This window comes from Carassius carassius, chromosome 24 (assembly GCF_963082965.1).
Source record: "Carassius carassius chromosome 24, fCarCar2.1, whole genome shotgun sequence".
In the NCBI taxonomy this organism is placed as follows: domain Eukaryota; kingdom Metazoa; phylum Chordata; class Actinopteri; order Cypriniformes; family Cyprinidae; genus Carassius; species Carassius carassius.
Window position 1 is genome coordinate 4765585 of NC_081778.1, and position 144179 is coordinate 4909763.

The following is a 144179-nucleotide window of genomic DNA, read 5'->3' on the forward strand; positions in this document are numbered from 1 at the left end:
AGTTTTTCTCTGAGAAACTCCTTTCAGATATTGCTCCACTATTTTTCGCTACAGCATTGGGGGAATTGGTGATTCTCTGCCCATCTTGACTTCTGAGAGATACTGCCACTCTGAAAGGCTCTTTTTATACCAAATCATGTTGCCAACTGACCTAATAAGATGCAAATTGGTCCTCCAGCTGTTCCTTATATGTACATTTAACTTTTCCGGCCTCTTATTGCTACCTGTCCCAACTTTTTTGGAATGTGTAGATCTCATGATATCCAAAATGAGCCCATATTTGGCATGATATTTCAAAATGTCTCATTTTCAACATTTGATATGTTATCTATATTTTATTGTGAATAAAATATAAGTTCATGAGATTTGTAAATTATTCCATTCCCCTTTTTTATTCACAATTTGTACAGTGTCCCAACCTTTTTGGAATTTGTTTGTATTACACCATGGCGGCAAAAACACCAAAATATGGCAGCCATGTTTTTCAAGATGTGACACTTTGGACACAGACACTGCATGTGAATTTTCAAATCAATCAGACTAATGGATGCATAGTTATAGGCATTTTTATGTTTTTGTCTTAACTCATATGACTTCAGATAGAGTAGAGTAATGACATATGTGTATTGAGTATGTGTATGTATTTTACTCTATTGAAAAGTTATAGCCATTTAAGACATTTTTTGCATCCCTTTGCAATTGAAAACTTTTTGATAATTATTGATGTTCACTTTCCAGGGAAATTTTCTGCACTGATGTGGTTCTGGACGGATGAAAAACCTAGGACTAGTTCACAAAAATATGTTTATCAAAATATCCGAAATCTGCAAAAAATGATCAGGGTGGTGATAGAATCTGTGGTGCCTTTTGTTCAAGGATTCCTATATGATATAAGACACCTGAGTCTGCGACATGCACTTCAGTAATTATGAGGCATTATACTTTATTTCACTGTAGGATCCCCATGAGGCCAATCAGGTCAAGCCTTGGTGATGTTGTAGACAGGGAGGATACTACTATCCCTCAAATATTTAGGTCTCTATACCTTGCGGATGGTCGCCCGATCACTTTTAAGTCAGAATGGTGATCTTTGAAATTCTTAATGGGGTCATATGATGTTGCTAAAAAGAACATTATTTTGTGTATTTGATTGAATGCAATGTGTTTATTTTCCACATAATATATATTATTGTTTCTCCTCTATGCCCTGCCTTTCTAAAACGTTTACATTTTTACAAAGCTCATCATTCTGAAAAGCGAAGTGTACTCTGATTAGCCAGCTATCCAGTGCATTGTGATTGGCCGAATACCTCAAGCATGTGATGGAAATGTCACAGTTTCATTCACTGATCCTTAATTTTTGGAAACATAGCATACATCTTGGATAAGTTTCCTAAAAGTTTCACACAGCACACTTTACAAACATTAATGCATCAATGCAGATATGATCTTCATGTATAAGAATAAATCAGCCTAATAAACTAATTGATTTAGCTTAACAACTTGAAATATAATCTGCATGCACAATAAATCACAAAATCTAGAATCTTCACCCATCAGAATCCTTGGTAATCCTCCGTAAACTTCAACAGTTGGTTGAACTGGTATTCAGTTCAATTATTGCATCATCAACTCAGAACTAAAGATTGATTCAGTTTGATTTTGTGTTACTTCCTGAAAACTGACTCAAAAGAATGATTAATTCAAGAATCTCACATTAATCGAGCGCAGCGTTAGTTCAGTCAGCTAGGCCACGGAGGCATAGGCTGTGACCAGCTGATGCGGTCTCCTGTCAAATCGCTCCAGTCACTAGCACTCTCCTATTAGAAATGGGACATATATACGTGGCACCACTGCTCGGTAAGCATGCTCAAACAGCTCACAGCCCTCCCTCCCCATTATAAGCATGAGCATATTACTATGCACCTTCTGGTTGTCATCTTCTTTGTTTCAGATCACTAAGGCTTTCAAGTCTTAGCAGGCATGGACCTCACTGCTGAGAGACACTCATTCTCATAACCAGGCTACAGGATAGACGTCCCACTGCCACATCTACATAATTACCAATGTTTGCTTTTAAAGACATTATTAAGATTCTATTTCATCTATTTCCAAGCTGATGGTTCCACGGGAGGGGGGTTAATGTTTAAAGCTCTTGTATGTTCAATTATTTTGGGAGCAAGAACCCCCATAAGGAACCATACCTCCAAAGATAAATTCTGTTCAATAAACTCAAGTAAACTTGCCAAAGTGGTCCTGTCTGAACTACAAAGAAACAGAAAAGGTCTGATGTCAGATGTCAGAAAGATCAACCAAGACAGACCAAAAAAAAAAAAACACACACATTAATACAGCATACACATGTTGGAGAGATTCGATGAGTGAGAAAATCCTGAGAATCCAAGTTACTTTTTTTTTTTCTTGGACAGGAAAGTTAAAAGTGATTTATATCAAGCTCGGAGTCATACTGGACGTTTATGGATGGCAGACATTTTTTAAAAGAAGCATTTTTTTTTCTTAGTTTGAAGTACATTTACTTAATTAAAATAAAATTTTCCCACTATAATCAACCTTTTGTGAAATGGAAAATTCAGTGGATGTTAAGGGTTCTTTATGGAATCACCAATGCCAATAAAGGTGTAATACATGGCAAGAAGAACAGTAAGCATGTGAAGTGTGAGTGAAGTGACGTGTGGCCGAGTATGGTGACCAATATTCAGAATTTGTTCTCTGCATTTAACCCACCCAAGTGCACACACACTGTGAACACACACCCGGAGCAGTTGGCAGCCATGTGCTGCAGCGTCCAGGGAGCAGTTGGAAGTTCGGTGACTTGTTCAAGGGTTTCACTTCAGTCGTGGTATTAAAGGAGGAAGAAAGCGCTGGTTATTCACTCCCACCATCGACTGCCGGTCTTAAGACTCTTACAAAGCAGTTTTATGTAGCTTCCTCACTGCCCGATGAGAATGAAATAATATTAATAACCACAGGACATGGGAATGTCACAGCTGCTGCTTCATCAGCGTCTGTTTAATGTCTATATAAACAGCTGAAACAGTTCAAACATTTTCTATACATTTTAGGTAATCACAGTCAGTGAAACTTGCGTGTCAGATAAAACTAATTCAGTCAGTCAAATTTTGACCACAAGACTACAGTACACAGACAAACTATTTTCTTGTAAAGCTGCTTTGACACAACCAGCATTGTATAAAGCACTTTACAAATACAGGTAAATAAATAAAAAAATAAAAAAAATTGCACCAACAATTACTTTTTCTTAAATCCATATAACTCATAGCACATTTGTGTAGGGATGCACCAAAATTTCGTCTGCCGAAAATAATTTGCCAAAAATGGCATATTGCACCAATTTGCAGTGTTAAACGCGTAATTTCATTCTCCCTCTAGCCATCATCACTGCTCTGTGTGATGCCCTGCTCAATATGTCTGATCTCATCCATAGGCAATGGCTCACATATACGCTCAGATGCCATGGTTTTGTCAAGAGAAACCGTTGCAGTCCAGGAGGGGTTGGAATGCATTGCCCCTACTGATTGGATGTCGCTTTGACTCATTAAGATGAAAATTCCTCTGTGCATTATTTTATTATTGTCTCAATGTTCAAGGGCATTCAGGATAGGCTGTCTGCCTTTTTACAATATGTAATATTAATCTTATGTCTCTCCTGAATGTGTCTGTGAAGTTTCAGCTCAAAATACCATACAGATCATTTATAACTTGTTGAAAAGTGTCATTTTTGGGGCGGGATCATTCTATTAAATGTTAAAAGCTATACTAAAATATTATTTCAATCTAGACTTAAAAGCATCCACAGATAGGGAAGATTTAATATGCTTTGCAGATTCCACGAGTTCACGCTTACATATAATTAGCTGGGTATGGTATGCATATTTGGCGTGCTGTCCGGGGAAGGGCTCCGAGCTCGGGAATGGCCCGAACCTAGAGTACCCCCCCTTCCCCATCTATTTATAAAGTGAACTCAAAGTGAGGAGATGGGGTGAAGGAGGGATGCTGATAAACCGTCAATGAATAGAGGTAAGTCAGCGATATTTATACTATGGGATTCATTACTTGATTATGGTCCACCTGTGTTGATTAGGCTAAGTATCTGACGCGCTCCTCCCGAATCTTGTTAATAAGACATCATTTAATAATTGTGAGGTAGCCACTGAAAAAGCCCTGTGACCCTTTGATTTTTAATTAGTTTTAGGGACATGAAGAATCATCTGGCTTGAGGATCTCATATTTCTTGTATTTTGAATCAAAAGGTCAACAATACAGGTGCTGGTCACATAATTAGAATATCCTCAAAAAGTTGATTTATTTCACTAATTCCATTCAAAAAGTGAAACTTGTATATTATATTCATTCATTACACACAGACTGATATATTGCAAATGTTTATTTTTTTTTTAATTTTGATGATTATAACTGACAACTAATGAAAATCCCAAATTCAGTATCTCAGAAAATTTGAATATTACTTAAGACCAATACAAAGAAAGGATTTTTAGAAATCTTGGCCAACTGAAAAGTATGAAAGTGAAAAGTATGAGCATGTACAGCACTCAATACTTACTTGGGGCTCCTTTTGCCTGAATTACTGCAGCAATGCGGCGTGGCATGGAGTTGATCAGTCTGTGGCACTGCTCAGGTGTTATGAGAGCCCAGGTTGCTCTCAGTGTTGTTAGTGGCCTTCAGCTCTTCTGCATTCTTGGGTCTGGCATATCACATCTTCCTCTTCACAATACCCCATAGATTTTCTATGGGGTTAAGGTCAGGCGAGTTTGCTGGCCAATTAAGAACAGGAATACCATGGTCCTTAAACCAGGTACTGGTAGCTTTGGCACTGTGTGCAGGTGCCAAGTCCTGTTGGAAAATGAAATCTGCATCTTCATAAAGTTGGTCAGCAGCAGAAAGCATGAAGTGCTCTAAAACTTCCTGGTATACAGCTGCGTTGACCTTGGACCTCAGAAAACCAACACCAGCAGATGACATGGCAGCCCAAACCATCACTGACTGTGGAAACTTTACACTGGACCTCAAGCAACGTGTATTGTGTGCCTCTCCTCTCTTCCTACAGACTCTGGGACCCTGATTTCCAAAGGAAATGCAACATTTTCTTTCTTCAGAGAACATTACTTTGGATCACTCAGCAGCAGTCCAGTCCTTTTTCAAGCGATGTGCTACTGACACTGTCTGTTGTTCAAGAGTGGCTTGACACAAGGAATGCGACAGCTAAAAACTTGTACACTTTTTTTTCTACCACATCTTTTCCTTCCCTTCGCCTCTCTATTAATGTGCTTGGACACAAAGCTCTGTAAACAGCCAGCCTCTTTTGCAATGACCTTTTGTGTCTTGCCCACCTAGTGCAATGTGTCAATGGTCATCTTTTGGACATCTGTAAAGTCAGCAGTCTTCCCCATGATTGTGTAGCCTACAGAACTAGACTGAGAGACCATTTAAAGGCCTTTGCAAGTGTTTTGAGCTAATTAGCTGATTAGAGTGTGGCACCAGGTGTCTTCAATATTGAACCTTTTTACAAAATTCTAATTTTCTGAGATACTGAATTTGGGATTTTCCTTTCCAATTATAATCATCAAAATTAAAAGAAATAAACATTTAACTTATATCAGTCTGTGTGTAATGAATGAATATAATATACAAGTTTCACTTTTTGAATGGAATTAGTTAAATAAATCAACTTTTTGATGATATTCTAATTATATGACCAGCACCTGTATACTTTGGGGCAACATTAAGCAGTGCTTTAAAAACCATCAATAGAACCTTAAACTCAATTCAAAATTTTACAGGAAACCACTGTAAAGAAACCTTACCTGGGGTAATTCTTTCCCTCCTATTTGTGCAAGTTAAGACTATAGCAGCAGGATTTTGTACTAATTGAAGATGAGATAACTGACCCTGTGAAATATCTATATATAAAGAATTACAATAAACAGTGTGTGATGATACAAAAGCATGAATAACAGTCTCCAGGTCAAGCAGTCTCCAGATAAAATGCAGCCTTCATAATACTACAAACTCGTTTATCTAAAACTAAATCTGAATCCATTATAACACCCAGATTATTAACATGATCTGAAACATTTATCCTCATAGAGGACAGCCTCTAAAACATACTCAGTCTTATTAGTATTGAGCTGAAGAAAATTGCTTGCCAACCAGGCTCTAATCTCAGCTAAACACCGAACAATTTCAACAAAGGATTGAGAGCCATTTGGATCTATTTGATATAACTGGGTGTTGTCTGCATATAGATGATACATAATATATTTATGAAAAATTTATCACAAGAGGCCCATATAATGAAAATAAAATATCCCCAAATATAGACCCCTTTGGTACACCACTGTTTAATTTAGCTGATGAAGAACAAAAATCTTAAAGGCCGAGCATGACCTATCTTTTAAATATGATTTAAACCAATATGGGGCAGTACCCCTAAAACCAACATCTTCCAAATGCTGCAATAAAATACTATGATCAACAGTATCAAATGCAGCTGTAATATTGTGTATGGGAAAAATCTAAGAGGAGAAGCAACATGAGCGAGAGTGAGAGGAACATTTTTTAGCTATTTTTATTGGAAACAGATTGACCTATATTTATTGCATTGTAAATAGAATTGTCTTGACTTGATGTCACTGACAAGATATTTTAAAAACGAAACGTGCAAATTACTATTTTTATTCAAGCTGTATCCTTCAAATACAGTGGTATTTTTCATAATGTTGTGGAGATGCCTTCACAAAACATCAACATCTCCATGCAGCTGTGGTAAGCTATCATCACTGGACCCATTCAAACCAGTCAATGGAACATTTGGCAACCGAATCCAGAGTGTCTGCCATAATTTCGAAGCAAGTGCACATCATTGATCATTGTTCTCGCTAAAAATATTTTCTCATAACATTATATCTGCAGTTTAGTTTAAATATGATTTGTTGTGCATCTATAGCACTGCTCGCTGTCATTAAAACATAGCATGCCACATGAAAAGTGATCAAGCGCATCCACTATAAATTAGTCTAAATTAATATAATTTTTGTTTAACTTTGGCTTAATGTTTTTATGTAGTTTCAATGCTTCTCTCCATTAATGAGTGTGGACAATTTAATGTAAATGTGTATATTGAAATTAAAACAGAGTTTAAAATTGTTGTTTACTATATTACTTTTCTCGCTCCAGGAAAAAGAGTGTGTACGCATGGTCTAGAATGTCCATACTGTGCTTACATATTTATGGCAAGTTTACTTTTTATAAATCCCGATATGTGCATGGAAAATTCTGTATGCAATTTCTATGCCCATTTTATGTGTACGTAAAGTTTATCAGTTTAGTTGTAAAGTGCAAAGACACAGGTATGGATAGGCTAAGTCATTAAACCAGTATCTAATAAAGTTGCAAATGCTCTTCAGTCTGTTTTATAATTTAAGTTCAGTTTTAATGACAAATGTTTGTGTACTGAAAAAAGATCAGGCTCAGGCCCTAGAGCAGGCTAATAAAAAAAAGTCACATACTTCAGAAATTCACCTTTTGACTGGAATATCTTAGCTGTTTTTTTTCAGACACCTGCTTTCAGTGTTCTTGCTTTTGTGAACATGCACTGCTGTGTGCAAATGTTGTCTTTTAATTATCTGGCAATGTGGTACTCCATGAATAAGGTTTGAAAAATGAGCTTTGTACATAGTGTTTTAACAGAGCAGTGTGAGAAAGAAAAGCAGTGGGATTACATAATTACATGCCTTAAGCACTCCCACTGCTTTGCTTGCTCACACTGCTCTGTTGCTCTTATGTTCAGCTTTACAGTATGCAGAGTTTTAATTAGTGCTACCTGATAGGTAAGTGATATATTTTGGATATGACATTTCATGTGAAACTTCTAATGCTAATTTGATATTTGTGATCTAGAACATTAGCCTGTTAAATAAGCATCTAAAAAATTTCTGAAGGTGTCTGTTTGGAGACATTACTTTCTTGTAATGCATACCATAAATAGATGACTTGCTCGGCCTGGCTGTTCATCCTCAGTTTCCCATCACCTTCAATTTTAAATCCATTATTTGGTGTGCCATTTTTTTTTTTAAATAACGGAAGGCCAAGTTAATTTAGTAAAGTATGGGAAAAGGATAAAAGTTGAGCATCCAATTACAAAATTAAATCAAGTTGCTGTTTTGTTTGCCAGCGCTGAAAGTAATTATTCTGGTGAATTATTAAATGGTTCCACTGCTTCCCAAAATGGAACTGGAAGGTGTCTCTTTATGTTGAGCACACTGGTTCTCTACCCTGGTCAAATACAACCATTGTACTTTATTTTTTTTCATAGATAGAAAAACTTGATTTCCCTAAAACAGAGTATGACAAATAGGGATGTGGCCAAGTCAAATAACTTATTAGGAAGGGCACGGATAATGACTTCCAAACGAATAACAAATAATTATGCAGATTGTTGTGTTTGTTGGATAACAGGTGTTCCAGGGGAAAGCAAAATGTTAACCTCTAAAATCACTACTCAATAATGAGTGAGTGAAGTGAATGAGTCTAAACACAAAATGAGAGCATATCAAGTAACAATGTTGCTGTTGCCTATTCTGTGTGTATCTCAGACATCAAAGCTTGGCAAGAAATCAAATAAATACTAGCCTACAATATACAAATTCTACGATTTGATTTGTATATTTAAATTATTAAAATATTGTAAGATTTGATACATGAATGAAAGAAATAAGCACAGCAAGATTACAAAGAAAGCAATCAATTGTTAAAATAATAATAATAATGATAATAATAATAAATTGAAGATCACAATCTGATGGTTATGACTTACAGCTTAGGAAAATAAAAAATGCAGTATCTCAAAAAAAAGAGAATATTTCATTTTGAGCATGTTTAGTTAGATTAATTTGAGTATAAATACTGGGTACCTCTTGGGCTAGTTTATAACATGTAACCACAATTATGGGAAAGACTTATGATTTGGGAATAGTCCAGAAGACAATCATCACTGCCACAGAAGGTCATTGCTGAAAGAGCTGGCTGTTCACAGAGTGCTGTATCAAAATATATTCATAGAAAGTTGACTGGAAGGACAAAGTGTGGTAGGAAACGGTGCACAAGCAACAGAGATGACTACAGCCTTGGGAAGATTGTCAGGAAAAGCTGTGGTCGATATATTGCTCTTCGTGATGGCCACAATCGCTGTGTCACGTGTCTGGGCTTTCAGCACGCTGAGACTGCATTTGTGGATGACTCATGTTCTCATTGCGTGAACATAACCATCTCTGCATTAAGATCGAGACCCGATTATCTTAAAGGTCCCGTTCTTTGTGATCCCATGTTTTAAACTTTAGTTAGTGTGTAATGTTGTTGTTAGTGTATAAATAATATCTGTAAAATTCTAAAGCTTAAAGTTCAATGCCAAGCAAGATATTTTATTTAACAGAATTCACCTACAAAAAACGACCCATTTGGACTACATCCCTCTAGTTCCTGCAGTAATGACGTCACTAAAACAGTTTTTTTGACTAACCTCTGCCCACATGAATACACAAAAAAGGGGGCGTGGCCTTGTTGTGCTCCGATGGAGAAGAGCTGCATTTGTGTTTGTCGCCATGTCGTCGAAACGCTGTTATTTTCATCTCGGAGTCCAATCACCTTTGTGTGGGCTTCCCAGGGACGCTGTACTTAGAGATCAGTGGTTACAATTTATGTTTAACTCGGTTCCCGAAAAGTAGAATCCACATGTAAAACTATGTGAAGCACTTTTTCCAGAGGACAGTGAGCTTCCTCAATCTCATTCACATCCCGGGCAGGCTCAATTGTGCAGCCGACGAGCTCTCACGGCAGCAGTCTTGTCCCGGGGGAATGGAGACCCCACCCCCAGTCTGTTCAGCTGATTTGGGAAAACTTTGGAGACATTCAGGTAGACCTGTTTGCCTCTCTAGAAAACTCCCACTGCCAGTGGTTTTACTCCCTGACCGAGAGCACCCTTGGCACGGACGCTCTGGCGCACAGCTGGCCGCTGGGCCTGAGCAAATATGCGTTTCCCCCAGTGAGCCTTCTTGCACAGATGCTGTCAGAATGCTAATCAGCTGTCTCCTTCCACCCTTAAGGTCTATGTGGCTGCAATTTCGGCTCACGATGACCCTGTTGAAGGTAAGTCTCTTGGGAAGCATGATCTGATCATCATGTTTCAGTTGACGAAGCGTGCCTGGAATTCGGGCCGACAAACTCTCATGTTATCTTGAGACCCCGGCCTGGGTATGTGCCCAAAGTTCCCACCACTCCCTTTAGAGATCAGGTGGTGAACTTGCAAGCGCTGTCCCTGGAGGAGGCAGACCCAGCCCTGGCACTGCTCTGTCCAGTACGTGCGCTTCGCACTTACGTGGACAGAACTCAGTGCCTTAGGACCTGAGACCAGCTCTTTGTTTGTTATGGAGGCCAGCAGAAGGGAAAGACTGTAACTAACCAGAGGTTATCCCATTGGCTAGTGGATGCTATCCTGGCTTATCAGGCTCAAGACCTGCCATGCCCCCTAGGGGTGAGAGCTCACTCAACTAGGAGTGTAGCTTCCTCCTGGGTGCTGGCGCATGGCACCTCGCTAACAGACATCTGTAGAGCTGCGGGCTGGGCGACACCTTACACATTTGTGAGATTTTATAATCTCTGTGTAGAGCCTGTGTCCTCCCGGGTACTCACCCCTTCGGGCCAGTAAGGACCTGCTCGGTGTCAATTTGCTTGCTGTGCCATTCCACTCCACAGACTAGATGCGTGCGCTATTCCCCTCAGGTGAATTCCTCAGTTCAGAAACCTGGGTTCCTCCAACACTGTTGATGTCCAGCACTTGCGTGAATGCCCTAACGTTCAGCCCTGTGTGGGACTAGGTGCCTCCATGTGTTGTGATTCCCATTTCTGGGCAATCCCAAGTGTGTATTTCCATAGTAAGTCTCTTCGTAGCATGTGTCTTTCCCTTGGCAAGCACCTTGCCAACTCTGTCGGTGAAACTTCCACCCTGTGGGCTGGTAACCTCGAAGTTCATGTGGACCCAGTGTATTCTGTGTCACACGGGTCACTGGAAGACAGCCATGTGGCGTTTTGTAAGGGACCCCATTCGTCAGTCTCTTCTGACGTAACGTAGAATGTGACCGACTGAAAGGGAACGTTACGTCCCCTTGCCACATCGCTGATCTGCTGAACGGCCAGGTCTCTTGGCTCGGCTCCACAGCGAAGACTTGCTCGTGCTGCTCCTTATATACCCACTCTGTGGGGTGGAGCTTAAAATTGACCTGGCCTAAATATATACCAAAATATTGAAGCTGTGTGAAAATAAATAGTTCAATACTAATCACCATGGATTTAAAGAAGAATCATAAAACATTTAAGTGAAACAATTTTACATTTTGTAATTGGTTAATTTAATAAAACACTCAGTGCTCTTGGCTAGAGAACTGTAAAATTTTATAGACACAAATATTGACCTGCAATGCTGTTCAGTTCCAGTTGATTGGTGAATGGCGTGCTTGAAACAACACAAATGTGCAAATAAATAAAAATTCATGCTTATTGAATTCCCACTGAATACTGTTCAGATAAATTCAAGTTTTCTTTTTTTTGTTTTCTTTATATATATATATATATATATATATATATATATATATATATATATATATAAAATATATAAATATATATTTTTGCTAAAATCATGGACATATTCAGTCTGTTCACCCTGAAATAAACTGTCGCCATACTCCGGAACTCCCAGTGATCTATGCTCAGCCCTCTCACCCAATGTCCCTCAGCTCTCTTTCTCGCTCTCTCTCTTTGCTAAAGTGCTTTGCAGATCTGCCATGGTTAATAAAACTCTGTTATTTCCTCACTCTCAGTCCCTGTGTTCTTTGCTGGCTGTCCCTTGCCTCGCGCCCTTCCCCACGTGTAGCCCTGCCATTGCCACTGACCTGTGCTAAGTAGGAGATCAATAGTCAATTCCATTTTCTGGCCTGCCTCTGACAGCTAATAGATAGGAGTGGATTGGATGCTTGTAAGTAGCAATAGCGTAAGTCTGAGCTTATCTGACCCCTCCTCCTTCTCCGCTGTCTCTGTCTGTTCGCATCAAGATGGCTATCAAGCGCACAGAGCTACTTTCCAGTTTATCATACTAACTGTTCACTCACAGATATGGGATGGTCTTGAGATGATCTGAATTACCATGTCCTTTGTGGCTTTAAAATAATATATTTTGATACAAAATAATAATAATAATAATAAAAATACTCTGACATTTAAATGATTTATTTAATTGATTTATTTATAAATCATTTATTTATTGGCCACTAAGGGGAAATGGTGATAGAAAAAAAAACTGTCACTGGGGTGGAACCCTTTAATATGTACCACCTCAGTGACAGCTTTTGTACATGTATATATATATATATATATTTTTTTTTTTTTTGAGAGCGTAGTGCACTACTTTACCTTCAACACAATATCACACACCCATTACTGCATTAGCACATAAGGACCCCATCTCTTTCACCACTTCCTGTTTCAAACCCACGTCTTTCTTCAGCTTCCTTTCTGAAAAATGTTCAGAAAATGCTTAATGTTCAAGGAACTGATACTATCTTAATCAGTCCAAGCAATTGTCGGTAAAGCGTAATTATTTTGCTGTTGAGTCAGATGTGTTAATATTGAAAATGAGGATTGATTCCACACCATTTCTGTTTCATTCACCCTTACAGGTAGAAAATGATCAAGGATCACAATTGTTGCTTATACTACTACATTTATTAAATTTGATAAAATAGCATCACAGTATGTGTTCAAAGCACCAGGCCCTATGAAAGAATCATATGCTTGTTTTAGTCTACTTTTGTTGCTTTTTCATGAAAATCATGTGATCATGATCTGACCAATACTAGATTACCACAAAACGTTTTCACAAGATATCGTGGTCACACGTCTCTTTAGCTGAGTTATTGGAACATGATTACCAAAGAAGTCTTAACCAATCTATTTTTTATTTTATTTTATTTTTTTATGGTAACAAGAGAAAATTATGTTTTGCCACTGTCTCTAAATTATAATATAAATGAATATCACAGTTCTTTAGGTTTGTTTTGAAGGTTTCTTAAATGTTTGATGTTCTCTTTCAAAGAGGACATGAAAGATTGAGGAAATCTGCCCCTTCCTCTTTTGAAATTGTGCAACAACTCAGAAGATTTCACAATAATGGAGGATGAGAGGTGATTCTGGAACTATTTATCATGTTTAACAACTTTCAACAAATAATTAAATATTGAAAGAACACAATTAAAGATAAATAAACAAGGATTACTTAATAAAATGTATGATGTGTACCAGTGAGTGGTTTGAGAAAAGGATGGGGCATATGAGAAGTTAAAAAGATATTATACGTTTTTACAGACACAAACCACCAAGATAGAAATGACACCAACAATTCTCTTAAAAAAAAAAAAAAATCATCATTCAGCAAAAAGGCATCAGCTACTGCATCAAGTAACTGGAAGCAATTTGAGAGGAGGCAAAAAAAAACATAGAAATAAGGAGAAATTGGCAACCTCGTTTGTGTTCACAGGCATATCAAATCGAGCAGCTGAAGCTACATGCCAGACAGCAAATCACTATAAATATAATAACTGCTCTCTAGCAGGCGACTGCAAAGAACCACAGGCAATTAGTCCCTGTGAGAAGCAATCACATAGAAGAGAAGGCCTTTATGTGAGCCGCTGATAAGCAGAGAATGGAGCAGAACTTTAATACTGTGGGTTTGCTTGTGTTTGGTGTGCACTCTGAATTAACTAGCAAATCAAATATAGGCCTGTTACCATATTACTATGATTACATTAACATAGGGCCTAATGCAGTAGGGTGCAGTCACTGTGTTTATTTGAAGTTGAGTTGAGTTTGTCTGGCAGTTATCAAATTCTTCATATTAATTACATGATAAGCTTACTAATTCAAGGAATAGTTCAACTGAAAATTAAACTTTGCTTAAAATGTAATCATCTTCAGGCCACCAGAGATGTATATGTATATGTATATGTATATGTATATGTATATGTATGTGTTTTGTTTCTTCATCACAACAGATTTGGAGAATTATAGCATTACGTTACTTCACCAATGGATCCTCTGCAGTGAATGGGTGCCATTGGAATAAGAATCCAAACAGCTGATAAAAACATTGGATTAATTCACAAGACTTCAGTCCATCAATTAACATATTGTGAAAAATCCATCATTGGGACATTTTTTAAGGTCCTTTATGCATAATATTGCTTTCTCCAATTAAAAAAAAATAAAAATAATAATAATAATAATAATAAATAAATAAATCATTTCATCTGAATCAGGAGAGAAATATGTATAGATCAAGCATCGTTTACAATATAAAACTTTCTATACAATTATGTTGGTTGATTTTGATGTGAGAGGACAACAGGAAGTTTTCACTGAAGGAAGTGCTAATATGGATTATGGACTATTTTGTTTTTTTGGACTCTCTTTCCGATGGCACCCATTCACTGCAGAGGATCAATTGGTGAGCAAATTATGGTATTCTAAATTTCTCACAATCTGTTCAGATGAACAAACCCATCTACATTTTGAATGGACTGAGGTTGAGTATATTTTCTGCAATGTTTTTGTTTTCAGGAAACTATACCTTTAATCAATGTAATATCATATGAATGATTATATGGGATGAGCTCAGAAATATCAAATGAGCCCTCAAATGAAGATTGTGGCCACTGAGTAAAACACTGAGTAGACATTACATAAAGTACCTGTCAGTATATCAGTATATAGTATAGTTGGTTTTATTCAATAACATTGCACATATGTCCATCAGTTGCAACTTGCACAGCAATCCATTTTGCAGTCAGGTTTGTCAGTCTGTCTGAGGTGGATTTATGGTGTCTTCTCATAGAATGTGTTCAGACTATCTGTTATTTTATTTTAAATTAATCTATGTACATATCCATTTATATCTCAAAATCATGAGTGCCATGGTTTTAAGGTGGTTTGTCAAAAAATAAAAAGTGTATTGAGATCACACCCAAAGCAGTTATTGTAAATAAAATGATCACAGATAATAGTTTTGATGTACTCCACTTGATTGAAACCTGGCTAAAACCAAATTATTATACTGGTCTAAATAAGTCTACTCCACCAAACTACTGTTGTGAGCATGAGCCCCGTCAGACTGGTCGTGGCGGCAGTGTTGCATTAACATATAGTGATATTATCAATGTTACTCATAAAAAAGGATACAAGATATAAAAGGTTTTACCCATTTGAAATACTTCTGCTTAATGTTACACTTTTAGATATGCAAAAGAAATCAATCATATCTCTTGCTCTGGCTACTGTGTATAGACCACCAGGGCCGTATACAGAATTCCAAAATGAATTAGCAGATTTCCTCTCAGAACTATTGTCTCAGTTACCATTGATAAAGCACTAATTGACTATCAGCTAGAGTCCTTACCAGGTAAAGAAATTCTGATCATATTACCCCAATTGTACAGTCCCTGCACTGGCTACCAATTACGTTCTGTATAAATTACAAAATATACTTGGCTCCCAAAACTCTGGAATAGCCATCCTGATAATATTCAGGGTTCAGACACACTCACTCTGTTTAATTCTAGATTAAAGTCACATCTCTTTGGCCTAATCTTGGACTGCAGTTAAATCTGATCAAATGCGCATTATTATTCTTTAGCTTGGGTTAAACCAATTAATTTGACTTAGTTGGAACAGGAGCTATGCTAATGATGTCTCTATTTGTTTCTCTTTTTCTGCTGAGATTGACATTCCATGGTAACTAGGATTTACACAACCTTCAGTCTGGATCCAGAACACCTGAGAAGAGATGATGCTGACCCCTCAGAGGACCTCAGATGATGCCAACCCTGTAACAACATACAGAACTACCAAATTTTGCTATAAGTTTGATTGAATCATATAATAATTGCTGTTAATAGTGTTCATTGACGGTTTGATTACATCTTTAATTGGTTTTTCCATACATTTCTGCCATATGTACATAAACTGACAGTCACCACTGATAATCTACTACTAAATATTGTAGAAACTTGAAAAAAATGAAAAATTTTTTTGTCATTAATCACTTACCCCCATGTTGTTCCAAAACACCATGTGCTGTTTTCTTTAAAAATCAAAGCATAAATACATGTTTAAACAGCGCATCCTGGTGACACGGCTAACACAGAAGAGCATACGCAGCATACGGTGATATGGATAGACACAGAGGAGTCATTAGTTTAGTTTTATTCACGTACAAAAACTATTCTTGTTGCTTTATAACATTACGGTTGAAACTAGGGGTGACCCCGAATAGTCGACGAATCGATGCTTTGATTCGAGGAGCCTGATCCGACTACTAATCTAACAGTCGAATATTTGCAGGGTGATATTGATTATGCCATTTTGACTATATGGGGGAGCTCAAATGTCTGATTTCACATAGAATTACAGGTTTTCTCCCAATTAGTTGATATACAGCCTATTATGATAAAGCTGTAAGAATCTGAAAATAAATAAGCTTCAAATTAATATTTTAAAGTGCGTGAATAAATCCAACCACCCCTATAAATGTATGTTTGACTTTCCATAATCCGTGACCGACAGAGGAGCATCTTGGCGACAGGGATTTAAAACTTTACCAAGACTCAAACTGACACAGGCAGAGACTAGATTTTTCTAACAGGTAGGGTACAAGTGATTTCAAATCATTTCAGCCTGTGTATATATATCGTGGATATATTATTTACCTGATATAAGATGCTTTTGGTTTTGAGTCAAGCGCTTCATTGTAGTACTACGGTGATACGTGATATCTCTTCAGCGCACAGTTAACATTAACTGCTAACGTTTTAGACTAACGTTACAATGAGAGCACTATTGTAAAAAAAAAAAAAAAAAAAGTTAATTGTTATGGTTCCGCCGACGTTAAGTGTTAGCTATCTGTTCATCAAAACATAAAACATTATTTACCCCTTTTATATCTGCAAGGTGTTCGTTACACATTTTCCCTGTGTGTTAACATCAGTAAGTATGTTAGTCGAATGTCTGACTTGACTCTTGTTAATGTATTTTGCCCCGCTCCCAAACATATGATTTGACTATCAGTCGAATATCAGCAAGATTCGAAAATTCTGATTTAACTATGAAAATCCTTAGTCAGGACACACCTAGTTGAAAAACTGATGGCAGCTGGAATATTCTGATGATTCTCAAGCCTCCCGGTTTTCATCCAAAATAAAATAAATTGTGTTCCGAAGATGAACGAAGCTTTTACGAGAACAATATGGGAGTAAGTGATTAATGACAAAATTTTCATTTTGGGGTGGAGTATCCCTTTAATTTTCTGTAAAGGTGCTTTGCAACGATTTTTATCATAAAAAGAGCTATAAAAATAAACTAAAATTGAAGTGAATTCTGTGATTAATGAATCCATGCTTATTATTGTTTTATTATGTTTTTAATTTGTATTTTTTTCACAAATAATTGTATTTAATAGACTAAAATTTTTAAAGTTGCCTTGTAAGTAAGTATAAAATGTGGGAGCAGTAACGGACACAAGTGTAGATGGTTTCACAAGAGTTTCCTGCTTCAGTTTGTACTTGTGGTTCAGGATAGTAAGAACGATATGCCACGGAAGGACTGACAACATTGACTCTTTAGTCAGAGTGCTGAGATCTTTCTCGGAACAGCAGCTAGATCATTTCAAAGACTTTATTTTACTCTTTAATTGTTTTCATAGAAAAGTTAAACTGTTTGCCAGACCTCGATGGGCAGTAACTACACAGGAGTTTAAATGTGACCCACAGAAATCCTACACTTATTTCAAGTATGTAGTTCAGGTTTGTTTCTTCCTTAAATTCAATAATTGGTAACACTTTACAATAACTTTTATTAATAAGCAATTTAAAAACATTATATACTGCTTTAAACACTTTATATATATATATATATATATATATATCAAACTAATGTTCTATACAATGTTTATTGTTATTGTTGAAATGTATTATAACATGTTACTGTTTATTTTCTCTCTCTATGTATTTATTAATATATTCATTAAGTTTGATTTTGTTATTATTTATTTATTTATTTTATTATGTTTTATTGTCATTATCGTTTTTTTGTTAAAAAATGGACTTGAAATTAATTTTCTTTTTAGTTTTGTCTTTTTTTCTTTCTTTCTTTTTCAGAGGATTAGATTGTATATTCGTTCTTCAAAATGTTTTGTCATTTAAAGACTTGCAATTTCTCTGAAATGGTAACAAGATCTCACTTTTATTTTCAGTCCTCATGACAATGACATCAATCTGGCTCGTGTTTGTGCTGTGGATATATGTTAATGACAAAATGATAACAGGTGAAAAAGCATGATCACTAATCTCATTACATGATTATTTATCTATCTATCTATCTATCTATCTATCTATCTATCTATCTATATGCAGCCCCCTTTTTTTTCTTTTTTTTCTGATGTCAGGCTACCCACATATTTTGAAATGAGTTTGTTGTAGAATGTTGTCAGGAATTGTCACGCAATGCTAAGACTTGTGTAATAGATCGGTGTGTTGCTAGCTAGTTTATTATTAAAGCCACATTTCTATCCATAAATCACCTGTGAGTATGATTTAAAACACTGATTCTTGATTTTAATATCCGCAGTGATCCAAGCATCATCATGTGCTAAAATTCACACTCCTGCCACTATGGTGCTCGCTGGCTCACCCGTATCAGTGTCCTGCTCCATCGAGGATGACTGCTTGCTGACTAAAGGCAAAAACTTTCATGTGGCATGGAAGATTAACAACCATTTTGCCCCCAGCAATCTCTCTTACCAGCAGAGTAACAGGACGTATGGTGTAATCATCCCTAGTCTACCAGTTGCAGACGCACACATTGCTTGTGCTGTGTGTGAAGAACTTTTGGACAATTGCCAAATTGTCAATGGAGTTATCATTAAAGTGGGAAGTGAGGATCGTTTTAATGTTTTTGATTCGGTACTAACTATGTGACTAACTACTAAATTACTAGCTACATTCATAGAGCTTAATCAGGGTCCATATTTATTAATAAGTAAATAAAAACAAGTCTTTGGTTCTGATCATTCAACCAGCAAACATATATATTTAACACACCATATTTCCATCATTCATATCCTTGTTTCCATTTACACCAAATTAAATATGGTAGCAGCTCTGAATAAGGTCAATTTCACATTCATGTTTTATCTATAAAATATGACATTCTCAAAAATGTAATAATTAGACTATTGTCATTCCAAGCCAAAGTTAACCTGATTTCTAATTGTCCTTTCTTTGAAGAGCCTCCATCTATTCCTAAAAACCTGAGATGCTCTTTGAATCTAACATCCCCGAGAAGATTCATTTGTCAGTGGGATCCTGGCCAAGAAATGCCTCATCTTCCGACAACTTATACTCTCAACATATTTAGGTACTAATTTCTGCTGAAATTTTCAGAACTGCAGCTTATTTATGAATAAATATCTTAAAAATGTAATGTTTCACTTAAAAATCTAAACAAAGGGGAAAAAATTATTATTTTTGTATAAAGAAAACAAAGTTATTTTACGTATTATTTGTAGTTTTTGCTTTGATGATTTCATGAAATTATGCATTTCTCTTGACAAATATACCTACTGTAACTATAGTGTGTCTAGATATTTTAATTATCTCACTTATTATTATTATCATTATTAAATCAGAATAAAGTCATTTGAAATTTTACAAAATAGTTACAAAATACTATATATATATATATATATATATATATATATATATATATATATATATATATATATATATATATATATATATATATATATATATATATATAGTGATATTTTGCATTACAGTAATAGGAATTTTGGGTTTTGAGGTTAAAAAATACATGGAACTTCGTGAGACTTTTATTCTTACTGTCATTTTGAGTCAATTCAATTTAAATGGTGACATGCTTGATAAATGTACCATTTCTCCAGGGTGATACCAGAAGATGATCAATATGTTCAATATGTGATCCCATCTGTAAACCATTTCCACCCCATTTCATTTGAACATTATAAATTATATTCAGAGATGGAGATTAATGTAACAGCAATGAATGTATTTGGGAACACCACCTCTGAAACCCTGAAGCTGATGCCTGTGGAAACAGGTAAAAAGAGCAATGAGCTTTATTCATCGATCAAGAATTAAGAACTAATGTGAATTTAGTGGCTTAATACCATGGCTGTGCTCCGTTCAAAATTCAAATTAGAAAAACTGTTTATTGAACTGCTTAAAGTGTAAATATTAATTATTATACAGGATGTTGAATTATTTGAACATGAATAAAAAGCAATACAACGGAATGAATTTAAATGGAATGAATTAAATTTGGAAAGAAAGTACTTTGGGTTTTGAATAAATGTGTAAAATGGTATTATTACAAAAACATAAAGCTTGCTATCATAAACATAAATATGGGGCATGTATTTCCAGAAACATTTAATATATTTCTTTTATGTTTTTTAATTTTTTATATTTCACACACACACACACACACACATATACATATATATATATATATATATATATATATATATATATATATTCAATATTTTTATTTACAAATATATATATTAGTAATACTGATATTTTCCTAACATGTTAAATTATAATTAGTCAATAAATTAATTACACCAATGATATCAGAACTTTTTTGAATTGCAGATAAGTAAATTCCTCTTCATGTCATTCCATTTCAAATTCCATTTCATTATCTTGTGGATTGTGTCTAATTCAATTAAATTTTTGGTGTATAATTTTTTCAGAATCTGTGTTGTTGTTTTTTTTTTTTTTTTACTACTGATCTATTGTATTTCAGCAATGTTCAACCCTCCAGAAATTAAGAGGATTGAAGCAGATGTGGTCGGCTGCTTAAATTATAGCTGGGGTATTGAATCTCTAAAATGGTTGAGGGTGCCTTTATGTGTAGAGTTGCAAGTGAAAACAGTGAACAACCAGCTAATCAAAGATCTGGTAAGTGACTGTTTTTCATGATAAATGTTTGTTTAAAAACTGCACTGTATGTGAGTTTTTTTTTTTATGGCTCAAATATTAATTCTGTTACAGGTTTTGCCCTTCTGTAAACAAGAAAACAAAATAAATGTATGTGACCTTTCCCATGGGACGACTTACATCACCACAATGCGAGTGAAGTATAGTTCATTGAGTAAATGGAGTAAATGGAGTGAATGGAGTGATCTGAAAAAAGCCACCACACTTATGAAGGGTAAGGGTACTATCTTACAATAAAATACAATTTTACTAGATTATTGCCTGTTTAGTAGTACTTATACAGCACATATTAATGCCTTATTCTGCATGACCATGTTTTAGAATGAATCCAACCCCATACTAAACTTAAAGGGATAGATAAGCAGGCAGTCTACTAACACTCTAATGACTGCTAGCTGACATGTAGTTTCAACAGCACTTGTAGTAAGTTGAATTTAACAGTAGTTGACTATCAAAATAAAGAGTTAACAAACTTTGATGTTTACTTGACAAACTCTTGTCTAAATTTTTTAAAGAGTTTGCACATGTAGGCCTTTATATTTAAATAATCTAGGTCATGGTTTCCCAAACAGTTTTTGCAAAGGAAATGCAGGGGCTTCATGAGTTCATTGAAAGCTAATAATGTAATGATAAAATGTCTAACAAAAAAATAAATTATTGAAATTGTGGCATGTCAACAGATCTCAAATGGTTGTGATCGAGTCTCGTGCAACTGTGTTCAGTTATACTGTGTTTCGTTGTCTTGATCGCAGTAAATGCTGCAGATTTTCATCATTTTATTAGATTTGTAACAAACAGCATATGAATCTGTTGTCAAGTAAACCTCAGATATCTCCCTGCAAAGTTCCGCCAAAATAAAAGCTTGAGAGTTTAACACTCAAAATTCAAAAATGTAAAACTTTTTAGTGTTGTTACTCTTTTATCTATAAAATATTCATTTTTATGCTTTTCAGCTCCAACTGGCAGCTTGGACACATGGCTTAAAGTGAATGATCAGACCGCACAGCTCTACTGGAAGGTGAGGGTCCTTCTGACAGTCCTCACACAATTTGGAGAAAGTTTAATTTTAAAATTAAGAGGCTAAGCCTAACAGTTACTGTTATTTTAGTATAATTTATGCTATTATAGGTTTTGTAACTATTGAATTCAATTAGATTTTTTTAATTTTTATGTTTTTTCTGTTGTTTTTGTCATGTTTTGTTTTATTAAATATATCTATGTATATCTGTTTTCTTTTTAATTAACTTTTATTTATTAGTTGTTGTTTTTTTCTTGTTTTTTTAAGTTAAACTAAATGAAAATGAGATATATTGCCTTGAAAACTAGCTGAAATAAATATTTAAAAAAAATATATTTTATTATTATATTTTATTTCAGTTAATATTCAGAGGTATGTTATTATCCCTAGATAACAACCGGTAAAAGCTAATAACACAGGCTCATCTGGGTAACAGCAGTTGGCGCTGTACTCTTGCTTGAACAATTTTTTTCTTGGTGGAAGCTTTGCGTTTGTTTAGCTAATAAAATATTAAAACTCAATTCAAAATACATAATTAATTATATCATCCTGGTATTGCGGACTTGCTCTCGTTTCATTCAAAGAGGTTTTAAAACATTTTCATCATAATTATTTTATTGCCTTAATTATTTTTGTGGTGAAATGTTGTGTAATAAGTGGTTTGACTGCACCGTTTACCCTTAAATGTCCGTCTAGTTTGAATTTGCCGCTTGCTAGCAACTACTGTCTTCACGGAAGCTTTGCGTTTAAATATTTCAACTCAGATCAACATTTATTTACTTAATCACATCTAATTATTTACTTATATGGCAAGTAGCTTAACATAGATAGATAGATAGATAGATAGATAGATAGATAGATAGATAGATAGATAGATAGATAGATAGATAGATAGATAGATAGATAGATAGATAGATGGATGGATGGATGGATGGATGGATGGATGGATGGATGGATGGATGGATGGATGCACGGATACCAAGAAGTGTCATGAGGCAAAACTTATATTTAAAAATGTTTGTTAGTTTCTGCAAGTTTCAGGGCAGAGTCAAAAACTTGTTTTTTATGTGAAAAAAATGACAGCATGTCAGATAGTGCTGTCCGAGCCTAACTATTTTTAAACCTGTGAGTTCCCTTTCACCTCTCTGTCGTCTTATTTCAGCCCTCAGAAGATTTCAGTGCCAATGGCTGGGATTTGTCATATACTGTCGAATCAGAGCAACCAAAAAAGAATTTATGTTTTACACGAGAAAACTATTGCTTTTTCAATCTCAACAAAATGGTTCAAGAGGTTTACCTGAGAGCCAATAATTCAATGGGGAGGAGCTCGGATCATACCAAAGTACGAGTGTATCGGGAAAGAGGTATTTGATTGCTGGACATGTGATATTTCAGAGAGATGTTCTATTCACAGTGTATTACCAATGAAATGCTGATGTTTGATGACTTTTATTGTGTTGTTTTAGGGCTGGGCTCTGTCTCTAATTTCAGTGTTCATCCCCAGTCTGAGACGTCAGTGCGCATCGCGTGGGGACGACCAGTGTCCCCCCGTGTCACAGGATACGTGCTTGAGTGGAGACTTCTGTGTGAGACACCGGAAGCTCTCGTGTCCTTTACTCTGATGGACAAAAACAACTCCAGTACCACACTAACAGGTGATTTTATAATAAATAATAATTATTATTATAAACGCTACTGGTTTTTGTATAAAGACGCTTTTGAAAGAAGTGCCTTAAACTCACCGTGCATTTATCAAAAACAAAGCAAATTTATATTAAATGTAAATATATATTAAAATGTAATTTATTGTAATGATCAAAGCTGAATTTTCAGCATTATTATTCTAGTCTTCAGTGTCACATGAACCTTCAGAAATCATTCACATATTCTGATTTGCTGCTCATTTCTTGCTGCTTAATATATTTGCTGCACTTCAGAATTATTTGATGAATAGAAAGCTCATAATAATAGCATTTATTTTAAATAGAAATCTTTTGTAAATGTCATCATAGTTGTTTTAAAACAATATGAATATATTAATCAACCATTTAATATGTCCATGCAGAATAAAAGTATGATTTTTTTCTTCTTCTATTTTTTAAATGTTACTTGGCCCAAACCAGTGTTATTTTAGTATCATTGGGACAGTATTATTTTATTTTTACGGTATACAGTATTTTATTTTTAGTATTATTTTTGTTAATATTTTGAATTAGATTTTATTATTAAGATTAAACACACACACACACACACACACACACACAAATTTATCCATCCCAAAGAAGCACATTTGACCCTCTAACTTTAGCACTCACTATTCTAATTCTATTCTTTAAAAAAAAAATCGAACTACCTTTCTAATCTTTTCGTATTCTATTTTATTTTAATTTATTATGCCCTTGCTACGCGTACTGTGTTTAAGCTAACTGAGACTTGTTATAGCACTTATATATCATTGCTCTTTTTGATTGCTTCCACTGTCCTCATTTGTAAGTCGCTATGGATAAAAGCGTCTGCTAAATGAATAAATGTAAATGTAATGTAAATATATACACATACATACATACATATGTCTGTTTGTGTAACCTTGCCCCAAAATGTTCAATGTGTCATGGGTTGCACAAAAATAATAATAATAATTATAATTAAGCAGCAGTTAACAACATTTGTAATATAAGTAAAACCAAATTAGCATTTAATAATTTCTGAAGGATCATGTGACACTGAATACTGGAGTAATGATGCTGAAAATTCAGCCTTGCTTTACAGGAACAAATTTCATAAAAAAATATAATTCAAATAGAAAATAGTTATTTGAGTTAGCAAAAATATTTCACAGTATTATACTGTTTTTACTCTATGACCAAAAAATGCAGCCTTGGTGAGCAGAAATTACTTCTTCCAAAACCATAATATCTTTTTAGGTTTTAGAAACTGTATCCAAGTGTCAAATTACATCTTTAGCGCCTAATGAGTAAAAAAAAAAAAAACTACTATAATGCAGATCTAATTATGACTGCTTTAAAATTTCAGGGTTGAGGCCTTACAAGCCCTATGAGATCTCTATTTATCCCAAATATGTTGATGGCATAGGACATCCGCAAACCTTAATGGCATACAGCAGTCAGAAAGGTGCGTAGTGCTTGGAAATCACTAATGAATATCTCAGGGCTTCATGTAAATTGGGGGAGTGATGTGCAATAAAGCTGAATAATGATACAATACTGTCATCTAGTGGGCTCAGACCTGAATTTTCATATATTACAGCACCCTCTGTGGCCCCATATTTGAATGTTACGGAAATAAGTCATTCATATATCAAACTTCACTGGGATGAAATTCCCCTTGAGCAGAGAAATGGGATCATTCAAGGATATACCATATTCTTTTGGAATGAGAGGAACAAAATCAAAGGTATTCAAGGATTCAAAGTTGATAACAGATTTTTGGATGGAAGATTTTAAAGTTTTATGATTATTATTATTATCATTAACCATAATGTTTCTATGCTGTTTCAAGTCATAACGACCGAGCAGACCAGCATTGAGGTGAGAGATCTTCAACCACTTACCACATATCATGCCCTTGTGACTGTTCATACGATGGGAGGAAGTTTAAACGGATCATTTGTGACCCTAGCAACAGGAAAAATTGGTGAATATAGTTTTTATGACCATACTGATCGCAAACTGTTTAAATGTGTGTGTGTGTGTGTGTGTGTGTGTGTGTGTGTGTGTGTGTGTGTGTGTGTGTGTATATATATATATATATATATATATAAATATATATATATAAACTCATACATGACTAAATGTACTTTATCAGTTAGTATGAAACTATGAAAACTCAGATGCAGTGATTATGATTTTTGTGTGTGTGTTTATATATATATATATATATATATATATATATAAACTCATACACAGTGTTGGGAAGGTTACTTTGGAAATGTAATAGGTTACAGATTACAAGTTACCCTGTTTAAAATGTAATAGTAGTGTAACTTTTTCAATTACTTTATTAAAGTAATGTAACTAATTACTTTTGAGTACTTTTTGATTACTTTTATAAATTTGTGAAAATTAAAGAATAATAAATAAAAGCATATACATCAACTTAAATACAGTTATCTAATAAGCATGTGTCGTATTCTGTGTAATAAACTCCTGAAATATTGGTGTTTTTTTAAACTGCTGTCTCTTTGTATATGATGATAGTTTTCTCAAAATAAGTAAAATGCACATGAAGTGACATAGAGCAGTTCTAGAAATTATGTTTATGTGCTTGTGTACTCCTATATTGAGGCGGCAGAGGTTGAAAACACTGCAAGCTTCAGTAGGCCTATGTGTAGTAAATGAAACCATGTCTTTGCCATTAATTTACAGGAGGGGCGGACTGAAAAAAAAATTCAGACTGGAAAATTCAAACTCATATAAACAAATTCATGGAAAAAACTATTTTTTGTATGGACCTGACATAAAAAAAGGTTTAAATCTTTTATTTGGGGACATGCAAAATAATTAAAAGTTCTCTCCTGAACTGCACCTTCACTTCTATTTTTCTCTTCAGTCTTTTTATTTTGCCCTGTTATCCATCTCTCTCATGACTTTATTACTCGAGATTGAACAAAACTATACTTTACAATACAATACTCTACAATACTACAATATCTTTATAGAAAAATCCTAATACTGTACACGAGTCATGTTTTTCCCTTACAAAAATTAACCTTGCTTTTATTAGCCTATATAAAAGTAAAATAACCTCTTTTTTTTGCAAATGGATTTGTATTTATTTTTAAATAAATACATTTGTAAAATAATTTTACATTTTTGGTTACCACAGTTAAACAATAGTAACCATTTTCTCTAGATTTATAGTTAAATATTAAAATGTTAATTTTCGTAAGGGTTGTGTTGTCTGTCGTAGCTTCCCCTAAACCTATAAAAAAATCTGATTTTTTTTTCAGCTAAATTACTACTGTAACATTACAACAGATAATAATGATGTCCTTTATATAGTATTTTGAGTGATGACTGATGAGCAATGTGCTGCTGCTTGATTAAATAAATAAAAAAACTAAGACAAAAAAGCGTCTTCCACTCTATATTCTCTCTCTCTCTCTCTCTCTCTCTCTCTCTCTCTCTCTCTCTCTCTTGCATTGATTACTCTGAGTCTGATCCAAACCGTTTGGCGGAGGCGCGGAGGGCGCGCGAGTCATGACTAATAACAATTCATGACATATTAGAGATTTAATTATCAAATGGCGTATTCGCAAATGATCGCTTTAGTACATTCGGCAGGCAATTGTACAATAATGATATTAAATAGTGGGGCAAAATCGGCTGCCAGGCCACCGGGAATTGTCCCGGTTCTCCCGGTGTCCAGTCCACGCCTGATTTCCACAGACACGCAGAATGTGCAAGTCATATATTGCATTTGTGGGGCTTAATATTCACAGACACTAGTCCATGTCATGTTTTGATTCAAGTGTACTGACCTACTTTTGATTTAGTCATCCAAAATGTGGCATATTCCGTCCGCGTTAGGCATTCCGTTTTTATGACTGGATTCTACGAACCAGACTGTATTTCCGCATCCCAGAAATTATTAGGGCGGTATGTCTCAGAATAGTCAGTGCAATTTGGGAAAGAAATCAGTTAAATCTGTATGTGGATGTGTGTAAATATTCAAATGTAATCCCCTTTGTAATCGTTAAAAATTTCATAATTAACTGTAATTTAATTACTCATTTTTTCTTAGTAACTTTAACTAATTACAGTTACAATAATTTTGTAATTAAATTACGTAACGCCGTTACATGTAACTAGTTACTCCCCAACACTGCTCATACATGACTAAATGTACTTTATCAGTTAGTATGAAACTATGAAAACTCAGATGCAGTGATTATGATTTGCATGTTGTCAATGAAATCTTATTTGGCAACAACATATTACTCTCACATACAAATATGTACATATGAAAATAATTGAAAAGCAGTTTTATATGTATATATAGAGAAAAGTTCCCTTTTGATAGTCGTGGCCAAAAGTTTTGAGAATTACATAAATAATGGAAATTGGAAAAGTTGCTGCTTAAGTTTTTATAATAGCAATTTGCATATACTCCAGAATGTTATGAAGAGTGATCAGATGAATTGCATAGTCCTTCTTTGCCATGAAAATTAACTTAATCCCAAAAAAACCTTTCCACTGCATTTCATTGCTGTCATTAAAGGACCTGCTGAGATCATTTCAGTAATCGTCTTGTTAACTCAGGTGAGAATGTTGACGAGCACAAGGCTGGAGATCATTATGTCAGGCTGATTGTTAAAAGGAGGGTGATGCTTGAAATCATTGTTCTTCCATTGTTAACCATGGTGACCTGCAAAGAAACGCGTGCAGCCATCATTGCGTTGCATAAAAATGGCTTCACAGGCAAGGATCTTGTGGCTACTAAGATTGCACCTAAATCAACAATTTATAGGATCATCAAGAACTTCAAGGAAAGAGGTTCAATTCTTGTAAAGAAGGCTTCAGGGCGTCCAAGAAAGTCCAGCAAGCGCCAGGATCGTCTCCTAAAGAGGATTCAGCTGCGGGATCGAAGTGCCACCAGTGCAGAGCTTGCTCAGGAATGGCAGCAGGCAGGTGTGAGCGCATCTGCACGCACAGTGAGGCGAAGACTTTTGGAAGATGGCCTGGTGTCAAGAAGGGCAGCAAAGAAGCCACTTCTCTCCAAAAAAAAAACATCAGGGACAGATTGATCTTCTGCAGAAAGTATAGTGAATGGACTGCTGAGGACTGGGGCAAAGTCATATTCTCAGATGAATCGTATGAAGTGCTTGTAATAATATTTCATTACATCACAGAAACAACTGAAATAAAGATCTAAAAGGAGTTTAGCAGCAAACTTTTTGAAAACTAATATTTATGTAATTCTCAAAACTTTTGGCCACGACTGTACACTCGTACTGCATCTTGCTAGACGCATATGGGAAAAAGCCAGAACTGAAGCCTTTTTTATTCATGCAGTGAAAATGCACGGCCATTGGTTCATGCAGTGTATTAAAAAAAACAAAACAATAGCTAGGCAGCAGAGCTGCACGAGCCTATGGCGATGAAGCCCGCCAAGCGTGCCGAAGCCCACCAAAATGGACGAGACATCTGGATATATAAGCGGGTGTTCACCACAGGATTCTCAGATTTCTTTTCCTTCATCGACGACTACATCTCTACACTGATCCGAAGCAGAGACAGTTTATAAGAGACATGTCACTTCCTCAATCCTCAATACAACTATATAAGGAAAACCCATAACAGCAAAAATGCCGGTTGTGTGCACATGTCCCGCCCCTCCCGCTGGAAAGCCAATCATCTGCTTTTAACAGTCAAACATTTAAGCCTATAGTCTGGTTCCACTGATGTATGCGCACAGTTGAGGAACCCTTGCGCATGCGTAGTAAAGGTATAACCTGTGGGGAAAAAGGCATTTTAAACCTTATTTTGGGGCAAAGTCATCAAAATTTTTCAGCGATTTTTATCATATTTCACTGCTGTTACTATACATGCTGTTATGTCCCGGTGACCAGTGAAAGTGCAGTTCTGACTCTCTGCCCATTCATTTAGATAGGAGCTGGTCTTGTTATTCTGAAATAGCTGCCCGGAGGCGTTGCCAAGATTGCGGCCGAGTGGCACGACTTGCCAGAAACGACTTTGTCTGAAGCCACTCATCGTTGAATTACACCTTCGCACCTGGAATCGAAACCTCTGAGCACAGCTGAGCTGCTTCTCCGCCGCTTCAGCAACGTAGCAGTTCCAGTCTGTTTCCCCTGCCGCTATCTGGTGAATATTAACAGAGCTCACTAAAAGAGCTTGGCATTGTTGCAAATGCCACACTGTTACTGCGGTTTGTGCGGGTCTCCCCTGCACGCCGATGACAGCCACACGAAGTGCGTTTCCTGCTTGTGGAAATCCCATGCAGAAGTTGCACTCACTGAAACTGATTGTTCTCACTGCAAGAACTTCAGTCTCACCTCTCTCCAATTGCAGATCGCTTTCTTCTCAGAGAGCGGCTCCACCCATCACACCCTCCCGTTTTCTTCCTCCCAGGGACGTGTGAGGAAAAAACAGCAGGGCAGTGATCCCATGTGCCTCACCCTCGACACAGAGAGAGTGCTCTCCTGTCCTTTTCTCTCATACTGATCCACTGGTACGAGTGACCTGATGTCATTTGGAGGAAGTGAGGATGAGCTGCTTGATGACAGCATGTCATTAACAGCATCGGATGCAGAGGAGCTGTTGGGCTCTGCCTTTGCTTCATCTGCCCTCACTTCCATTGACTACGCTGAAGAGAATGGGTACAATAAGCTGCCTCCCCTGGATGAGTCAGTGGCCGCGCACCACTGCCTGTCCATAAATATCGGATGGAGAAAAAAAAAGGCTGCTCACCCGTCTAAGCTGTGTAGGACCACTTCAGCTCTCGCTGGAGGTACCTACACCTCAGCTGGATGGGCGGCTTCGGCGCGTCACTCAGTGGCAGTCCTCCAGGTCTTTTAGGCCAAAATCTTTGCTTAATATGATGAAACTGTCCTGGACCCTGCCTACCGCTCAGGCAATCGGGAGATCAATGGTCAGCCTTGTGGTGCTCAAGCACCATTTGTGGCTGACATTATCTGAGATTTCTTGATGCTCCAGTCTCTCCAAAAGGTCTGCTGCTGCCCCTGCTCACCCTAAGTCTGTGCCGACTCAGCAGCCAGCATCTGCTGCCCCCACCGTTCAGCCTGCCAAGACTCAGAAGAAGTGGGAATGCTCTTGCTCGGCCAAATGCTACCCTCTTCCTAAGTACCAGGGACCCCGATCCAAGATTGCATTGGCCCCGTTGCCTCAGGCGCCATCCTGATCTGCAAGACAGGAATAGGATGCGGCCAGATCTCGCTACGGTTGGACTGCCTCTCAAGCAGCATCTCTGAGACCTCTTGACACCCCACTCAACTCCGGGTGCAGAGGGAAATGTGTTTTGTGCAAAATATGGGTCCATCTATGCACCCAAGCATCCAGCCGCTGTTATAGCGGGAAAAATAAAACACAAACATTTTCAAAAAGAGAGCAAACTTCCTCTTCCATTACTTTCAAGTGTTCTGCCCCCATGTGGCCAGTCACTCAAGTTAATTTAACCCCTTATCCCCATAAACCATCCCACAGGAGTGTCAGGATGGGTTTTGGGGATAATAAAACAAGGACATGCACTCCAACTCTGTCGAAAACCCCCGCTTCAGCGGCGTGAACCCACCTCAGTGCAAAGCAAGGATGCTCATGTCCTGCACTCAGAGGTGATGAATCTGCTGGCAAAAGGAGCCGTAGAAAAAGTTACTCCACCCTAGAGCGAGTCAGGCTTTTACAGATGCTACTTCCTTGTCCCCAAAAAAGATGGTGGCCTCCGGCCCATCCTAGATCTCAGACACCTGTTTCATGCCCCTGGTGGAAAGGTCATTCAGGGTGATTACAATGAAATAGATTCTTGTGCAAATTCACTCAGGAGATTGGTTCTTTTCCCTGAACCTCAAGGATGCATACTTTCACATTCAGATAGCCCCCCATCACAGGTAATTCTTGAGATTCGCATTCAGGGTGTGGCTTATCAATACATGTTCCTTCCCTTCAGGCTGTCCCTGTCCCACTTTTATGGAGTGCATGGACACGGCTCTCTCCCCTCTGAGACAGATGGGAATCCAAATTCTCAACTACCTCTTGTTCCGGCCCAGTCAAGGCAGGATTAATATTACACAGGACCCTCCTCCTCATCCACCTGGAGTGCCTGGGACTCAGGGTCAATTTTGCCAGGAGCTCATTGCTCCCCAGCCAACAAATTTTGTTCCTGAGAGCAATTTTCGACTCCTTTTCGAGCCCAAAAGAGAGCTGTAGTCATGCCAGAACGAGCTCTGGCCATACAGAGGCTGGCAACATCCTTCAAGATAGGTGCCACTCGCCCTCTCAAAGCGCTTCAAAGGATGCTGGGCCTCATGGCAGTGGCATCACCAGTGCTGCAGTTTGGTGTGTTTCATATGCGCCCCCTTCAGTGCTGGTTGAAACCACGTCACAGATGCCTGAAGATCAGGGTGAGTCGTGCCTTTGTAACAGCCCTGGCCCCCTGGAAGAACTCTCGTTGGATGGAAAAAGGCATGGAAATGGGGATGGTTTGCAGAAGAACAGTTGTCATGACAGACTGTGCAAGGGCGTACTGACTTTCGGCCACTTGTCAAAAGCAGAAGAAGGCTTCCACTGGAAATGCTTGCAGTATGTCAGGCCTGTCAGTTATTCCTACCAGTCCTAAAGGTACACCGTATGCTAATCTGATTGGATAAAATGTCTGTGGTATCCTACATAAATCGCCAGGGAGGCCTCTACGCAAATCATCTCTTTAAGCTGATAGAGAGCCTTCTGGAATGGGCTCAACCTGCTCAACCGCAAATACCGGGCAAACTGAACCAAGGAGCGGACATGTTATCAAGGAGCAGTGTCCCCTCAGGGGAGTAGACTCTCCATCCGCAGACAGTTCAGAGGATCTGGGAGATCTCAGAGGATCTGGGAGATCTTGGGAGAGGCCGAGGTAGACCTCTTCGTCTCAGAAGACAACTCTCACTGCCCAATTTATTTCTCAAAGACCCTCATACTTCCAATTTGACAGAGGTGCTGACATTTATGCAAGAGCTGCTGAATAAGGGATGCCCGACCTCTCATAACCCTATTGCGGGCCAGTAAGTTGGCAGAAACAACATGGTTATCCGCTTTGTAAGGAGTGCCAGGAGGCTGAACTCGCCTCGTCCCTCTACCGTCCCTTCATGAGATCTTGCTACTGTGCTGAGGGCCCTGCCTTGAGCCTCTTCAGTCTGCCAACATTCAATAGCTATCGTTGAAGACTGTCCTGCTTTTAGGCATGGTTCAGTGGTGCGTCCATTGCGGATATTTGTGAGGCGGCCGGCTGGGCCTCACCGTCCACATTAACAAGGTTTTATAACCTGAAAGTCCTGGCCTTATAGGCCAGGGTCCTTTCCACTTGAAGAGACATGCGCTGCATTAAACAGATCTGGCAGAGAAGCCTTGAGCGTATCCCACTCAAGCTCTCTAGCATCAGTTCATCTGTTAGCTTTCGACCCCTGGGTGTCGATGTAACAGGAGTACTCTGGAATGATTAACCAGGCCGTGCGTGACCTCAGGAACCTCAGCCCATCTTAGCCTTGGATTGATTGTTAACTTCTTATGGGCATTGGATGCTTATGAAAGTTCATACTTTTAGTCGATCTAATACATTAGCATGGCATGATTGTACTGTTCCCATATGCATCTAGTAAGACGCAGTACGTTTGTAGTAACGGAAAGGAACGTACTCAGTTACTAAACGTAACCTCGTTTCCCTGAGATACAGGAACGAGTATGGCATTGCTAGCCATGCTATGTAGCTGCACGTCATCGCTTCAGTCAAAGTAACCTGAGAAAATCCTGTGGCAAATGCCTGCTTATATAGCCAGATGCCCCGTCCATTCTGGCGAGCTTCGGCAAGCTTGTCGGGGTTCGTCGCCATAGGCTCGTGCAGCTCCACTGCCTAGCCAGTGGTTCATTTTTGACACACTGCACAAAACAATGGTGTGAATAAAATAAAGCTTCAGTTCAAGAGAAAAAAGTTTTTTTTTTTCATATGGGTCATAGCAAGACGCAGTACTCATTCCTGTATCTCAGGGAACTGAGGTTCCTTTTCAGGAACTCGAGCTGCGTCGAAACGCTTTTGGGGAACGTCCCTGACGAGACCGACTCTGAATATCGTGTGCAATCAGTCCATCGGAAAGGCGTGACGTCACGGGCGGGGTGACGTAGCGACCAGGAAGCTATAAAAGCACGTGCCGTGCAGCTGGCTTCAGCTTCGAATCTGTCAGCAAGCGCTCTGTGTGTGCATGTCAAAAGTCTGTCCTGTTGGTCCTATTTATTGTTGTCTGTCCCTTAGCTTAAAAAGATCGCTAAAACAGCTCAATATGCCTAAGAATAAGCAAAAGACCAAACATTTGAAGGGCGATTCCAAGCCACGTTACAGATTGTGTGTTCCTCCCTGCCCTCGCTACATTACGAGCGGGGATACACACAGGCTGTGCGTGGCTTGCCTGGGATCGAAGCACGCTGAGTCGGCTCTCGAGGGGGCCGACTGCCCGCATTGCGAACGTTTGCCAATGCGGACGCTTCGATCCCGGAGGGCTCTCTTCGAGGAGGGAGCCTTCACCAGCGTTCCTCGCGGTGCTGGCCCCGCTTCTGTCGAGGCAGAGCGGCTGCTGCACTCGTGGGGTTCGCAGGTGGATCTGTCAGAAGGAATGGAGACGGGCCAGTCCTTATCTCCTTCCTCATCTGCCAGCTCCGGCGCCCAAACCCTGGGTTCGGAAGCACGCTCGTCGGTTTCTTCCCCCCAGGGTGAGGGATCAGCTCTTCACCTCTCGTCCTCCGAGGAGGTCGATGTGGAGACTGTTGCTGGGGATTCGCCACCCCTGTCGCCCCAGTATGAGGAGCTTTTGGAGGTGGTCACGCGTGCAGTAGATAAATTAAAAATTGACTGGCCTGCTGAGAAACAGACTGAGCCGCAGAGAAGCAAATTAGACGAACGCTTTCTGCGGCCGAAGCAACCACCTCCACGTCGGAGCCTTCCGTATTTTCCCGATCTCCATGATGAGTTATCGAGATCGTGGAATCACCCGTATTCGACCCGCCTCTTTGGCCCTGATTCCCTATATTATGGCAACGTGATGGGGCTGGGAGAGCGTGGTTATAGAGCGATGCCACAGGTCGAACAGACGCTCGCGGGCTATCTGTCACCCGGTTCGGCCTCGTCTCTAAAGGCTCCGACATTGCCCACTAAGCCGCTTCGAGTTACATCATCGCTAGTGGGCAAAGGTTATGTGGCAGCAGGTCAGGCTGGGGCGTGCCTTCATACTATGGCAGTCCTGCAAGCTTATCAGGCTGACCTGCTGAGAGATGTCGATGAGGGAGAGGGGATTAAGTCTGAAGATATTGAAGAACTCAGAAAGACCGCTGATCTCTCCCTCCGCGCCACTAAGGAGACCGCTCGCGCAATTGGGTGGTCTATGGCAGCCTTAGTGGCCGCGGAGAGGCATTTGTGGCTGACCCTGTCAGAAATTAAAAGAACGAGACAGGGTCTGCCTCCTGGACGCCCCGCTTCAAGCCTCGGGCCTGTTCGGCGACACAGTTAATACTGTCGTCGACAGGTTCCAGGAGGCACACAAGCAGGTGGCGGCATTCCAGAGTTTCCTCCCTCGTCGCTCTCGTGGTGCATCTGGGCGGGAGATGACCACGCCACATACCGGCTCCTCACACCGGGAAGCGCAAAAGCAGAGCGTCGCCACTCGTGCTCCCCCACGCCGGGACCGAGGGCAACGACGCTCTGAGTCGGGGGCTTCTAGGGCAAAAACCGATTTAAGATCTGTCATCGAAGCACGGAAGTCCTCGACGAAAAGATCCTGACGCCAGGATCCAGAGGGTAGCCCCTGCTGGGGTAGAGCGCGGTTCACCTCATTATACGGTGCCCGTCTCACCTCAGTACCCTCAGGAGGTCGGTCTGCCAACCCTGCCAGAGCTTCAGGGCGCAGCGGCCTCCAGCGAGCGCCACCCCCAGTTACTTCCGCCCGTGAGTGTAGCGGAGCTGGGATGCTCGCCGCCCCTTCGGGGGCCTCTTACACCAGAGGTCAGTCTCGAGAGACTGATTCCCTTAGTAGATTATTTAGCAGCGTGGAAGCTACTGCCAAATGTATCTCAATGGGTCCTGCGTACAATAGAAAGAGGCTATTGCATTCAGTTCGGTCATCCACCACCGAAGTTCAACGGGGTTACACCGACTGTGGTCGGCCCCCAGCAGGCTCTGGTTATGGAACAAGAAGTGAATACCCTATTAAGGAAGGAGGCCATCGAGGTGGTCCCTCCTCTAGACAGGGAATCCGGATTTTACAGCCGGTATTTCATAGTTCCAAAGAAGGATGGGGGGTTGCGTCCGATCTTAGACTTACGTCTCCTGAACCGCTCAGTTATGTCACTGAAGTTCAAGATGCTCACTGTCAACCAGGTTGTAGCTCAAGTCAGATCCGAGGACTGGTTTGTCACAATAGATCTCAAAGACGCATACTTCCACATATCCATCCTTCCACAACACAGGAAGTTTCTGAGGTTCGCTTTCGGGGGCAAAGCTTATCAATATCGAGTACTTCCCTTTGGCCTCGCACTCTCACCCCGCACGTTCACGAAATGTATGGATGCGGCTCTGGTATCCCTCCGTATGCAGGGCATCCGCATTTTAAATTATATCGGCGATTGGTTGATCCTAGCTCAATCAGAGTGGATGGCGGCTCGACATCGAGATGTCGTTCTCGCACACATGGGGGAGCTGGGTTTGAGATTAAACGCCAAGAAGAGTGTACTTTCTCCAGTTCAGAGAACCACCTATCTAGGCGTAGTGTGGAATTCGACCACGATGCAGGCACGCTTGTCTCCTGCTCGGATCGAGTCGATCCTCACATCAGTCGAGAGAGTCAAAGAAGGCCAGTCACTCACTGTCAAACAATTCCAGAGATTGTTAGGGCTGATGGCAGCTGCGTCCAACGTGATACCTTTTGGCCTGCTGTACATGAGACCCCTACAGTGGTGGCTCAAGTCCAAGGGCTTTTCCCCGAAGGGAAATCCACTTTGAGTTATCAAGGTCACGCGGCGGTGCCTTCGTGCCTTAGACATGTGGAGGAAACCTTGGTTCTTGAATCAGGGCCCGGTGCTGGGAGTTCCTTGTCGCCGTGTAACACTAGCGACAGATGCGTCCCTCACCGATTGGGGTGCGGTCATGAGCAGCCACCCTGGCCGCGGTCTGTGGAGTGGTCGCCATCTAACATGGCACATCAATTGCCTAGAGATACTAGCGGTCTATCGAGCATTGAAATATTTCCTCCCAGACCTGAGAGGTCACCATGTGTTGGTGCGCACCGACAACACATCAGTGGTCTCTTATATCAATCACCAGGGGGGTCTGCGTTCGCGCCCCTTGTACAAGCTGGCACACCAGATCCTTCTGTGGTCCCAGGGCAAACTCCTCTCGATCAGAGCAGTGTATATTCCTGGGAGATTGAATGTGGGAGCAGACATACTGTCGAGACAGGGGCCGAGGCCCGGGGAATGGATGCTTCACCCCGAGGTGGTGAAGCAGATATGGAGAGTATTTGGCACAGCCCAGGTGGACCTCTTTGCGACTCAGGAGACATCGCAATGTCCCCTCTGGTTCTCTCTAGTTCATCCAGCTCCTCTGGGACTGGAATCTATGGTACAGACCTGGCCAAGGCTTCGTCTGTACGCTTTTCCCCCTATCGCTCTGCTCCCGGGAGTTCTGGCGAGAGTACGCCGGGACGGGGCCCGTCTACTACTAGTAGCCCCGTTCTGGCCGGGCCGAGTATGGTTCTCAGATCTAGTCTCGCTCCTCGACGGCTCTCCGTGGGAGATACCGATCAGGACAGACCTACTCTCACAGGCGCAGGGCACGATAATTCACCCTCGCCCGGAGTTGTGGAAGCTGTGGGTGTGGCCCCTGAGGGGGCACAGCTGTTAGCAGCTGGTCTCTCAACCGAGGTTGTTGAGACCCTACTCCAATCCAGAGCTCCCTCTACGAGGAAACTGTACGCCCTGAAGTGGAAGCTCTTCACTTCATGGTGCAGAGACCGCCAGCTTGACCCAGCAGACTGCCCAGTTGGTACAGTTCTGGAGTTTTTACAAGCCAGGCTCTCTGGGGGTTATCCCACTCCACCTTAAAGGTTTACGTGGCGGCCATAGCTGCTTTCCATGTCCCTTTCAATGGTCAGTCAGTGGGTAGACACCCCCTAGTTACACGTTTCCTCCGCGGTGCGCTGAGGCTGAGACCTCCAGTACGATCCCGTGTTCCCCCCTGGGATTTGGTTGTGGTTCTAGAGGCTCTTTGTAAAGCTCCATTCGAGCCAATACAAGATATCTCAGATATACAAGATAGACATCTGACACTTAAAACTGCCCTGTTACTGGCAATCACCTCACTAAAGAGAGTTGGAGATCTTCAGGCCCTTTCGGTGGCCCCTACTTACTTAGACTTTGCCCCTGGTATGGCCAAAGCATTCTTATACCCTCGAGCGGGTTACGTTCCGAAGGTTCCCTCTGTTACACCACAACCTATCGTACTGCAGGCCTTCTGTCCTCCTCCCTTTCGGGAGCCAGACCAAGAGAAGCTAAACTGTATGTGTCCAGTTCGAGCACTGGACGCATACGTCCACAGAGCTGCCCTGTGGAGAAAATCAGACCAATTGCTTGTTTGCTACGGTCCTTCTAACAAGGGTTCTCCTGCCACCAAGCAGACCCTTAGTCGTTGGATAGTCGAGGCTATCAACGTCTCCTATGAGTCCTCTGGTCTTCCCCCTCCTTTGGGGGCCAAGGCTCACTCTACTCGGGGTATGGCGGCCTCCAAGGCCTTCTCAGCAGGTGTGTCCCTCTTGGACATCTGCAACGCTGCGGGGTGGTCCACGCCCTCCACATTTGTCCGATTTTACGATCTTGACATGCGAGCCACGCCGGGCTCTTCTGTTCTCTCGTCTTAGCTGTGCTCTTTTGACTACACACTAGGCAGGGATTTGGAAGTCTGGCAGCGTGGGCACATCGTTCCCCAAAAGCGTTTTGACGCAGCTCGAGTTCCTGAAAAGGAACGTCTCAAGGTTACGTATGTAACCCTAGTTCCTTGAAGGAACGAGACGCTGCGTCGCAGAGCCATACTCCCGGCACCCCTGCCGGCGCTTGCTTCCCTACTCGAAGCTGAAGCCAGCTGCACGGCACGTGCTTTTATAGCTTCCTGGTCGCTACGTCACCCCGCCCGTGACGTCACGCCTTTCCGATGGACTGATTGCACACGATATTCAGAGTCGGTCTCGTCAGGGATGTTCCCCAAAAGCGTTTCGACGCAGCGTCTCGTTCCTTCAAGGAACTAGGGTTACATACGTAACCTTGAGACTAGTTTAGTAACCGAGTATGTCTCCATTGATTCAATTGGTTTCCATTGATTGTATACCAGAATCTCAGTGAATGCAGTTCACCAGACAAATTATTTTAACTTTTACTAGAGAGAGAGTATGAATATTCAGACACAGTGAATGTCTTTTCATTATTGAAAATGTTTTTCAGATGGAATTGAAATGGTGCTGTTTATTATCCCAGCATGCATTGGGTTATCACTTCTCGTCATCATTGTTGTGTTTGCCTGTTTTGGGAAACATGAACGGTAAGCATCCACAGGCTTCGTATTTTTGTGTACTAAGGCCAGTACTCTTATAATATAATTTTTGTCTGTTTTTTTATAGTGTGAAGATGTGTTTATGGCCTATAATTCCTGATCCTGCCAACAGCAGTATTAAGGGATGGACCGACAGTGACTCATTGCAGGTATGATAGCCTGGCTTATATATAATTTTCATAGATAGCTCAATATCTGAAATCAATTTCAATATATAGTAATCAAATGGCTTCAGAAGTCAAAGAAATTGCTTAATAAATTCATATCTCAACATGTTTTTGTCCAAGGGAATGCCTCAGTTTAAAGAAGACATGGAGCCTGTGTTGGCGAATCTGTCCCATTTCAGTCTTATTGATCTGGCAGAGAACGAGCCATTCAAGAGTGACTATGTTAAGGAGAACCAGTGGTCACATGATATCGATAGCCATGACGAGAGTCATCGCTCATTCCAGACCTGTGTCATATATGATACGGAGCATGACAATGATTCTGTCCCTTATGCCACAGTTGTTTTTGGTGGTCCGTATCAAAACCATTCATCCTCTCCACCAGCCTACGTTCGCTCTGAGTCCACACAGCCTCTTTTAGGGCCAGACGACCCTGGCAGCCCCCCACCGTATGAGAATTTGTCACCAAGCGGCAGTGTTTCTCAAGTACAACACTTCACTGCATTAGCTCAGAAATTCACTGAAAGTGAGGAGAATGAAGAACTTTGGGATGACTTTCCTATGCTCAGATCCTTAGAGATTAGAAATACTGATCATATCTAAAGAAAAATTCATCAAGTTCCTGTTTATGTGTCTTTTTTAGGATGTGTGTGTGTCACAATATGAACTTGAGTAGAGAGAGAGGGAGAGAGAGAGAGAGAGAGAGAGAGAAGTGGCCCCAAAAAGGATACATTCAAGTCACATCTGAATGTGTCCCAAATCTGATTGATTTGGCTCACAATACAGATCTGTTTTTGGAAGTGAAAAACAATCTGTCCGTAACTAATAGGCCAACTCAGTTTCTGTTTGCTTTTGTTTCATTATTAACTTATCACAAGGTAATACAATTAGATTAAACAGCTAACTTATAGTAGAACAGACCAGACCACTGGCATTACAATGAATGGGAGAAAATGGAACTCCCAAAATGGCAGCTCTAATAAACAATATCCCACCTTTTCCAAGTAGAAGAGCCAGTCAACAAAATCACTTCCTGATGTGTATATAAAACTTGTCTTGAGAAATCACATAGTTGCATTTTATGTTATCCTGTCCTTCCAAGCCTTTTCCCATATCCTGCCCTTTCATTGTAGCTGAAGAGAATGTCACAAATACATTCATGTGTTCTTAGCAGTGAGAAACTCTGGCAAATTTCTGCAGCATTTCAAAAATAATAATATTAAGGATAATGCTCCATGATATTGTGTATTATAGGTTTAAATGAGCACATTTCTGGTTTGTTATTATTGTTGGGGCTGTGAGTGTATATAAGACAAAAATGCTGGCCAACAATAATGTATGTTACATTTTTGCTGTACTTTTAATTCAAAATATTTTATCAATGTGGAAAATGTTACATGTTCATTTACTTCTTAATGTTACCTAAAATTTTCCACATGCTATACATTCATCTTTTGTACAGTATGGTGCTTTGAATTCAGTAATTTGTTTTTTTATTTTTGAAACATTTTAAAATAATAATGTTTGTGGTGACATCTGGCAATGTTACAACACTTTCTCTGGAAAGGACAAAATAAATGATTTCTCCATTAATAATTTTATACTGGAATGTGTGACGGTGCAATGTTTTCAGTATGCAAAGTTTGTTGGAAAACATTATTTTCTTGAAGCTTTGCAAAAGTTCAGAGCTTTATAAAGGTGATGCTGGGTTACAAATCAGCATGAAAGTGCAGTCCACAGTATTTAGCACACTATTACATATTAAGAATTAATTATGTTTTGCAGATGTTTCAAGGCAATGCCAGTTAGCTCTGGAATTTATGACAATGGGTATTAATATATATATATATATATATATATATATATATATATATATATATATATATATATATATATATATATATATATATATTAGTGGTGGGCATAGATTAATTTTTTAATCTAGATTAATCTCACTGTGATCTTGAAATTAATCTAGATTAATCTAGACTAAAATGGCTCATTCAAATTCTGCCCAAGGCATTCAGAATATGTGTGTTACCCAAGTAAAATTGACAAACAGTAAGTCTTTGAGAAGGGGTTTATCAAGCTAGGTGGTGCATTAGAAAAGGAGCTCATCTCCTGTTTCCACAATGCATCACAAAGTGCTTGAAAAAGCTGTAAACTAATTCCACATTGCACAAGGTGCAAACAACCTTACGCGTGTTTCACACATACTCCATCTACAGTGGGTATGTGTTGCATATTTTTTTACGCACCCATGTTAATGGATTCCAGTTGCGTTCCAGGAGCGTTGAGTCTGCAGCAGTGCAGCGATCGTTTACGTACCGAGTAGCGAACTGCAAAAGCAACCTGTGTGAAAACACATCGAGTCCGTGCAGCACCACATATGTAACACACACGGACTGCATACACACTGCAGACGGAGTATGTGTGAAACAGCGTGAGCAGGGCCATAGCTGGGGTCAGCGGGGACCAGGTGAAGGTTGTACCAGTGGGCCCTGTTTGAAATTGTTTAATTTGTATGTTCGTTTATTTTTATTTATTTGTGCTATTTACAAAATGTTTAAGTTTTTTTCAAGTTTGTAGGTGTCAAGGTACAGAAACAAAATAATTAAATGTAAAATAGCACTGGATAGTCTTCAATGTATAAATGAAATATACAATCAAACCTACATTTATTCAGACACCTTCAACATTTCTCACATTATTACAGTTTTGCTATATATATAAAAAATTATATCTGGTGTCTGAAATTTTTTTTTTTTGACTGTTAAAACTACAAAGTAATTCAGTCAAGAGCAGTGAGTGATTTTCATTTTCATTTTCTTGGATTAACATTACAGCAGCTAGGAGCTAAATTAGCCGCGGTCACTTTAAGAGACGATGAACCATCCAATATAATATCCCATTTTTTTCCTCAACTGTTTACTTTCACTTAAGAAATAACTGAAAGTTTTTTCGAGCATAATTTCCAAGGTGGATATTTTGACATATTTTGTATGTATTTGTCGGCACAAGAGCAAAAATAAGCAAATTAGATGTTCAAGTGTTTTGAGAAGCCTATTTCTCCGGGGTGCAGCGTTTCATATTTTTTTGAAGCACCCCTGGGTGCGCCATTGGCTAGCGGACCCCCACCTGCTGTTAGCATTCCATTGACTCCCATTCATTTTGCTGTCACTTTGACAGCGAATAACTTTACATCTGAGGCATTTAAAGACTCCATTTGTCCATTAATTATTTTTAAAGAAACATGAAAATGTTTGAAAAAGTCTCCATTACCTTGTATCTTACGTTATGGTCCCGTAAAAGCAGTTTTTGTAAAAAATAGGCTAACGATTGCGTCATAACCAGCGACTCTCTGTCGCACAGTAGAGAAATGACCGTATGGAGAGGAGGAGAAGCTCGCAGGCAATCTTTTACTGTCAATGAGGCAATCGGGGGCACGTGGAGGCATGAAGTTAAGGGAAAGAATTAATCAGAATACTTACCAAAATTTGCTCCTGTTCACGCTCGCCTTCTCTGGAAGATTCGGTGGTTGATTCAGATTTTTTTTGGCACAGCGATTAGAAGATTTACAGGTTGCTCACGTGACATCTACGTCATCAAGCTCAGTTTGAGTCTGCGCAGTACGCTGGACACCCAGGAAGTAAGTGCTTCTAATTGACTTCACTTGTCTCCGTTGAATCCAATGGGGTCGCTGTTTCCATTTCTTTTACTGTCTATGCTTTCTCTGGGTGAGCCCTGAACACCGCGAGTACTGAATTGGGCTCTTTCACATCTTTTTGTTTGTTCAAACTGCGATTTGTATTTGTTCGTTCAGGTGCAGGAGGGACTTCGAGGAGAACTTCGCAGAAGAGTGCTCGGTTCAGTGTCGCTGTCCGTAATACGTCTCACGTTAACGCAGCATGTTAACGCCGATAATGGCCCACCACTAATATATATATATATATATATATATATATATATATATATATATATATATATATTATTGCTGAATGTTTATGTGTTTTAAACAAATTGGTTGTGTGACTGGTTCAATTACTCATTCAGTCACTTGATTTGTTGCTGAATGAATCAGCAGTTTGAACAAATGGGTTGAATTAATGATTCAATAACTTTCTTACAAAAATCTGAAAATTTCCCACCAATGCACATACTGACACTCTTGTCTGGAACACAAAAGGAACTATACAAACAGTGGAATGTCCCAATGCTGTTGAACCAGTGCCTGCAGAAATGAGCATAAAACATCAAGGGCCCTTGATGATCACCATACACCCAGTGCAATGCGGCACCAGGCACGTAGCAAGTGTTTTTGCTATTTTCAGCATGACACAGTTATAATTTTCATGTCCTGCTGCACATTGTTTAAATAGCAAATGCATTTGCACCCTACTTGCATTTGTGCGCCCATGGGCATGCTGGTATGAAAACGAGGTGTGTTCAGGCACATTGTTGGCATGTTGGTATTTTGAGGCAACTGAAATAGACTGCTCCATTGACCAACTATTATTTTTATTTTTTATTAAAGAATGCGTTAATGACATGTGCTTATAGGTGGGTGAACAATGAGCATAGTATACACTCTGCTTATTACACACAATGACGCTCAATAGCGCAAAACATGCCAAATATTTCAAATTAAAAGGATTAAAATGTAAACGATTATTATTGTGCCCCATAGATGAAAGGTTCCTCTCTGGAGAAGTGTTCAGTCTTTGCTTTTGAAAATTCCACCATGTTAATAGTGAATCCGCCATGGCGTGAGCGCAACTGGCTTTTAAAGGGAATGGGAAATGAGACTCTGATTGGTTTATGGCATATTATTCCCAAAACACACCCATTACTCATTAAGGGAACTAGCAAAAATAGTTTTGTGTGCTGTGCGTTTTAGACTATGTGCTTAGATAGTTAATACATGGCCCTAAAACTGTAGGTTTATTCTGTAAGAGTCTAACACATTTAATTTAATCAAGCAGTCTGAAAACATTTTTTTTATTATTATTATATTATTTATATTCATCTAACAAATGTTTTTAACCTGTTGTAACCCATGACGCTAATGCCTGTGTGTATAATTATGCTGTGTTTTAGAATGTATTGTAGTGAGATTTTACATTTGCACAATTCTCGTCTACTGCAGCTATGCTGTAGCAGACAAATCAACCTGTCCTCCAACCAATACGCTCGTATAGGTCGTTTGTCCAAATCCCTGGAATACGACCCATCAGAGCGTATACTACAACTGCGCCCCTGGCAAAAGGTCGTTTTCATATTAATGTTTTGTACTCTTTGATATGTAATCATGCTATCATGGGTTCGATCCCAGGGAACGGACATGCATGAAAATGTATATGCTCAATAAATCATAATTTAGCATGATGTGATGGTTAGGTTTAGGGGTGGGGTTAGGTGTGGTAATTCGAATGAATAAGCAACCTAGTCAAATATGTAGGATATACTGTGAGATCGGTGTAAAAAGCCCACACATTGCATTTAAATAAACGTGCGTTTTGATTGGTAATGACGTTATATGTCATTTCATGACGACAGACGCAATGCGATACTGTCATTATTTTTACACCCGCTAGAGGGCGCTTAACTTTAAAACGTAAATATAGGTCGTAATAAGGTGCTTGCACAAACGACCTATATGGTTGTTTTTTGTTGGAGGACAGGCTCAGACAAATATAGCTCGATGTACATGCAAACTTTAAAAATTGTACTTTCCTCAGTTTGCCAAAGTACAACTGGCAAACAGGACTAGATGATAATTAGCCATAGGCTAACTCTGGCATGTTACAGGCATACTGTTGTTAATATGCATTGTCCTGATAAATAAAAATAAATATAAAAAATAAAAAAGCGAGCACTAATACAGAAACAATTCTGTTGAAGCTATCTGTTGGAAGTCATCAGTGGTTGACAAGTCAGTCAAATAATCATCAGTTTTTTTTATTTACAGTCATTCATATTTCAAACCTTTCTTCAAGAAATAAATATTTGGAATGCAACATATCAAACACATTTTATCCCAAGTATCTTGCAATGAACAGAGTATGTGTGCATGAACAGAGATTTCCAGTACTGATGTTACATATGACACTGAGGCTTCAAAGCATGTATCGACTACGCAGCAACGATTTTCAGGAAGCTACATGCCGGAGTGCATATTGTTTTCAGACAAACACACTATCAACAAAAAACAAAGCCTCACTTTCTTCCCAATCACGTGAATGCTTCACTTTTGGAACCTTTCCACTGTTACGTCTCACTTTGGCGCTTTTCCACTGCACAGCACAATACGGCATGACACTGCTCACTTTATGGCGCTTTTCGACTTCAATATATGGCTCGGTATGGCTCGCTTAAATAGTACCATCTCGGTTGAGGCTACGTATATTAATAGTTAACCATTCAAGTAATGCATCAGACCCTTATGTACATCCCTGCCCTCCTCCTCTACAGCCTGTGCCAATGCCACCACAGGCTCTGCTGTCAGCACCATAGATTTCACAAGGTTGACCGCAAAGTCATTTCTTTTCATAAGGCATTGCCATCTTCCTTTTAATCTTCCAAAAGCATTTTAACCACTACAAGTGCTCTGCAGATTTACATGCTGTAGACCTTCTGTTCTGCTGTCAGCAGCTTAGTTTCAATGAATGGTATTAAGAGCCATTTCTGCAAGGGATAGGCAGTCTCCTAGGACAGTAGCCAACATCAACCCCACCAATGTTTCTGGTGTAAGCTGGTTTGTGTTTTCCCATAGTGTGGACAGTCTCAAAACCCGAGGATCATGCAGGCTTCCTGTGTAAACATTCCAGAAAAGTCTGCATCTACAACACCGTCAAGGATGATGGACTGCCAGCCTTTAAGGTTAAAACGGTCAGCGATAGTCCTGTGGTGCTATGATGGGTATGTGTGATCCATCAGTAGCACAAATACACTGTGGGAGACCCTATCTGTTGTAGGCAGCCATTTCTTGAAACTCTTGCTGATCTTGAAAACGAATTTGGATCCCACTTTATTTTAAGAGGCCTTACTATATACTTAAAGGGTTAGTTCACCCAAATATTAAAATTATGTCATTAATGACTCACCCTCATGTCGTTCTAAACCCGTAAGACCTCCGTTTATCTTCGGAACACAGTTTAAGATATTTTAGATTTAGTCCGAGAGCTCTCAGTCCCTCCATTGAAAATGAATGAACGGTATACTGTCCATGTCCAGAAAGGTAATAAAAACATCATCAAAGTAGTCCATGTGACATCAGAGGGTCAGTTAGAATTTGTTGAAGCATCAAAAATACATTTTGGTCCAAAAAATAAATAAATAAATTGCGACTTTATTCAGCATTGTCTTCACTTCCGGGTCTGTTTTGAGCACAACTGCTGTGACTGATGACGTACGACACTGCTGACCTGTTATCTTTGTTATTGGGCACACCAGATAACACATCAGCAGCGTTGTACATCAACAGTCACAGCAGTTGTGCTCAAAACAGACCCAGAAGAGAAGACAATGAAGAGGCATTAATTATATTATTTATTTTTTAAATTTGGATGAACTAACCCTTTAAATTTGGTACAATGCAGTTATTGTGTACATACGTCTTTACATTTTGCTTATATATATATATATTATATATATATATATATATATATATATATATATATATATATATAACCTGCATGTAAGTAGATCATTTCTGTAATTACATTTATAATTACACTGTTGGCCCATCCTTAATCCTACCCATACCACCAAACCTGTCCCCCACCTTACCCTTATCCCACCTCGATGCAAAAGTGTATTGCAATACAATATTATCACAGTAAGTACACTGTGCTTCTTTTTTTATGTAAGTACATAGTAGTTAAGTCCACTTAATTTACAGTGGGACCCGAATTTGTTCTGGTACCAACAGAACTCCTGAACACACCGACACACTGTTGTTATGCTTACTCCAAAAAGATGTCCAACACTTCTGTACTCCGAGCCAGTTGCAAGCTTCCATAGTATGATGGCTACACTCTTCTTTCTTCTCCAGCCACTGAGAGATTGTAAAACTGGGAACAATTACATCCCACCACTCAGAAGCTCGGTTAAATGTCCAGTGAGATGGTCCGTGGCGGGCCTACTTCTCAAAATATGATAGATCTGAAATATATCTCAAAGAGCAGGCAAAAGCACACACATCGATCCCAACTGGGTGCTTGACTAAAAAACAAGTGGAATGTAATTTTTAAATGTAAAGTCAATAAAAAGAAATATAAATAAATATACAAAATCTGAAATTTGCAAAATACTTTTTTAATACGCAATATTGGCAGCTAAGTTCATTATATAGCTTATGCTCGCACACTGTCATGCAAACCAAGTGATGTCATCGTCTACGCTTTGCTGTACGAGTTTACAGAATCTCTTGTATTTTGCTTTGTTACCATCAGCCGCCTTTGAAACAAACTTCTTCATCTTGCAGTGAAAAACATCCACATGCATAGAATAAAAGCACCATTCCATCGGCTCCATTGCTCTTGTTTAACGCGTTTACAATGATGTCATGGCACGGCAGCAAAGGCAGCACAACTAGTCTATAATCCCACCCACTAATTGCCGTGGAAAAACAAGAGATCCGAACCAAATCGTACCACAGTGAAAAAGCACCACCTGTGTATCTGAATATTTGAACCCAGACCAGTTCTCTACTGGTAATTGAGGTTCAAGTCATTAACTAAGATATTTTTGTTTTATATTTATATATAAGCCTAGAGCCTATAGAGAAGAGCTTTTCAACGATTCAAGAACAACCTGGTTTGCTGGTATAACAGAAAGTGCTTTGATATCATTTTTTTTTTCTTACCCAATGAAAACTTTCATCCTCTTCTAAACTGACAGACCTAAGATACAAGTTTACAGATTTCAGTTGAGACACAACAACACTAAAGGCACAAATTATATTTATGGGGTTTACATTTCTGTAGGGAAATTGATCTACAGTTTGATGCTTACATATTACATTTTATCTGTACATACACTGAGATAAAAGGAACTCATTCGGCAGTCAGATAAGCATTCCAAACAGCAATAACTTTACATGTAAAATATCCCATCTCTTGGATCCTGATTTACAGACCCATTTCTATTTGCTATATGAAGACACAGCAACAAAACAGTTTGCATTGCTTCCTTAATTAATTTGTTATAGCTGCATTACACAAGTGCTCTAAATCTTCCATGTCATGAAAAATCTAAAAAAACTAATACAGAAAACACAACTACCCATATTTTTCATAGTAAAAACTAACATAGGAGAATTATAGAGCATTATTTTAAATTACAAAATAATAATAATAATAATAATAGTTAATAATAAGAGAAATGTTGAGAAACAAACTTCTGATGTTTGTCAGTGCAGGCTTTTTATTGTGCCATTAGATTTCTACAAATTATAAGACAATATAAAAGAACAGTATTTAAGCTTTTGTTTTGACTGGAAAGTGCAATGTATATGCATAGATATAATCTGCAAATATGTGTAAGAAATCCATGTTTCACTTCAGTGTCCCAATCAGCCCTGAAAAATGTGAATTTCCTCTTCACTGAAGTCCAGCTGTCTGACCAATCTTTGTCAATAAGTCAATAAAGTCAACAACTTAAAAATGCAAACAGTAAAAAAAAATGCCATAACTCAAACAGCTTCTGATACATCAAATGTTTGTGTGTAAACCATAAAAAAAAATGACTCACTGCACTGCTAACTCTGTGAATTCGGCTGAGCCGCACACACACACTAAACACTTGGCCTTTTCTGGTCTCTCCATGAAGTTCTGCAGCATACAAGCATCTATCCGCCCTCTTCTGCCTTTCTATGGAGTCTATAGGCTCTGACAGAACGTACTCCACCTCAAACCTAAGAAACATACATGCTAGTTAGGATGAACTGAATCAACCTTGAATCTGAATTGAGTACCTCTGAAATCACTGTACTGTCATTCAGAAATGTGACATTACTGATAGAACGAACAGTCACACATATAATGGGATTAATGATACCTTTCCTCTTTTTTACAAAGTTCATCCAGCTGAGAGCACCAAAGTATGTCCCGCTCCTGACGGTTAAAGAACATCAGCTTGGTTTCTCTGAAAAGAAAAGCATAAATTATTCATATTATTACTATTATTATCATTTTGATAAGTCAACTAATATAACAAGCATTTTACAGTTAAACAACCATTTTCAAAAAAAAAAAAAAAAAAAAAATCCTAATGATAGAAAGAAAGCCCCAAGATTTAAAAGGCATCTATCAGTGATACAAATGTCTATGACGGCTGCTTTAACAGTCACTGTTTGGCATTGACAGCTGCATTTGCTTGTAGGTGAGAGTCTTCAAAGTTTTGTTCATTCAGCAGATTAAAATAGCTGTTTTATACAAATCTGTATGAATGTCACCACCATACACAGGTAACTGTAGCGACAGTATCAAAGATGGCATATAACATCAGGAAGCTTTATCACAACTAACTGCACATAATTAAATTAATGAGTCCAAATGAGGTATGAGTATTGTATTGTTCCAGAGACAACAAATAAAGATATAAAGAATAGATGGTACTGGCGTCTTTATTCCAGGTGGCACACAAAGCATGTCTCCATAACCAACCCTTCCTCTAGGGAATACACTTCATCTTATACAACACATTACTGCCACCTGCAGGCATAAATCAGTACTCATCACAATAGATACTCATCACAATTTTTCCTTTTTTTTTAACACATTAGATTCACAATTACTAATAATTCACATCAGCCCAACTGTAAAAAACGTACTATCAGTTCATTTCATTTTTTTTTTTTTTCATAAGTCCATTCGAAAGGGAGCTTTTCGAACTCGATTAGTTCTCCGTAAGAGAGGCATGTCGGTCTTTGGTACAGATAACTCAAGTTCACGAATTTGTTCTGCAGAATTAAACATACCTGGAGATAGCATTTCATGACGTTGCAGATCAACAGGGGGCATTTCACAAGACTGCAGTTCTGCAGACAGGGTTGGCTCATCAACAAGAGGACATTTCTCTGCAGTCTTACACAAGCTCTGTCGATTTCTCCGCAATTTCTGTCCATCTTCTGTTTGAACCAGATATGATCTTGGTTTTGCTCTTTTAGGACTGTAGCTTTCTTTTCCCATCCATTAGGCTCCGCAATTCTAACTGTATTTCGTTCAGAAAGAGGTTTCAAATGTCGAGCTCCCTTGTCATAATATTCTTTCTGCTTCTCTTTAAGATGTTGCATCTCTTTCAATGATAGACTGTTGTTTTCTGTTTTCAGGGATACTTTTGGCAGTGTATCACGCAGTTTTCGGTTCATCAATAACTCCCCAGGAGATAATCCACAACTGAGTGGAGAAGAACGGTAACTCAGAAGAGACAGATTTTATATCAGACCTGCTTGCTGCGGCTTTTTTCATAAGTCTTTACAATTTGTACCCCTTTTTCTGCTTTACCATTTGCCTTTGGATAAAGCGGGCTTGAAGTAGTATGTTTAAAACCATACTGTTCCGCAAACAGTTTGAATTCACAACTAGTGTACTGAGGACCATTGTCACTTTGCACAATATGAGGAATTCTATGCCTTGCAAAGATGCTTTTCATGCGTTGAATCATGTCATTCGATCTTGTATGATGGAGCTGTTCAACTTCAGGATAATTGGAATAATAATCGATAACCCCCAGATAATCCTTACGATTCAACTGGAAAAGATCAGTTCCTACTTTTTGCCACGGTTCAGTAGGATGAGCAGCTATCATCATAGGTTCTTTGGCCAGTTTATAATGATGACTTAGACCGACGTCACACCGATTGATGTATTTCTCAATGTGCACATTAATTCCAGGCCAGAAAACAGCTTGTCCAGCTCTTCTCTTGCATTTTTCGATACCAAGATGTCCCTCTTGAATTCTACGAAGCATGTCGTGGCGCATTGATACTGGAATGACAATTCTGTTAATTCTCAACAGTATGCCCTCAACCACACTCTGCCCTTAAAGGAAAGTACTGTGGAGACTTGTCTTTGATCCATCCATGTTGAAGGTATGCAGTGTTGTGCCTGAACGCGTTCATTGAACGATAGTTCATGAACTCATTTATATTTTGGGTGAACGTGAACTGAACGTGCTGTATTACTGCCTGATGAACGTTACTGTGAACTCGTTCATTCTGGTGTCTGTGAACGGCACGCTCTCTCAGGTTAACTTCGTTCAATAGGGTGCCAGATTTCTATAGAGCCTTCCAGGCGGAAAACCCGGCTAAAACACACCGTAAACGGGTCTTAATATGTAGCGGAAAAACACCCAATCTGGCAACACCAGCCACCAGTGTCGCACCGCTGTCCGCCGCATGCGTGACGCGTCATCAAAAAGAAAACAGCAAACGACAGCAGCATGTAGCAAGAAGGCGTATGATCATTTAAAATAATTTTATGATGTTTATGACAAGGTCGGTGAGAATGGGAGACAAAGCATTAAAGCAACAATGGGGAAATGCTGTCCTCTCAATGCTAATGTAAACCCTGGTTGGATAAGGATTCAAAATTGGATATGAAGATGAAATCTGAAGCATAGCTTCATTGTTAAAACTGATAAAATAATTGCTGTCTGTGATTCTATATGGGCTGTGGCAATAATTTTGAAAAATAATAGCTCGCTGCAACGTATGGAAAAAAAGAACTATGAACTAGTTCATTTTTGGAACTGTGAACTTTAGTTCAAAATTTTGTAGTTTGAACTATGAACTGAACTAGTTCATTTTAAAATTTGTGAATTGAACTTTGAACTAGTTCATGTAGAAAGTGAACTTTCCCAACACTGAAGGTATGCAATAACCCTCTGTAATTTAGCGTCCTTTGCAGTTTCCTCTGCGATCAGCTTTAACATCCATTTTGCTGATCTCCGAAGCTACTGGTGCTCGAGATGCATCAGCCACAATGATATACTTTCCAGGTGTATAGACTAGATTCAGATCATATCTTTGTAATTTCATCATCATGCGTTGAATTCGAGGTAACATCTCATTTAAGTTCTTTTGAATGATGGAGATTAATGGTTTATGATCCGTCTCTACTGTAAAAGTAGGTAATCCATAGACATATCCATGAAATTTTTCACAGCCAAATACTAAACCCAAAGTCTCCTTCTCTATTTGTGAATATCGTCTTTCAGTCTCTGTCATAGATCGAGAAGCATAGGCCACAGGTCTCCAGGAATCCTCAAAGGCCTGAAGAAGCACCGCCCCCAATCCATCCTGAGAGGCGTCTGTAGAGATCTTAGTTGGCGTGTGTGAAAAAAAAACAAGGACAGGTTCAGTAGTAAGAGTCTCCTTTAATTGCTTTCATTCTTGATCATGTACTGAAGTCCAGACAAACTCCTTATCATTTTGTAACAACTTTCTCATATGGGTAGTTTTAGCTGACATCATTCCCAAAGCACGCAGATTTCCCTTCTTATCCGTAGGTGGAGGCATATCAAGGAGGGCTTGCACTTTTGCTGGATGTGGCTCCACACCTTTTGCAGACAGCTTGTCCCCTAAGAACGTGATCTCTGTGACTCCAAATTGACACTTTTTCTGATTGAGCTTTAAATCATGTGCTCGAACTCTTTCCATCACTTTTACTAATCGCTGATTATGTTGTTGAATGGTGGACCCCCACACCACAATATCATCAATATATACTCGAACACCCTCTAGACCTTCAATAAGGGTTTCCTTGGCTCGATGAAAAATCTCAGGAGCTGATTTGATTCCAAAAGGAAGTCGAATAAAACAATATCTCCCAAAGGGAGTATTAAATGTACAATACTGGCTACTCTCAGAATCCAATCGGATCTGCCAGAATCCTTGAGATGCATCTAATTTGCTAAAAAACTTAGCTCCTGACATGTCACTAATGATCTCTTCACGGGTGGGTATCTGGTAATGTTCTCGTTTGGTACTATCATTTAGGTCTTTAGGATCTAAGCACACTCTTAAGTCACCATTAGGCTTCTTCACACAAGTTATAGAATTTACCCAGTCTGTAGGTTGTTCAATCCATTGTATTACTCCTGATTGGGTCATGCGATCCAATTCCTTTTTCAAGGCCTCACGCAGAGGTGCAGGGATCCGCCGAGGAGCATGAATGACTGGAGAAGCATCATCTTTCAGTTGTATTTTATAGGTAAATGGCAGTGTGCCTTGACCTTCAAACACATCTGGAAATTGTTTGACAATGTCAGTTATATTGTCACAGACAGGCTGTAAGACTACGGTTTCCTTGTTGACTTGATACACTCTTTTAACCAAATGAAGGTCTTCACACGCTTTATCTCCTAAAAGAGATTCATGTCCATTGGGAACTACAACAAACATCAAACTCTTCATTTTTCCTTTTACTTGTATGTTTAGTCTGCATATTCCTCGCGTTTCAATTGGTTGTCCATTATAGGCTTTGAGGGGAACTGTACGTTTTTTAATTAGAGGTTTTTCTTTCAGTGCTTTTACATCTCTGATGTTAATTAAATTTACATTTGCACCCGTATCTAATTTAAAGGGTACTACGGTCCCATTAGCCACAAGAGGAACAATCCAAATCGAAGACTTGACTGAATCATCACTTGATACACACGTTTCAGCATCCAGATTTACTTTCTCTTCAGAAACCATGTTCACATAAAATGAGTCGCTCAAATCACTGTCATCTGCCTCCTCCACTAAATGCACTTTATTTTCCCTCTTCATGTCTTTTGAAAAACACATTTTTGCAAAGTGGTTGGGGCCATTATACTTAGAACATCTTTTTCCGAAAGCTGGCCACTGTCTCTGAACTTATGTTGGGTCCCACAGCGCTTGCATGAGAATGTTTCATTGTCATTATCTCTGAAACCTCTTGTGTTACCTCTTCTCTTGTCTCTGAATGAAATGGCATCAACTTCTACACTCGGAAATGACATAGCGGCTGTATTAGTCCCATCAAACTGCTTCACTTGCTGTCTCGCTACTTCATTGGATTGACACAATTTGACAGCATAATCCAAGGTGAGTTCTGATTCTCATAACAATCTTTCTCTCAGTTTCTTCTCATAGATACCAAAAACAATCTGATCACGAATCATTGAATCTCTCATTTCATTAAAGTTACAAGTCTTTGCCTTTATCTTGAGATCAGTCAGAAAGTAATCAAAAGCCTCTCCTTCATGCTGCACACGTGTTCTGAATACATATCTTTCATATGTCTCGTTCTTCCTTGACAAACAATGAGCATCAAATCTTTCCAGTACCTTATCCAGTTTCTTCTTGTCTGCCTCTTCATCAAAATTAAAGGTGTTATAGACCTCCATGGCATCAGCTCCAGCAATGGTAAGTAACAGGGCGATTTTTCTTTCATCCACAGCTGCTTTTTGTCCCATAGCAACAACATACAACTCAAACTGCTGTTTGAAAGTCCTCCAATGTGCATCAACATTTCCACACAACTTCAATGATTCCGGTGGTTTAATGGCATCCATTGAGCTTTGCAGACCCCACTCCTGGTACCATGTATTGTTCCAGATACAACAAATAAATATATAAAGAATAGATGGTACTGGCGTCTTTATTCCAGGTGGCACACAAAGCATGTCTCCATTACCAACCCTTCCTCTAGGGCAGGGTTCCTCAAATCTGGACCTCGAGATCCACTTTCCTGCACAGTGTAGATCTAGCCCTTATCAAACACACCTGAGCATGCTAATCAATGCTAATCAATGTCTTTGGGATCATTAGAAAATCACAGGCAGGTGAATTTGATCAGGGTTGGAGCTAAACTCTGCAGTGCATTGGACCTCCAGGGCAAGAATTGAGGAAGGGGGCTCTAGGGAATGCATCTTATACAACACATTACTGCCACCTGCAGGCATAAATCAGTACTCATCACAATAGATACTCATTACAAGTATGTCCATCAGATCTTTTAAAAAACAACAATGGTTTTAAAGCTTTGTAAATGAGTGCATGAGTGTGTTTGAGCCGCACCTCACAACTCGCATCTAGTGAACCTTTGAATAAACGGAGTAAACTAAACCTCTCATGATTAACACTGGACTTCTAACACACATACAGTTCAGTGTGGCTTTAAAATGACATAATTTGCTAGAAAACTAGCTGTTCAAATTTCATAGTGACTTTAATGTGATGAACTACAACTAAGTTTATGCTGCTAGGACACCAAGGTAGCTGCTTTATTCACCACCTTGACACCAGCAAAAGTTCTTGCAACATTTGCTTTTGGACTGGTGACTTAAAATAGTGGAAGGTTGTTGTTTTTTTGTACAGGGCAGACCTGATTAATGTGAGGTCTTGTAGAGCCAGCCGTATGAGACGAGCCATGGGTGTGAAGCCTGTGCCGGCTGCTAACATGTAGAGATGAGTGACATCATGCAGTTTTTGCATACTAAAAGTTCCCCCAGGAACACCTAATGACAGAGAGGATCCTAGAACAGGCCAGAAAGATGACAGGAGTTAGAAAGTTTTGTTTGTGTTCCAATGCAATTACAGTTTTTATTTTTAAGCTGAAACCCTTTTTTTTTTACTATGAATTATTAACCCTCTGGAGTCTAAGGGTGTTGTTGGAGAAGTTTTGTCATGCCCTGACATTTGTGCTTTTTTCAGTTGCTTATAAACATCTAAATGGCTAAAGTCTAATCTCACTGTCATCAGCACAAACTGGGCTGTAATAATATGTGAGCAGCATGTATGTTCATGATTGTATTTTTGAGAAAAAAATGTCATGCGTGGTTAGTGAAAAACTAAAAATGTTAAATCACTTGAATAAGGAAATAAAACACATACAGAACATTGGTTCCCGGGATTTTTGAGAACTGGAGCTTTTAGCCTAGAATTTTTCTTTCTAAATTATGTGAAAATCATCTTGTTTAATCACTCATAGAAAACAATATATTGATTTCAAATTTCTAAGACACTTTTTGTTATGTTTGTCATATGCAGTGGTGGACGAAGTACACAGATCACGTACTTGAGTAAAAGTACAGATACGTATAGTAAAATATTACTCCAGTAAAAGTACTCCTTTTTCAATTTTACTCAAGTGAAAGTACAAAAGTACTCCATTTTTTATGTACTTAAGTAAAAAAGTACTGAAAGATAGATGTTGCAATTTTATATAGGCTACTTAATTAAATTTTATATTAGCACATATTTTTTTTTATAATCCTACTGTTCAAAATACCTGGGATTTTTTCCAAAATAACCACTTTATGGAGTCAAGATATATTTTTGTTGTTGATATGGACTACGTTGACGAGAGTAATGTTCACTGTGAAGCTTACACTGCGATGTACCTGAGAGAAAGCAGAGTTGACCGTCAGATTTTCACCAGTAAGAACAAAGTATTTTAAAGTTTGTTGTTTTACAGAACATCACAGTTATATATGACATGATAATAAGGCCTGAAGTTAGGAAGAACATTTTAAGGAAAATATAATTATATTTTCATAATGATTTTTTCCTTCTCAAACCTTGTCTGTGGTGTAAAAACAGCCCTGGCCAAACGGGGTGCATCTCTTCCCACTTTGATAATTACTGTAGTTACCATGTTCTGAACATCACATCCTTTCTTTTCTCCCCAGATGTTATCTATATATATATATATATATATATATATATAGGTGGTTGAATAAAATATTTGGACATTATTTATAAAAATTACCTCAAGTTAGCACCAGCAAGCTTGTTAGCTAAACAGTTAGCATCAGCTAACAATATTTACTTATTTTCGGTACGGTTATGAATAAATATTCATGTTTGTGTACTCGTCTAGTTAATCCAAACAATATAACGTTACTGTTGATAAACAATATAAAAACAGATGTCACATAGGACATGATATCATTTTAATAAAACTGTTAATATTACCGCAGCGGGGAATTTGAACATGCAGGAGTTATTTTATTTAATCTGTGTTAGTTTAATGGTTATTTTATTTTTTTACCTAAAACACAGAGATGATTGATGTGTCTGCATCGTCTGCACTCGAGCATTTCAGTGGGCTTAAATAGATCACTCTTTACAGCGGATTTAGTTCCCAAACAACTGACAATTTTGACCTAAATATGATTTTCAGTTACAATAATTAATCCTAAATTTCAACATTAATAACTAACTTTCAGCAACATCCAGGGCCATAGCTGGGGTTTGCGAGGCCCCGCTGAAGGTTGTACCAGTGGGCCCTGTTTGAAATGGTTTAATTTGTATGTTCGTTCATTTTTATTTATTTGTGCTATTTACACAATGTTTAAGTTTTTTTTTTTCAAGTTTGTAGGTGTCCAGGTACAGAAACCGAATAATTAAATGTAAAATAGCACTGGATAGTCTTCAATGTAAAAATGAAATATACAATCAAATCAAAATTTATTCAGACACCTTCAACATCTCTCACATTATTACAGTTTATTTGCTATCACTTGTAAAATGGTTATAAAATATGACAAGAACTTAGAGTTAAACTGTGTCAGAACAAATTAGTCTTGATAATGTCATAACTTTGATAGAAATGTATTTAATGGATTACTATCAACCAAAACTACAGACAACTGTTACAATATTTACGAAACTATCAATACTTTGTTGACCAATTACCGAGCAATGGTTTATTTTGTTCAGACTGTGGTGTGAAAAGGTTGCATTAGCAATTCAGAAAAAAAAAAAAAAAAAAACATTAGCAATGCATGGTGCTTTATAAGGTGCTGAATAATTTTTGGTCCCAATTTTATATATAGATAGAGAGATAAAAACATTATATCTATCTATTTCACTAGTAGTTCACTGTATTAAGATTCTTTGGGTATAATATGTCACAGTTTGCTAATACTCACTTACATAAATGCATTAGTGTCCTGTACCTACTAGTAAAATATACATATCAAAAATTATATCTGGAGTCTGAATATTTTTTGGTTTGACTGTCCATACATTTTTGTGAAAACTACAAAGTAATTCAGTCAAGAGCAGTGAGTGAATTTTCTTTCATTTTCTTGGATTAACATTACAGCAGCCAGTAGCTAAATTAGGCGCGGTCCCTTTAAGAGACGATGAACGGATCTTTTTCCTCAACGGTTTACTTTCACTTAAGAAATAACTGACAAATAACTGAAAAAAAACTGATTTTTCGAGCATAATTTCCAAGGCAGGTATTTTTGATATATTTTGTATGTATTTTGTATATATTTTCCCTGCAGGGGAAGTCGTGGCCTAATGGTTAGAGAGTCGGACTCCCAATCGAAAGGTTGTGAGTTCAAGTCCCGGGCCGGCAGGAATGGTGGGTGGGGGGAGTGCATGTACAGTTCTCTCTCCACCTTCAATACCACGACTTAGGTGCCCTTGAGCAAGGCATTGAACCCCCAACTGCTCCCCGGGCGCCGCAGCATAAATGGCTGCCCACTGCTCCGGGTGTGTGCTCACAGTGTGTGTGTGTGTGTGTTCACTGCTCTGTGTGTGTGCATTTCGGATGGGTTAAATGCAGAGCACAAATTCTGAGTATGGGTCACCATACTTGGCTGAATGTCACGTCACTTTTTTTTTTTTTAGGGAAGTCGTGGCCTAATGGTTAGAGAGTCGGACTCCCAATCGAAAGGTTGTGAGTTCGAGTCCCGGGCCGGCAGGAATTGTGGCTGGGGGGAGTGCATGTACAGTTCTCTCTCCACCTTCAATAACATGACTTAGGTGCCTTTGAGCAAGGCATCGAACCCCCAACTGCTCCCCGGGCGCCGCAGCATAAATGGCTGCCCACTGCTCTGGGTGTATGTTCACAGTGTGTGTGTGTTCACTGCTCTGTGTGTGCATTTCGGATGGGTTAAATGCAGAGCACAAATTCTGAGTATGGGTCGCCATACTTGGCTGAATGTCACTTCACTTTCACTTTCACTTTTTCACTTTTCACTTCACTATTTGTCGGCACAAGAGCAAAAAGAAGCAGTTTCGGTGTTCAAGTGTTTTGAGAGACGCCTCTCTCTGCGTGAGCCCTGAACACCAGAACACCGCGAGAACTGAATTGGGCTCTTTCACATCTTTTTGTTTGTTCAAACTGCGATTTGCATTTGTTCATTCAGGTGCAGGAGGGAGTTCGAGGAGAACTTCGCAGAAGACAGCTCGGTTCGCACCGAACACAGCGCGCGAGTAACCAGCTACTCTGTTGAGCTTTTTCGTGTATTGTGTTTGGATGCTTTAATGTATAAATCGACAAGTGGTAATTTAAAAACACGTGAAAATGATAAGCTTTCATGACGACGCGCAGCAGTGGCCCGTCAACTGTCCTGACTGAGCATCTCCCGGTTCTTACTTCTATAGACTCGCACTAAACGGTTCATTTGAACCAGTGAGTGGTCGACTCCAGACAGCTGCAGTCGGATCATTCTAATTTGTAAACGAATCGTTTGGTGCGATTTGCGATCCGATTTAAAAGTTTATTTTGAAAAGACTCGTTCATGATGAATCAGACACCGCTTCTGCGTGTCGGAGCACGTGATATATTATAAGGAGTAACGATATGTTTTATGAAATGTAGTGAAGTTAAAAGTACGATCTTATGCTTTGGAATGTAGTGAAGTAAAAGTAAAAAGTTACTCAAACTAAAACTACTCCAGTAAAGTACAGATACTTGAAAAATGTACTTAAGTACAGTAACGAAGTAAAGCTACTCCTTTACTGTCCACCACTGGTCATATGCGAGTAGGCGTCAACTATCATGAATATTAGGGCTGAAACAATTCCTCGAGTAACTCGATTACAAAAAATGATCGAGGCAAATTCCTCTGCCTCGAAGCCTCTTTTAAAGGTTGTATGACATAGAAATTTCACTTTCTGAGGTTTTTTAACATTATAATGAGTTCCCCTAGCCTGTATATGGTCCCCAAGTTTCTAGAAATTCTAATCGGTGTAAATCGAGATTTTGCTATCTTTCTCATGCCTTTGAGAAAATGGAAGCTTAAACGGGCTGATCTTGAATCTCCTCCTTGTGATGTTATAAGGAGAAATGTTACCTCCCCTTTCTCTGCTTTGCCCGCCCAAATATTTACATACAATTCAGTCGCAATGTCAGCACAGGCGTTACAAACAGACTTTTACAATATGGATTCGACAGCACCACCACAAACAGTGAGTAACCCTGTTCATTAATGCCTGATCTGTGATCAGTGATTTCTGATGTGTAGCTAATCATTCAAGTTCACACAGACTTTCTTTCTAAATCATTTAATACTGTGTATGCATCAGTGAATCAAGCCAGTGACTAAACGATCAACGTCATGTTGTTTCTGTAGTAGCATGAAACAAATCTGTTATTTAAATTGTGATTTAACTACAGAGAGCGATCAAAGAACACTCCCTTTTTTTCGGAGCTGTAACACATCGCGAGTATATCTGCACTCTTGCCCAAACTGGCATTACAATGAATGACGCTGTTATGATGCACAACAAAGCTCTTACTGTATTCATGTGGTGTATTCATGTGTTTGCTGTTAGTTGTGGTGAAAGCATTTTGTGAGAGAAAACGTGTTGCAATAATGACAAGATCACTGCATTCACGCGATAAACAGACTCTGTCTACTCAATGCTCATCACTGCAGCCTTTCATGTAATTGGAAAAGATCGAAAAAATAATTATATAATCAACATTTCCACGACTCGTTAATCTCGACAGCTGTAATAGTAAATATATATATATATATATATATATATATATATATATATATATATTTGACATCGGTTCCACGTGGAATACCCATTTCGAATGCAAAGATGTCAGCCAGTCACAACAGTTGTCGTTTACTCGGAGTCTCACAGCAGACACGCCCCTTCAAACAGAGCAATCACGCCAGAGGGCTAATATCAGGATATAAAAATGCTTTTTATTTCTACATTTTAAATGTAAAAATCATACTAACAATATAAGTACACATAAGGAAACATTAAAAAGCATTTAAAGAAAAGGAAATAATCCATGTCATGGGACCTTTAATTTATTTTAAATCTCACGTCAGGTTCTTTCGCAATGATTGTTTTAATGTGACACAACGCGTTTACGTCACCCACAAAGCGGAAGAACGTCGTGGCGTGTGTCCATTGCAAGATAGAGCTGGCATACCACAACTAAGGCCTTATGATTTCCGCGATGCAGAAAACGCGGAGGGAATCCTGGAATCCAGTCATAAAAACGGAATTTACAGTTTAACGCGGAATGGCACGGAATTTGAAAATTTTGAATGAATTAATAAAAAATAGGTCAATGCACTTACATCAAATCACGACATGGACTAATATCTGTAAATATTAAGCCGGAACAGTCTATTTAAATATGAATCCTGCATGTTCTGTGTGTCTCTGTTAATGAATGGAGCAGAAGCGCGTCTGCCTTTATTAACACAATGAAGCGCACGTGACGCTCGCAGTGATTTCAGCGTCTGCTGTCTAACTAAATAAGACGTGAACACATGAACAACATCTCCAGAACTGCTCTGACACTCACTTCATGAGCATTTGACCGTTTGATTTGAGTAAAACTAGCGTCACATCACATACACAGAACTGTAAAGGTACGTCAACCCATCAAAAAAACAGTCCTGTTTTAGACAAGTATTTGCCAGAGATGTATTACTATTGTTCAGATTTTTTTAAGGTTTAATCACACAAAATTTCTTCCATGTTTTATTTTTAATAGTAAATCCCCTTTGTTTACCAAAAAGTTACGTTTGCTTAATTTTCTGTAATTAAAAGATAAATTAAATTAATGTTTTATGTGTTTAATGTGCATCTCAAAAAATGCTTTATTTAAAACCCCAACCGAATGGCACTTAAATGCACTTAATTCATCTGTCAACTTCATTGTCATTGTTCACAGTACAAGTACAGCCAGAGAAACAATGGGTAATAATTTAATGTTTATTTTTGATGTATGCATTGCATTATATGCATTTAAAAAATAAAAATATTTTTTTTCTAAAAAAGGAAACTTAGTTGTTCATTTTAAGAGACCCAGGAGTCTTATTTTCTCTTGCATAATTAATATTGCACTTTAATTAAGCAAAAACCCATTTTATCCGATTACTCGATTAATCGATGTAATTTTTTGGTAGAATAAACCGTTTATTAGGAACAATCAAAGCTGACTTTCAAACTGAATTTTTTGCATCATTACTCCAGTCACACAATCCTTCAGAAATCCTTTAAACAATCAGATTTTCTACAAAAAAAAGAATATATTGTTATTAGTATTAGTATCATTATTATTATTATTATTATTTCTATTAATGTGGAAAAGAGCTGAGAATATTTTTTCAGTTTTTTCAGCAAACAGTAAAATAAAAAACTTGAAAAACAGTCTCGCTGCTTTTTCTTCTGTTATGGGCGTATTCTGAATAGGGCGTTCAGCGCGGGGGCGTGGTCACATTAGATATAATGAAGAGAGACGTGAAAAACGGACATCGCGTTGTTTTTTTAATATAGATTACTTTATCATAGAATATTTGTTTTCGGGAGCACATGATTAGTTTAAAAGTAGACATGTCAAGCTTTCTATAGATATCTCTCTCATGTCTCTCCGTTGAGTATTCACGGAGTTACAGTTCATTTTAATGACGTGTTTGTAAATGAAGATCAGCGCAGACAAAGGCTGCAGACAGCACACCTTGTTTGTTATCTTTATTTTATAAGTGCACAAAGTTTTGTTGTAATTATGTCTGTATGCAAAAAAAAGTAAACCCTTTACAGATTCGATTGATTTATTGCTCTTATCTGTACGATCAAAACTGAAAGTGTAATTTAAGTTATTTTCGGGGTTATCAGGAGAAAATGACTCATAACGTGTATTTGTATGTGCTAAATTAGTTTGTGGACCATGAAATGAGAAAGCTTTTTAGCTATTATTACTAAAAGTCTAAGAAATCCAAATTTATTCACTTTAATAAATGGTTTAACTAATATATATATGAGAGGTTACTGACCAATAGGAAGGCTGGCGAGATGTGAGGTCAACAATCCATCAGGATAGAACTTTATCATAAGATTTAAATCTGAGCCCATTTCAGCAATGGATTGTGGGGAAGGTATTAGCGACTGATCCACTGGTGTGTAGGGTTTCACAACATCTGTACCTGTGCACCAAACACACAAAACAAGCCTGCTGAACACTCCAGAAAACCATCACCTTCCATCAGTTCTCTTTAGATCAGCAGAGCATCTGCAAAGTGTTGTATTACCCTGGAGAGGTGTTTTGAGGTAGACATGTCTCCCCACAGGAACTTGCATATGTGACCCTGGAGGAAGCTGTAAACACAAGACCTGCATGTAGTGTGTGACGTCTGATTTCGAAACCAACACGCATTCCCTGTAGATGAGCTCTGTGATGAAACAATTGTTATAAAATCTTACTATTATTTTTTACAACCAAGTTGTTTCTTGAATAAATGCGGAAGTGGGGAGGTAGTTAGGTAACTGTAAAAATGTACTAACTAGTTATATATTAAAATATTTGTATGAGCCAAATTATGTGTTTAAAAAATATTTTACTTCATCCTAGAACTTTACAAGGGTACTAAGATTTGTAATTTTAGAGATTAAATGTGGTCTAAGAAGAGGAAGTATAAACGAAGACCTTTCCAAAATCGCTCCTTGTTTTAGCCACTGATGCATATTTGATTGAATATGAATGCCTTTAATAGTAAAAATCTTTTTTTCCCTTTGTATTTAAAACCAAATCTGAAGTTTTGAAATTTTCCGAAAGCAACAGAAAAAAATAAAATAATTTAAATTAAACGAGACAATTTGAATTTACTTTAGAAACACAGTAAATAATTTAACACAAAAAGAATTACCTACATAACAAATAATACAGGGCGCAACACCGAGCCTTGCGGTACCCCTTTATTTCATGTTACATTACAAAACAATGTAGTATCTCAAATGTATTAATCTATAACTCTATCTTTACAAATTAAAAAGCTAATTCTCTGAAATGTAGATAATTTCCTGACAATTAAGATCATAAGTTTGTTACTCACCACGATCTTTACACTGAATAAATGTGTCATGGTGTTCTAGTGGTTGCCCCACTTTCGTCCACTTGTCTTTGACAGATTTGGTCAAAAGACCAAAGTAAATTACCTTAGTAAATTAAAATAGTAATGAATCAATAGCAAGGTATTGTACTCTTCAAGGGATGACAATAATATTAACTGACACTATCACTCCACCATGGTACAGCCACAGGACTTTTTGTACAGATTCTACATTCAACACAAAAAATCATGTCTAAATAAACATACAACTCACCATCAACTCGTCCTTGAACTTCACTAGCTAGGCCTGAAAAGAAACGGTGTTATCAACTTGATATAGAGAAATACACAACAATGTTCATTATCTTAAGTGGCTGAAGAAATGCAAAAAGACCCACGCCAGTAGAGAAGGTACGACATCTTTCCCAAAAGCATCTCCACCAGAAGACAATCTCCCTGAAGATCCACCACTGCACAGCCAGTGTTGGGAATCTGGTGAGGGGAAAATAATTGAGAATTTGACTACTTCTTTTATGTCGGAGAAAAGACAACCAGATAACCACAGCATTTTATGAGAATGAGTTGCCACCAACCTTTCGTTTGGTGTAAAGATGATATTGACAGTGCCATCTGTCTGGAACCAATCATATCTAAAGATGAAGAATAAATATACAGAGAATCAGCCAGAGTGACTTCAGTTAGGTGAGGCTTATTTGTCTAAATTTTGGCTAGCTTAAATCATTTTTAATTCATTTATTTGAATATTATTGAATTATTTTGTATTGTAAAATAAAATGTTAATATATATATATATATATATATATATTATTTTTTTAAATATAAAACACAAATATTTTAGAGCGCTGTTAGTAAACTCGGTCTGAGTAGTTAAAAAAAAAAAAAGGTTGATTATACCTGGGATCAAACATAACCTCAACATTACTAACCCAAGACCATTATTCATTTGACCACAACCAGCCCTAAATGCTGCATAAAATGCAGACCAGACGATACTGTTCAAAGGAATGAATCACAATGGATGTCATAAGGAAAAAACCTACCGAGGGCGATGATCTTTGGCAGGGAGAGGAGTAGATAAAGGCTCCTGTCTTGAAGGTGGAGGGACAGACAAACCTGGTATGAAGAGTACAAAACACATAATTACTCCTCAAATACGTAATTAGGTAATAGCATACTCAGCATTTATAACTAGAAATCTGCATACGGCTCTGATGTCATACTGTTCATGTGAGCGCTCTCCATCTTTTCTGTCTGAGCTGCAGGAACCAAAGAAACATGTAATGAGGCATTAGAACAAAGCTAAAACAACTAAATAAAAAATCTTATTTCGGCTTTGGTTCTGAAAGTAGAGAAATATAAAATTACATTAAAAAACATGTTGATTAGTACAGAAAAAAAAAAAAACTTGATTATTTCATACAAGAACTTGACCAAAAGTAGTGTTGCTTTCTTTCGTCAACAAAAATTATGACTAAATATCATCTCAACGAACCTTTATCATGTGACGAAAATGAGACGAGACGCAACGAAAATGTTTTATCATGTGACGATGACTATAATTAAATGTATAATGCAATATTGTTGACGAATAAAAACAAGACTAAATGTGGTTTACAAAATAAAAACTATGCTAAAATGTCTCGACTAAAACGAGACTTTTTTTTGTCTCATTTAGTCACATATTTTTGTTTCCTATGACTCTCTGCGCAGACGCAACTGACATCACTTCCATAAGCCCCAATCGTGTAATGATGGGAAGTTCGGTTCTTTTCCGAGAACCGGTTCTTTCGGACGGTTCGATTCATTACCAGTAGTTATCTGGCTCCGGCTCGGCTCGGTGTTCATCTTCAGTTCTCTCTTCACAGCAGTTCAGTCAGTGTACTGTTTGAGTACATGAATTACTCCGGGATATTGGTTTGTTTTAACTCAGAGTGAGTGTCAGCCACATTAAAAAAGTCATTTGTGGATTAATGTGTATTGGAGATGCGAACTGTTTCAAACAATTCACGACAACAAAGTTAAATGGGATTTATACTTTCTCCTGGCTCCGCTGACTGCGAGCGCTCCTTCCCAAACGGACAAGGCTTTTGTACTTGTCACTTTCGCCTTGAAATGACAGGGGAGCGACAAGGAGTAATCGTCCTCTAAAACCGTTAGGAATCACCGGTGAGAAGTCGTCATTTGCTAGTACAAGTCTTGTGATGAATGAGTTGATGAATTAATAATTTCTTTATGTACAAACTTAAAAGAATCTCAAACTATTGGCTGTATTTCGCATCAAACACAAGACAACTTTAAGAACATCAGTCTTCGTCAACTAAAACTAGACTAAAATATAATTAGTTTTTGTCAACTAAAACTAGACTAAAAAGAGTATGAACGTGACTAAAACTAATAAAAACTAAAATGACAGCTGCACACAAAGACTAGACTAAAACTAAAATTAAAACAGGCCGCCAAAAACAAAACTAGCCAAAAGGCAGGATTTTTGTATGAGGATAATTATATATTTCCACAAAAATGACTGTATTTCACTGAATTATTTTCTACTACCAGAAGAACTGACAGAACCTTGAAGAGCAGGACTTTACTTCACTGCCATCCTCCCCACCAGACACTCCTATGGACTCATAATTCACCCACCGATGGACCTTAGGCAGACAAACACCAGCAATCATTGCAAATCAGTCGCAAGCTATTAGTTTATAGTTATAGTTTATAGTATTATAGTTTATAATAGAAGTCTCTACATTTTTACAACATTATTAATAAGTGTTCCTAATCACTAAATATCATTATCTGTATTAATTAATAACTTTTAATGTTCTCATAAACTATTATCAACTCAACAGACTAGCCTCATTGTTTATATGCATTAATTCTATGAATTCAACATTCATATAAAATAAATATTTGTAGACATCTTTACATCTATAAAGTTGTTCACACGTAAATGATTCAACTTTAAATGCAAGTAAATGTGCATGTGGTAGAACCACACTTAAAATACATTGAAATACACATGAGATCATGTTTTAAAAAACAACAACAAAAACCTACTGTAACTCTCTACATATGAGTAAATAAAAAAAGTGTATTTATAAACTATGAATTAACCAGTTTATTATTTTACACACATTATAACTAATTGTAACTGTATTCTTAATATGAAGTGTTACACCAAAATCATTTGAGAGCAAACTATGGCAATAAACTATGGTTTTCTGAAAGCCCTGTTTTCAAATGCTCTGCCCAGAGAGAATGCACCTGGTCAAACAGGTCAGTGCTATCAATCCCAGCAGCCCTCATCAGCTCCTCCTCCCCTCCAGGGTGGAAATCCATGTAGGCACTCACATTATAGACCATACCTAGAGAAAACACACAAACATACAGAGTTATGTGTACATCTCATCTGACACAGCTCTAACATCTCATATTTCTTGTCTGGACACAAACTGAACTAAAAGAAGTCACTTATACTCACTAAGGCTGTATTTATTTCATGAAAAATAGAGTGGTAAAATTATTTTTACGATTTAAAATAGCGGTTTTCAGTTTAATTATATTTTAAATGTATTTCCAATTTATTTGCTAGCATAAGTGACTTTTCAGCATCATTACTCCAGTCTTAAATGTCACAAGATCCTTCAGAAATCATTCTAATATGATGATTTGCTGCTCAATAAACATTTCTGACTATTATCAGTGTTAAAACAGTTGTTCTGTCTGTCCATGATTTTTAAGGACAGCATTTAATTATTTATTTTTGCAACTTGTTTTGACATTATAAATGTATTTGTTACATTTGATCAATTAAATGTATTGTTCTTGATTAAAGTAATTTGATTTATTTTTAAGTCTTACATTATACATTAAGTAATAATAATATGAATATATATATATATATATATATATATATATATATGTAATGATGAGACAGAGACGTTCGGATCCATGTGCAGAACTTTAATGATGAGAATGGTCAGACAGGCAATGATCAGTAACGGCGTCAGGTATGTAGGGTTAACCAGAATCGATAACAGAAACAGGCAGATGTCGGGGGCAAGCAGCAGAGAATCAGAGTCGGTATAAACAATCCAAAGGTCAGAAGGAAGACACAGAAGGAAAACACAAGGAAAACGCTCGGAAATGTCAGACTGGCTAAACAAGACTTCGCAGAGAGTGGGAGTGAGTGTGCTGCTTTTATGTGTGCGTAAATGAGGTGCAGGTGTGACAAGGAAATTGGCTGATGAATGATGTGCAGGTGTGGCAGGGTGATTGTGATGCAGTGACTCATGGGGAATGTAGTTCGGGTGTGGTGCAACAGATGAGCAGGCAGAACTGGGCCTAACATGGAGATCAGGAGCCTCTCCTGTACCTGACATGGGAAACAAGGGCCCTTCCTGGGCCTGACAGGGGAAACAGGGACCCCCCATGGGCTTAACTCAGGAACAGGAACCCGTCATGGGCCTAACTCGGTAACAGGAACCCGCCGTGGGCCTAACTCGGGAACAGGGGTCCACCAAGGCAGAGCAGGTGGCGTGGGAGCCCACCAGAGCGGAGCAGGAGCCCTCCAGGGCGGAGCAGACGACCACCACAGCTGAGAAGAGGGGACAGAAGCCCACCAGGGCGGAGCAGAGGACCACCATAGTTGAGCAGACATGACAGAGGCCCACCAGGGTGGAGCAGAGGACCACCACAGTGGAGTTGATGGCACAGGAAAGCAAGTCTGGTCAGGTGGGACTGAAACAGGGAACATAAACAGGTTAATAGCGGCCTCCGTGGCCGTGATGAGATGGTAGCTGGCATCCATGGCCGTGACAGGGCAGGCGGTGAGTTCTGGAAGTGCGGCTGAGATGTGACGAGGCTCTGGTAGATCAGTGGTGATTTGACTGGATTCATGAAGATCGACTGGGACTTGACTGGATTCATGAAGATCGACTGGGACTTGACTGGGTTCCTGAAGATCGACTGTGACTTGACTTAGTTCACGGAGGTTAATGGTGACTTGACTTTGCTCATGAAGATCATTGGTGACTTGCCTTGGTTCCTGAGGATCAACTGTGACTTGCCTTGGTTCCTGAGGATCAACTGTGACTTGCCTTGGTTCCTGAGGATCAACTGTGACTTGACTTGGCTCAAGAAGATCATTGGGGACTTGACTGTGCTCTTTAGGATTGACTGTGACTTGACTTGGTTCCTGAAGAACGACTGTGACTTGACTCGGTCCTTGAAGATCACCAGTGACTTGACTCGGTCCTTGAAGATCACCGGTGACTTGACTCGGTCCTTGAAGATCACCGGTGACTTGACTCGGTCCTTGAAGATCACCGGTGACTTGACTTGACTCTGAAAGGTCAACGGTGACTAGCCTCAACTCTGGAAGGTCCACAGGAACTAGCCCTGACTCTGGAGGTCGACGGTGACTAACCCTGACTCTGGACCACATCTTGAGCAGCTGCGCTGGGCTGGCGGCCATCTTGAGCAGCGGCGCTGGGCTGGCGGCCATCTTGTGCAGCGGCGCTGGGCTGGCGGCCATCTTGTGCAGCGGCGCTGGGCTGGCGGCCATCTTGTGCAGAAGCTCAAGTACAGGGACCATCGAACGGATATGAGCTGTATACCTTGGAGAAGTGACCTCCTCAAGTGTAAAGGGAGAGCCACAAAACTGCAATACAAAGTCAATAAACTGCCCCAGGGTCCAGCTAGGGTCTTCTTCTGGTAAACTTAAGCTTATCTTAGCGTCAAGACCACTCCAGAAACAGTCCTTTACCAGATCCTCATCCCCAGGCAAAAGGTGACTATACTGAACGAAATCCTCCACAAAGAGCTCAATTGGTCGGCCATCTTGAAAAATGGAGCAAAGCACACCTACAGGGTTAAATGAACTTTTAGCTGGCTCCATACCTGGTCTGGGGTTCAATAAAGCTGCTGGATCCTGGTTAGGCAAAGTCTTCTGTAATGTTGAGACAGAGACGTTCGGATCCATGTGCAGAACTTTAATGATGAGAATGGTCAGACAGGCAATGATCAGTAACGGCGTCAGGTATGCCGGGATAACCAGAATCGATAACAGAAACAGGCAGATGTCGGGGGCAAGCAGCAGAGAATCAGAGTAGGTATAAACAATCCAAAGGTCAGGTACAGAAGGTAAACACAAGGAAAACGCTCGGAAATGTCAGACTGGCTAAACAAGACTTCGCAGAGAGTGGGAGTGAGTGTGCTGCTTTTATGTGTGTTGTAGATAATGTTGTATAAGTTATATCTGGTCAAACTGTAGTTTCTCTACTAAAGAATGGTGTATCAAACCTTTTGCCAATTTCAAAGCACCATGCTAATACAGCCAGCTTAACAATGGGTGACAGTGAAGGGGTAGGTTGTAACACGTGCTTTGAAAGTGTTACAACCATCCCCTTACATACAACTAACAACATTTTTGTGATTTTAATAATTCTACAGAATGCCTAGAACTTGGTTGGAAAAAAAACTGATATTGGAGTCAATGCCAGTCTTTTAAAAAGAGCAGCAGAGAAAGTTAGGAAAGGAAAGTCTGTTAGGGCAGTGGCAAAATCCCACGGAATCTGCCATGTAACCTTGAACAGATATTGGCAGAAATATAAAGAACTGAAAGACCATTGAGGGACCTTCCTCGTGTAGGATACTACAGTCCTCACCAGGTCTTCACCAGGGAGCAGGAGGAGTCTTTGTCATAAACCAGGCAGGCGATATATATACTATGGGCTAACTCCATGTGAGGTGAACATGATGAATAAGCGTCTTGAGAACAGGGTAGAAAAGGCAAGATTCAAGACCTCTTAATGTGTATTGAATTTTTCATGCAAACTCAATTTAATGTTTGTGAATGGTGAATAAAATATTTAAAATCAGGTAAAAGTTAAATAAATACCAACACATACATTTAGACATTTTCTAAAAATGTGTGTCCCAACTCAGACATCATGTTATGATTTATTTTAGGTCAGAAAGTTTGCCTGTCAACTCGCGGTGGAATTCAACATACAGCATCCACAAACCTGGGATGAGAAGAAAATGACAGGGCCTGATTGCTTTGGCTCGTTTATGAAGCGGAACCCCAGACTTTTTTAGTGATTTTTTTTTTGTTTTTGTTCTTGTCACCATTGTGACTGATAAATAATGCATTTAATTTGTTCATTCTCTGGAGTGGGAATAAACATACGTTTGTTTATTTAATCTCACTCACACACACACACACACACACACAAACACACACACGTTTGTTTTTGTGAAAAGTGGGGACATCCCATAGGTGTAATGGTTTTTATACTGTACAAACTGTATATTCTATGGCCCTTCACCAACCCTAAACCTAACCCTCACAGGAAACTTTGTGCATTTCTACTTTCTCAAAAAATATAAGCGTTTTGAAAAATGGGGACGTGGTTTATGATAAGTCTCATAAGTCACCCTCTCCTTGTAATACCTGTGTCATACCCATGTCATTATACAGAGTTGTGTCCTGATATGTCACAAACACACACACACACACACACACACACACACACACACACACACACATATCAATAGTGTTCTGATGCAGTCTTTTTGGACATAGGTCAGCAGCTACTCCAAGAATATTATTTTTACATTTGGATAAGAAATCATGTGTCTCATCATCACCAATGTTATAATATGGCTTTGATTTGCTTTTGTGATGTTTCCACAAATATTGATCATCATGTAAAGTCCCTGTCTGTTTCAGACTGGATGAGAGAGCTGAAGTCACTGGTACAGTAGCTGATCATTGTATGAACTGGACATACATGGAGACTGTTCTCATCCAGAGACAATAAATATCTCAGACACTCACCTAATTTTGCATTGCTTCATTCCATGCTTACTTTAACACAACTTTCCTTGTCTTTCCAATTTGATTATTTCTTGTCTTTCTATTTGATTAATTATATGCATAAAGCAGTTACTTCTGTACTTGTCATAGTAACATTTAATGAATGTAATATTTATGTGATCTACAATATAATTTTTTGAGTATAATTTTAAACAGTAAACATACTTAAAGTTAACATGTTATTTGTTAACCTGCATGCTACTATTAATACAAATCAGAGAACTGTCAACATTAAAGAATGTTGTTAAATTATTGAAATATTAACTTTTATGAATCTCAGAGGATATTAATTTCGGTAAGCGACAGGAGAACAGAGTTTGGCTGAAAAAGAAACATTTGGGTTTCATTGTATGTAATAGTTGTAAAATGTGAAAAACAGTTTTGAATAAGATGTTCAAATGTTAAACATTATTTACACAATGGATCACTATTCTTAAACACGACATGATGAGGTTGTTTTTCAGTGCCTATGGTCAAAGAACAGACACAATGTATGTTTAGACATACAGATACATGTTCAAAAAGCCACAGTTTTCAGGAAACGTAAGTTACACTTCGAGACACTGCGGTTCTCCGTGGCATCCCTGTCCTGCTTGGGAACAACGCCTCACAATATTTCAACTTCTGCTCTGTAAGTATAGCTATAAACAATGGTGATGAATATTTAAATCCTCCATCTAAACTGCACGAGACTTTGTGACTTTTCTGGCACTTGCTATAAATCACAAGTCAATACAATAAAAGTGCTACAATTTATTATAAAACTAATTTTGTAATTCATAAGCTAAACATGAAAATAATTATGACAAATGAGCTAATGAGTTTGCGTTAGAAAATGCGAATTAAATATTAAAAATATAGTTGAGGTCAAATTTTAAATGGATGTCTGGATTGTGATTAGAGATATTGGGCTATATACACCGTATTAGGAATGTTAAGTATGTTATGTTTCGTATTCTTCCATTTTGGGCAAACTAAGAAGATGTTTGTCTGAAAACACTTCTTGTTTAGGTTTGTTTGTGTGCCTTGTATGGAACATCAATGTCTTTTGTCAGTTACGTGCCTGTTTAAGCTGATTTACTGCACTATTGTGGTTATTTTCAGAGATGTAACATATCCGATATACTTGTGTGACCTGTGCTACAAAAACTCTGTGTAGCACCACTGCTATCTTCAAAAAAGTTAATGTGTACAGCCCTGCCTAATGTCAAAAGGCCTTAGTTGTGAGTATATATATATATATATATATTGACATAATAGAAGGAGCCATTGTAATGAATTATGTCAGGGACTCTCGTATGCACTCCATCTTGATTACCCAAAGTGCATAAAGAACACATTCAACTTCATCCAGCAAGTGATGCTTGATCTGGGAAATCAGTGAAACCCAAACGTCAGACTTTGAAGAACCAATTATTTGCTTGAATCAACACATCTCCGATTAAACAATGGAGATTATCTGCAGTTCACGTGACCACTACTGAGATGATATGATTCACAACATGATGTCATGAGAAAAAACATGCTAGTTCAGTTCCACTTTTTGAATGGATTCAGTTCTGTTTATTCAGTATATTTGTTTAATGGCCTAAGCACATTTCAATTCTGATTTGTGTTTTTTGTTATTTTCGATGTATGTTAATGGATCACTGTCTCCTTTTATTAATCTTATATTGTCGAGTATCAGTCAGCATGGTTTGCTCACAAGCATATATAATTTTGTTATTATTAATAAATAATAATGATTATTATATACTGTTGACTATAAACTTTTTTATTTTACTGGCACCATTCCTCAGATCACAGATTCAGTTAAGTTTACAAAACTTTAATGGTCAAAGTAAACTTGACTTGATGTAAGTACATAATCATTTTTATATATTAGTAAATAAGACTTAGATGACATTTAATACTATAAAGTTAAGATTACTAAATTAAAATAAGGCAACAAGTTTGCATAATTTAATTAAGTTAACTTAACAAATTAACTTTTTACAGTGCATTTTGCGTAATAGATTTATTTGTGTAGTCTGAAAATCAGTCACTCATTTGTGGCTTTAAGCCACACAGCAAACCTTGTTATTTCTGTTGGTTCTAATGAATTTACGATCATTCACACAGAACAAGAGAGTTTCTGTGTGGTTGTCATTGCACGTTAATGTGAACTTTCTCGTTTTCCACATATTTGTCTAAAGACAAAAGGCATCTGTTTTTGTAGTCCCGCACACGCCTGATCACATTGAAATGAAACTTTCCATGCTGTGGAATGTGGTTACCATCTCGCCTGCTGTCCATTACAAACTCATTACACTATACACTACTGCACTTTCCCCACTAAGATCATTACTGTAATCACATTTTGCATAAAACTGCAGACTGATAAGCCATTAAGCACCGCTTGAGTGTGATGATAGCCCAAGAACTTAACACACTTACTCTTTCATGCATGTCCTTACTCAGAGCCATATTTACGAAATGCCATTGTCTTCAAACAGAGGACAATAACTGGTTTGATGAGGGCTGTCGAACACAATGAATCCAACAAACAGTTCTATACAGGTCAGATAAACCACTTCTGAAGAAGAGAAACAGGGAATCTAAGTACTATCTGGTATCTGACAGATAATCTTTTCTTGTTTGTTGTCTGGCTACTAGTTTCTCTCTGTAGCTGACCAATCTATTTTCATGTCAACACTCACATTACCAATGATTGGCATGCTTGTATTACTGAGCAGTACTATATATGAACCAAAACCGGTAAAACAAGTATATCACATCCACTTCTGTGGTTTGCATTGTAGGAGGAACGATCACAACAATCAGCTGCTAAACATGCATGACACTTTTTGTCTCTAACACAAATGAATTAAACAAGAAAATGCTTATTCTTTTGTATCTGTTGTCATGTTTGAAAGCTGTCAATACAGGTAAGTCTTTTTTATTGTTACTCTTTAATGTCTTTACTGCTACTGCAGCACATGTGGCGTTTAGTTAAACAAGAACCTTTCTAAAAGCAGAACATGTTAGATAGCGTTCAATGTATAATCAAGTTACATTAAAGTAATAGAAGACACATTATAAGTAGCTGTTTAAAATAGTCTTCTTCGATACATTATACAGAGGTGGAGACAGGCCATTGGTTTGGAATTTGGATTTCATTAGATCATTAGATCCTGCATTAAATCCATCGGGCTCATTCAATTGCAACAGCACTTGAAAAGAAGATGTGCCATTTATTATTAAAGAACAGCTCACACATTAAAAAGTAGCAAATATATATGTTAGTATGCATAAGACAGTTTCCGTTGTGTTGTGTCTTGTTTCCATTGTGTTTCTATTCTAATTTTGTTGTGTTGCGGCTTGTGTACGATGTGGTGTGGCGATTTCGTATATATATATATATATATATATATACAGTACAGACCAAAAGTTTGGACACACCTTCTCATTCAAAGAGTTTTCTTTATTTTCATGACTATGAAAATTGTAGATTCACACTGAAGGCATCAAGGGCTATTTGACCAAGAAGGAGAGTGATGGGGTGCTGCGCCAGATGACCTGGCCTCCACAGTCACCGGACCTGAACCCAATCGAGATGGTTCAGGGGTGAGCTGGACCGCAGACAGAAGGCAAAAGGGCCAACAAGTGCTAAGCATCTCTCGGGGAACTCCTTCAAGACTGTTGGAAGACCATTTCAGGTGACTACCTCTTGAAGCTCATCAAGAGAATGCCAAGAGTGTGCAAAGCTGTAATCAGAGCAAAAGGTGGCTGCTTTGAAGAACCTAGAATATGAAATATTTTCAGTTGTTTCACACTTTTTTGTTATGTATATAATTCCATATATAATTCCACATGTGCTAATTCATAGTTTTGATGCCTTCAGTGTGAATCTACAATTTTCACAGTCATGAAAATAAAGAAAACTCTTTGAATGAGAAGGTGTGTCCAAACTTTTGGTCTGCACTGTATATATACGGATAATAATATAATATAATATAATATAATATAATATAATATAATATAATATAATATATATATATATATATATATATATATATATATATGTATATTATTATTATTATTATCCGTCAACATTTCACACATTACTATAGATTATTCACTATAGTTTAGAAAATGGTAATAAAATATGACAAGAAGTTAAACTGTGTCAGAACAAATATATCTTGGTAATGTCAGATAACACTTGTGCAAAACATGGCAGTTCAAAGTGTCTGAATAATTTTTGGTCCCAAAATCAATCAATAACATTAAACATTAAACCATCAATCTTATTGGTAATCCATTGTCACAGTTTACTAATTGTATATATATATATAAATTCAGTCACCAGATATAATTTTGATAATGTTTTACTAGTGGTTGCAGGACACTATAGTTCGTTTATGTAAGTGAGGATAGCAAGATAAACAACGAATACAAACTTTAATGTAAATTAGAAACTCATATACTGATAATAAATACACTAATGCCAATGTCTGGAAAGAGGTTTGGTATAGTGATTCTTACATTCCATATGGTAACAAGATCAGTTCTTTTCAATAGAAAGTGTTGGGTAACAGAACTTTACTGCCTAATAAATCAAACTATTGTTCTATAAATTGAAATAATGCTTACTGTTACGTAATTTCTACTCTTACATTCTTACTTTCAAAAAGTAATCTGATTACCTACTGTGCATAAATATGAAAACACAGCAAAATTCCTTATTACCTATTATTCTCATATGACATTGCACTAAATGTTATCTGTCCTTGTGTACCCACAGGCTCTCACTTACTGATGTATTTTGCAACATATATAATTGGACAGACACCTTTTCCAGAATTCACTGTTGTGGGAATGCTTGATGATGTACAAGTAAGGTACTATGACTCAGTTACACAGAGAGCTGTAAGTCACTCTCACAATGATTCCAAACACTATGATGAAGAGCAAACTGATGACATTGTTATATTCCGTGATATGTACTACAACTTGAAAGATCGAGCATATTATCTAAAGGACAATCTAAATCTCTCTGATGGTGAGTTCCCTGTCTATATACTCAAATTATATTGTTTGAAGATTATTTATTAAAGAATACAGTATATACAAAAATTGGACAATGAAACTCAAACAATTGTCGATATAGTGTTGGAGGATACACACTTACAAATGCTATAGTGGCCAAACTTCATATTCCGTCAGTAAGAGCAGAGTGTGAAGGTTAGCACTGCTGTACATAAAATAGTGCAATCCACTCAACTTATTGAGAGACATATCAGAGTTCAGAAGAGGAAAAAATAAATAAATACATTTTGGTGAGTGTCTTGCTGGTGCACCTGTTACCAGGACAGCAAGTCTGTGGTGTCTTGAAAGCGATGGTATCCAGGAAAATGTCAGCCAACAGCCATGAAGTATGCCACATCCAGCAGGAGTAACTGTTGATGTAAGAGATTGTCTGAAAGGGACATAAATCCAGACCTTCCCCACTCATTGCAGAATAAATTGTGCGCCTTGACTCTCCTTTTTCCACCATGACTGATCATCAGGAGCTCCACAGGTTCAATATTCATGGTTAGGTTGCTATAGCCAAACCTTTGGCCAACTCACGCTAATAGCAAACACTGGTTTCAAATCATGGTATTGTAAATGTATTGTTTTCTGATGAGTCCAACTTCACTGTCTTCCCCACATCTGAGAGAGTTAGGCTCTGTAAATTCTGCCACAGAGATACACTAAAAATAGGAATATAAGACTTGGAGCATGTGCATAAACCTTGCACACTGTATACAAACATTTTTGCTTTAGTAATTTATTATTTTGCTCTAAAAAAGCTAAAAGGCTCAGTGGTTTCTGCAGCACGAACACCATCATATTGTCCGTCATTGTTGTTGTTAGTAGCCGTGGCTGACCAGGGTCGAGACGTGGGGTGATGACATTATCGTTTCACAAAATATACAGATTGGCTGTACACGTGAAGCTTATCGTTTCCAGATTTATCCACTCTGGGATCTGGTTTAAAAAAAAAAACAAGAGATGTCAGGCTTCCAAAATGGCTGATTCCGTCTGGCCACACTTATGCAAGAGAAATAGCTGAAATATCTGTCATTCCAAATTCCAGTTGATGCTCTACTGGCTGTATAGTGTTTCAGTTTCATTATCCAACCCCTGTATGTATGTTAGTTACACAGTATCTCACCTCATTTTATTCCAGATACTGATTTTACCATTTGAGGAAATATGTTCTTACATAATTGCTTACATAATGGGACCACAAAAGTAACTAATTAAACTTTATTTCTCTCCATTTGAAGGTGTACATGTACATCAGAGGCTTGCTGGATGTGAATTGTTGGAAAATGACAAACCGGGTCCAATTTACACATGGGATGCATTTAATGGTCAAATGAAAGAGTGGGGTATATTTGACGCTGAGACAAAACTATTACAGATTAATTTGTCATTAATACGTGCATGGAACCAGCACAAAATAATTTATGTAAATTTTCTTTATGAAAATATTTATCATCCTATTTGCCTGAAGATTTTGAGGAGGAACATGAAGAAAAGTAGCATTCTGCAAAAAGGTATAGAGAACTTGTCTGATTAAGTACAAGAAGTGCATTACATTACAGTACATTGTTTTTAGAGTAAGCCATAAAATCACATGAGGGGGGCAAGGTTTCCCTGTCTCTGTGATTAGCTGATTGCCCTCTCAAGGCGATACTGCCTAGCACATTTGGTCCACAAATACACAAACTGATAGACTAATAAAATAATAACTTAAAAAAACCTAATTGAGAAACCATGACTCACTTCTCACTTCTTAATCTTTTGTTGAAGATTAAGAGACTGAAAAATATGAAGAAGTTGCACAGGAATAGAAACTTCTGGATTTATTTTGTCTCAGTTTCATCTGTTTCTTCATGTAATCACAGACAGATTCGATGATGGTGAAATCAGATCTCCATGTGGAGCACCAGCTGTTGTCATACTGCTTGTGCATTCAAAAATCTCACTAGATTATTATTATGAATGTTTGTAAATGTAAACTGATATGTCCTACTGACACACTACAGCAAAATATAAATAATTGGCTAAAAACCCTTTTTTAAGGGGAAAATACTAATGCACCTAAAACTTTTGCACAGTACTGTACTGTACAAACAACATTGTTGCTACTTTATAAAAAATGGCCATACAGTCATTCACAGAAATGATTAAAGACAGTGACAGAAAGCACTAATTTTAACTAAATATCAGAGTAATTGAAAGAGATACAGTAGAAATATTATGTGTGGTTTTATATTAAATAATGACCCAGATCGTAAAATACATTTATTAGCCCTAGAGTAAAGGAAGCTTGGAAAATGAGAGCATCCAAGGAGAGTGTGAATGCTATGGATTTATTTTTAATATTTTGAATGTTCTTTAATGTTATCCATAGTTTTTTTTTTTTTTTTTTTAATTATCGGTTCAGGCACTGTTTAGGCACCGGTACCATTTAAAAAATATCGATATGTCACCGGTATCATAAAAAACTCGATCAATATCCAACCCTAATAGAGAGCTGGATTGTAACCCGAAGGTTGCGGTTTCCCAAAGGTTCAGCTGGAAATGTCAGTTGGGGGAGGGCATAACCAGTGCTCTCTTCCACCCTCAATACCACGACCTCAAAACCCCAACTGCCCCCTAGATGCCACAGCAGTATGGCTGCTCAATATGGTGTGTGTATGTATGTGTTTACTACTGTTTGTGTGCATTTGAATGGGTTAAATGCAGAGCACAAATTCAGACAACACTTCACTTCACTGACTAGAAGTCAGTATGGACTGGTCTGAGGAACACCACCAAGTACAAGACACCACCCCTGCAGTCTATGGAGAATCAACAACTGGCTGAAGTCTGAATGTGTTTTAGTGCTGGTTTGAAAAGTGTAGTCTCAGACCCACTCTGATCTGCACTTTACACATTCATCTAACCCAACCCCCCGCAACCCCTCTCCCACCATTAATCCTGCACTTAAGGTCTGTGTACGGGACGTGAACTGGGTCTTCAGAAAACAGGGGATTCAGAAAGCTTTAGGCCCAGACGGTGTTTCACTTGCCTGTTTAAAAGCCAGCGCTGACCAACTGGCCCCCATCTTTATACAAGTCTTAAACATATCACTGTAGTTGTCCGTAGTCCCCTTCTGCTTCAAATGCTCCACTATCATTCCGCCCCCCCCCCCCCCCCCCCCCGCCCCCCAAAAAAAAACAAAATCACTGGACTTAAACACTACAGATCTGTTCCTTTCATGTCTGTGGTCATGAAGTCGTAGGAGAGACTGGTGTTTGCCTATCTGAAAGACATCACCGAACCATTGCTGGATCCTCTTCAGTTTGCCTACAGAGTAAACAGTTTTGTGGATGAAGCAGTCAACATGGGACACCATTATATTCTGCAACATCTTGATAGACCTGGGTCTTACGCAAAGGAACTTTTTTGTAGACTTCAGTTCAGCCCTCAATATCATCATGCCTGATATTCTCTCAGACAAACTGACCCAGCTCTCCATGCCCACTCCAAACTGTCAGTGGGTCAACAGCTTCCTGAGGGACAGGCAGCAGCTCGAGAGGCTGGGTAAACTCACATCCAAGACTCTCACTATCAGCACAGGTGCCAATCAGGGATGCGTGCTCTCCCCACTGCTCTTCATCCTGTACGGTATATGAATGAGTCCACAGCAAATGACCTCTCTGTCATGAAGTTTGCAGATGACACTACCATCAACAGTCTCATGCAAAATGGAGCGAGTGGGCTTATAGACGGGACGTTAAAGTGCCATCTTGTCTTTTGCAGTCACAACAACCTGGAGCTGAACACACTCAAATACAGTGCAAATGATCGTGGACTTTAGGAGAAATACCCCACCCCACCCAATGCACTTCCCCCACTTATTATCTTGGACAGCGCTATGGCTGCAGTAGAGTCAGTCAGGTTCCTGGCACCACCATTTCTCAGGACCTGAAGTTGGACACTCACATGGACTCCATTGCTAAAAAGGCCCAGCAGAGACTGTACTTCCTTCGCTAACTAAGGAAATTCAACTTGTCACAGGACCTGCTGAAACAGTACTACTCGGGCATCACTGAGTCCATCCTGTGTTCATTCATAACTCTCTGGTTTGGTTCAGCTACGAAATCAGAATATCAAGAGACAGTCAGGAGTGCTGAGAAGATTATTCATTGTCCATTATAGCTGACACGTTTATACACAGCATCTGAAAATTGCACATTTGTAAACTACAAAAATTGTAAATCACATATCTTAAACATAACAATTTGTTTCTGCTTCTATATCTGCAACTAAAAGAAAAGCATCATCACCATATAAAAACATATTTCCCTCACATACAGCCTGAATATAATTTATATATAATAAAAACAATAGCGGACCAAGTACACTACCCTGCGGAACCCCATTATTCACAATCTTACCCTCAGAAAGTATTCCTCCCACTTCTACCAACCTAGAAGCCAACCAAGATTTTACTGTACATAAAAAACCAAAGTACTTACTTTGTCTGATAATATTGAATGGTTAACATTATCAAAAGCTTTCTGCAGATTCAGCAGAACCATTCAACATGTTTTCTCTATCAATCTCTTTCCTAATCAATTCTGTCAAAAATAATAAGATATGATGAATCCGACTTTCTAAAACCTGACTGAAAATCATATATTAATTTATTTTTACTAAAATACTCAGCAGTCTGCTTGGTCACCACTTTTTCTATTATTTTAGAAACAACACTCAATATAAAAACTAATAGATAATTTCCTGGATCCTGTCTGCACTCCTCCTTAAAAAAAATAATATTATTTGCTGTTACTATACCTTTCTCCAATAAAAGATTGATGATATTTGTGAGAATAGGTGCTTTAATACTAGCTCTATTTTTTCCAATTTCATCCAACCCAGTTGATTTAGACACGTTTAATTATTGTTCTAAAATGACCTTAATAGCGTCTAATGAAACTTAACTTAAAACTTAAAAGTGAAAATGAATTTGGCAACACACATTTTCTTAGATAAATATCTATACTAAATTCAATCACATACAGTAGATTCCTTTATTCACTGAAAGATTTTGCAACAGACAAAGAAATTATTCAACTTATTTGCAACTTTAATTTTATCAAACTCTATCCTGCCTTCAACATTTACCTATATTGGTTGAAGTAGGTTCAGACTTCCCCACTGGTGCAATCTTCTTTAATACCTTTCATAAAAATGTAGAATCCCCAAACATTCTTTATAATTGATCATTCCTAAAATTACTCTATGCTAACTTTATCTTCTTATGTACTAAATATTAAAATATTATATAATTTTCAAAATCATTTAAATCCTTCGTCCTCCTATATTTAGATAATTGTTTATTTCTACTTTTTATTAAATCAATTATTGCTTGATTCACCCAAGGACTGGCTTTTTGTTTGATAATCACTTTGAGGGGAGTTACTATCTACAACTTTAAGAAATGCATTCTTAAATTATATCAAAGCTTCTTATATAATAAATATTTTGGATATTTTCCCACCTGATTGACCTAATCTGATCTTTAAAATCAATGTTTAATGTTATAATATTTCAACAATGTATTCCATAAAGTTTTGTGATCCTTACATTTTGATTCATAACTCTTTCTTATGCAAAAATAATCAAATGATCACTAACTTTCAATCACCACTTTCTGGAAAATATTTTGAGTCAGAATCTCTTTTTGAGACATAGCTAATTGAAATGACCAAACAGATTATCATGTAATCTTGCTATTTAAATTATGGTTACATACATTAATGAATGATGCAACTAATAACATTTTTGGTTACACTTTAATTTATGGTGTCATTTTTACAGTGTAATTATACATTTAAGTACTGCGTAATATCGATTAACTACATGTACTAACTGTGTGGTAAGGGTTAGGGTGAGGGTTTGATTTTAGTATTAGTTGCATGTAATTATGAATGTGTTTTTGTTATTACTATAGTAATTACATGTTACCTGTGTAACAAGGACACCATAAAATAAAGTGTTACCTAATTATTATTTTTTTTTATCCTTTTTTTCAAGTGAAACCCAGAGTCAGACTCCTAAAAAAGGTGCTTGAAGCATCTCATGATTATCAAATCACATGCCTGGTAACAGGTTTTTATCCCCGTGACATTAACGTGACTCTGGTCAGAGATGGTCAGACTGCAGATGATGGAAAAATCACAGGAGGTAATCCTCTTCCCAATGGAGATGGAACTTACCAGATAAGGAAGAGTTTGGTGATGAGTGTTAAGGAACTACATGACAGACATAATTACAGCTGTGCAATAAATCACTCGAGTCTGGACAACACACTGGACATTATGTTTGGTACAGAAAAACATTCAGCCTGGTCTTATGATGCTCACCATCGGTATAGTGAAGTTCTGTTTTTAATCTCAGTGAATGTTTAATCTTTCTATTTTAGATCTGGAAGAAACTGGCCTGGGATTATCAACTTTGTCCATGGTTACCAGTACCTTTTTGGTGGTGTTTATATGGGTGTCTCTTATAATAACTGGTCTGATCATATGGAAGAGGAAGAGACATGCTGCTGGTAAATTAAGCTGCTGTTTACCGTATTTTTGCGGACTATAAGTCACACCCGAGTATAAGTCGCATCAGTCCAAAAATACGTCATGACGAGGAAAAAACATATATAAATCGCACCGGACTATAAGTCGCATTTATTTAGAGCCAAGAACTAAGTGAAAACATTACCGTATACAGCCGCGAGAGGGCACTCTATGCTGCTCAATGTAGACGGTAATGTTTTCTGTTAGTTCATTTCTCTCGGTTCATGTCAAATTAATTTTGATAAATAAGTCGCACCTGTCGCAGGACCAGACAAACTATGAAAAAAAGTGTGACGTATAGTCCGGAAAATACGGTAAATGGAAATAACAGTATACTTTAATGGTATTATAACAAATAATGTTAAATCTTTAACATATTCTGCCAGTTTTTAAGTTAAAAATTGGTGAATAAATAAGATATAAAATTCTGTGTAAGATGTGAATTCTGTCTTACTCAGGACCAGACTTCAGAACATCACAGAGTGATTACTCCCCTACTCCAAGTGAGTATACATTACAGCAGTAGAAGTACAAATCAATAACACTTTATCTTATATTAAAATTTAATAATGACACTCTCTTTTCCAGCACAAGATACATGAACATTGGCCTACATATGGTCTGAAATTGCAAAATACTTAACACTGGGATGTTAATACTTAACATCTATATATATTTTCTTCTATATGAAGAAAATAATATAAAGTCCTCCTCATACCCTGGTTAATCTTTATGCCCATTACACCCTCTTTAAAATCAAGATAAGGGTTCACTGGGCAAAAATGACTTGGCAATAACCATGCACCAGGAAATTTGGGCCTGTCCCATCACCCACACTTAGGGGCCGTTTACACCTGGCCACTTCATGCGTTTTCTCAGATCGGATAGCTATCCGATCGTGAAAAGACCAGGTGTAAATGCCCTCCAAAACGCATTTGAGACGGATTTGAATCCGATCGCTCAAACCACTTCAGGAGATGGTCTGGGCCGCATTCCAGACAAAACTAGACAAGTGTAAATGCATCTGGTTGTTAAAACCACATATGTAAATTGTACTCCTCCCCAAAATGCTAAAAAAATAAACGTGTGAGGGCGTGTTATAGGCTATATGTAATGTTATAGCCAGATATGACGACGCTACTGGAACACGCACCACCAGATGAGAAGCTGAGCATATGTTCATTAAACCAACGTGCAAACTATCGCAAATCAAAGTGAAAGTAAGTCGCGAACGCTTAACACACAATCATCATCATTAATAGTAGAGAAACGAAATGATCTTACCAGTGCTGTTGCCGCTCTCTCTTATTGCGGTCTTTGATTTTGAAATTTTAGCTGATGATCAATAAAATGCAGCTCATATCTGTTGCTTTCGGTGACGTGCGCTCCATTAAATCTGCATATAGCGCGGGAATTGAAGATCGGATTTAAATCCGTTTCGCAAAAACACATTCATGTGACCAGGTGTAAATGGAACCGTTTTGATAAATCAGATAGCTATCCGATCTGAGAAAACGCAAGTGGCCAGGTGTAAACAGCCCCTTATAGTCTTTGATCATTTGTCTACTTACATTACATATTTTCAGTATTTGACCCAAGTGTTCAAGTGGGTCTGAAGACCACAAGCGTGTGTAGAACATTTCAGTTTTGCGATGGGACACTCTTGGTGTTATAAAAATGAAAGTAAAGTATTTACAGAGCTGAAGTGTTTCCTGTGCCATGTTTGTAGTCAGTTTTTAGATTTTCTGCTTGATTAGTCTCCCCAGGTGTGTATTGTTAACTGGCTATCTTGTTAAGCTGGTTACCCCTTTTGTATACAATACATATAGCCCTTGTTTTCCTTGTTACTTTGGCAGTTGTTGAATGTGTTCATTGCTATTCTGCTCATGTTTCTGTTCTTTGTTCCCAGTGTTCCTCATTATTTGCTTACTTTGCCACTTTATTAAATACCCTGCATTTAGATCCTTACATCTGCATGCTTATTCTTGCTTATTTCCTTATTACAAATATGTTTTCTGTTATCATCTAAGTTAAGGGGTAATTGAGTAAAAACTCAAAATAAGAATTCATATAAGTCCTTTTGATGCTGGATGTGGATGCAATGTTTTATCTGTCACTAAACTGCTTTAATGTGAAAGTATTGCTTTTTATATACACACACTCACTGGCCACTTACACCTTGCTAGTACCGGGTTGGAACCCCTTTTGCCCTCAGAACTGCCTTAATTCTTTGTTGCATAGATTCAACAAGGTGTTGGATACATTCCTCAGATATTTTTGTCCATATTGACATGATAGCATCACGCAGTTACAGCAGATTTGTCCACTGCAAATCCATATGAATCTCCTGTTCCACCTCATCCCAAAGCTGCTCTATTGGATTGAGATCTGGTGACTGTGGAGGCCATTTGAGTAAAGTGTACTCATTGTCATGTTCAAGAACCCAGTCTGAGATGATTTGAGCATTATGACATGGTGCATTTTCCAGCTGGAAGTAGCCATCAGAAGATGGGTACACTGTAGTCATAGAGGGATGGACATGGTCAGCAACAATACTCAGGTAGGCCGTGGCATTTAAACAATGCTCCATTGGTACTAAGGTGTCCAAAGTGTGCCAAGAAAATATCCCCCACACCATTACACCACCACCAGCAGCCTAAACCGTTGAGACAAGGCAGGATGGATCAGCTTTTGTATTCTTTATGCCAAATTCTGACTCTACCATCTGAATGTCGCAGCAGAAATCGAGACTCATCAGACCAGGCAACGTATCTCCAAGCTTCTACTGTCCAATTTTGGTGAGCCTGTGCAAATTGTAGCCTCTGTTTCCCATTCTTGGCTGACAGGAGCGGCACCCAGTGTGGTTTTCTGCTGTTTTAGGCCATGTGCTTCAGGGTTCGACGTGTTGTTTGTTCAGAGATGGGATTCAGCATACCTTTGTTGTAACAAGTGGTTATTTTAGTTACTGTTGCCTTTCTATCATCTCTAACCAGTCTCCCATCCTCCTCTGACCTCTGACATCAACATGGCATTTTCATCCACACAACTGCCGCTCACTGGATATTTTCTCCTTTTCATACCATTCTCTGTAAACCCTAGAGATGGTTGTGGGTGAAAATCCCAGTAGATCAGCATTTTTTGAAATACTCAGACCAGACCGTCTGGCACCAACAACTATTCCATGTTCAAAGTCACTTAAATCCCCTTTCTTCCCCATTCTGATGCCCGGTTTGAACTTCAGCAAGTTGTCTTCACCACATCTAGATGCCTAAATGCATTGAGTTGCTGCCATGTGATTGGCTGATTAGCAGTTTGTGTTACCAAGCAATTGAACAGGTGTACCTAATTAAATGGCCAGTAAGTGTGTGTGTGTGTGTATAAATATATAAATAAATATATATATTAGGGGTGTAACGGTACGCAAAAATCACGGTTCGGTACGTATCTCGGTTTGGTTCATTTTTGGTACAGTAAGAGCAAGAAATTCAAACATTAAACTGCAGGTTGTTTATTACTTTAAACTTTTTTTAACGATTTGTCTTTTTTTTAAACACTTTAATAAAATATAATAAAAATATATATATATAATAATAAATGAATAAGAAATAAAATAATGCTGCAAAGTTCTCCACTAAATAAAATACTCTGTCTCAAACAGTGTTGCCAGACGTACGATAATTATTGTATTTGTACGATAATTTTTACCTCTGTACGATGTACGATCAATAATGAAAAAAATCCCGTAATGTACGACAATTTCAGAATTTTATGAAAATATAAATGATGGTAGTTGCAGTCAAAGGGCTTCTTTACTCATACACGAAATTGGCTCATTACATACACTCTAAATGCATTCGTGTGCACCTCAGAGAGTGTTAAGAATGCAGGAGGGTGCCCTGCTTTAAAGCCAACGAGCACTAGTTGCGGTCCATGACAGAAAGAACCCTTTCAACATCTGGGAACACACAGTCTTCCAATGACAGCGGCTCAGATGTGGAGTTAACTGCACCACGCAGAAACAGCTAAATTCCTTCTTCACTGGATGCAACAAAGCAAGTGTTAAAAATCATTTAAATATGTTTTAATATGCGCCACGCCGGAGACAGTCACTGAAAATAATGGGATAGTATTTTGTCTCACTGCTTCCATCCAACAATACGCCTTCTTATCTATTGTGGTAATTTGCAGGTCGTGTCGAAATGTTGTTGGTTTAGAATAGATAAATAACTCTTTTGACTGGTGTACGATAATTTTCTTCCAAATACGATAATTTTGAACACCTGGTACGATACTTGGGCATTTCCAATCTGGCAACACTGGTCTCAAACCAATATCACATAAGTGAAAAAGTGAAAGTGACGTGACATTCAACCAAGTATGGTGACCCATACATAATACATAATTTGTGCTCTGCATTTAACCCATCCGAAGTGCACACACACAGAGCAGTGATAACACACACACACACTGTGAACACACACCCGGAGCAGTGGGCAGCCATTTATGCTGCGGCGCCCGGGGAGCAGTTGGGGGTTCGGTGCCTTGCTCAAGGGCACCTAAGTCGTGGTATTGAAGGTGGAGAGAGAACTGTACATGCACTCCCCCCACCTACAATTCCTGCAGACCCGAGACTCGAACTCACAACCTTTCGATTGCCAGTCCGACTCTCTAACCATTAGGCCCGACTTTCCCCATAATAAAATATAATGAAAAATATAAATAAATAACTATGATTACAGTACAGCATTACCAATCGCAGCTTGTAGGCCCGCTCATATTTAAATATATATATATATATATATATATATATACCTTTTCCAAAGTGTAAAGTGCAACAACAGCAGTTTCAGTTTTTTGACCTGCTCAGATTTCTTATTGGGTTGGCCCAATCGGAATTAAGGGGAAAGGTCTGTATGCAGACGGGAGCTGCATTTGAATTACGGTCATTTTTTCCTAGTTGTAGTAATGTTCACACTCGCGTGATAGCTTTTGAAAATTTTAGAATCAGCTGCAGGGCGGGATTTGCGCTGAACGCGGAGACTTCCGCCACTTAATATGTTCATGTGGAAACAGGAAAATGTACCTATGTTTAAATATTGCATTCGGTCATTCGGTGCACACGTGCACCGTACCGAAAGCCCTGTACCGTAACGGTCCGGTACGAATACACGTACCGTTACACCCCTAATATATATATATACAGGGTGCGATTTGTCAAAAAAAAAAACAGAGGGGGGATGTTTTGAACATTTTAATTCATAAAAATAAATCATGAGAACATGAACTAGATGATGACATGCGCTAATTATCATATTTATGACGTAACTGCGTCGTATTGCATTGCCTCCCTATGCTCACATAAAGCAATTTAATTTAGCCATTTAATTCTCAATAAAACTGTTTTTATTACTGTATTTTAATGTTTCTCTTGTCAGACAATGGAATGAATATTATAATGACTGAAACGCGGTCCATTAAGACTACATAACCAGCTCTCAAACATTAATCTGCACTAATGGAATCAAATACACATACGATAAAGTCAGTGCTTGTGCTGTGACTAATGTCGGCAATACTTGCTTGTAAAATAGAGTTAGAAGCAACAGAATATCTTTTTTTAAAAACTGAAATACTGCTCCTCTCTGCACTCACTGAACACAGCAGATTCAGAGAGAGAGGCTCGCGCTGGGAAAGAGACCGCGGCAGCACCAGAGAGTCTCAGAGACTAAATAATGATTGCCCAAAAAGTAGCTAGATTTGTCGCTAGTCGCTTTTTTGGAACAAAAGTCGCCAAGTTAGCAACTCCACTGCCCAGCGGACCGGCTTCAACCATCTCGCAAGTGTTGATAAGCTATTACTCATGAGGTGTAACCAATCAGCAGCAGAGTGGTGAATACAGAGAGGCTGCACGGCAGCTATATCAGAGCCAGCCAAAGTAGCGCATTTTAAAATAAAATTGACTTTAATCAAACCCCGTCTCGCCACTAGTGTAGTAGCGCTGATCACTTTGAGGGGAGGATAAATTTATCCCCACCGGGGATACAAATAATTAAGCAGAGGCAGGGATACATTGACCAGAAAGGGGGAAATCCCACGCATCCCCCCCAGCAAATCACACCCTATATATATATATATATATATATATATATATATATATATATAGTATACACATGTCAGGATTTTGAGGTTTTATTTTCATGGTAATAAACTTCTGTGATTGGAAGATGCTGATTTGCATGTGTCTGTGTCTGAGGGGGAGGGGGGCTTCAGTGCTTAATTGGAAATGTGGAACAATGGCAAAAAGTTAGGCAGGGCCCAACGTCTAAAACCAAACAGGTCAGAATTATTATCGATACCGATAGCAAAGGTTCAAGTTCACCGGCTGAGATGTTAACACAAAGGAAGACAAAACAACCTGCGATGAACAGAGTGAGTCGACAACTACAGAGTTCTGGCAAGCCGGGGGAAGAAGCATGTGGAGGTGAGAAAACAAGCACCAAAGATGGAGAAAGCCAAATAACGGGGGCAATATGGACTGAAGCAGAGTTTAAAACAAAAAATACATTATATACTTGGCTTTTTATGGAGGGGTCACATCTGGGCTGCACATTTTGCAAAAAGGTTGGAAGCCTGGGTCCCGAAAAATTGGCAGGGATGAAACTGGCCAAATAGTGGGTGACATGCTCTGTAACGTCATCAGCCAAAGGTCTTAAAAAACAACAGAGGTTTTTGAACATTCTCAGACGAAGGTGCACATTGCAGCACTTAACATTATAGAAAAGGCAAAAGAAGACTTATTACAAAAAATAAATAAATAATCTGTCCGATGCACTGAAAACTACTGCAATAATTTTTTGTACAGTTTACAAAGAAGCGAAGTGCCACAGACCAGCGTACGGCTTTGAGAGTGAAATTGATTGCAAGGACTTAAATGATCTTGACATGGGAATAATTTAGCACTCTAACGTGGCATGTGCAAACATACAGAGCCATATTTCACTTGAAATTAAAAATAAATTATTCGAAAAGATTATTGCTTGCGCTCCTAAAATTGGTCTGATGCTTGATGAAGCAACTAGTTTAAGCAGAAAGAGTGCTTTAATCATTTACGGCAGATTTCAGCTGCCCGGCATGGAGTCGCCTGAGAATATTTTTGTTGAACTAGACCAAAGTGCCTAAGGAATTGTCCATAAACTATTACGGGTTGTTAATTTTACACAGGATTTTTTGTCTAAAACCCTAATAGGTCTCTCGTGCAATGAAGCATCAGTTATGCTCAGCCACAACTCTGGAGTGGCCAGACTTAAATCACTTTTCCCAAATATGTTGGTGTGGCACTGCTCAACGCATCGACTAGAGCTCACAGTCGGCGATACGATAAAGGAATTAGGGTGAAGTAAATCACTTTAGGATTTTCATGGATAAACTATACACATTGTACTGCACATCAAACAAAAACAGAATTGAGCTTAAAAAAATGTGCCGATGAATTACACATTCAGTTGTGCAAAATTGGCAGGGACTTGGGGAACATATGGGTTTGTCGAAGCTATATGGAAAAATTATCCTACCCTCTACAATCATTTCAGTCAGAAAATTCCTCCCGCGACAGCACTACATATGCTATCTACAATGGCCTAGCTAAGCGTTTGTCCTTATGCAGTTTTGTCCAAAATCTCAGCCTCATGTGCGGTGCACTTCAAGAACTGCCCTAGCAGTCCTTGGAGCTCCAAAAGCAAGGCTGTACAATTATAGCAGCTCATAGAGCTATTTGTCGCAGGGCAAGGGTGTTTGAGGCAATGTCTGAGAGACCTGGACGTCATAGCCAAATCATTCAAAATGGTGTAAATGGCAGCATCTTCCAAGGCATTCCTCTTCATCCAGGACGAAGAGATGAAAAATGAATGGACCACAAGGTGTTTTGTAGGAGTCTGGCAAAAAGCCTAGAGAATCGCATGCTATCGTACGGAAGGGCACCGGACGGGGTACAACAACTTCATCAAAGAGTTAAAAGTGATTTTTCCTGAATACTGGCCTCAGGATGCCAGAGCAACGTATGGTGACAAAGAAACTGAGTCTCTTTGCCAACAGTTTGGCACTGGCAGCCCTCGAACTGCCATTCGGGCTTTGAGAGAATATCGAGAAAACGGTGGTCGGCTCATCCCAGCAGGATTAAAAGACTTTTTGACTGCTGTTACCATGGTTCCGATTTCAAGTGCAGAGTGTGAGAGGGGTTTTTCTCAAATGAACTTAATTTGCAGTGCCAACCGATCATCTCTTCCACACCTCCACAATTTCGTTGCTTTTATTTCTCTGCCTTGTTGGACCACCATTATCTCAGTTTAACCCCATTTCATACGTGAGGTCAAGGATTTTAAAAGGGACACAGGACTGCAAATGACTCCAGAAGCAAAGCACAATCTAGAGAGAGACTGAGGGGAAATTGATGTCTGTTTTAAGGTCCATTTTAAACAACTATGGTAAGAATGACATTATCCTAATTTTCTGTGTGTCTGCAGTGTTAAATACATTGTAATTTGTGTTTTCATTATTTTCTACTGGGTAAAAAAAAAAAAAAATAGGACGGAACAAGTTGGTGTAATCCTAAATTATGGATAATAATTGTAAATTGCGGATAATTGCCTTTGTTTTCATTAAATGTCCTACAGTACAGTTCTCAGTACAACATTTCGTATTTACATTTCTTATTTAAACTATTTAACAAGCATTTTAGAAGTTAAAAAACCAACCATTTTCAGTAAAAGACCATAAAGTCATTTTTTCGAAAACACAGATGCAACTTGTTTAGGTGACTGTGATAGCATCCCCGTAGTTTGCTTTGTATAAAATTAAATGATTTACAGCAAAGAAACGATTTTATAGACTTAATAATATACTTCACCACTTAAATGCAAGTCAGCGGCACAGAGAACTACTCTTTAGGTAGCAAAATATCAGCGCTCATTCCGACCCCTCTGTTGTTTGGGTCAAAATAAAATAACCCATGATTTATTTTTATTTATTTTTTAAGTGCACGCACAGTATAAAAGCTACTAATGCAAGCTGTTGGTCCACCAAAGTGATTGCACAAACGCTCTGTTACCTCTCCTTCCTCCAGTCACATGCCGGATCTGTCACCCCACTTTGTTCCGGGACCTCACATTTACAAATTAAGCAGTGACCACAAAAAAAAAAAAAAAAAAATATATATATATATATATATATATATATATATATATATATATATATATATGTGTGTGTGTGAATGCATATATTTATACTAGACACCCTAAAGATCCTGTGCACCAAAAATATTTGTCATATATTTATGTTAAGACACTTCACTAGCCTCTAGTTTTGGAGCTTTGATGCAGCCATCATCCTCTTAAGGTGCAAACAGGAAATAAGGTGCTCCGGTCATGTGACAATTTGCAGTAATCATGTGAAACTGCACATGTTGAATTTTGACCCATATTTGCAGGAAGTGCACTAAAACATCAGACAGTAAGGTTTCTAGAGCTTTATAAATGAAAACATTGTTACGGTCTCTTTTGTGACCGGTGGGGTTAAACTGGTTAATCGGTTGGGTCACGTCACGGACTCCTACATGTGTATCTGTCCAAAGAATACACTTCCCATACGGCATTGCAATGAAAACAGGAAGAAAGACAGCAGGAGGAAATATTTGCCCAAAATGAATCAGAGCGCGATGGAGGGATATTGTGCGGTGGAATGAGTCGTGAACACAGCGCATTAGCCAACAGCAGATGGAAGAGAATGATGATTTGGCTTTTCAGAGAGAGAGAAAGAGTGTGTACGTGTTTTCAATGAGCTGAATCCCATACGATGGAACGGGCGATGGAGCAATTAAACGTACAGCTGAGTCGACTGACGCGGTCCTTGCGCCGCGCGAGGACTGTGGAACTCCCCGAGGGTGAGACGTCACGCCAAACATTCTATAACGTTATATATAAATCCTTTTTTCTGAGGACTACTCAGGTTGTCAGGGAGACCCTTGTTACATTCTAATCATCTCGGTTTCCGGGGAAAATTTCTGTCAACGGCCATACACGTTCATCCCCTTCTATCCATATATGGTCAATTACTACTAAATTCTTGAGATTGTATTCAGAGAAAGGACTTTGTTGTATTTCTTTGATTCGCATGAAGTCACTTCCGGTCAGGTCATAGATAAAGAAAAAACAAGAGTGACGTTATTAAATTACAAAAAATAAAGGGGGTTTCCGAATAAAATGTTTATTGTTACTGTGTGTCACTACAGACTGACGTGCTACATTTTAGTAACGTGTATTTTATTATTATTTAAATGTAATTATATAGACAGTGTTTGTTTTAAATACATTTTAAGAGTAATATTTGCTTTGCAGATATGTCTATTAGGTATAATTATAAGGTAATTTCAAACAAATTGAATAATAGGGTGTGCAATTATTTGTGTAAGATTGTTTATTTTCTCTTAATGGATGTATGATAGTATTTCTGAAGAAAAGTGTCAGAACTAAGTAATATAATTAACATCAATGGCCAGAATTGTAAAATGACTCTCATGAATGGCTTTAATATGTCTGGAAATTGTACTTTTGTCACTCTATGGTGATTCTCAATTAATTTTCTTTATTGTAAAACTGTCATTTTTATTTATTATTATCTGGTATACATACTATTGTGCTATATTTTACATTACAAACAAGATTTTCCATTTCCCAAAGCAGTTGGCAAGTAGTTTGGAAGAAAATGTTATATAATATGTGTATTTTTGCTTCCTTCTAGACAGTGAAACAGCCGTGTACACCCTCATGCCCATGGTCATGGCCGACCAGCACAGGTGAGTGTCACCGTTATCCTGTGACATAACAGACGGCCAAGAGAAGCAGACACACAGTAAAACACAAAACACCACCCACTCCTGCAGCTTCCTCAGTACAACACTTCCAGTACAGAATGTGTTAGCGGCTCAGTGATCAACAGCTGTAAATGTAATGCAAGCTAAAGAAGAGGATGTAACGTTTGGCGGCAGTCATCTCCTTTAAACCTCTTTTGGGCCACACAGCTAAATCTAATAATTGTGTTATGTTTACTGGCATTTTAAAATATTTTTTTTTGCTCATAGATCAGTTTCTGAATTGCTTTTAAACTCGAAGTTTGATGTCAACTACGCATTTGGACGTGTTAAAAGAAGCCTTCTACATATCGCTGCCAAGTAAGAGTTTTGTCCTTTTCACATTCTCACAAAACTACAGAAATGGTGCATCCACATTTGAAATTTGTTCCCTAATTGTTCTTTTAAGATTCCAAAACTCTTGATAAAGTGTTTTCCTGGTGTTTCCTAAATAAACGGATCATTTGTAATATTTTAATGATGATCTCTGAAGATTTCGTTGTTGTTTCAGCTGTGGATCAATAGAGTGTCTCGTCCTGCTGTTGAGGCGTGGAGCGAATCCAAACTATCAGGATATCTCCGGCTGCACACCTCTGCATCTGGCTGCAAGAAACGGGTAAACTCCAGTGCTACCACCTGCTGGGAGCATAACAGACTACATTTCTTAGTCCTTATCCCGCATGTACGGAAGTCCTAGAGGTTATGGATTATTCAGATTTTTCATTCTTGTTTTCTCATTATCATTATTTTTTTTTTCTTGTGATCTTGACATTAAAGTTGTTCTCCAAGTTACACAACTGTGCCAACAGGTGGCAGTATAGACCTGAATATAACTGATGGGGTGTTGTATACTGTATATCCACTTCACTCTACACTTTTGGGACAAAATAAATACTCATGATCGCTATAATTTGTGCCTTATTGTCCATTACTGACATCTAATTAACTTATTAAATGCTTATAGGCATATGATTATATTACTTGAAAGTGTATCTGTTATCGTTATGTTCTTACTGCTAGATGACTTGTCACAGTTTCACTACCGCTAAAGCCTTCGCTGTGATACTAAACTTATTTCTTAGTAAAACCAAGGTTGACTTCACTGTATAGTATTCTGTTTGCACTTATATCTTTATTTCTGCATTTCTGAAGTGCATGAATTTTAGTTAATAAGCGGGGATGCTGTTTATCTAGGACGTGTTTTAATGACGTATTTGTAATGTGCATATTTGTCCTTATTGTTAATCTTTAGTGTTCATCATTCAATTTATATTGATATGAAATGTTATTTATCTATATATATATATATATATATATATATATACATACACTATATATAATGTATGTATATATAGGCTAATTTAATTAAGTGATGCTCTACAGTGTTGTAATCTTTTGTATTTTCTACATTTCTTTGTAGACCACACACACACACACACACACACACACACACACATATAAACACTCTTCTCAAACAGCATCCCAAGCTTGAAAGTTAACACACATTATATCATTCACAGCATATCCTACATGGCTAAAAATCACAAATTATATATAATTTTATTTCAAGCAAATGAGGAAAATACAGTGAGTTGAATCCAAGCAGCTCTTAAAGATTTTAGTTCTCGGCATCTTTCTGAAGGTGCTCCGTCTGTGTTTGTGGTGTTGAATGCTTTGTTGTTAGATCATTTAAGCATGTTAATTACGCAAACAAAATGTTAAGCGTACTGTCTCTAGAAAAAAATAATAAATAAATCAACAGTGATTTGTTAGCCAGAATTTATTGATTGTAGACGTTATTACTTACTGAAGCAGATTTAGCTAAAATATCGACAAAATACAGTGTAAGAGCGCATGGTATATCTATCTGTCGATCTAATACGTGTCAAACTTGTGTTCGTACTATAGCAACAGAAGACTCACGTCGCATTGTGTTTTAAAAATCAAACAAGCATTGTAAAATATAAAAATAAAACATTTTAACCTAACAAAACTCTAAGGACTTCCATATTCATGCTTTGTTTACATAGCCTAAGCATTTGTGTGTATTGCATGCAAAAATTGTAACCTAGAAATGCATCTATGCTGAGTCCCATGATGTCCCATATGTTGTCTTATATTTTCACAGACAGAAGAAGTGTATGGGCAGACTGTTAGAGTACAATGCTGATGTTAATATTTGTAATAATGAAGGTCTCACTGCTGTGAGTATGCTGACAAAACTGCACATTTAAGACACAATTAACACAAGCAATAATAATAACAACACAGTTGCATAGTTGTGATTCTGAAATTGGTTTATATATATACAACTATATACAACTTTCATTTTTATGATCTATCTATATATATATATATATATATATCTCTATCTATATATATATATATACACACAGTACAGACCAAAAGTTTGGAAACATTACTATTTTTTATGTTTTTGAAAGAAGTTTCTTTTGCTCATCAAGCCTGCATTTATTTGATCAAAAATACAGAAAAAAATGTAATATGTTATATATTATTACAATTTAAAATAATTGTTTTTAAATTTATTATACTTTAAATTATCATTTATTTCTGTGATGCAAAGCTGAATTTTTAGGATCATTATCACATGATCCTTTAGAAATCATTCTAATATGATGATTCATTATCAAAGTTGGAAACAGTTCTGCTGCTTAACATTTTTTCAGAACATGTGATACTTTTTTAGGATACTTTGATGAATAAAAAGTAAAAAAAAAGAAGAAAAAAAAGAAGCTATGTTTTTAAAATATAAATATTTTATAACAATATACACTACTGGTCAGTAATTTGGGGTCAGTAATTTTTTTTCTTTTTTATTTATAAAATCAATAATTTTATTCAGCAAGGATGTGTTAAATTGATAAAAAGTGATAGTAAAGAAAATATATTATTAGAATATATATTATTAGACATTTTTTTTTATTTTGAATAAATGCAGTTCTCTTTAACCTTTTATTCATCAAATATATTAGACAGCAGAACTGTTTCCAACACTCATAATAAATCAGAATATTAGAATGATTTCTAAATGATCATGTGATAGACTGGATGTTACATGTGACACTGAAGGCTGGAGTAATGATGCTGAAAATTCAGCTTTGCATCACAGGAATAAATTATTTTTTTTAAGTATATTCAAATAGAAAACTATTATTTTAAGTTGTAATAATATTTCACAATATTACTGTTTTTTTCTGTATTTTTGATCAAATAAATGCAGGCTATAATAATAATAATAATAATAATAATAATAATTATTATTATTATTATTTTAATATTTTTTTTTTTTCAAATGTTTTTTTTTTTATACTGCATTTTGTCTGTATTTTAGAATAATAGTAAAGTCATCAAAGCTGTGAAATAACACACACACAAAAAAGTTGCCAGTTGCTTTTATTTGTAAACAGTTATTACAGATATGTGTGCTGAAAACCAACTTTTTATTCACTTCTGCTAAACCCATTTTAAACCCATTTTATTGACATTTAATAAAGAAACTAATATAAAGGTATAAACTAAATTATTCTAATTAAACTTAATTCAAGTATTTGGGTTACAGCACAGCAATGGCTACAGCAATTAAATTAAAATTAGAATACATATGTGGATTATGTTCATTATTACACCAAGTACAACCAAATGTCTAATATCCAAGATCCAAGATGGCGCCGCACATGGCTGCTTCAGTGCTTGGCTCTCCAGTGTTTGTACTGTTTTTGTTCGTTTTTCCTGTTTTTTGTTTAACAAACACGATCAGTTTCACCAGTGATGAACTGCTGAACATTCGGCAGAACACACCACATGATATTTTTCCGGATTTCTATTATACAGACGTTTTACTGAACATTGTTATCGGAGGAGCAGCGGCGCTGATCAAGCGCTTCAAGACGCGCAGACGGGGAAAGCGAGCGGGAGCGCTCGTCAGACTCAGGAAGCGCGGATTTCGAACGCCGTTGCCTAGCATCCATCTCGCAAATCTCCGCTCTCTACCCAACAAAACGGACGAACTCCTTCTGCTCTCTCGGACAAATAAGGATTTCTCTCACTCTGCTGCTCTGTGTTTCACGGAAACCTGGCTGAATGACGCCATACCGGACAGCGCACTCCATCTGCCGGGCTTTCAGCTGGGACGTTCTGATCACTGTCTGGTTCATCTTATACCGACCTACAAGCAGAAACTTAAATCTGCTAAACCTGTAGTAAAGACTGTGAAGAGATGGACCAGCGAAACAGAGCAGGATTTACAATCTTGTTTTGACATCACAGACTGGAGCGTTTTTGAAGCTGCTACCACCGATCTGGACGAACTCACAGAGACCGTAACATCCTATATTAGTTTCTGTGAGGATATATGCATTCCTACCAGGACTTATTTAACATTCAACAATGATAAGCCATGGTTTACAGTAAAACTCAGACACCTTCGTCAGGCCAAAGAGGATGCCTACAGAAATGGGGACAGGGTCTTGTACAATCAGGCCAGGAACACACTGAACAAAGAGATTAGAGCGGCTAAAAAGACCTACGCTAAAAAGTTGGAAGACCAGTTTACTTCCAACGACTCTACTTCAGTTTGGAGAGGACTGAGAGCCATCACAAACTACAAGACACCATCCCCTTGCACTGAGGGTAATCAACGACTTGCTAACGACCTGAATGAGTTTTATAGTAGATTTGAAACCCCCAACACCCACTCTGACCATCTCCCTACACAACCATTAACACCTCCTGCAATCCCCCTCTCCATACCTCCTGCTCTTCAAATCTGTGAAGATGATGTGCGCCAGGTCTTCAAGAAAAACAAAAGAAGAAAAGCACCAGGCCCAGATGGCGTTACACCAGCCTGTCTGAAAACCTGTGCTGACCAGCTGGCCCCCATCTTTTCACAGATCTTCAACAGATCTCTGGAGTTGTGTGAAGTGCCTTCCTGCTTCAAACGCTCAACCATAATCCCCATTCCAAAGAAACCCAAGATAACAGGACTTAACGACTACAGACCTGTGGCTCTAACGTCTGTCGTCATGAAGTCGTTTGAAAAACTGGTTCTGGCTTATCTGAAGGACATCACTGGACCCTTACTAGACCCCCTGCAGTTTGCGTACCGAGCAAACAGGTCCGTGGATGATGCAATCAACATGGCATTGCACTTCATCCTGCAACATCTGGACAAAACAGGGACTTATGTGAGGATCCTGTTTGTGGACTTTAGTTCGGCTTTCAACACCATCATCCCAACAACCCTCCAGACCAAACTGACCCAGCTCTCTGTTCCTAGCTCTATCTGTCAGTGGATCACCAGCTTTCTGACAGATAGGCAACAGTTAGTGAGACTGGGGAAATTCATGTCAAACAGCTGCTCCACCAACACTGGTGCCCCTCAGGGATGTGTTCTCTCCCCTCTGCTCTTCTCCCTGTACACCAACGACTGCACCTCTAAAGACCCCTCTGTCAAGCTCCTGAAGGTTGCAGACGACACTACAGTCATCTGCCTCATCCAGGACGGTGACGAGTCTGCTTACAGACAGGAGGTTGAGCAGCTGGCTGTCTGATGCAGTCTTAACAACCTGGAGCTGAACACGCTCAAAACAGTGGAGATGACTGTGGACTTTAGGAGAAACCCCCCTGCACTTTCCCCACTCACCATCATGAACAGCACTGTGACTGCAGTGGAGTCATTCAGATTCCTGGGAACCACCATCTCTCAGGACCTGAAGTGGGACAATCACATTGGCTCCATTGTGAAAAAAGCCCAACAAAGGTTGTACTTCCTTCGCCAGCTGAGGAAGTTTAACCTGCCACAGGAGCTGCTGAAACAGTTCTACTCAGCCGTCATTGAGTCTGTCCTGTGCACTTCAATTACGGTCTGGTTTGGTTCAGCTACAAAATCAGATATCAGAAGACTACAGAGAACTGTTCGGACTGCTGAAAGGATTATTGGTGCTCCCCTGCCCACCCTCCAAGAACTGTACACATCCAGAGTGAGGAAAAGGACTCAGAAAATCACTCTGGATCCCTCACATCCAAGTCACCCCATCTTTGAACTTTTGCCATCTGGCCGGCGCCTCAGAGCCGCAAATACAAGAACAGCAAGGCACAAGAATAGTTTCTTCCCCCAGGCAATCTACCTCATGAACAGTTAAATGTTTCCCACTTAAACTTATGCAAAAATGTGCAATATCCTTATATTTATTTGTTACCCCTCCATCCTAGAACATTCCTGCATCTCACTCAATCCTATTCCATTATCATTTATAGCACAATTGTTTATACACTTATTTATTTGCCAATGTGTAAATTTCCTGTAAATTTTTTTTTTTTTTTTTTTTTTTTCTGTGTGTTGTTGTCTCTGTTTACTGGAAGCTTATGTCACTAAAACAAATTCCTTGTATGCGCAAGCATACTTGGCAATAAAGCTCTTTCTGATTCTGATTCTGATTCTGATTATATTTTAAGTATTTTAATTTTTTTGTCCTAATGTAGTACTGTTTTTAATAATATTTAATTCTTTAATTATCTCATTATCTCATGCCATTAGATTCATTGGCTGGCAGTGAATGGAAGGACAGAGCTACTTCATGACCTGGTGCAGCATGTGTCTAATGTGGACGTGGAGGACGCCATGGGCCAGACAGCCTTACATGTGGCCTGCCAGAACGGACACAAGACTGTACGGAAACTCTCTGAATACATAGCTTGCAGACTTGATTACAGGTTTTCCAGCCAGAGAAGTTCAAAAGAAGGTTCATGTGATGTTTTGTGTTTCTCACAGACAGTGCAGTGTCTCCTGGACAGTGGAGCGGACATCAACAGACCCAATGTCTCTGGAGCGACTCCACTCTATTTCGCCTGCAGGTGAGCAGCTAACCATCATCAACCCCAGCACTACCAGCTGCCGATGCAAATGTATAATGTTTACCATGATTACTGTTTATGTTACTCCGGCCTGAACTGGAAATGTGTGGTCAACAATTAGAATGTGACCCCTTAAGAAAATTAACTTCCATTCAGTGACTGAATCTAGATGCTTTCTGACTACACAAGAAACATAATTAGGAAAATTAGGGGTTTGTACAGATGTTTTTTCAGCGTATATCCTTTAAACACAAAGCTTTCTTGTGAGTTCAAGGAGAATAACAAGGAAATTCAACTTTCTTTGCTGTAAGGACAGGCTAATGAGAATGTATTCTGAGAGCACTGCTTTGGATACACTCACTTGAGCTTGGTGGTGAGCAACAGCACTCCATCTGTCTCTTGTTTTGATTACATTTTGCCACTAATATCAGTCCACTCAAGACTGATGATGATGTAATCAGCACTAACATGCCTCACAACAGATAATTAAATAGAGTAATTAAACATGAGCTTAATAGGTTTTTAAAACAGGAAATCTGGGCTTGTTCTGACCTAAAAAGTATGCAAATATATAAGTGCAATATGTCTAGCTATGCATATTTGATTCACGTTAGGGATGCTTCATATGTATTGGAACAGTAAAGACAAAATTGTTCTGTTTGCTGTGGAGTCAAAAGATGAATATGATACAACACTACAGAATGTCACGTTTTATTATTGGGTGATTCAACACAAAGACGTTTTACCAGCTAAGAAGATCAGCACTTTTAGAGTTTTATCTCCCTATCTGATGTGAGCAGAAGTATTGGAACAGAACAAAAGTGTGGAAACAAAGGGAACTGCAAATGATCCCAAGCATACAAGCTCATGTGTAAAGCTTGGTGGAGGTGGTGTCATGGCATGAGCGTGCATGGCTGTCTCTAGAACAGGACCTTTTTATTTTAATGATGACTTAATGTATGATGGCAGTAGCAGATTGAATTTGGAAGGGTACAAAATCATCTTGGCTACCAGTATTCAAGAAAATGCCGCCAAACTCATTAGAAAGCACTTCATATTGGATCAGGACAATGACCCAAAGCACCCTGCCAGTTCAGTCAAGGACTTTATCAGGGCCAAGAAATGTAAAGTCTTAGATTGCCCAAATCAATCTCCAGATTTAAATCCGGTTAAACATTAATTTCACCAGCTGAAGAGGAGACTAAAGACAGAAACTCCCCAAAACAAGCAACAGTTGGAATTGGCTGCAATAAAGGCTAGAGGCATTTCAAAGCATAAGACCAAGAGTCTGGTGATGTCTATTTGTTGCAGACTCACTGCTGTGATTGCATGCATCTGAAACTAAATATTAGCTTTTAATCTTTTACATATGCCTTAAATTCAACTGTTCCAATACTTATGATCACATCAAATAGTGGGATGAACTCTAAAAGTGCTGTCCTTTTTATTTGGTAAAACATGAATGTGTCGAAAAACCTAATAATAAAATGTGACATTCTGTAGTTTTAATCACATATTGATCTTTTAATCATATTTGCAAATGTCTTGACTCCACAGCAGAGAAAGCAGTTGTGTCTGTACTGTTCCAATATATATATATATATATATATATATATATTGTGGCGGGGTGAAAGAAGTACACGACTCGAGGACGAAGGTAAGTTCCCCGAAGGGTGGATTTTATTGAAAGGAAGGGGGGTGGTGAAGTGGTTTTGCTGTGAGGCGGCTTGGTGCTCGGTGCTCGGCGTCCTTGTAATGGTGCGCTGATGCAGTGTGGGTCCGTGCTCTCCTGTGGGCGTTGGGGCTGGCGGTCACACGCTGCTCTCTGCGGGCACAACGAAAGAAAGGGTTAGCCGAGTCTTGCGGAGACATCTCTCACCTCTGTGTTCGCTTGCTGGGTTTAAGTAAGCAGCGCTTGATGGGGGGCAGGTGTGTCCGCTCAGCCATTTCCAGGGCGACGCTGATGAGAGCTCGGGACATGTGTCACAATATATATATATTAGGGGTGTAACGGTACGCAAAAATCATGGTTCGGTACGTACCTCGGTTTTAAAGTCACCGTTCGGTTCATTTTCGGTACAATAAGGGAAAGAAATGCAAACATTAAACTGCAGGTTGTTTATTACTATACACTTATAAATAAAAATATTTATAAAATATAAATAAAATATTTATAAAATAAAAATAGAATAAGAAATAAAATACTGCTGCAAAGTTCTCCACTAAATAAAATACTCTCAGTCTCAAACCAATATCATATAATAAAATATAATGAAAAATATAAATAAAAAACTATGATTACAGTGTAGCATTACCAATCCCAGCATGCTGCTGCTGTAGGTGACATAGAGGGAGACCGCCGACAGACCAGGCTCTTGCCTTCATGACAACAATATCTATACTTCATGTTGAGCATAAATATAAAGCCTACTGATAAAGGACACCGTCAACAGTATTGACGGCAAAATAGACTATGTTTGACAGGTGCAATATTTGAAAATTTATAATTATTAATTTATTTTTTTAATTACATTTATATCTGAATTTGTCAACCTATACACTTTCAAACATCAAAGTGCCTCAAAGTAATATGTATTTGTGTACAAAATGGCATATAAACATATTTTCCTATTCTATTTTGCCTGGAAACGCTTCCAACACGCTTGCGTGTCGCGTGAAAAATATGCGTCGGTTCTATTTCTAGCATGCACGTGTTTTCCACGCGGCTCGAGCCGCGCCTGAGACGCGCCTCTAACGCAGGCAGTCTGCAAGCTCTAATCTGTTAACATGGGAGCCGAATTATAAACGGACACGCCACGCAGCTGAGATGCTTGCGCCACGCATCCAGTGTGTCGCCGGCCTTAGAATCAGCTGCAGGTCGGGATTTGCGCTGAACGCGGAGACTTCCGCCACTTAATATTTTCGTTTGGAAACACGAAAATTTAGTTATGTTCCGCGCACAAAATATTGCATTCCATCATTCTGTACTGGTACCCTGTACCGAAACGGTCTGGTACGAATACATGTACCGTTACACCCCCAATATATATTTATTTTAGATTAAATTATTTACATTAAAAATTGTAATCCCTTACCAGCCCTAAATATGTATATATATATATAGGGCTGGTAAGCGATTACAATTTTTAATCTAAATAATTACATGATGTGGTGATTAATTAATCAAATTAATCGCACATAAAATTTGGGGAAATTACTCTGAAAAGATCATTTAAAATTGTTCTAAGTTGTAAAACAGTCCTAATGCCCCCCCCCCCCCCACCCCCCTTGAAAATGTATATTCCAGACTTTAAAAGGGCCCTCTCTTCCTTTGGGTCCCTGGTAATCAGTACTGGTTTTACCCCCAGTCCGACGCCCCAGCGCAAAAGACGCGATATGTAAACGGCCCCTAACTGTTCTCTTGCTTCACCCACACGTACAGTGGAGACAACATCAGAGATAGAGGCCGTTATCTCTAATCTCGATCCCACGTCAAAATATGAGTTAAAATTGGCACTAGTATGCGAATACTTGTTATATAGAAAAGACGAATGCTTATTTGTCCTTGAAGGTAGACACAGTTTGCAAAAACTGTGGTCAGAGAGCGTCTGCAAAACGAGGAAACGCATCGAACATGTTTACCTATTCAGGGGTACGTTTCCCAAAACCATAGTTGCTAAGTTAGCAACTTTGTTGGTTGCAATGCAATTTCCCATTGCCAACCAACTAAGTTCCTAACAGGTTAGCAACTATATGGTTTTGGGAAACGCACCCCTGATCATCATCATCCCGTGCAGAGACAGCTATGTCCCATTTATAATTTAAGGTTAATGCATTATGATTTCTGTGATGCGGAGTGAAGCACAGAATCCAGTCATGACAATGAATTTACAGTAGCTAGCTAATTATTATTTTACTTAATTATTAATGATAAATATAAGTTATTAAACTAATAAATAATCAATGGTAAAATTTCTTGTTTTTGATTAATGAAATTTGAATAAAAACATGCTTTAAAATAATTGTCGATAAGAGATTGATCGATTAAGGCTGATAAAGGTTAACTGATTTAATGTTGGGCTGCGTGCGGCTCATGTGCAGAACACGTGCGAGCGGCTGTGAGTTACGTTGACCGTATCATCATTCATTCACAGTGTACTAATTAAGCTTTTAATGTGATTTAAACTTTAAAAGTACATTAAAATAGAAACAACACAAAAGTTCTTCAACATGAAAAGCAATAGAAATGTAGTAACTAAGTCATTTCATCAGATAACTGTGCTCTGCAGGGCTGCGGGACACAGGACAGAGAGACTATTCCTAAAACTTAATTCATTCCTACGATTTATTAATTTGTTGCAATTGTCCATGTTTCGTTAATTTTGTTTCCTAAATAACCCATGATTTAACTGAAATAAGGGAACAACTTAATAAATCGAACGAATTATTAATTCATGAAATCTTTAATTTCCCTTCACCACACACAGCAAGAGATGCGATTAAAAGAGAAAGATAATAAAATAAACCTGCGAAATTAGAAGATTTAAGAAAAGAAACCAGTAAACCAGAACAAATTAAGCCACATTAATGAAGTCTATATCTCGAACGGCATCCAGAGGCTTGGTCATCTAACAATTTCCTAACCCTGTGTTTTTTTTTTTTCTCTCTCTGTCTCAGCTGTTTCGATCGCGCCGGAGCCTAGAGCACACATATTCTAGCGATTCAAACTTACATCGCATTCTGTTCATTATCAAAATAAAATACAGTCAACTTAACATTTAAAAGGTTACACTGGTCAGTTTAAATGGACCGTAGTATTTCGGTTCACCCTGCTGCTGTTATGCCAATCACATTTTTGCTCATATGAAGAGGATCATCTTTTCTGTGTATGTGCAAATGTGTAAATAGTTTACATTATAAATAATGTAATTTAACATTCAAATACATTGCGAATATGGAAAATTTTGGATTTGTGCCGAATGAGACATGAGCAGTAATCTCCAAATAAATCTAGCCAAAGCCGCGCTCGCTCGTCTTCATCTGCACGCACGCGCTGTCATGATCTAATGCACTGTATGCTGGATTTTTAAAAACAAATAGCCTAGGCCTACCGCAAAAATTCTAAATCTGACATTTTCTAGAACAGAATCCAGCAGGATCAAATTAATGTGAGCAACAGTGTTTTGCTGCAGCAGCGACCGATGGATGCGGTTCACTTACTGCACAGCAGTCACACGCGTGCCACAGTTACATTTGGGATCATTTTATTTTATATGCCATAATGTCAGTTGAAAACATTGCAATTGTGTTTTAAAATACAACAACGAGCACCACAAAACCATTTAAAGCGTGCGTTCAGCGGGCTCCGTGCGGGATAGGAAACAGTCAACAAAGTAAATTGATCTCAAATGTATGGCGCGCTCTCTTCATTTTATAAAATAATCGTAATCACATCTATTCATTTTATAATCCTTCCACTAGCATTTTATTCAGACAAAAATCCCATTAATTCAAGTGAGAAAGCATTTTGTGTGTGTGTGTGTCTGTGGCTTTTGCACATCCTGTCATGCCTGTGACTGCTGCCCCCCCCCCCCCCCCCCCCCAAAAAAAAACCTGTTTTGATTGTTTAATACCGTATACCGTGAAACTGTATACCGTGAGACGATTATCATACCGTGAAAATCTTATACCATTACAACCCTAGTGGTAAATGTCTTAATGATTAAGTCATAGAGTCATTCATTCATTCATTCATTTGATTTGTTCAAATGGCTGATTCATTCAGTTCTGATTTGTCTTTATCTTCTGGTTGTATAAGATGAGTATCATATTTGCACTCATGTGATATTGCACTTAGCCTACTTCTCGTGTGATATTTCTTAACTATGTGATGTAAATATGAGACACAATCTCAAACTGGCGTTTTGCCCCATATCTTGAATTTTAGGGATATTCTCTAGGCTTCATCACGCAGTAAGTTGTTGCCCAAGTGTGTTAAATCCGTTAATAATTTTAACTTGTTATTTTTCTCCATAATTAATTAATCTAATCAAGTATATTGATATCGGCTATCGGCCAAAATTAGTTGAAATATGTTGGATATCTGTAAAAATCTAATATCGTGCATCCCTAATTCAAGTGTTGTGTTTCAACCGATAAGACAAAACTAGGTCTAGGGGGTCTTTGGATATTGTAGTTGAAATACTGATATTGGAAACATTGACAACTGCTGATATAAAGAGAATGTCGCTGAGCTAGTCAGTTAACTGTTAACATGTTTACAGCTAGGTAAGGTAGCTCTTCACCTACTTCATGGATGAGTGCATGCTATGCATACTTGCATACTTTCTGGCATTAATCCATATGACTTGTGTGCTACATCCAGGACCATTTTGAGTTTTTTTTCAGCACTCTTGCCTTAATAGTAATAATGGAGAGAGGCAGGAAGCAACAGAAGAGTATAGAGGGACACCAGACTGTGGAAAGACCTTGAGCCAGACCTCGAACTCAAGGCTTCCAAGCAACTTTGATAGCTTTGTGTGAGGATCAGAACAAAGTTTGTCGTTAACATAGTCATCATTCACTTCATTCATTCAAATCTGCCGTGGTCTTGATACACTCAAGAACTGGGATCTAAACTTGTTCCCATGAATGGAAGACATTGAGATTCATACAATTTACAAGGTTTTGTCATTGTATTGCAGTCATGGTCAGAGGGACACCGCACAGATACTGCTCCTCAGGGGAGCCAAATATTTGCCAGACAAGAATGGAGTTACACCACTTGACCTGTGTGTGCAGGTGAATGCAGCATGCGTACATTATATCCACACACTCATACTATTATTCATACGCAGGTTACTAATGTGTAACTACTTTTAGGGTGGTTATGGTGAAACATGTGAAATTCTCATCCAGCACCATAGCAGACTATTTCAGACACTGATACAGATGACCCAGAATGATGACTTTAAAGAGAACATGGTATGTCTCTTTTCCCCCCATCTATGTTTCTTGATGAGTTTATGTACATAAGTGTCTTTTTACATTTTAAATATGATTTTTAAGTTAAGGCAGGTTCTAGAACATGTTTCACAGCAGAGTGACTCCAGCTATCAAATGATGTTGACCAGCTTGGCTGAGGTGGCCACCACTAATGGACATAAACTTCTGAGGTGTGTGTTATCCACAATTCTTGAGGAATTTTATTACTTAGAACTTCCTTTAAGCAAATGTATTTCTCACTCTGTTTCCATTCAGTTTGTCCAGTAACTTTGAGGTCCAAACTAAGAGTTTGCTCCGAATAATCCGGATCTTCTGTCATGTGTTCTGTCTTGGGCCGTCCTCCCCAAACAACGGGAAAGACATGGGTTACAACGGAAACAAGACACCACGTAACCAGGTGTTTAAGGTATGGGTGCAAGAAAATATCGATACACACGAGTATCACAATATTTTGTTTGGCGATACTGTATCGAATCTCAAAAACGGTATATCGATACTTATAAAAAACAATTAAAAATCATATAAGATTAATGGCAGTTCATTTTATTTCATTGCAGTTCATTTTGAGTTAATTTCCCGACCGCTAGATGGAAATTCTTCATTTCTGAACAAATCCTGAGTGTCAGAAAATACTAGCATTAGAGCACGCCCCTAATGTTAGCGTTAATGTAGTTCGCTGCTAGTAATGGAGGGTGAAAGAACTGTCACAGTTTATGTTTCGGAGTACAAAGCTGAAGTGTGCCGTCAACTGGGCTTTTGTTGTAACGTCATACTTTTAACGGGACTTTGGCGCTGGCGCCGTCTCAGTTCCGTCGCTTGCCGCGACCCGCGTGAAGAGGCTCGCGCGGGGCACAGCCATAGGCAGGAGGGTCGCCCCGCTGCCGCACCTTTCTCTCAGCTCTCATATTTACTAAACCGTTTTAAACCAACTTCCACGCAGAGACTTCAGTGAACATTTTTGAGTCTGTGTCAAAAAGAGACTATATATAAGAATTGATTCACGAAAATGAATCAAAACTGCCAAATTTGTTGACATATTTAAAGTTGATGTTTTAGCCTGAGATATTATTAAAATATCTGTCTTAACATTTTCATGGAAGTCCCAACACAATAATTCTAATAAGATCAGACAGATATTCACAGTGTCATATAGCATATATGGTAAATATCAATATATCACATCCCCCTAGCGTCGAAAACTGCATAGATGAACATGCAGGCTGCTGTAGAATGAAATCGTTTCTCACAATTGGAAATACTAAAGCTGTCTCATGCTCTGGTCTTGTACAGCACATCTTTGTTAAAGTGATGTTCTCTCGTGTTATTGTCTAGCCTCTGGAGCTGCTGTGGCACTCTCTTGAAGAATGGCTGGTCCTCATCTCCACTGAGATGGATAAGGAGAGCACAGACGCAACAACCTCATCCTCAGGAAATGACATTGCGTCACTTTTCCTGAAAAACCAGGAGGTCGATCCCTCCGTTGCCAGCGAAAATCCCCCACTGTTGCTGGACGCCAAGTCGATGATGAAGACTCCGGAGGGTTATGCTGATGGTCAGGATGTCATCTCTATGATAGCCAATCGCCTGAGCGCTGTGATCCAGGCCTTCTACATGTGCTGTTCCTGTCAGATGCCACATGGGTAAGACTGACCTCAAACTTTAAAGTTTCTTTCCACTTCACACAGACAATTTTAGAAACTAAACTGCAGAGAACAGCTTGTTCGTACATCTCAATAGTTATGAGATCTTGTCCATGGTGCTGGCATTGCTAATGTCATGGGTTTGATTCCCAGCGGGAACATGCATAGTGAAAAAATGTATAGTTTAAATGCACTGTGGGCCACTTTGGATAAAAGCATCAATAAAAGTATGTGAACTTTAAAAGTGGTGAAGTGGCTTCACTTCCCCTGTAAAGTTTATGGGAAGTACAGGAGATCCAAGAATACTGTTTTAATAGACGTCTACTCATGAGCTCATTCGGTGTGAGTGTTCATAATGTCTCCTTACCCTGACCCCTCTGCCATTCTAATGGTAATGTTATTAGACCATTAAATCACTCTTTAATTAATGCATAATAAATAGACTGTCATTGGCAAGTCTGAGACCCTGCATACTCTTATTTTCTTTTTTCTTCCCTGATATCTAGCATGACCTCCCCTCGATTCATCGAGTTTGTCTGTAAACATGACGAAGTGCTCAAGTGTTTTGTGACGAGGTAAGTCGAGAGCAATTTTATTTATTTTAATGCATTTATTTAATAAGAGGAGAAAAAAAGGACATTATCTGTTCATTCTAGCTGTAGATGTACATGATGTACACTAGCACTGAGAAGTTTTGGGTCAGTAAGTTATTAAACATATTAATGCATTTTTCTGCATGTTTTAGATCCCTTAATCCAACTCCATACCCACACTTAACAACTACCTTATTAACTATTAATATGCAGCAGTTATGGAGTTTGTTCAGGTAGAACTCTTAGTTAATAGTGAATATTTGTTCCCTATTCTAAAGTGTTACCAAAAAGTCTTACTGACCCCAAACGTTTGAACAGTAGTGTATGTGATAAACAAAATTAACCTAAAATACATTTTATTAACTTAAATATTCTCCTCCATGGAAGCTTATGTGTTCATGTGCAATTTTAATTTTAATTTTTTTATGGCATCTCATAATCTCATAGTAACTAAACACACCAATTCTGGTTTCAAACTCTTGGACTAGATGCACCACGAAAGAGCTGCATTCAAATTATTTCAAAATGTCTACTAAAAATGACAAAACATGCATGAGTTTGGAATGACACAAGGATGAGTAATGGTACAATAGTAGATAATAATGATAAGAGTTTAAATTTCAGGTAGACTTCTCCTATAAACCTTAAAGGGGTCCTATTAGGCTTTTTCACTTTTTCAACTTTAGTTAGTCAGTAATGTTGCTGTTTGATCATAAAAAGAAAGTTACAAAGCTCGAAGTCCACTTCAAAAGGCAATATTTTATTTAACAGAATTCACTTTTCAAAAACCACAACGAATGACTTTTTTGGAATAAAACGCATGTCATCCAGGATTTGTGATATCACAAATATCGATGAATGGGTGGAGACCTGGTTGAGCTGCAGTAGAGAAATTCTTCAAATTTATTTGATTTTGACGCAATATTTACACTGAGGGTTCTTTCACACTTGGTTCGCTTACATGGTCCAAACCCGAGTTCGATTGCTCCCCTTCCTCCTGCCTCTGCTGGACTGCATTCATATTATTTTATTTGGGTCCGAACTGTGGTTCGTTTGCGTCATCAAGATAGCAGCTGTTTACCCCATTGGTTAGTAACTAGGGATCCATTGATACTATTTTTTCAGAACCGATCCGATACCTAAAATTCTGAGTATCTGCCGATACCGATCCAATCCGATACCAGCACAGGTTTTTTTTTTTTCAATATAGAATTTCTATACTTCTCTGTGTTGACCTGATAATCATTCTTTTGTATTATTCACAATCTGAAAAATAACAAATGAAAAAAAATATATAATCATAAACGATTACAAAAATATTATTGTTATAAACTAGGTTGGTAAATAATTCAGCAGCAAAATATATTTTAGATTCTAGAAAAAACACTGGAGCACAATAATTTTATCAAATCTATTGAAATATTACAAATAAAAGGGCATAAGTCTAAAATCTGGTAAAATGTTACACATTGCTCTTTGTATTGTTGTAAAATACATTGAAAAAACAAGTATATACATTCAGTATTTTACATCTAGAAATCTAAAAGACGTTTCTTTTGAATCTATAGCACAGTAATAAAGGCAGCAACATATCATAGATAGGACAGAACTGGGAGATACAGTGAAGAAAGCAGTCGAGTTCACCACAGAATCAACATCTCTGTGAAATCTTGTGAGAAGCATTCAAATTCAGCGAAGAATTGTTACAGCTGATATCAGAACAAACGCCACTGATGTGGAAACCAGGAAAAACATTGTTCAATAAACATGGATTTAACAGTAAACTAGAGGAACAACTTGTGGCAGAAATGCTCTAATGTTTTCGAGTGATTTTTAATGCTTCACACAACTTTTCCCAGCACTTCAATGCTTTAAGTATTACCGTTATTTTTAATGTGACGATATTTGTTAATCCTTAATAGGTTTACCCTATTTATAAAACTAAAAGTTTTATAATGTAGGAAAGCTAACACTTATTTAAAAATAAAGATGTATATATACATATATATATATATATATATATATATATATATATATATATATATTAACCACTAGTAGATGGCTGCAGAGAAGTACTTATAGGTCATTTCTACTCCCTAATATAGCATATATTTTTTCGTATTCATTAAATTAGATTTAGACATTATGAATGACAGTAATAAAAGTACATTTTATCAGATGTAGTATATTTATTACATGTGTAAGACGTCTGCTAAAGATCTGGGAATCATCTGCTGTGTACTCTGATAAAGGTCTCAGAAGCAGTTTTACATGCATTCTAATGTCTGTTTGACATCTGACAGGAAACATCTTAGAGACGTACTGCAGATGAGCAAGCACTCTTAAAAATACATCTTGCATATGTAAATGCAGACATTAGATGTCTCTGAGATGTACATGATTGTGTGATTAGGTGAGTGCTTTACTGTCAGGTGCCGGTAGAATTTAATGGCACTAGTGCTGGTTTTCCTCAAATGTTAGGGACTGGAGGGACTGTTTAAGGCTTGTGGTGTGTATGTATGTGTGCTATGCACATAAACATGTTTAGGCCTTTGCTTACAAAACAGTTTCTCAAAATTGCTCATTTATTGTTCTCAGGAATCCCACAATCATCTTTAACCATTTCCACTTCCTGCTGGAATGCCCTGAGATCATGTCCCGTTTCATGCATATTATTAAAGGACAGGTAAGCATGACGAGACACTGAAATAGCTGATCAGATCCTGTCACTGATGTGGACTTCATCAGGGCCCCACAGTTTCCAAAGGGGCCAATAAAAAAAAAAGGAGTCTCGATGGAATTGAAAATGACATGTTATTTTTAAGAGTAAAATATTTGTCTTCATAATATTTCATCTAAATGTATTAGATGTATGTATACTGTATGTCTGATAAACTGGCATCTAACTTAAAATTAACATTACATGAAAATAATGTTTTCAATTATTTTTAATACAACAAATCTGTACCCCTCCTGGTGCTGCTGTCCCATCTCTTATGTTCTCAAGGTTTTATCAATTCAAATTATGGCACTGCTGTACAATTTTAAATGCTGAATACCATTCAGTATGAAAATTTTAAGGATATTTTAATAACTAAAGTAAACTTAAATTGAACTTAATTGTCAAAAATATAATATTTAGTTGTGTTTCAGCTTATTTTTTTGCACAGCTCTGTTGCTAGATTTTTCCCCATCTATTATTATTATTATTATTATTATTATTATTATTATTATTATTATTATTATTATTATTATAACAATATTAGTATAGGTTTTATTTTATTTATTAATGTTGTACATTTAATTTTCATTTGATAAAAATCAGTAGACATGCTTACAGAATTGATTATTAATACTGCCAAAATATTATGTCAGAAATGAAATATTTAAGCTGTGCCCCACATTTATTTTTATTTCTTATTTTTGCACAGCTCTGTTGCCAGATAATTTTTCACTTATTACAAAAAGTATTTTATTATTAACAATAATATTACTAAAAATATTTGTATTGCTCAAAATGTGATATCCGTGCGCAAACTAGCTAGGTTCTTTTGAGTGACAATTCAATTTACTTTTTAAGTTTTCAACCCTGGTGTAGTGATTTTATGTATTAGTTTTAATAATGTATTTAATTTTCACTTGAAAGAAATCACAAAAATCACAAATCAGTGTGTAAAAACTGCTGACATGTTAATATGATTGCATAAATTGCAAACCTCATAAAATAAAATAAAATGGCTGGTATAATATTTAGTTTGGGCTACTGAAGTTGAAGATCAGTGGGGCTGTGTGCTTGTGAGCATTCATATGTTTCCGGCCTGTTCATCAGGGATGTAAGTGCTGTGCAACAGGGTTTAATGAATGTAATTATGTTTTAATAGATCTTTGTTTACCTCTCTTTCCTCAGCCATTTAAAGACAGGTGTGAGTGGTTTTATGAACATCTTCTGGCTGGACAGCCAGACTCCGATATGGTGCACCGGCCAGTGAATGAAAATGATATTCTTCTTGTTCACAGAGGTAGGACATTTTCTGGATTATCTGTTTAAAAGAGCCTTCATCTTTCAGCCTTCACGCCCTTCGTTTATTTTTTATCATTGTATTTCAGACTCATTATTCCGAAGCAGCTGTGATGTTGTATCCAAGTCCTCCAATAAGAAACTCAAACAAGGCATTGCGGTGCGGTTCCATGGTGAAGAGGGAATGGTAAGCTTGAATATTTCACCCGGGAATCTCTTCAAAAAAGTATGTTCTGTATGGTATATGAATATAAGTAGTATGAATGGAATTAGGACGTACTACATCAGCCAAGTTGTTTCTCTCGTGTGACCTACCATTGTCAGTTATCTGTCATTCATAAATCCTCTCCTGTGGCCTCATGGGATAGTAAAGTGTCCATCAATGCCACACTTAAGAGTCCGGATGGAAGTAGGTTATCTGGGCATTTTTCGCCTACTGTTTTTCGAAAACTATGAATTCGGACATGTAGGGAAGTGTTCGATTTTGGATGTATCATATTTTAAGGGGCCTCCCACAGATATTAGTTCCAACCCTAATAAACCACACATGAAAAACCTCATGAAAGTCTTCAAGAAATAAAAAGAAATCGATAAAAAATAAATAAAAGTAGCAATACAGCAGTACACTAGCAAGGAGACAAACGGTTTATGAATGGATGTCAATGGAGTAGAAGCATCAGTGTGCTGAATTAACTACTTTTGTGAGGAAGCAGCTTATTGTTTAATGAATTGATAATCTGACTGTAAGGTAGTTTACAGAACTAGTTCTGTGCTATCAGAAAACAGCTTCATTACCTCAAAAGAGATTCCATCAAGACTATAATGTGGTTTATGAGGCACAGGAATACATGATAGGTTAAAATTGATAGCCTGAATGCACTGTAAGTCATTTTGGATAAAAGCATAAATTTAATTTAATTTAACATGTGATCCAAATCAACTGTTAATTGGTTAGTTCACCCAAAATAGAAAATTATTATAAATTATGTCATTATTTACTCCCACTCATGTCGTTCCAAATCTGTAAGACCTCTGTTCATCTTCGAACACAAATTAAGAGATTTTTCATGTTTTCTGAAAGCTCTCGGGCCCTTCCATAGACAGCAAGGGTACTACCACGATCAATGTCCAGAAACGTAGCAATGAGATCGGTAAAATAACCCATGTGACATCAGAGGTTCAAACGTAATATTACAAAGCTACAAGAATACTTTTTGTTCACAAAAGAACAAAAAAAAAAAAATAATTGTTGCCTCCTAGCGCCTCTGACGCAAAAAGCGTATGTTGTTCGGTGTCAGTTGCGCCACGGGGATACGTTTTCTATGTTGTTTGTGCTTTGATTTGAACGAAAACAATCTATCAGCGTGGAGCGGCTGATGCAGAACAACATGCTCTGTTTGCGTTCAGTGGATACTCTCCAAAATGGAAAAAATGGCTTTTCATTTTTGTAGTAATCTCTCATTCACCACTGTAGAATTTTACCAAACTATGACAACGTCTGCAATTGACAATCTTGTAAATGTGAAAATGGTTTGTTACAGGCAGGTGTGTTTATTACGCGTGGGACGTAATTACGTTTTTTTTTTAATAAAACTCTACTATTCAATAAAATATAAGAATATTTTCTACTGGGAATTATTTTTAAATCTAAACCAGCCTCGCTTTGGCTATCATCTGACCAAAATGAGGTATCTTAGAAGGCACCAAGTGCCTTTGTGTCTAGAGTGTATTTGTGATAGCTTCATATTTGTGCATATTATGCATATATTGGCTATGTTACCAAGTTTTGAAGGGTTTTTTTTTTCTGAGATTTTGCTGCAGTGGAGTAGATCTAGGATTAATGCCATGATTGACTTTATTCTGTCCTTTTCTTAGGGTCAGGGGGTGGTCAGAGAGTGGTTTGACATTCTGTCCAATGAGATCATCAACCCGGACTATGCACTGTTTACACAATCAGCTGATGGTAAATTAAATTTCATGTACAATACGGGTCGGGGTGCTGCACCTATCAGCTTTCCTTATTAAAATACCACTCTTTTCTGTTAATGACCTATCATACTCATCGGTTAATATGGAAATGGACAGATAAGGATGTAATTCATGTAATGCCCTGAGTAGGTATGTGTGTGTGTGTGTGTGTGTGTGTGGTCATACATAAGCAAAACTCCATTCTCTATTGTAGTGTAGCAATGTATGAGACACAACTCACAAGTCACTTTCACCATCCAAGCTTTCTGGGAATGTTAACCCTCCCATGAAATTCCTGATCTTGTGGATTCATATTAAGATGAAAACAGCATAAATGTGTCAGTGCCTTTAAAGTCGCATTGTTTCAAAGTGTTTAAATACTATAGGTGCAATCACATTTAAACCATTTTGTGGCGAAGTTGATCTCATTTGGAAATCTGCGTGGGGAAATCTTTTCACTCCCACACAAAGTTCTGTGATCCCCTATTGAAATGACTGATTTTCACACATGAAAAGTCGCTGAACAACAGTAACTGTACCATAACAATGCAAATTAAATTTGCATATTTAACAGGAAAAGAAAATCTAAATTTTTTAACAACAGAAGTGCAGGAGAGCCCGCCATGGAACAGTCTGCTTTTTCCATGTGACAATCTGAGCCAGACAATGGCTTTTCAAAAGATCAGTGTGTAATGAAGCTCTTTGGTCACTGCCAGGGGGAAGCTTGATGTTGGCTGAGGGTCTGCAGGGCTATGAGCTCAACATGGAGTCGCCTGGGCTACTAACATCCTCCTGCTGAGAGATGTGGTCATTGCATCTGACTTTTGTCTATGTAAATGAAGCTCATGACTGAAAAGCTGGAACGACATCAGATAGTGGGTCTCTGCCTTTAGATAACACATCTCCTCTGGGATTAATACATTAATGCAGATACACTGTGTTTTTGAAATGTTTATATTTATGTTTTGTATGCTTATGTGTGCATTATTTTTCTTTTTGCTTTTATAACAGGTACCACGTTTCAACCCAACAGCAATTCTTCTGTAAACCCAGATCATCTGAACTACTTTGGATTTGCTGGTCAAATCCTGGGTCTGGCTCTCTATCACCGACAGCTGGTGAACATCTACTTCACACGCTCCTTTTACAAGCACATACTGGGTAACCCACTCCATTCACATAGTGTTTATATTAATTCTGTATCGGTATTTTTTTATTTACATTGATCTGTTTGTAATTCTTCTTTTTGCATGCATTCATACATCTTAGAACTTGTATAGACACACAGTTGATGTTTTAATTAAGTGTAGTCCATAAAATTAGTATCACTGATCATGTTTACAAGCACAAGAATAGTAAAGTCATTTGTAAATCAGAAAATCTCATGTCAACATGTTAACCCAACTGCAACAACTTGATTAAAGCCATATTCTGGTAAACACAGTCATTAACAGGAGAGTCTGCTACATGCTTTATGTGTAAAAGTGTGTTTCTGTGTTTGATTGTTGCAGGCATCCCAGTGAGCTATCAGGATGTGTCATCCATTGACCCCGAGTATGCAAAAAATCTGCAGTGGATTCTGGACAATGACATCAGTGACCTTGGCCTTGAGCTCACGTTTTCTGTAGAAACAGATGTGTTTGGAACCATGGAAGAGGTTCCTCTCAAACCAGGAGGAACTGCCATTCAGGTCACCCAAGACAACAAGGTGACTTATAGATGTTTTGTTTTTGTTTATTTACTTATATTTAGACGTGTTTCAGTGTTTTTTTTTCCTTTTCTTTTTTTTTTATGTAATGCAAACAGTAGGCAACAGCAGCATTTTATTCATGAAAGATTCCTGGAAAAACAGTCACGATTTCCACAAAACTACTGAGCAGCACAATTGTGTTCATCACTGATCATAATAAGGAATGTTTCTTGAGCAGCACATCTGCAGATTTCTGAAAGACTGCGTAACACCGAAGGAGTAATGATGAAATAATTAAAAAAACATTTTTTTTTGAAAATTCAAAAAAGTCAAATAGAACTTTTTCACTGTAATAACATTTCACTGTATCACTGGTTTTGTTGTATTTTAAATGAATAAATACATCAATAAATAATTAGATAAAACATTTAAAAAAAAATATTTTAAAATTTGTAACATTTAAAAAATCTTTCTGAAGTTAAACTTTATTTTTGTGGAAATTTGAGTATTTCATTATTAATTTAGCAACATTCTAAAATCACAGTATTGGAATCAATTTTACAGAACACTTGGGTTAAATGAGCCAGTTACCTAATTTATGTATTTACTGTATTTATTTATTCATTAATTTATTATTAAAATAGACTAAAATGTATAGATTTGAAATCAAAGTAGTCTTTTAAACAAAATGTAAAAAAAAAAAATTACTCATGAAATCAAAAGTACTTTAGAAAAATATAAACAGTTTTTTTTATATCATTTACACTAGCATGAGATGAAGTATCGTTTTATTTGGGAAAATTACCTTCATTTTAGTCACTCAGACTATTGAGTTCAAAGCATTCTCTCCATGATTGTGAAGAAGTGAATGATGGTGGGTTTTCTGTCTGATTTGTCATGTTTCTGTGTGTGACAGGCAGAGTACGTGCAGCTGGTGACGGAGCTCAGGATGACCCGAGCGATTCAGCCACAGATCAATGCCTTCCTGCAGGGCTTTCACACTTTCATCCTCCCCTCGCTCATCCAGCTCTTTGATGAATATGAGCTGGTCAGTAGATTCCTCCTCTCATCTCTGCATGAGACTCCTGCTTCTCTCTCTGAATGCTCTTATGTTGCATTTTTCATTTGGAGTTTCACTCTACTATTTTCTCTCTTGTGCTCACTGAAGAAAAAAAAATTGAAATGTGGGGCGAAAAAAACATAGTATGTACTTTAGTATGATTTAAGATGGAAGACCTGAAGACCATAAAAATGAGATCACTCTTAATTAGCTCACTCTAACAAAGTCTATACAAGATCAATTCACAACATAAACATAATACTACAGCTTGCTTTTGCACAGCTAATACAGTGAATGCACAAGTAAACTGGAACAAAGTTACATGCTTATCAGAATGTGTAAGTGATAATATGCCATTGTTGACACACTGCCTTTAAAATAGAGAAAATTAACATCTAAAGAATGAAGAATTCACAACATATATATATATATATATATATATATATATATATCCCTGATGCATGAAATTTAGGCTGCATACAATATCTAGACAATATAGAAAATGTTGGTTTCTGTTTGCGTTTAGATTTGAATATTGGGAGAGTAGCCTAATTTTATTATGGTTGCACTTAATAAGACTAAAAAATAACTGTTCTGTTTTTGTTTTTTTCTCAATGATCAATTTGTGGAAAAAAGTTCAGATAGGAGGTCAAACATTTTAAAAACTCATAGCCTGCAAGTAATATTTTTAAGATATTTTACAGTGCTTGAGTATTGCCTGTTTTTGCATACTCAGAAAGCAGAACTGAGATCGCATTAGTTAAAACATTTCAAATACACCTGTAGGTTATTTTTTTTTCATCATTGAAGATTTCTTAAAATAGTGTTAAAATCTTGTCTAGTCTCATTCTTGTGAACCCCATCTTGTGTCTGGTCTCAGATTTTAGCTTTTTTAAATTTGATGTTGCTTAAATCTGTTTCAAAGTGTACAATTATATTTGATTATTTTTGCATTTTAATCTGGCCTGTCATGCCAGCCCAGAAAATGTATGATTCTATTATTAAATTATTATTATTATTATTCTGTTCTCTAATTTAATTTTCATATCCAGGTTTTTTAACCCTAACCAGGTTTTTGCTTTAAGCATTAATCTCACTGAATTTTGATAAATTTCTCTTAAGCAATCGTTAGTTTGCTTAAACGGGTTGTTGATATGACATGGTATTTTCAGTGTTACACAAGATAAAAAATTTAAATATTTCCATCATTAAAAATGTATTTGTCTTTACATGGACCCATTGTTATAAAAACTGCTTTGTTGATAGATTTATTATTATTATTATTATTATTATTATTATTTTACATTTTGAGCTAAATCTCAAATTTGTCCTGGTTTGACCATATAAAAAGAAAGGCATAATTTGTCCATTTTAGTAATTGGCTATTATTTTTTCATCCATATATTTCTAAAGCATATGAACTTGATACATTGTCAATGAAAACTTCGTCCTCTGGTGTGACACCATATCCTGTTTTTAAATTCCACGGACAACCTTAATAAGTTGAAGGGCCAGAATAGTGTTTTACAAAAAAGCGTTTTTGCTGCATATTTGTCAACTACCGAAAAATATTTCCAATCTGTATCTTGAAAGCTAAATATATTAAGTAAAACAAATTGGTAAAACTTTACTATTAGGTGTCAGTGTAGGATATGTACATTGGGATGGGATGCGCAGCTGGTGGTTAGGTGAAACTGTAGGTATGGGGGGCCCCTTTTGAAAGTCTGCTTTGGGCCCCCAAAACTGGTTTTGGTATAAACACTTATTCTCTACAGTAGAGTTCAAAATGAAAGCATCATAACACATGTACGTACACCTAGATAGCCTTAAACTTACCATTTACAATAATGAAATATTAATACATGTTGTACATTGGTTGTAAGACTACTGATTTTCTACTTGTCGATTTAAAAAAAAAAAACACCTCGAATTACTCGACTACTCGTGGTTCATGCTATTGTAAATGAAAACACATTAAATAATTAATTTTTTTTAATCCATAAACACTTATTAATTTATAGCCTTATGCAACAATTACATATGTACATTTTAAAAACGTTATAATTATGACATTATATATTTACATTTTCATGTAACAGCCAGTATTTAAATCTGTAACAATCACAACATTTTTCGGACAAAATGTCGTACAGTTACTTGATAAGACCGTTATGACTTTTTTTTCCGTAGTTATCACTGAACAAGTATGTCATGTTAAACTAAAATAATTATTCATATCTAAAATAATATTTATCATGCAAGCAGAGAGATGTCATGACAAAGTTTAGTGATCATTTGAACACGAGTGAATCCTTTCAATGCGCACATTTTCATTACTCTTTAAGCGAGTCTTAATGTTTAGTGAACTTCACTAAACAAATGTGTGTGTGCCTAACAAACCAGCAAAAGAAAAATATGGAAACATGTAGGACAAGTAGAAAATGTATCCGTATCTAAGCTGATTATTAGCCTACTCTCTCTCTCGAGAGAGAGAACTGGTTTGGTTTTTGAGAGACTGAGACACGCAGCGCGGCTGTTTGATTGGTGAGCGCGCGGTAATATTGCGCTGATCCCCTGGATCAACTGTTATCTAGCAAACACCAGACTGTGACAGCTTCAGCCGAGTACTCAGCCAGATTTATTCCTTGTCCGTTATTCGTTTTTGAAGCCATTGTCCGTGCCATTCCGAATAAGGTATTCGGCTTCAGGCACAACCCTAATTATTACATTACATATTCTTTATTGTAATGTCTATGTTACATGCAACATAGATAAGGTCATAAAAAGTAACAGCTCCACGCAGAGGCATCATGCCCCCTCAAATTTCAGAGCCAAGTGAATTTTAAATGCAGCTTTCAAACGACAAAAAAATAAATAAATAATAATAAAAAAATAATAATAATAAATAATATTTTTTATATATTTGATACAATCACACCGGTGTGATTAGATCATTCAGTGCACAGCATCAGCTGCTAAATTCAAATGTGTGTTCGCTGGCTGGCGCTGAGCCAGAGACACGCGTTCGTACAACGCTTCATGATAACCAATCAGAAACGATTATGTTGCGCTTATGAATGCAATGGTCAATCAGAGACGTGCAGATAAGGTCATCACTGAAACCCTGTTTTTTGTTCACTTGCTGGGTGACTGAAATATTTAGCGAATTCTCTCACCAGAAACAACAAAAAGTGCAGGTGTGCGTACGAATGTAAGTAAGATATTCGTTTCATAATGTAAAGTGTTTCAGTGATTTTAATGGGAGTTTTTAAGAGTGCCTTGCTAGACTGAATGAAAATTTTCTTTGATAATGTAAATGTTTTTTACTCTCTGTAAAATGAAAGTGTTAAAATAAGTAACTTACAATATTATTAAAATTTACATTAAATGCAAATTCAGTCGTATTAAAAATATTTTATTGCATGGTATGGCACTTAAGTAAAAAGTCAGGTTTTTGTGTGTAGTTAATAGATTACACTACTTTTTCCATCACCATATATTGATCAAATAATAATCTATAAAGGTGCAAAACATGTTTACTTACACATATTTGAGAATCGAGATATTTCATGATATATTAAGCATTTTTGGAATTGTTTTGAATAAAAAGGAAAAATAAATAAATAAAACATAAGCCTATATCAGTTATACAGTGCTATAGTAGCTGCTGTGTCACATGACAACCATGACATATATATATATATATATATACACACATATACATACATGGGTGTGTGACCTGTTAATAATGTGTTGGGACCTTGGCATGAGTGTTTGATGGCATGATAAGTTTTTATGTTTGTGTGAGCAGGAACTGCTGTTGTCAGGTATGCCTGAAATTGATGTGATGGACTGGAAGAAGAACACAGAGTACACTAGTGGCTACGACCTGCAGGAGCCTGTTATACAGGTACAGTATCTCATCAGCTCCAGCACATACAAAACAATTATCCTGCTTCACAGAGACGGTTAATAACAGTAGCTTAGCAGGAGTAAACTGCACGACGGCTGTGGTGTTTGTTATAATGGTGATTAAAATAATATAGGAAAATATATACCAGTTGACATGTATCTACCAGGCTGTGATTAGAGACTTCTGTGTATATTTCTCGCAGTGGTTTTGGGAAGTGGTTGAAAATCTCACTCAAGAAGAAAGAGTCCTTCTTTTACAGTTTGTTACAGGAAGGTACGTATACTGTAGTTATTTCCTTTTGCTGTATTCTCTATCACTTTAATTGCTGTATAAATATTGTAAGAAACGACCTACTGACCATTTATATTTTTATGACAAGGTACAAAATAGGCTTTTAAAAAAATGTGAAATTAAAGGTACAGGTTGTAGGACCTGCCACTAGAGGGCGCACTACCAAAACAATAACAATCACGTGGTTTGATGACGCTAAGGAGTGTGGAATGATGGGATTTGTTGTCTTTTACCCAACTGCTGTCGGCCATCAATCAGATGATATGAAAACGATTACCACTTGTTCAACGAATACATATTTGTTCAACAAATAGATATACTTGTGCACATTCAAACAAAATAATTGGGCATACATAGCAAACGCGAGTTCAACGATTTGCACGAGTAGATTACATACAAAGTCAATGCAAAGACACGATCAGACTATGGATCAGACACGTCCTCGCGCGGATCTAGAGACGAAATCCCCTGCGTTTGACGTGTATGCCCCATAATACTAATCTTGTTGATCGTTATATTAGCATACGTTTTCTGTAAAGATACGAATCAAAACAACTCACCTGTCGAGTAAAACACAAGCGAGATCGGCATCTCTTTCTAGTTGAAGTTTGTTGCGAAGCTCTCTCCATCTAGAAAATGCAACACCGATATTGATCCTTGCTCTTTTTTTCCTCTTGTCCCAAACTCTTCTTGGTTCTTCTGGTTGGCCCGTACGCTTATGTTTACAGGAGCTGTCCTTGTCGACAGAACCAGCGGCAGATGGTAAACAGTAATTATGTTCCATAAATCAGTAACACAATCCACCATAAAATGTGCAAGAAGTAGTAAATAAGGAACTGCTAGAAGCAAGCTAGTAGTTTGCTTGACGCTAATCCTTCCGCATTTGTCCAGACACTGTTGTCATGTGATTTCTACGTCAGTAAAGGCAGTAACAAAGGGTTACTAATGTCATTGACAGGTGACTGCACTGGCCCGTGTCACTGCTTAGAATGGGAATTTTCTCATGATTTACAAATAGTTGAAAACATTAGAGATATTGTTAGTAATAAGCTGGACAAAATATATAACACTAGCCTAGTGGTTTTTGGATATTTTACTGCAAATATCTTACAAATTTGTACCTTTAATAATATACTTTTTTTTTCTAAAAACATGCCTTTTTCTTTTTCACTTTTTCTTAAAAAATAAATATTTAATACACAAGTCCTGAACTGTAACATGAAAATACAGATTGAAGGTGAAGAAAATAATGAATTAGTATCTTTTGTCACAATTCTAACTTTTTTTTTTTTTTTTTTTTTTTTTACAGCAACAGTGTCTTTACTAATAGCAAAACTTCAAGTAAATTTTCTTCAAAAGCAGTGCCATTATTGCATCAGTATCATTGTGGGGTTTGGTTATTTTGCTGTTTTAGGCTGTATGGACATTTGAAATGACTGAAATCGTTTGGAGAAGTGATATGGGACTGTAATGTGGTCATGATATGTCTGGAACTGCTTTAGCCGTGTGTAAAATACTTGCAAATCTTAGAAGGTTTGTCAGCCAATCAGATTAAAGCTTCTCAGAATTGCAAGGAACAGTCTAAATTGTGACAAAAAGTCACATTTACCCATTTATTTATTTCACAGTGAAACCGGCTTCCATATCATCCTGATATTTTTTCCTTTGAATCTTTTCTCTCTCTTTTTCCCTCTCCATTTCTTTTTCCTTATAGAATTTTTTTTTTTTTTTTTTGCGTGCTTTTTTTTATTATTGAGAACATTTTTGATAATTTTTAAAACACAGAGAAACCCTGGTTTGGTGTTTCTGTTACGGAAATTATCTGCTATGTCTTATATTTGTCACTGCCAAAAATATGGGATTTGTGCCTCTCTTTTTAGTAATATTTTTTCTTCTAACAGTTCAAGAGTTCCTCATGGAGGATTTGCTTTTCTGATGGGCGGCAGTGGTCTGCAAAAGTTCACTATTGCTGCTGTGCCCTACACATCAAACCTACTGCCTACCTCTAGCACATGGTGAGAGAATTATGGATAGTGTTGTTCAGATAGAAGCACTAGAGGGCAATGTGGCTCTTCTAATATTTCTGAGCTGTAAACACAGAGCTACTTTAGAACATAGTGTTGAAGAATTGAAAGAGTGACTAAGAATAACAAATAGAAAAAAAAGTGCATGTATTGAAACTGGTTTGACTCTCACAGTGTAGTATCATTGATCTCTTTGCTCTCCTAGTATCAACATGCTGAAACTCCCAGAATATCCCAGCAAGGACGTCCTGCGTGATCGTTTGCTGGTTGCACTGCATTGTGGGAGTTACGGATACACCATGGCATGACACTGGCTTTTGCGTTTGCTGAGAATTCTGCTCTGTGGACAGAACGCACACATGGCTCAGTTCAGGGATTCTTCAACACTTAAATTCAAAAGCCTTTATTTTTTAGTTTTTTTTTTTTTGCACATGAAATCTATGACAAGGACATCCGTTAATAATGTAATGAATTAAAGATACTTCAGGCACTGAAGTGGTTCTGCATATGTGAAAATGATGTCCAGGTCACATTACACAATAAAGTCAAAATAAGAATGAATATTTTGCATAAAGAATTTATTCATTTTGCTTGTTATTTCCATTGCTTCAACAGTCTCTTTTTTCTGTATTACATCAAATACACTACTATTTTACAGTAAATGTTCTAATTATTATTATTATTTAGTAAAATTTAATTATTTTGTTTTCTAATTCATCATAAAAATAGATTATGCATTAAAATATTTACTTTTGGGGGGGGGGTATGACCTTGACTGGTCTCTTGTGGTTCACTCTTAATAATAAATTGGACAATGACTGAATCCAAATGGCCTGTTATAAAGGTTAGTCTTCTTTGACATTAATAAGTGTACTTCAGGCTGTATTATTTAAATTATTTGATGCTGTTCAATTCACACCGTGTTTGAACTGTATGTGTGTGCAGATGCATGTGAGACAGTGAAATATCAATAGCTTTTATCATAACACAACTGTCAACACATTATTGAAAATTGTCATTTTGAGCAGTTTAATTAAATTACATCAATTTTTTTTTTCTGTTACACTGTCGTATTGATCTCTTGTGGCACACTTTTTGTTGTCTAAAAAGTTCCTTAATCTCTCATGACTACTGTGACATATATATATATTCATGTACTTGGATGTATGTAGTTTTATATGGGGTTGTCAGCAAAGTCAAATAATTATTGATTTCATATTTGTCTAAATTGTTTATATGTAGTTAAGTTATTCAGTATAAAGTATCAAATAATGTTATAGGTTTGCCAAAAATTCTCACCAACAAATCATATAATTTCTTGTAAAACAAGGACATGTCATGAAATGATTTTGAAAAGGGAAGACACATCATTTTAGGAATGTACCATATCTTTACTAATGATTGAGGTCAAAATGTAGATATTTAAATCTATTTATTCTGATTAACCATTATGATTTTGGATTCAGATTTGTTTATGTACTTGTAATAACTGAGTAAACTGCACAATCTTTGGATTTTACAGGTGGACATAAATATTAAAGTATGCTTTTTATTTCAAACAAAGCTAACTGTTGTTGTTTTGTGTTGCCACGGTCAAATGGCTTAAACATCACCACTATTAAGCTTCTGACAACTTTTACAGTCTATATATATATATATTTAAACATTTCTTCAAAATTTGACTTAACGTAATAGTGATGTATTTTATGTTGTAGAATAAAAAGTGAAAATATCTTGAGCTTTTGTTCTCCACAGACCTTATTTCAGGCAATTACCAAAAAAAACCCATTCAAAAAATAATGGAACCGAAAGTGATAAAATGCTAACTCATTTTTGGGTTTTGGCCTACAAACATACAGCACTCCATTGCAGTGGTATATAATCCATGCCTCTATAATAAACAGCTCTCTTTAATAAGTACATATTACACTGACTTCACTCAAAAATCTACATAATTCCAGATTTCATTTATTCTGCTTAAACTCAGCATTTTATCAGCAGACGAACACGACCAAGCATGTTACAATGTGCTGCGCATCATTTTCTGCTCACTATTACCACAGTGTGCATGAGGCCCTTGGCAGTCGGCAAAAGTGCAGTTTTGATATCACCTGCCCATTACGACAGTGCTATTGTAACTGCAAGCTGCTCTCCATGGCAACGCAGCATCCAGAGCTAGAGCGACTCAGCATGGGGGCTCATCCGAAGCTGGGACAGATGCGAACCAAACATGTCACCATGACAGCCAAGCAAAAAGATTGAAAGAGTCCAAGAAGCAGGGGGAACTAGAATAAGCTCGACAAAATAGAGTATACATTCAGACTTATGGTGTATAAGCGTGCGATTCATCATGTGCCCCAATGGACAGATGGAACAGATAAAGATTGTACTTTTCATGTTATTGTGCTTTTCAAAAAAATTATGGCTCTCCATACCCTCTTGTGTGACCCCTTGGTACAAATCGCGGATCACACAGAAAAGACACCTAGATCACACCAGAAGGGCACTTTCACGCCGACGAATAAAGGAGAAGGAACTCGAGACTGACAGAGGTCAGACTTTTTTTAATTAGTTTTTATTACCAAATCAAAATAGTATCTGTTTGTCAGTAGCGTATTTGTTTGCATTTCATTTTGTGATTTCACTGGAATGGAGAGCACTTCAATGACACCCTTTTGGAGCGTCTGCGAAATGAATTAATTTTAATATTGCCCTAGTCATTAGTTCACAACCCACATACTAGATAGAGCATTGCATTAGCAGCGCAAGGTTGTGGGTTTGATTCCCAGGGAACACATGTTAGGTAAAAAATGTTAGTCTGAATGCACTGTAAGTCGCTTTGGATAAAAGTGTCTGCTAAATTAATTAATTTAATTGAAATTTTAAAATTGTAATTTATTTTCAGAATAGTTATAATCAGTTATATATAAAGGATGCTACTTGATTTGTGATGTTCATGCAAAACCAAATATCCACAATAAGCAAGCCAGCAGGTACACAAGCTCCCCTTATGGAGACGCCCCAAAGGACACATACTGCAGTGCTCACAGATGCTTACCATGATCAGACAACAGTCTTAACATGTTCTGGTATTCTTGTTACAGGAGCAGCTCTCGCTCTTTATATTTTTCTTGCTTGCTCCCTGTATGTGGCTGGGAGGATGATAGGTGCCGTGAATAAACATTGCCAGATTGTATAGTTTTAAAGAACGTTAAATATGCAGAGTGTGTTCTCTTATATGAATTGCTTTTGACATGCTGTTAGACTGTTTGGTCATACTTCTGCTGCCATCCAGTAATTTACATTGTCAGACTTTTACTTGAACAAGGGTCACTTCACACACAAAATTTCACAGCTATATTCTTTTTGATCAGGTTTATATCAGTCATGCTGAAAGACTTGTCCATGACCTTACTTTACTGTGGGAGGCTAAGCCTGTGTGAGAAAATTACCATTTTAATATTCAGTTAACGGTAAGGCTTCAACTTTCATTTTTATGATATAATTCAAATATATATATATATATTTAAAAATCCCCAAAGGTGTCTATATGCCTTTAATATTCAATATTCCCAATCCTAAAAAACTGCCACTCACTATTGTGAATATTTAAGTTTTGTACTAAAACAAACATCACTGTTGCTATTTCTCATACTTAGTATTTGGAGCATACTCCTAATACCAACTATTAAACTAAGGCACAAAGTATGCTAATATGCATTTTTAAATATGCTTATATTCATCTTGTCAAACTCACTAAAGCTGACATTATGCTCCACGTGAACGAAAAAAAATAAATAATAAAAATACCCTGCCAAGGTATCAGATTGTCCCCCACTCCCACACTGGTGCACTTTCAGTGGTTATAAACATTGGCAGCCAAGAGGATGAAAGTAGAAAATTTTATATGATAATCATTTGGGTACTGTGTTGGGTGACCACTTCATATCAAAACCGTTTGAAAACCACTGGTTTAGATGCCACTGAAAAGCAGAGTTGAGATTTTCTGTGGGTGGATACTGTATTCATGTTGACCAGTGGGCTTTAGATCAAAGTAAAATGCAGAGCTGAGGGCAGTGATTCACAATCAACCCATGCAAAATAAGTTAACAGTGATGTAAATGAACATATGCTCTTAATATGTACATTTAAAAAGTGTTTATTGTCTGTGTGTAGAAATTTACATATTTTTCTTCTACTTCAATAAAATTATTGAAATTGTTCACTGCTATTTCAGTCTCCATGTTTGCGAGCATATATATATATATATATATATATATATATATATATATATATGTACACGTGTTATATTTTTCTCCTAAAATATAACATAACTCTTGCTTGCTATCAGTCATAAATACACATCAGTGCTTCACAGAGTCTACAGGTCATCATGTCAAAGAGTTAAATGTGTTTGCGAGTATGAATTCGCTTCACCTCTGTTTGACATTGGCTTAGATGCACTGGACTTTATATTGTGCTGTGAATTCCTCTTAAGTGCTTTGCCGTTTGCTCCACATATTGATCAGGTCAGTCCATACCTCCAACCCGATGTCAAAGAATCTTGCTTCCCTTTGAACTCTCAGTGTTACAACTGTTTTGAATTGTATTGTGTAGAATGAATGTTCTGGGACTTTTAAAGTTTAAAGGAATATGTTACCCAAAGATGAAAATTCTGCAACCATTTACTAACATTTACTTTTGTTACAAACATATATCACTGCAAACATATTTGAAATAAAGGACAATAATGCATGAATCCCTGTACAAATATACATTTTGTTGTTGCAGAAGCCTATGTTACACTGTGTGATTAGTTACAAATATAATATTAGCTATACGGAACAGGTTCAAAGTCTGGAATAATTCTGATTTTTTTTTTACTTGTTTTAAAGTCTTTATTACTCTTTTTTGTCATAAATACAGTAAAATTAAATTGTGAAAAATAAAAAAAATAAAAAACAGTTGTCAGTCCTCAGTGTCACATTATCCTTCAGAAATCATTCTTATGTGCTGATTTGGTGCCCTCCCCTCAAAGCAGCAGCTTCCTGATGCTCCAAACACAAAGCAGGAGGGAGGTGGAGGCAAAACAGGGGAGGGATGCCAAGTGCGAGAGGTGAGCCTGGAAACAAAGTAAAGCCAGCAGAACCCAGGGCGGAGCTGGGATCCCCCAGCGCGATGCAGATGGGACTGAAGACCCCCTCAACAGAGCAGGCAGATCTGAAGACAAACACAGAGCTTTAGACCACTGAGCTAGAGCAGATGGGAATGCATTCCTCAATAGCAAAGCATATGGAGTTGAAGATGATCATGGCTGAGTAGGCAAAGCTGAAGACCACCATGGCAGAACAGATGGAGTTGACAAACACCACGGCAGAGCAAGCGGAGGTGGAGACCACCAAGGTAGAGCAGAAAGTCACGCTGGAGCCAGATGAGCCTGGAAACTACCAGGACAGAGCTGGGACAATGAACACAGAGACTTTGATGGCATTGATAGCCATTACAGGACAGGCTCTAAATTTGGGAATGCACTCTGTGGACGTGTCCGAGTAGACAGGGGTTTAAGAGAGTTTAAGGATTACCTCTGTGGTTGTAACAAGACAGACTGAAAATTCATGGTCATCCTTTGAGGTCATGACAGGAGAGTTCAGGAGGATCTGGAATGAACACTGTCGCCTCAGGAATATCCAGAGTGGACGCCACCACCTTGGGATGATCTGGAGCACAGTGTGTGGCCCAAACACACAGGATGGCACTATCCCTCACAGGAAGCACAGCCAATAGCAGCAGGACCTCTGGGATCCACAAACTTGGGACCACTGGACAAAGGAGCACTGAAACCACAGGACTTGGCAGGATTGAGACGGCATGACTTGAAAGCTATGAAACCACTTCACTTGAGACTGTCTAGCTGGGGATGCTAGTCACCCATACTAATTTTAGCAGAAAGTCTGCCAAACTGGTAATCAGCCCCAAACACCCATGGATAGTCTTCCCCAGGTCCAGAGTATCGACCAAATGGTTACAGGTTCTGGCATGATGAGAGTAACAACAGGAGACTCTGACATGACAGTCCTGATGGCGGGAGACTCTAACGTTATAGACATGATAGCTGGAGAATGTGACATGGTGGCCATAACAGCTGAAGATTCTGGCGTGGCGGCCATGACTGCATGAGTGTCGCATTCCTTCTCCACGACACACACAGTAAAACCAGAGCCACTAAGTTGGAATGCAAGATCTATACATCGATTTAATACAGCCAAATCATTAGGGGGAGCTCTCACAAAGATGTACAGTTAATGCTTAGATAATAATAATAATTCAATAATTCATACTCCAATATATTTGACTTTACTTCTTTGCAGATTTCCATGCAAAACCATCCTTCTATTAAATGTTACACAAGAAGTTACACCAGTTGTTTTAACACTAACCCTGTAACACTAGCCACTGTAACAAGCTTCATTAAACTGGACAGACTACTGAGTCTGAGCACAATCATTTCGAGCACTTAAATCACCACAATACCACGTGACTGTCAACTAATTCTCATTAGAATATTAGTAGACTGTTAGGGTAGGTTTAGGTTTATAAGTGGGGAAACATCAAAAAGTTTAGGTATTGTTGGGAAACATCAAAATAAAATGTTAGCAAATATTAAGCAGACAGTGTACTAATAATCTAATGACTGGTAGTCGATATGTTGTTAGTAGAATGTCTTAAGTGGACTATCAAAATAAACATCTCAGGTTACGAATGTAATCATGGTTCCCTGAGTAGGGAACGAGACACTGCGTCCTCTAGAGGTAACTATGGGGAACACCTCGTCGTGACCCGTGCCTGGAGCATACATTGAAAAAACACGAACGAGTTGGCCAGCGACAGACCCTGATGTCACTACCGACACGAATATGGATAAATAGGCGCCGGGAGACCACGTTATTCACTTCTTCGTCTGAAGCATCCGTCCGAAGCATGGCAGGGAGCTAGAGGACGCAGTGTCTCATTCCCTACTCAGGGAACCATGGTTACATTCGTAACCTGGGAGGTTCCCTTTCAAGGGAACTTTGAACTGCATCCTCTAGGGGTCGCTATGGGGAACAGAATACCCACGCTGCCATGCTGAGGGGAGTACAGGCCAAAATCATGGGGAACACTAAGTACCAACTTTACCATTTCCATGGGAGTTGCCCCTGGGAATTTTAGACAGCTGTCCATAACATTACCCCTTACGGCCAAAGGCATAGGCTGCATACCCAACTTATTTGTTAGGGCATCAGCCCGGGATAGAGCTGAAGGCTTGGAATCAAGAAAGATTCCTTTAAAGGGATACGGCTAAGAAACTAGCATTTTATACTAAGTCTTGCCTGTCACACAGGGGCTACCGCTTGCTCTTGCATAAGCTTGCTGAAGGAGCTGTCTCAACAGATCCCTAGTAGCAACACCCTGTTTAGATAGGTATCCAAGGATACATAGGTGGAGTGGCACCCAAGATGAATGGGGGTTTTACCAACTCAAGAAAAGTCACGAAGCAACTGCGCGAAGCCCCTTTACCATATAGGATTTTAGAAAGAACACAGAGAACTCGTGTGCGAACTTACTACTGTGTGGATTTCAGAAAGTGTGCAAAGACTTCACATGCACACTTCGGTAACATGGGTTTTAAATAGTGTTCTAAGGAGGGGGCTCTCATGGCACTCTCATAGAGCAGCTCATAGATGGATTGGTGCATCCCAAAACAATATGTATGAGAGTCATCAACTCGACCTGTGGAAATAATCTGGAGTGCTCTGTGGAAAGAAAAGAGAACTCAATCTCACATGAGAGGAGAACTCCGAACTCAGAAAGAGAGTAGCACTCTCATAGGTGACCCTTTTTGGTAAAGGGGAGCACTGCTAAACTACCTCGAGAACCACCCAAATAGCCCCTCATGTTGAGGGAAGCGATGCTTGAAGTGTATAAATAAATACACACTGGCTGAGTGGAGTCCAAGGAACCAAGGTCTAACCATCTCAAGAAAGGGAATGAAACTGAGCACATAACCCTTACCGTACAGGATTTCAGAAAGTGCGCAGAGTCTTGTGTGCACACTTACCACTTACGTGGATTTCAGAAAGTACACAGAGCTTAGCATGTGTACCTAAAGGTTCCTAAGCATCAAAGAGGTGCTGAACCGCAGAGGAGAGGCAAACTCAAATTTACAAACCTCTGGTTAGGGGAGCACCACCTGAGGTAGCATATAAAAGAAGACTTCCGTAACTGCCAACTCCACTTCCCGCTTAATGCGTCAGCAACAGCAAAGCGGCCAGGAAGCCCCTCAGGGGGACCTGGCCAGACATCCATAAAATTCCTTGCAGTGCAATGCCATGCCTGATGATCAAGAAGGCTCCCGCAGAAACTTGTGATCTGGCAACCCGTGAAGACCTCTATTGTAGACCAACATATTTTTCGTTGGCCAAACTGAAAGTTCATCACCTTAGTTTCCCCTCAAAAACCAAATAGTTTTTATCAGTTGTCATTTGTATTATTGTGGAAAATAAGCTCTGTTACCGACAAAAGTTTATGAATCTTACATGTTGTGTTTCTCCCTAGAAAACTAGTCCCGTCCAATTCAGGCTTGATAGAGCAAACGAAGGTAAGCAAAATATAGTAGCAATACAAAAGATATAAGCTAGTTGTGTAATCAGAGTTTACATTTGTTGTGCTTATAGTACACTTTTGTAAACTTAAATAGAAGAAGAAATAAGAAAAAAAGCGACATGAATGATTGCCCAATTCATTTTAAGCGGTTTGTGTGATCTTGCATTAGATTTGTAGAAGCAAAGTTCTGAGCACAAGTTTAACAGTTTAAATTGCATCTGTTTCTCCAATCTATCAGAAGACTTGAAATGAACAGCACGTGTGCTGTACAAACTACTTATACTATTTCTATAGTAATTGTTGGAGCACAGTAGTCTTAATACCCTCTCACTTTCACTGAATAAAAGAATAACAGGATCACCCTGCTAAAGGTCCTTTTCAGTTTCAAATAAGAGAGAGAAAGTCTTACGTGTTTTTAACAACATTACAGTGAGTAAATGATGACAGGCATTACATTTTTTGGGTAAACTATTCCTTTAAAAAAATGTCTGCAATTTCTCTTTCATCTTTGATGCCCAGAGTACTACTCTGAAAAAAGCAAAAGTAAGATCTGAGGCAGACTGGCCAGTCTGCTGGGTGATTATGAAGCAGAGAGATCTTTTGTTATCTTGGAGAAGATAGTCAGGTGTAAACAGCTTTGAAGTTATCAAGGCAGCACAGTCGGATAGAGAGAAGTAATTGGATAATTAATTATCTCTTAGACAGGTCAAATGGATTCTCCTCATCGTCATTACAGTAGCTTCACAAGATCTGTGGGAAACATGATTGATGCGTGGCACAGTGTGATAATTAGAGAGTTTTCACTGTCAATCCAAGGCAGATGAAGGTGATGATGATTAGAATAAGGGACTATGACAACAGAGGAAAATGTAAAGAAAGGAAAAACAAATCAATAAACTGGATTAGGTTTTGCTTTTAGATTTATGCATAGCAATGAGCAAGGTTTGACTCAAAAAAAAAAAAACCTTCATGGTTATCTGAGTCTCTAGGAAGAGTTTTAGTTTGTTAGTAGTCCAATAAGACACAGTATTTTAAAACTACTGCTTGCTTGGCTCTTTGTATCTTATTAATATTTTAACATGCCACATTCACAAACAAATTATTGAAAAGTAAGAATATTAGCTTTCTTCATGTTTTGTTAGAAGACAATGAACAGTTTGATCTACAGAGGTTTAGAAGTGGATTCTTTGGGGATGCTAAACATTTGAGGTTCATGATAAGAATTATCAAGAAAACAATTCCTTAAATCATCAGTTCAAAGTATAATCTATCAAAATGGCAAATGATTTTCTTTCAGAACAATTGTTTTCTTTTTTGCTAGGAGAGTTGGTACAGGCTGAAAAAAGAGAAGATTTAACAGAAAAATAAACAGAAAGTCACTGGAACTAATGCAATCACAAAACGAACATTATTAAAGCCACCGTTTGTTTGCATGCTTTGTTAAATATTTAAATCCAAAATCAACGATGATTTACAATAGCCTAAGTGATACATTGATCATATAATTAATTAATTTAGCAGGATTGAAAAATTTGTCACACAGAAATAAAGCAGAAGTGTTATTTAATAAAAGAAAGAGGACACAGCCTATTCAGTCGAGTCTGTTTCTGTTTATTTTTGTAGTCACAGTATACATCATATTTTATACATCACAGATTTTTTTCCATCAAATAAAGCCTACGACTTGTGTAGCAGAGGGTGCTCCCGAACAAAAAATATTATATATAATATGACACACGCAGAGTTTAAGTCTCAAGAAGAGACTAATGACAGATAAAATATGTTACTAAATAAATGCACGATTGTGATAGAGAACGAGAGGCTGATTTTTGATTTCTTCAAGTGGTCATATTAACCATGTTTATATGGTAACGTCTAGTGTGCGTAGTCCTTTGCACCGCTTATATATATTTCTGCCTTGTATGGTGATCATAATCCACATCTCAAACAGAATTATTTTAAACACTCATTTGCTGTATAAAAGTGAGTTTTGAGTTAAAATTATTTGAAAAGTCTTTAAAGGTGTTTTTTTAAAAGCTTTGATTGTGTTTACAGTGTGCAATATGACGTGTTCATGTTTCGCGTGTAAAAAAACTCCGTATTTTTCACACAATTCACTTATCTGTATACCGCTGTTTTCACTGTAAGTTACAGAAACTGTTAAACGCACCAACTTAAATAATAAAATACACTTACCGGTTGTGGTCCATAAACAACGCCTTCTCCAGACAAAGAGGGAACTGCTCCATCTTTCAAGAATAATCTTTGTGCGAATCCAGCATTAAACTGATTGAGATTGAGGAAGCTGTCCTCAGCAAAATGTGCTGCACATAGTTTTACATGTGGATTAGAATTTTCGGGAACCGAGTTTAACATAAATTGTAACCATTGATCTCTAAGTACAGCATCCCTGGGAAGGCCAAACAAAGATTATTGGACTCAGAGATGAAAATAACAGCGTTTCGACGACATGGCGACAAACACACTCTACAAACGCAACTCTTCCTTCTTTTCCATGGGAGCGCAACAAGACCATGCCCCCTTTTTGTGTATTCCTGTGGGCAGAGGTTAGTTAAAAAATGGTTCTAGAGACGTCATTAATGAAGGAAGTAGAGGGATGTAGTCCAAGCTGGTCGTTCCATGTAGGCACACGCTTTTGGCCTGACAGTGGAAATGCAGCTGTTGTGATTGCTTGGGTTCTATAATAATGCGAAACAGCAGAATGAGGGTGGAAGGAGTCGGGTGTGCCCAGGTAAAGCAGCTGTACAGACTGCTGACGGCTGGAGGTTTAAATCTCCATTAGGGAGCATAATGCCTCCTTTCAGGGTTGATTTGATTTGACATGCTTAATGACTTGCTCCTTCCTGCATCAGTCCCCTGCCCACATCCAGAGGTGAGCGGTGACATTACCCCCTGCCATTTTTAAATTATAATGAACTATAAATATGTAATAATGCCTTTCTGCTGTCAAAAGCACAATGCAGTGAACTCTACAGAGGTCTTATCAAATCTGGAACAGTACTATCAGAAATATTGATTACCTGTGTTCACCTGAGTAGTCTTTAATATTTGTATTATTTCATGCATCATCCACCATGCATTAGGCTGATTCTTTTAGCTGAGACTTTGAATTGTTTATTTGTTTTAATATGACTTTTTTTTTTCTTTTTTCTTTTTTTGCAAATGATTTGCCGAGTTTAGATCCATCTCCAATTAGACACACCTGAACCAGCAAATCAAGATCTTATACTAGAAACCCCCAGGCTGGTGTGCTTAGTCAGGCTGGAGCTAAACTCTACAGGACCGAGTTTGGGAACCCACTGACCCTTGGCAAATCATATTGCAAAAAAAAAACAACAACAAAAAAAAAATGTTCATAATGTTATAATTTTCTCAAAACTGTAATAAAATCTTCAGATCTTAATATAATAATATTTTTCCAATGTAATATTTTTTTTACATAAAGTAATTATGTAACTAATAATGGCAACTAATAATGTATTAACACCCGCACAAAATGTACAACATAATTGTTTAAAATATTATAAATATCTTTAAATAAAAAAATTAAAATAAAAAAGAGCGCAAAACGTAAAAATACATTTATGTAAAATAAGATAATCCATAAAAAGAAAATTAGGCCTATTAAGATACATTGGAAACCCAACATTTTTATAAAAAGTCGTACTAATTGTACGATTACGATGTGCTCCATCATTCTGAGTTTCTTTAACCCAGAAACAAATTGTAAGTTTTACGTAAAAACAAAACAAAAAAAAAACAAGGGTTTCCACTAATTATGTGTATATATATTTGTTCTTGTTCTGTTCTGAATACAATCACATTAAAAGGGTTTGTTGTGGAGTGAGGGGAACTAAAATAGCTTATGTTTACAGTTTTTATAACATTTGTACATTACCTGACTTTTTTTTCCTCTCTCTCTCAAAAACTGTATTGTATTATTATTTGGTTATAATGCATATAATACATTTTTCACAATGTAAAAATTATTATTACATTCTCTTATTAAAGATTTTATATTTTGACAAAATTATAAGATTATGACAATTTTATTACATTAATAATGCAATACTTATTACATTACATGCAGTTATTACAGTATGTGCTTAGTTATTACATTAGAAGTTACTACATTTGCCCTTTTTATAACAATACAAAACTGTAATGCCATGTGCTCATATGTGTGCTTTTCTACTTTAGGACATTAATTATACACTGCGCTGAGTCAAAAATAATGCTCTTAAGGAGCTGTATTATGTCAACCCGCATTTTGTGTCCTCTGTCAAGTGAAATCATCATCAAAGTTCTACCTGCAGTTCTAGAAGGGGGAGATGCGAATAATAATGAGAAGTCTACAGAAACTGCTTGCTGGTTTCTGTCAAAACCAGCAGCTACCCCAGCAGAAGACTGGATAGCACTGACAGCACATGCTGGTGCAGGCTTTACTTTCTCTATGTGCACAGACGAGAAAAGATGTTTTGCTGAATTATAGTGGCCAGCATGTTTGCTGCATTGTGATCTGCTGGGAGGGGATTTACACAAGTCCATGTATTACCAAGACAATGATCTGATGTAGCTATGTTATCATGAAGCATTAGAGGAACAGGTTTATATAAGAGGGCACTTTCTAAAAATGAAATCCAAATTCTAACTCATTTTGAATACAAGTTACTGTGAGGCCTGTTTACACCAGAAATTATAACTACAAGGACAGCTATGACAATAACTATATTAGTGCCCATACCAAAGCACGATACATTCTGTTTAATTTAAGTTTGCACTGCAGTTGTTTTATTCCGCTTTAAATGCTCAAGCACTTTAAAGTCAGATGGATTCTGATTGGCATAATTGTTCAATTAGCATTTAATCACTTTGCAAGAAAAACAAAATATCCATTGTCATATTCCCAATATTAATTCTGTAAACCTTGACATATGAATTGTAAGAATTTTTATTTCTTTATTTTTTTTTTTTTTTTATTAAATGGAACAATTTATTTAACTTTTAGGCAAAATGTAAAAAAAATAGAAAAAATAAATAAATATTTGCATATGTTTTGTAGGATATACTATTTGATGCACCTGGGTCAACTAAGTAGGTCCCATATGGGCAAAAACAGATGGTATCCCTATGTGGGTCCTAGTTGGGGTCACAAATGGGAAATGAGTGCATGCATGGGCTTTAAATGGGCAACACAAATGGGGCCCATATGGGTTTAACAAATGGGTTAGACAGGGGCAAATACATTTAATCCCATATAGGCTGCCTACACTGGCCCAAGGTAGTACACACAAAGGCAACCTATATGGGTTCAAAATGGGGAATAACATTTGGGTCCCTCTTGGTCAAAGAGGTAGTACCCACATGGGTAATCTCTGTATGGTTTGTGAATGGGAAAATACATATGAGGTAGTGATGGGTCATTCATGAATGATCTATTCATTGCATCTGTCACGTGACAAATGAATGAAAGAGTCTAAAGGTAAAGTAATTATTTATGTTCCCTATAAAAAAAAATTGGCTGCATTATTATGATTTTGTAATTTGGAGTATTATCAAGATTGCGTAGGTAGATGTTTACTGGGAATTTGGCTGGTAAAATTATAATGTTTAATTCCACTTAAATGATGGAAGTAAACTTGAAGATTTGTTTACTTTGATGAACGAGATCAAAGGAGAGAGTCAGTAAAATTATCCAAACTTCCCATCACTAATATGGGGCCCTCTTGGGTAAGACATAAGCATTATAGGTAAGACATGAGCAAACATAATGAGCCGTGGAGGGACCAGCCATTGAGGCACGAGCCATGGATGGACCAGCCGTTGAGGCACGAGCCATGGAGGGACCAGCCATTGAGGCACGAGCCATGGATGGACCAGCCGTTGAGGCACGAGCCATGGAGGGACCAGCCATTGAGGCACGAGCCATGAAGAGACCATCCGCAGAGGGACCAGCCATTGAGCCACAAGCCATGGAGAGATCATCCACTGAAAACACAGAAAATGTGGAAGAAACACACACACACACACACATACATAGGCTTATTAATTCATGGTCATGTTTTATCAATTAATTCCCTCATTTTAGTTAATTTGTGGCCATGTTGTACTAAATTAATACAAGAGAATTAATTAGTACAACATGAGCACAATTGAACTACAATGGGGGAATTAATTAATAAGCCGGGGACATATTCATAATTCATAGCACTTAATTCAGAGAGATTCTGAAACAATAGTAATTTCTATATATCTGAGTGGATCTTCTCCTTCTACTTCTTCTTCCTCCGCTTATCCAAGGCCGGGTCGCGGGGGCTGCAGTCTTAGCAGAGATGCCCAGACTTCCCTTTCCCTAGACAATTCCTTCAGCTCTTCCGGAGGGTACAGAGGCGTTCCCAGGCCAGCTAAGAGACATAGTCCCTCCAGCGTATCCTTGGTCTTGCCCTGAGCCTCCTCTCTGTGGGACACGCCCACAGATGCCCGAGTCACCTCACCTGGCTTCTCTCAATGTGGAGTAGCAGCGGCTTTACTCTGAACTCCTCACGAGTGGCCGAGCTCCTCAAGAGACACAACCTCCGGTCTCTCTTCTTGAAAAGAGGGGCAACCACCCCGGTCTACCATTCCTGAGGCACTGTCCCTGACCGCCATGCAATGCTGCAGAAGCGTGTCAACCAAGGCAGCCCCACAACATCCAGGGACTTGAGGCACTCATGGCCGATCTCATCCACCCCTGGTGCCTTGCCACTGTGAAGCTTCTTAACTACCTCGGTGACTTCAGCTTTGGTGATGGACAAATCCACCTCTGAGCCCTCAGCCTCTGTTTCCTCAATGGATGACATGTCAGTTGGGTTGAGGAGAACCTCTAAGTATTCCATCCACCATCCAACAATATCCCCTGTTGAGGTCAACAGCTGCCCATCTCCACTGTAAACAGTGTTGGCAGGGCATTGCTTCCCTCTCCTAAGGGACCGTACAATTTGCCAGAATCTCTTCGAGGCAAACCGATAGTCTTTCTCCATGGCCTCACCAAACTCCTCCCAGACCAGAGTTTTTGCCTCCACAACCACCCAGGCTGCGGCCCGCTTGGCACGCCGGTACCCGTCAGTTGCCTCAAGAGTCCCACAAGCCAGCAGGGCCTGGTAGGACTCCTTCTTCAGCTTGACGGCATGCCTTAATTTCGGTGTCCACCACCGGGTTTAGGGATTGCTGCCTAGACAGGCACCGGAGACCATGGTGGAGAACATGGTGCACTTGGACTCAATGTCTCCAGCCTCCCTCGGAATCTGGTCGAAGCTCTGCCGCATGTGGGAGTTGAAGATCTCTCTGACAGGGGACTCAGCCAAACGTTCCCGACAGACCCTCACAATATGTTTGGGTCTGCCAAGTCTGTCCAGCTTCCTCCACCGCCATCGAATCTAACTCACCACCAGGTGGTGATCAGTTGAAAGCTCTGCCCCTCTCTTTACCCGAGAGTCCAAGACATATGGCCAGAGGTCGGACAAAATGACCACAAAGTCGATCATCGATATCCGGGCATAGAATGTCCTGGTGCCACGTGCACTGATAGACATGCTTATGCTTGAACATGGAGTTCGTTATGGACAAACTGGGACTTGCATAGAAGTCCAATAACAGAACACCACTCGGGTTCAGATCAGGGGGCCGTTCCTCCCAATCACGCCCCTCCAGGTGTCACTGTCATTGCCCACATGAGTGTTGAAGTCCCCCAGTAGAACGATGGAGTCCCCGGTCGGAGCAATTTACAGCACCCCACCCAGAGACCCCAAGAAGGCCAGGTACTCTACACTGCCATTCGGCCCGTAAGCAAAGGCGACAGTGAGAGGCCTATCCCTGACTCAAAGGTGCAGGGAAGTGACTCTCATTAACCGCGGATGGTGGGTCCACAGGAGGTCGTTTGTTTGCTCTTTTGGGTCGGGCCCCGTGAGGGGAGGCCAGCCACTAGGTGCTCGCATTTGAGCCCAAACCCTGGGCCTGGCTCCAGGATGGGGCCCCGGCTACACCATGCCAGGCGACGTCGGAGTCCTTGTTTTTAAAGGCTTCATAAAGGGCTTCTGAACCACTCTTAGTTTGACCAGTCACCTAGGACCTGTTTGCTTTGAAAGACACTAGGACAACATTTTGAAGACCTTGTCTCAGAGGAGCACCAGGACAAGACCACAGGAAACAGATGATTCTTCTGCACAATCTGACTTTGCTGCTGCCTGGAATTGAACTACTGGTTTCGTCCGGTCAGAGGAGAACTGGCCCCCCAACTGAGCCTGGTTTCTCCCAAGGTTTTTTTCTCCATTCTGTCACCGATGGAGTTTCGGTTCCTTGCCGCTGTCGCCTCTGGCTTGCTTAGTTGGGGTCACTTCATCTACAGCGATATCGTTGACTTGATTGCAAATAAATGCACAGACACTATTTAACTGAACAGAGATGACATAACTGAATTCAATAATGAACTGCCTTTAACTATCATTTTGCATTATTGACACTGTTTTCCTAATGAATGTTGTTCAGTTGCTTTGACGCAATGTATTTTGTTTAAAGCGCTATATAAATAAAGGTGACTTTGACTTTGACAACATAGCTCTTAGGATCATTTGGGCACTCGAACCCCTCCACCATGATAAGGTAGCAGAATCAAGGAGGATCTTCCCCATCAAGCATTTCTGGTGGTGACGTTTGAATTCTAGCAAAAATACATTTAGGAATAAATGTCAGGATATAATTTGATTTTATTGTTAGTTTGATGTCAGAAATATTTTTTTTTGCAGTTACAGTAAGAACATACTGTGAAATACATTTTAAATTAAATTTATGCATTTAGCAGACGCTTTTATCCAAAGCGACTTACATCACATTCAGTCTAACAATTTTTCCTAACATGTGTTCCCTTGGATTCGAACCCACAACCTTGCGCTTGCTAAAACAATGCTCTACCACTTGACCAAATGACATAACACATAACACATGACATATTTACAAATAAAGCAGGCTATTGAAATGATCTTCTTCACAAATATTATTGTTGCATTAAATGTGTATAAATGTAAATCTGCTCTGAGAAACGCACTACTGAGAAAAGCCTTTTTGATATTCTTTTCACATTTGTACCACATGGCTAACAAAATGGTAGCAGACTAAGCATATGAATGAGCACAGATTTGTTTTT

General features: G+C 38.0%; 3 protein-coding genes and 1 pseudogene across 4 annotated transcripts; 3 read left to right on the top strand and 1 right to left on the bottom strand.

Moving 5' to 3' along the window:
• The first annotated feature begins 18417 nt into the window (after nucleotides 1-18417).
• Nucleotides 18418-41314, top strand: LOC132102737 (granulocyte colony-stimulating factor receptor-like). Its single transcript, XM_059507367.1, has 15 exons — nucleotides 18418-18478; nucleotides 18781-19086; nucleotides 19440-19570; nucleotides 20124-20292; nucleotides 21004-21158; nucleotides 21252-21411; nucleotides 22151-22215; nucleotides 23378-23579; nucleotides 23682-23870; nucleotides 25249-25347; nucleotides 25483-25629; nucleotides 25735-25869; nucleotides 39438-39534; nucleotides 39614-39695; nucleotides 39834-41314. The coding sequence occupies exons 1-15, from the start codon at nucleotides 18418-18420 to the stop codon at nucleotides 40314-40316; spliced, it is 2481 nt and encodes an 826-aa protein (XP_059363350.1). The 3' UTR covers nucleotides 40317-41314.
• Nucleotides 41315-49287: 7973 nt separating this feature from the next.
• Nucleotides 49288-69250, bottom strand: LOC132103783 (cytochrome b5 reductase 4-like; annotated as a pseudogene).
• Nucleotides 69251-75176: 5926 nt separating this feature from the next.
• LOC132102736 (major histocompatibility complex class I-related gene protein-like) lies at nucleotides 75177-85087 on the top strand. The gene is made up of 7 exons (XM_059507366.1): nucleotides 75177-75626; nucleotides 77486-77743; nucleotides 79017-79289; nucleotides 83824-84114; nucleotides 84212-84340; nucleotides 84818-84862; nucleotides 84948-85087. Exons 1-7 carry the CDS (start codon nucleotides 75536-75538, stop codon nucleotides 84959-84961), a joined length of 1101 nt encoding a protein of 366 aa, XP_059363349.1. The 5' UTR covers nucleotides 75177-75535; the 3' UTR covers nucleotides 84962-85087.
• An 8895-nt stretch (nucleotides 85088-93982) lies between these two features.
• On the top strand, nucleotides 93983-126898 carry LOC132102735 (E3 ubiquitin-protein ligase HACE1-like). 2 transcript variants are annotated; one of them, XM_059507363.1, is made up of 24 exons: nucleotides 93983-94293; nucleotides 95151-95205; nucleotides 95491-95580; nucleotides 95771-95875; nucleotides 97388-97463; nucleotides 101819-101950; nucleotides 102053-102135; nucleotides 108840-108936; nucleotides 109018-109119; nucleotides 109204-109310; nucleotides 109396-109546; nucleotides 110473-110780; nucleotides 111287-111355; nucleotides 113972-114059; nucleotides 115281-115392; nucleotides 115481-115578; nucleotides 117267-117354; nucleotides 118371-118520; nucleotides 118871-119067; nucleotides 119966-120097; nucleotides 123921-124019; nucleotides 124225-124295; nucleotides 126215-126328; nucleotides 126543-126898. In XM_059507363.1, the coding sequence occupies exons 1-24, from the start codon at nucleotides 94206-94208 to the stop codon at nucleotides 126643-126645; spliced, it is 2715 nt and encodes a 904-aa protein (XP_059363346.1). In that variant the 5' UTR covers nucleotides 93983-94205; the 3' UTR covers nucleotides 126646-126898. The 2 variants fall into 2 exon arrangements, with proteins under 2 accessions (XP_059363346.1, XP_059363348.1); XM_059507365.1 differs by lacking the exons at nucleotides 93983-94293; nucleotides 95151-95205; nucleotides 95491-95580; ... (1 more) ...; nucleotides 97388-97463; nucleotides 102053-102135 and having other exon boundaries at nucleotides 101838-101950.
• Nucleotides 126899-144179: the final 17281 nt, after the last annotated feature.

Coding starts and splice junctions, on each gene's coding strand:
- LOC132102737 (XM_059507367.1), top strand. CDS start 18,418: ATGACATCAATCTGGCTCGTGTTTGTGCTGTGGATATATGTTAATGAC. Junction 23,871..25,248: donor CTCCAGTACCACACTAACAG/GTGATTTTATAA, acceptor TTAAAATTTCAG/GGTTGAGGCCTTACAAGCCC. Junction 25,348..25,482: donor GGCATACAGCAGTCAGAAAG/GTGCGTAGTGCT, acceptor CATATATTACAG/CACCCTCTGTGGCCCCATAT.
- LOC132102736 (XM_059507366.1), top strand. CDS start 75,536: ATGACACTTTTTGTCTCTAACACAAATGAATTAAACAAGAAAATGCTT. Junction 77,744..79,016: donor CAATCTAAATCTCTCTGATG/GTGAGTTCCCTG, acceptor CTCCATTTGAAG/GTGTACATGTACATCAGAGG. Junction 79,290..83,823: donor AAGTAGCATTCTGCAAAAAG/GTATAGAGAACT, acceptor CTTTTTTTCAAG/TGAAACCCAGAGTCAGACTC.
- LOC132102735 (XM_059507363.1), top strand. CDS start 94,206: ATGGAACGGGCGATGGAGCAATTAAACGTACAGCTGAGTCGACTGACG. Junction 94,294..95,150: donor GACTGTGGAACTCCCCGAGG/GTGAGACGTCAC, acceptor GCTTCCTTCTAG/ACAGTGAAACAGCCGTGTAC. Junction 115,393..115,480: donor TATTCTTCTTGTTCACAGAG/GTAGGACATTTT, acceptor ATTGTATTTCAG/ACTCATTATTCCGAAGCAGC.